Below are 144,179 nucleotides of genomic sequence, written 5' to 3' on the forward strand. Positions count from 1 at the left end.
ATTTGTGGTGGCTGTAAAAGATACAGATTTTACAAACCTGTCAGGAGGTAAGTCACGTCCTACTAATGATGCCTCTGTCCCACTTCTCATTTCATTTTCCTTTAGAATATCTGGGCCCTTGTCCTCCTATTCTCATCACTTGTTATAATGGCTATGGAGCTAAGTGGGGGAGACTTGATAAGTCTCAGAATCACTCCTTCAATGCCTCCAAAAAAAGCTGAGAGGGTCCCACTCTGGGGGTTCCCAGAGATCTCCTCCCACTTGTGCATCTTGTTCATGCTCTCTGAGGGAGAATTGATAGAGGCAGGATCTAAATCCTCCTAACTATGGCTGTATGTGTATAGACACACACTCTCACTCCCACCACCTTCTTCTAGGATTGATTCCCTAAGAATTTTAAACTGGGAATTCTGGAGGGTCATTGAATCCTTGTTTTTGTAGGATGGGGCCATGGATGTAGAGACAGGAGCTCACAGGCCTGAGGAGCTCATGCTCCTCATCAAGAGAAGGAAAAGGACAGCAATCCAATCACAACTTCTTCCTGATAATCTGCTTCCCTTTATTAACTCTGTCTCTCACCACCAGGAGCAGATCCTCCAGCTTTCCCTCCTACAGGGAGGGGAGAGAAGATCTCTGTCACTGTCTCTCCCCAACTTGTTGTGTGTATTCTACCTCCTTAAATGAACTGGGCTCCTTCCAGCTGTGACCTGAAGGGAGGAGGCACCTACCAAGCTCAGCAGGGAGGAGGATGGGCCTGGAGTCAGGAATTCCTGTCTGCAGAAGCTGCCTCTGATTTAAACTTGACTGGCTGATCACAGCCTTTGCCTGGGGACAAAAGGCAGTGAGGCTGATGGGATTTCCCTCACAGGGTGACCCGGAGACCCAGGTGCTAAGCCCTACAACCAGGGCTCTGGAGATGCCAGTGATGGTGATGCTGGTCAGCTCATGCAATCCCCTGTGTGCCAGCAAGTGACCAAACTGGGAAGATTTGGCTCCTCATTCTTGCTCCAGAATTGAGTAGCCACAGGACACCACCAACTAAATTGTCTGCCCTTGGAGCCCAAGTCCTTGTGGCCAGAAATTTATATGAGAAGAAGACAGACATACAGACAGGCAAACAAATGGATAGGAAGACAAACAGGTAGATATTAAAGCAAGCAGGGAACCAGACAGATGGAGAGACAGACAGACAGGCAGGCAGGCAAATCAATAGAGAGGCAGCCAGCCAGAAGTTTAGGCAGGCAGGTAGGCCGGCAAATAGACAGGCAGCCAGACAGGTGGCTATGCAAGCAGGTGAATAAACCGACAAGTAGGCAGACAAAGAGAAAGGCAGCAGACAGTTGGCAGGCAGGGGGATAGATAATCGGGCAGGCAGGGAGGCAGGAAAATAGTCAGACAGGCAGACTGACGGGTAGACAAGCTGGTAGTTAGATAGGCAGAGAAACAGAAGGGCAGGAGACAGTTGGCTGGGTAGGAAGGTGAGGAGATAGACAATGAGGCAGGTGGAAAGGCAGAGACAGACAGACAGACTGACTGGCAGATAGGCAGCAGAGGCAAACAGACAGGGAGGCAGACTGATGAGTAGGCAAGCAGATAAACAGGTAGACAAACAGGCAGTCGACAGATGGCTTGTTAGGGAGACAGGGAGATAGACAAACAGGCAGGCAGAAAGGCAGAGACAAACAGACAAGAAGGCAGGCAGATTGGCAGGTAGGCAGCCTGCCAGAAGGGTAGGCAGACAGGCAGGCAGACCAGGGCTTATGCAGACAAGTAGGTAGACAGACCTGAAAGCAAACAGATAAGCAGACAGATGGAGAGACAGACAGACAACCAGGCAGGCAGACAAACAGGCAGACAGACATCTAAGCAGTCAAAAAGCCAGGCAAACAGATAGCTGGGAAGACAAATATTTGGGAAGACACAAAGGCCGGCAGACACAGAGGCAGCTAGACATCTGGGTAGGGAAACAACTGGGCAGACAGAAGGGCAGACTACCGCCATGATAAGGTACAGCAGACGCAGAGGCATGAAGCATAACCTTGAAAAAGAAACCCAGGATCCAGTGAACATCCACAACACATACACTGAGGGACACATACAAAGTAGATCATATACCTTTAAAAGCCTTAAGTGCCACTTGGCTTGGCAGACAGAGGGAGCTCTATACTAGCTTAAGAACAACCTGAGGGAGTTCTCACCGAGAACAGCTCAGCTCTGAGGAGTCTGGACTCCAAGTTTCAGTGCCATTTTACAAACATACTGTGGACACAGCCACATGAGAACCTTCCCTGGCTTGGACTAACTGGAAAATCCTTCATGGCCACTGGATATGAAGCTACAAGTTATCATCATTATACTATATTGCTTCTATTATACTATTAGGATCTCTTCTCTCACCAGGGAGCTGCCCCTGAACTGATCCTGCCTCAGACCAGGATCCCTGACCTCAGGAGTAAAGGAGAGGGGTGGGCCCCTATCCCAGAGCAGGGGCAGTGTTCTTCCCAGTGTATCCTCAGGTCCTGGGCTCAGGTCTGTTCTCCTTCCCCAGCTCCTTGAGTCCTTGGGCCATACTATGTCCTTCCCTTCACTGATAGTAAAGAAGAAAGGTTCCCCCTACCCCCTATTTCCTATCAGGGTTACTGAGGGAGAATGGAGGATTTACCAGGATGGCCTCTGCTTCTGAGAAGGGTGATGGTCCTGAGCAGCCATGGCAGCAGGATCCGAATCTGGGGACTGAATGATAAGCTGCTGGAAGACTGAGCTCATCTCCCCTTGGAGCTGTCATTATCAATGGTCCTGTCACCTAGAAGTAACATTGTCTGTAGGGGGAGGCAGGGACATCTTCTCAGGGGTCCCCCACCCCACATCTCCTCCCAGTCAACTACTCCCAGCAATTATCATGGGCCAAGAAAAGCATCTGGGAGTAGGTGACAAAAACAAAACTTCTGGGGGCTTCCTGAGTGTGGGAAAGTTATATGAAAATCTCACCAGGTAGTAAATGAGGCTTGAAGACTGAAGGTCTCAGGGTCTGCAGGCCTGTGGCCTGGACCAGTGTCAGGGGGTTGAACCTGGCCACTACAGGCCCACTCTGGGCAGGCTGCCAAAGGGGTGTTGCAACACTCGTGCACACACATATGCATATGCACATACACACACGTGCAAACATACCCACACACAAAGGGGTGTACCAGCAAGGATGACAGACCTTGTGGTCAGGCTCATCTCTCCATCCTGTGCTGTCCCTTGAAGGCTGGAAGCCCAGAACCCCCAGTGAAGGTAGAAACCAAAATGGAGAAGAGATGAATGTCACTGTGTCAAGTGAACTTTCCTGGAATCCCCAAGACTGAGAATAGTTATGGGGCCACAGAGGAATCAGTAGCTTTGTTCCCATGTAAATGGAAAAGCTTTCTCTTACATGAAGGACCCTTCTGCACAATTTGCTCCCCAAGCAGTAATGAACTGAACCAGCTACGCCCAGAGAAAGAACTCTGGGTGATGACTAAAAACCATTACATTGAATTCCCAATCCCTATATTTATGCCCACCTGCATTTTGGATTTCCTTCACAAGCTAATTGTACAATATTTCAGAGTCTGATTCTTTTTGTACAGCAAAATAATGGTTTGGTCATGTATACTTATTGTGTCTCTAATTTATATTTTAATATATTTAACATCTACTGGTCATCCTGCCATCTGGAGGAGGGGGTGGGGGGTAAGAGGTGAAAAATTGGAACAAGAGGTTTGGCAATTGTTAATGCTGTAAAGTTACCCATGCATATAACCTGTAAATAAAAGGCTATTAAATAAAAAAATAAAAATTAAAAAAACAAAAAATAAAACAAAACAAACAAACAAAAAAAATTTGCTCCCCAACCAACAACTCCAGGAAGCATGAGTCAAGGTCATTCCAATGAAGCTGAAATGGCAGTGGTTGCATTCATGATCAGAATGCTGTCCTTGCAAACAAGGCTTCACCCCCCCCCTTAACCCCCCCACCCAGGACTTTTCTCAAGGCGAGAGGAAAAATTACCACAAAGCTCAGCTTCTTGTCATCATCTCAAAATATCAGGAAATTGACAAAATCATGGCCCAGCTCAGCCATAATGGAAGAACAAAAAGGCTGTGAATCCCAAACAAGGTAATTTTTATATCAAACAACCACACTAAGCCCATAGCAGAGGGTCCCATTACTGGTATACTGTCTGCTTACACAGCCCACCATGTTGGTCTTTTGATCCTTCCTCTAAGTGATTATACCCATGTGTGACATCAGCTCTTGATGTCTCCCTTTCCTACCTGTTGGTGTTCTGGGTAAACTCAGTTCTTTTATTACTTAAGGGAATGAATTTTGGAGGTCAAGATGAAAAGTGTGAGACTGGAAAAGGGAAGGGACCCTCCCTCCATGCCTTTCTTTCTTTTCTTATTTCTATCCTTCTTTCCTTTTATCTTTCCTTCTTTACTTTCTTTCTTCCCTCCCTCCTTCCTTCCTTTTTCTTCTTACTTTCCAAGTCTTGTACTAAATGACTAATGAAAGGTTTTACTTGATAAAACATGTATAACCATATCTGATTGCTTACTGTCTGAAAGAGAGGGAAAGCTAGAGAGTGAAAGAATTTGAAACTCAGCATAGTTTAAAAAAAAAAAAAGCAAATCTCAAAAGTAATTTCATATGTAATCAAAATTCATGTATAGTATTTATCATATAGGTTTTCTTGAAATGGACATTTATTGTTTTATGTTGAATTTTATCTTGTGGTCATCTGTGTATACTATATTAACAGAAATTTAAGTGTAGTCTTGACAGTGTTGTTCTTTAACCTGGGAATGGCCAGAGCTGCGTAAAGCAGCCCAGAGAGGGGGGAAACCAGTGCTTTAATTGATTCCTTTCAATGTTGGGAATTGAACTGCAGATTTTTTGAATTCTCCTGAGGGGATCTCCTCTTGCTGGAATAAAGGCGCTTTTGATAGACATCAGTGACAAGTGGGAAGGGTGAGGGAAGATGGATTACAACATAATAATTTTCAGGGTCTGAGTGGTTTCCCATGACAAGCCAGAGGATGCAGGACAGTATGGGTGTTCTTGAGTCCTGTGGAAATATAGAAATAGTTCTTAAGTAATTGTTTCAAATTCTGGGAGTCCTTATTTGGTGGGACATAGGACCAGAGTTTTATGATTGTATCAGATGCTACAATCTTGGATTGATTGACTTCTCTTAACATACACCGGAGAGTGTTGTCAAGAATTGATTGATCATTTCAAGCTGCATTGGGGATACGCTGACCGCAATCAGAATCTGATGGGAAAATAGTAGTTTAGAAAAATCAAAATTATTTATATATTCATCACACATCATATCAATTAATATGAAAACTAGTTCTTTTCACAATGGCGCTTTTTTTCTTTTCTCATTTTGTATTTGTTTAAATTTTTTTAATTTACAAAAAATAAATACATGAACATAAACATTGAAGAGGAGAGAGACTGTGAGTGAGGGACTGAGAGTGTCCTGAGGGTGGATAAATATCAGTGATCAATTTCATTTGCATGAACCTGAAGAAGAGATTTCTGATTGATGCTGATGACGAAGAAGGTACTACAGTGATAATGGGAGGCATGGGGTGGTATCATTTCTCTACCAGGCCCAGTGAATGTGGATGGAGCACTACTATAAGAAGGAAAGGTTAGAGAAAATCAAATCAATCCTGGAAGGGAAGGGGGCAAAGAGAAGGTTGTCTGAACAAGAGAGAATCAGGTATCAATGAGCATCAGAAGATGTGAGGGAGCAAGGAAAGAAAAGATTATGGATGAGAGCCCTCTTGTTAAATATGGAGCAGGAATTCCAGAAATGGCAGTGGCAGATAGATCTGGCATGGGATAGTTCTAGCATATGATATTGGGGCAGGAGATGTCAGGTAGAGATGAATAGAAAGGGGAGATGTACAGTGGGCTGTGGGAGTGAGATTTTCCTAGACTGTGCTTGGTTTAAGTTAGTCCAGTGATTCAGCCTTAAGACTAGAGAAGAAGGCTCAGGGGCCTTGAAGTATGAAAGAAAGAGAAGTTTACTTCATTCTTAATAGGATCCAGGAAGATTTAATTTACTTATTTAGAGGGATACTGTTCTCTTTTGCTTCCCTTGCGGTGTCAAAGCTGGGTCACAAGGATGTCTCATAGGAGAAAAAAGTGAGGGAGGTTCCTTTTTTACCTGAAACCGAGATAAAACCAAGAATCCATGGTCCTGCTTTGCTTCTGTGTCTGGTGTGTCCATTCTTTCCTACTTCTGGGAGGAGATTTGGAAGCTTGAAAAATTATGAGGGAAAGACACCTGTCGTCTAGTGGAGCACTTTGGGCCCAGTTTGGTTGTCAGCCAGGCCAACACTGAGGGCCCAGAGGACTGATCTTTAAGCCTCAGCCCATGAGTAACTGAGACATGGACATATCCAGTGGTATGCTGCATTTAGAATTGAATATGGTTGGATTCACACCATGTACAAAGTAAGTTAAGTCACAGGTATCTCTCCATGACCAGGATGTTTTGGGGGATAATGAATCCTACCCCTGCCTTTAGATGTGAGGTAGTAGAGATATTTATATTTCTGTTATTGCCATATTATAACAGCAAATATCAGTTCATAAAAGGCAACTGGGCAAATGGAACTCAGATTTTAATCATCTTACACTTACACTGTGGGAGATAATGGAATATTGAGTTGAGCTGATACTTTTAGATAGAAAGCTCAGGAGTATCCCCCTGAACTATGAGGGGCTGATGTACCTGGTTCAAATCAAGAAGTGAGGCTCAGAGTCACATGGCTACACTTTTGAAACAGAATTTTCCCCACCCATTGAAGACCTCATATTTACAAATGACGCTTTACTGTCTGCTTTGCTGCTGCACCCTGAGCACCATGGGATCCTTTAATCTACCATGCAGATTTTGTGTGTCTTCTCTGACTATTAGAATGTAAGGCGGTGAGAGCAGGGGTATCTTACCTTACTCTTTGTGACACCATGCTGAGACTGCGGCTTCACGTAAAGTGCTGGATAAATGATTCACTGATAAAATTAATCTTGGTGAATTCATCAGAAGAAGAAGAGTCTACTTCTCTAGTCTTTCCAGATTTGTTTCCATTCTGACTGTCATCATCCACTGTGTTACATATTCCTCCAAGATCTGTGTCTTCTACAAATGAGGTTAGGATGCCATTTATGCCTTTATCCAGGCTATTGATGAAAACAAAACAAAACAGCAACACCACCAAAACCACAGTGAACATCCCAGATCTAAGCCAAGATCCCAGGGTCATCCCTTGAAGACATCCTGCTGAGGTGGTATGGAAGCATCAGGGTTAAGCCCAATGTGTGACTGAGCTCTTTTCCTCCTTTCTCATAATCATCTCTTCATTTTGCAAACTATTAAAAGTCTCCCAATTGGAGACTCCCATTCTTTCAGTGACTCCATTTTGCCGCTCCATGCCCATAATCATGACTGAAAACTGATCATGTTGGTCAATTTTGGAACAATTAAGTCATTATATTAAACGATTTTTATTAAGGTTTTACAAAGAAAAACAGTTTACATTAGGCGCTAGGGCACATATACAAAACCCAAGGAAGCTCTGCATTTGGGTAGCTTTCATTTTATGGAGAAGGCATGGAAATGGCAGTGAACCTGCATTTTTGTAGTATCCGGATTGGAAAACCTTCCCAAGGCCCTACTGCTCAATCAAGCAACCCCAAGAGCAAAAGAAGCCCTGGAGTCTCACCCAGTAGCTGCCAGTAGGACTGTGTAATTCCAGAAGAGAGAAATTGCTTCTTGACTAATGGTGGAGGTGTGAAGATTCTGAAATCTGTCATCCCCCTCCCATTGGTGGCCCCAACTTTCTGAACTAAAACTCACTGACAGCTGCTCATTTGAGATGGCCGTGGTCACCTCCTGACAGCTCTTGCCCTCTGTGACATGGCTGCATGTGCATGCTGACAGTGCTTTGGTTCTGAGCATACACTGACATGGCCACACCAAGGTCTTTACCCAAGAGTAATGGTTTTCTATGGTCAGGGGTTCAGAGAGGGACCTGGGTGTGGCAAAGAAGAAAGGTCACATACTCCTGAAAGCTCCAAGGCCAAAGCTTTCCGGATCAGGCCTTCCTGATTCAGTGTAATTCAGGTCAATTCCACAAGCATTTATTGAGTCCCTACTGTCTGCCCCACAGACACAGACAGTAGTTCTGTGGGTGGAGGGGCTGACATCTCACTGGCAGGGGAGGGACAGGAAGTCAGAGGAAGGTCAGGAAAGTGGCATCTGATCTGTATTTGAAAGGGAGAGGGATTTTCTGGGAAGTGGAGAGCAGGAGGAGGAGTGCTTCAAGGTGGAGGCAGCAAGTAAAAAAGCATGGAGATGAGAGAGCCATTATTGTGTGAGGAAGAACAAAGGGGTCAGTTTGAAAAGTATGTGGAGGGAATCACTCACAATCATCCTGAAGAGGAGACTGAGGCCCTGTAGAGAAAGTCTTTAAAGGCCAGAGGAAGGAGTTTTCATTTTTGTCCCAGAGGCAAGAGGGGAATCACTGAAGCCTCTGGTGCAGGGGAATGACCCAGTCACTGCCATATTTTAGGTATGTGATTGGGCACCTGGGAGTCAATTCACTGGGGAAGGGGAAAGACTGGAGGAAAAGAGACCAGTTTCTGAAGGTCGCCCATCTGTTATGTAGGCCAGAAAACTGGTCTTTGGGGCTTCCAATGTCTCTGCCATCTCAAGGTCACTTTGCCAAGTCATCATAAATTGATCCCTTTGTCTTAGGCTGGCCTAGTCACTGGGAGGTCAGGTAGCAGCACAAGGAAGGGGTTACCTGCTCCACAGTTTGAGACCACATCTAAGGTTTAGAGTTTGGGACTGAAATACTGCTCTAGAAGGACAAGAGATGCCTGTCCCCTGTCCTTATTTCCCTCATCACTTCTATAGCCCTCTGACACCTAGCGAAGATCTCATATTCCACACAATTTTGCTTAGGGCTCCCTTTATGTCCTGGTTCTTGAAACTGTAGATGAATGGGTTAAGCATGGGCGTCACCACAGCATACATCACAGTGGCTGCAGAGTCCTTGGCTGTATGTGTCGATGAGGGCCGCAAGTAGACGGTGACTAGAGTCCCATAGAATAAAGTCACTACAGAAAGGTGGGAGCTGAAGGTGGAGAAGGCCTTCCACCTCCCACTGGCTGATGGGACCTTGAGGACTGCTGAGATGATGTACACATAGGACACCAAGATAAATGAAAGGGGAGATAGGAATAATACTGTTCCCAATGTGTAAATAATGATCTCATTAAGATGGGTGGTAGAACAGGAGAGGGTAAGGAGGGCATAAATCTCACAGAAAATGTGAGAGATTCTATTGTCAGCACAGAAGGACAACTGATGAAGGAGAAGGGTGTGCAATAAGGAATAAAACTGAGTGACGAGGAAGGCCGCGATAAACATCAGGAGGCAGAGCCGAGGGCTCATGATTGTGGAGTAGTGGAGTGGAAAACAGATGGCTATATGGCGGTCATATGCCATCATGGCGAGGATGAAATTATCCAGAGTGACAAATAGAAACAAAAAATAGATCTGTGTGAGACATCCAGCATAGGAGATGGCTTTATTTTGTCTATGGATATTTACCAGCATCTTGGGAATGGAAGTAGAAATGAAACACATATCATTGAATGAGAGGTTGGCAATGAAGAGGTACATGGGAGTGTGGAGGTGAGAGTCAGAGATAATGACCAGGACAATGAGCAGATTCCCAACCATGGTGACCATGTACATCCACAAGAAGAGTCCAAAGAGCAACTTGTGCTGTTCCGGTTGGTCAGAAAATCCAAGAAGGAGGAATTCAGAGACACTGGTTTGGTTTCTTCCATCCATATCCCTGACGTGTCTTCAGAAAAAGAGCTTCTTTGGAAATAGATTGATGCTTTGGGAAAAAAAGTGTGACTCCTAAAAAAGAGAGGGTAGATTGTTAGGAATGATTGTTAATGCATTTCTATTGTATGACACTTATTCTCACTTCCAGCAATGTCCTAAACACAAGTGGGTCTAAGGTTATAGTTACAGATTCCCTTATTTCTATTTGGTGACTTTCAATGCCCAATACATTTATATCTATGTTCACCTAATGGATGGAGTATTGGACTCAGGAAGATGTGAATTAAATTCTACCTGAGACCCTTATGAACTAAAGGACTCTGGCAAATTATTTAATTTCTGTTTGCCTCAGTTTTCTCATGTGAAGAACAGGGATAATAACTCAGTCTCCTCAGATACTAGTTATGTGAGAATAGCAAATGATTTACTCTGTCTCATTTTGTAAAATGGGAATAATTACAATCCATTCTCCTAGAACTTTGCAAACCCCAAAATGACCTTGAAGGTGACAATGGTCATGGAAGAAAAGCTTCCTCGATCACTGATTCCACTAGGGTATTGAGAGAGAAAAGAGTCAAACATCAATCTGAAGTTACGGTCCTTTGCAAAAGAGATGTTGGTGGTTTTACCAACAGAAATGGGAAACCTTGGAGAAGAAGCAATGTTTGGTAGAAATGACCAGTTCATTGTTGAGTTTGAATTATTGGAAGATATCCAGATGCAGCATAGAATTGAAAATGCAGAACTGTATCATGGGTGAAGTTGGGCTGGGCATAGAGTTTGAGGAACGCAAGAAGGGCAACATGAGACAATGTTTAGATGCAAAAGAGAGGTGGAGACTTCAACAGAAGAACTGAGGGACAAGGCACACTCTGGGTACCAAGGAAATCCTTTCTATTTCTCATTATTATCATGACATTTATATTTTGGAGAGGGAAAGAAAGAAGAGATTCTGGCAGCAAGTCCTAAGAGTATCTGACTTGAGAAGCAGGATGAGAATATTTACATGGAATGCAAGGGACAAGATGGCAAGAGGGTTGTACAAAGATCAAAGGGATATTGACCAAAAAGAAGCCACTGTTTTTTTTGAAGAGAATATTTTTGGTGACTTTAGTTAAAAATGTCCAAGTCAATGCCATTTTATTTAACAAAGATATATTAAGGGGAACAACATTTGCAGATAGAAGAAACAGTGGGTGGAGTGCTAGGTCTAGAGTCAGGAAGATCTGTGTTCAAATTTGGCTTCTTACATTTTCTAATTGTGAGACCCTAGGCAAGTCACTTTAGGTCTGTCTCAATTTTCTCCCTGGGAAAATGGGGACTCCTTTGTCTCCACCTGTCAGAAATTAATTCAAGTGCTCTCCTTCAGGAAGCCTTCTTAGATATGAGTTCTCTCCTCCTCTTAAAAAACTCTCATACTTTTGTGTCTGAATATTTTCTATCTCACATTTAGATGAAAATTTCCCTTAATGATAATGATAAACAGCACTTATTCTATGTCTTTTAGGAATGGTGAGTGTTTGTGAGTGTAGTGAGAAAAACATGGAGGGAGGAGATGAAATGCTGATCTAGTAGTCCGGGTTGACTAGAACATAGAGGGGGCAAAGAAGAAAAATGGAGACTCACACTGGAAAGGTAGATTGGAATCAAGTTTAGAGAGCTTTACTGTCCAGGCTCAGAAACTGTATTTGCTCTTGGAGGCAATGAGACTTTCAGATCTAAGCCTTAGGAAAGTTCTTTTGGCAGCTGTGTTGAGGCTAGATTGGAAAGAGAAGAGACCTGAAGCGGAGTAGACAATTAGCAAGTGATTATAGTAGTCAAAGATCAGAGTGACCAGGGCCTATGAAGCATTGGTGACTATGTGAATGAGGAGAAAGGAGTAGAAGTAAAAGACCTTAAAGCAGAATTCTTAGGAACTTGAAACTTATTAGAGTTATGCAGAAAGAGGAAAAGTAGGATTTAGGAGAAATATAAAACTAGGAACCTTGAAGGCTAGAAGGATGATGATTCCCTCTACAGAAGTAGGAAAGTTTGGAGGAGATTTGAGTGAGAAAGGAGCTATGACAAATTTCACTTAGGAAATAGCAAATCTGAGACTTAATATGGATATCCAAGTGAAGGAGTCCAGTGAACAGTTGTTAAAATGACATTGGAGTTCACAAAAACTAGCAGACTTTACCTATTGATTTGGTGATCATCTATATAGGTGAAATAATTGAACTCATGGGAATATAGCAAGGGAGCAAGTATTGAGAAGAAAGGTAAACTGTCCCAACATAGAGGACATGGGGAAACCTCCACTTAAGGAGATAGATTGTGAGTCACAAAAAGGAATTAGAAAGCAGACAGATAGAATGAGAAGCAGGGAAGGTTAGCATCATGAAAACCAATAGAAAAAAGAAGTTTTACAGTGTAAGAATCTAGAAAGAGGTCAAGGGAACAGAAAGGGAGATGAGGTCATCTGATTCAGCAGATACATTAATGACAACAAAATCAGTGAAAAATGAGTGTGTTCTACTAGACTGGAAAGTCTCTGAGTATATATGTGGAGGTAGATTAGGGTTAACCCTAACCACAGGCCTGTCACCTAAAGGTTAATATGGTTCATTACCATCTGGGATACAGGATGATTCATTTTTCAGTCACTGAAACTTTCTTAAAACATTTACTAAGACATAGATTGTATTGTTTTATATCACTGGAAAAAGTACTAATATTTTAAAAAATCACAAATCTGAAGCATTAAATTATTAAACTTTATGCCTAAAATCAGTTTGTAGTTTTTTTTCCACATCACTAAAACTGCTCTGTTCTCCCATCTGTGCTCATTTCTATAACCGTGAATCTTGCCTTGCCTTGCCTTAATAAGAATTTCATGTTTCTAAATGTGAAATTATCAACAAAAGGTGATTCTACTGCAGATCTGAGTCCCACTAATATGGGGGAATTGTTTGCTAGAGTAGAAATTCTTAGAACAGTGTAAGGAAGTAACCACTTCCTCCTAAAACAGATGTTCTTAAATTCTTTTTGTCATCTAAGCCCTTCGAAAATCTGGAAAAGCCCATCGATCCCTTGCCTGAGCAATATTTTTTTTTTTCCAGAGCATGATTTTTAAATGCACAACACAAATTAGTTTTCAAGATTTCAAAGGAAGTCAATTATATTGTAATCCTATAGTCAAATATAAAAATTCAAGGTAATAATTCCAGGTAGTCTGTGATCCAGGGGCATAGGGCTAGGCAGAGTTAAATATGTAGACTAGAATTGGGGTGGCCAAACATAAAAGTCTGCCAAGAAGGATATGCCAGAGATCCTTTGGTATAAATATCTACAAAGATGGCCACTTAAGGAGAAATGGGAAAATCTCAAAACTGACATTCTGAAAAACATAAGTACAACTGACTTCATTTATGAAAAACAACAATGGAATTTTTCTGAAAAGATGGGGGTTCTTATTGTGTTTTTGTTATTGACTGAGGTCCCTTCCTACTCTGACATTTTGTAATTTTGTGACTTATGTGGCTGTCTAGGGAAATCGCCAAATAAATACCTTACATTTTTGTAAGATAGATGTTAAACAATGGAAGTCATGGCAGGTAACAAAAGTGAGTATAATAATATGGCACCGTCCTATAATATTAATATCAGGAGTGTTAAAGCCCAGAAGGAACTGAAGCTATTGATTAAAGTAAAGAACAATAATATAGTTAGCTATTTAAACTCTATATTGACGAAAGAGGAAACCCAAAAGTAAAGATAGTTGTTAGGATATGGTGGGTGATGATCCTTGGCAAAAGAATGAGACAATTTTGATATGACTTCTCTTTGCCAAGGAGAAAGGATAAGACAAAAATATCCAAGAAAGTTGTTACTTGAGGATTGTAAAATGTCAAGTTGTTCTCACTTGTACCAGATTAAAAAGGAACAACAATCTTCTTGGATTCTGAAAGAACTGGAAGGTGGGATTGCTAGTCATCTACAGCTGGCTCAGAAACAATAGAGGCCTTAGAGAAATGGGCGGGGGAGGGGGAAGGAAGGCAGTTTGGTATTTGGTATTACCTTAAAGGAAGGATCCAGAGGCCTGATCAGAAATATGCCTTGATTTTTTTCCACTATACATCAGTGATTTTGATAAACACAAAAATAACATGAATATTGCATTTTCAAATAACAAAAAAGCTGGAAGGAATAGCTAAAGCGCAATGTATGACAGTCAACATACTAAAAGACTGTTATCTTATTGCTTGAAGGTTAACTGAAGTACATAGTTTACACTTGGGATTTCACTGATACAGGGCATGCCCTGGTGAGAACATTTTCTTTCTAATGTAGATTGTCAATTTCTCTGAAATCTCTAGTCTTAAAGAGTGACTCAAAGTCACTTTGCCAGGCTGGTCTAAGGCAGGATTTGACTCCAGCGCTTCCAATATTTGAAATCAGCTCACTATCCATTAAGCTGCTCTCCTTATCTGAATCTAATAAGGATATATATAAAATCATATACACAGATTCTAAAAATAAATTTCACAAGTTCATGGTAGAAGAGAGGTAGCTAGACTGTAGTATGTTGTTTAAATGCTCTGGCAGTAAGTAAGCTCATGAATTATTATTGTATTGTGGTAGCCAAACTAAGCTAATCCAGGCTTGGACTATTTTAAGATCATTGGATCATATATTCAGAGAAGGAAGCTACCTCAAAGATCATTGAGTCCATACCCATCATTTTACTAATGAAAAAACTGGCCAAAAAAGCAAAACTTAACTCATTATTAATTGTAGGAGGCAAGATTTTTATCCATGTCTTCATAGTTACAAATCCAGCACTCCACCTATTCTTTCTTCCTCCTTCTCAAGAAAGAGGGAAAACTCACAATGAGGAGCTTATATTCTCTCTGTATTATGCTAGTCAGACCACATTGGAATATTATGTTGGGTTCTGGACACCATAGGTTAAGGAGGAAATGGAGAAGTTGGAGAATGTCTGGAAGGGAAAACAAGAATAGTGATGGTTTTAAAATCCATGTATCAGTTGAAGGAACTGGAAATGTTTAACTGGAGAAGACTGAAAGGGATATAATAATCATCTGAAATTATTAGAAGGGTTGATGTGAGAAAGAGAAATCTCTGATCCTCTGTTAGGTTAAAGAGGGCAGAAGCAAAAGCAATGGATGGTTTTTTAAAGAAATAAATTTAGATTTGATACTAAGAAAAAACAATAGTACTCATTCCCAAGTAGAATAGATTGGCTCTCATAGTAGTGAATTTCTCCTTATTGGAGGCCTTCAATCAAAAACTGGGATGACCTTTTGTCATGTATGTGAGGATTCCTTTCAGGTATATGTTGGACTTGATGGTTACCAAGTTATATCCAAATTTAAGATTTTGTGATTCTGTAATATTTAGCTATATCTATACATATGGATATGTATCTAGCTTTATTATCTGCCTCTTACTTTGTCTATCGATTACACCCAAGTACATATTTACGCACACAAATGTACACACACACACACACACACACATACACACACCCCTAAATAGCCTGGGTAAAAACAAAGAAAATTACTTTTCCTCACTCACAAAGTCCTTACACAGATATTTAGATAGTACCTTAAACTCGATTTCTTCCTTATCTCTCCTCTAGAAGGTGGAAAATTTGAAGCTAGGAGCTTAAATGTCACAAATACATCCATTCCCAAGAGCAGAGGAGACAAAATGAGGGCCCTGGAGGATTGGCTCCTGGCTCCTCAGTCCTTTGGGCACCACAATTAGATCACTGGAATGTCAGGGGAAAAGAAAAGACTGGGAGGGATGAAAAACCTGGGGGACACGGCTGTTTAGAAAGTCTGTGTGCTTGAATGGGCACATGAGCTCATCAGAGTACTTGTCCTTCTATGGTATTGATTACAAATCAAAGTGCTGTCTTATCCGCTATAATTATGGTCTGTGTCATTCAGTAATCATCTCTCTCAATGTCCTGGAGACCTTCTTCTGAGCCCTTCCATCAAAGAGAGTTGTAAGGACAAAATGTGATAATATATCAAAAAATCAAAGCTCTATATAAATAATTTTATTGGCATTATTATTATTGACAGATTACTATTATTCATTTCTTCTTCCTTGTTCTCACTACATCACCGAACTTGCTGCCTTTCTGGGCAATCATATTTGCCTCTAACAATGTACAAGATAATGTAGAGTAGTGACTAGAGGGCTAGACTTGGATTCCAGAAAGTATGAGTTCAGATATCATCTCTGACATTCACTAACTGGCTGACGTCAGATTATCTCTTATTCTTGGAGAATACTTCATTTTCCTCATATGTTACTTATTTCATGGGGTTGCTATAAAGATCAAATTAGATAAATAATGTAAAATGTTTTGTAAACTTTATAACTCTCTGGAAATGCTAGATAATGTTAGCATTACCTCCCTGTCTCAATTATCCTGGTTAACTTATTGCACTCTACATCTCTATCCACTATGAGTCTTTCCATTGCTCTTTAGATCAATTGCATCTTTATTCTTGCAGGTTTTTTTTTTTTTGGTAGCCATATAACATCACCAGGAAAATGTCAATATTAAATAAAAGTCATGTGTGTTATATGAATTGTAGTTGTTTCAGTGTATAAAACTTTATGACCCCATTTGTGGTTTCCTTGGCTAAGGTACTGGAATGGTTTGTCATATCCTTTTCCAGTTCATTTTATAGACAAGGAAACTGAGGTATTTGGGGGGGAGTGAGCTGTTCAGTGTCACACAGCTAGGAAGGATTTGAGGCCATATTTGAATTCAGAAAGAGCAGTCTTCTTTACTCCAAGCGTGAAACTCCATGCATTATGGCATACCCAAGCTGCCCATGTGTCATGTTACTAAAATGTGTAATTGGTGGGGTTGGGGAGACATTGTCTCTAACAAGGTACTTTGGGAATACATCTTGAACTCAATAGGGAGGAGGTGTGTTTACTTTGTGGCTATTGAGTTAACTTCTCTTACTTTTAATGACCCTGATTTGAATTCAGTTGGCAATCATCCAACTAGTCCAAATCTCTAAATCACTAATCTCAATTCACTAGTCTCAAGTCACTAATGTTGTTTTGGAATGTGTTACTTTTTTTTTTTTTAATAGCTATTCACTTTCAATACATATGCAAAGATAGATTTCAAGATTAACCCTTGCAAAACCTTGTGTTCCAAATTTTTTCTCCCTCCCTTCCCCCAACTCCTCCCCTAGACAGCAATGGTTACCTAATAAGGTAATGGTTATCTCCTTCTTCAAATTTTGATTGGGACTTATCAAGACTGAGAATAATAAGGCTCTTCTGGGGCCCTCAATTTTGAAATATTTTATATGACCCAAACTTCCTGCACTTGGGTGGGCAGCTTCACCCTGTTAACAATATCCCAAGCCCCTGCACTTGGATGATTGGGCAACTACATCTTGTTTTTCTCTTCCTTAACAAAAGCCCTGCTGGTACCTATTCCACAACAATCATTGACAAAATCTGCCAATCATTTCTTGAAAAAGATCACATAATGAAAACTCAAAGCAATGTGGTAGTTAAATTCCAGTTATCAGATCAAGGAGGAAATACTTTAGGCAGCCAGAAAGAAACAATTCAAATACTGAGGAATCACAACTAGAATTAACCAGGATCTAACAGCTTCCATATTAAAGAATCAGAGAGCCTGGAATATGCCCTTCAAAAGGCAAAGGAACTTGGATTACAACCAAGAATCAACTGTTCAGCAAAATTGAGCATTATCTTTCTGGGAAAAGATGGACATTTATTGAATTAGAGGATTTCCAATAATTTCTCATAAAAAGACTATATGAAGTGCAAATATAAGATTCAAGAAAAGCATTAAAAGGTAAACAAGAAAAAATATTTTATTTATCCCAACACAGGAAAATGATATAACTCTTGAGAAATGTATCTTTCATAGAGCACTTAGTAGTATTCCTAGAAAGAGGGGGTATAAAATGACATAACATAAGAAACTAAGAGGTAGAAAAGGGATTACACTAGGAGAAGAAGAAAGGGGAGAATAAATAGGGAGAGAACTGATAGAAAGGAGGGCAGTTTGAGGGAAGTGGGAGTCAGAAACAAAACTTTGGTGAGAAGGGAAAAGGTGAAAGGAGAGAGAAGTATTAAAGGGGGTAAGTAGTATGGAAGGAAATAAAGAGTTAGTAATCATTACTCTGAATGTGAATAGGACAAACTCTCCCATAAAACGGAAGCAAATATCAGTATGAATGAAAAGCTAGAATACTACAATATGTTGATTTAAAGAAACAAATATGAAGCAGAGAGATACACACAGAGTAAAGGGAAAAGGCTAGAGCAGAATCCATTCACCTGAAGCAAAGAAAGCAAATTTTTTGCAAAATTAAAACTAACTTAGCCAAAGGAGGGAAGCAGAAAGACGGGAAAACATCTTTCTGACAAAGTCCTCATATACAGAGAACTGTATCAAATTTATAAGAATACAAGTCATTCACCAATTGATAAATTGTCAAAGGATTTGAATAGACAATTTATAGATGAAGAAACTAAAACCACCTATAATAATGTAAAAAATGTGCTAAATCACTATGGATTAGAGAAACTCACATTACAAGAACTCTGGGGTACAACCTCAACCCTCTCAGATTGACAAAGATTACAGGAAAATTTAATGATTAATGGTGTAGGGGATGGGGGAAATCTGGAACATTAAAGCATCGTTGGTGGAATTGTGAAAGGATCCAACCATTCTGGAGAGCAATTTGGAGCCATGGCCAAAGGGCTGTAAAACTTTGTTTACCCTTTGATTCAGCAGTGTCACTACTGGGACTGTAACCTAAAGAGATCTTAAAAGAGGAGAAAGGACCCATATGTTTGTAGCAGCTATTTTTGTGGTGGCAAGGAATTGGAAATTGAGTGCATGTCAATTAACTGGTGAATGGCTGAGTAAGTTATAGTATGTGAATATAATGAAATACTACTGTCCTATAAGAAATGAGCAGTCTGATTTCAGAAAAGCCTGGATTTACATGAATTGTCATTTTTATATTTTAAGGATGTATTAAAAATGGAAAACACTGAAGTGGGCTTAGAAGCAGAATGATGGATGCATATTGATGCTAGTTATGGAGTAATTTTTCCATGCTTACATTTCTATGGTTTTATACTCTAACAAATATGTGATTCATAGCAGCTTGGTAAAGGAAGGAGCAAAAGCACAATTATGCTAATTTGCAAATAGGGAAGATTAGGTTCAAACTAGTAAAGAGGCATGCCAATGGCCACTTGAAATGACCAAATTAAGATCAGGCGAAATCAGGGATTTTCACGGACAGTACAAAGCTCATTCCATGAAACTCTCTTTCTCATTAGAGGCCAAGATCAGGACAGAAGATAAACTACCAGGACCAATTCAGTGACTACTTTTTCAAGTCTACTAACTGTGTATTCTTAAGCTTGATCTTACTGTGAATGATTGCTACATCTAAAGATGAAACTGTGTGTTTTGGGGAGACCTCATTTCACAAGACTGGGGATTCATAACACACCTAAGATCAAAGAGATGGACTCTACCATACATGTGCTTTTAGAATATCTCCTGTATGACTATTCTAGGTATATATGATATACCTTTAAAAATTTAAAAGATGGCATGTGTAGAGGGCGGAACTTTGGAAAAGTATACTTGAAAGAAGTTTGTTTGAAACAAGGTGTTAACTCAGTGGAATTCATGAGAAAATAGTTCTCTAGTTCACATACATACTTAGGACTTAGTATGGTGATGTAATAAGTTCACAGACTTCAACAGAAGAACTGAGGGACAAGGCACACACTGGGTGCTATGGAAATGCTTTCTATTTCTCATCATTATGATGTTTGATTTTTGGAGAGGGAGAGAAATAAGAGATTCTGGCAGCAAGTCCTAAGAGTATGTGACCTGAGAAGCAGGATGAAGATATTTACATGGAATCCAAGGGAAAAGATGGCAAGAGGGCTATACCAAGATCAAAGGGATATTGACCAAAAAGAAGTCATTGTTTTATGAAGGGAAAGGGGAATTTTTTAATGACCTTAGTTAAGAACATCAAAGTCAATGCCATTTTATTTAACAAAGATATATTAAGGGGCCAACATTTGCAATAATATAAATATAATAAAAACAAGAGGATATTTTTGTGACCTTGGCTAAAAGACCTGTGTTCAAATATGAACTCTGAAATTTTCTAATTGTGTGGCCTCAGGCACTTTGTCTGTCTCAATATTCTCAATGGGAAAATGAAGACTTCTTTGTCTTCACTTACCAGAAATTAATTCAGATGCTGTCTCCTTTATGGAGTCTTCCTTTATTCCCCTTACACATGTACATGTCTGAATATGATCTGTCTCATATTTAAATGAAAATTTTCCTTAATAATAATGATAAGCAGCACCTACTCTATGCCTTCTAGGAAGGGTTCATGTTTGTGAGTACATTTAGTGAAAACATGGAGAAGGTGAAGAAATACTGATCTAGTAGTCCAGATTGTCTAGAACATAGAGTGGACAAAGGAGAATAATAGAGGAAAATCACACTGAAGAGGTAGATAGGAACCAAGTTTACAGAGCCTTACAGTATAGGATCAGTAATTGTACTTCTTCCTGTAGACAATGAGACTTTCTTTTGTCAGCTGCATGGAGGAAGAGTTAACCAATTAGCAAGTGATTATATTAGGCAAGGATCAGAAAGACCAGGGCCTACAGAGTATTGGTGACTCTGTGAAGAAGCAGAGGCGATGTAAGTAAGAGCCCTTGAAGTAGAATTGAGGGGAACTGGAAAAATACTAGAGATAGGTAGGAAGAGGAAAAGTAGAATTTAGGAAAAACATAAGGCTAGGAACCTTGAAGGCTAAAAGGATGATGATTCCCTCTACAGAAATAGGAAAGTTTGGAGGAGATTTAAGTGAGAAAGAAACTATGACAAATTTCACTTAGGAAATAGCTAATCTGAGATATAGTAAGAATATCCAAGTGGAGGTGTCCAATAGACAGTTGTCAGGATGAAATTGGAGTTCACAAAAACTAGCATACTGTATCCACAGATTTGGTGATCATCTATATAGGTGAAATAATTGAACTCATGGTAGTATAGCAAGGGAGCAAGTACTGAGAAAAAAGGTAAGTTGATCCACAAGTGAGGATATGGGAAACCACTACTTAAGCAGATAGATTGTGAGTCACAAAAAGAAATTGACAGAGATCAAATAGAATGAGAACCAAGGAAGGTGAGCATCATGAAAACCAAGGGAATGAAGAGGCTTCACAGTGTAAGAATCTAGAAAGAGGTCAAAGGAAAGGAGATGGAAATGACATTATCTGATTCAGTAGATACAGGACCATTAATGACAACAAAATCAATGAAGAATGTGCCCTACCAGGGTGGAACGTCTCTGAATATACATGTTCTGATAAGTTACGGTTAACCCTAATCATAGGCCTGTCACCTAAAATTTATTATGGCTCATTACCATTTAGGATACAGGATGATTGGTTTTTCAATCTTTGAAACTTCCTCAAGACATTTGCTAAGACATAGGGAATGTTATTTTGTGTCAATGGAAAAATATTAATCTTGAAAAAAAATCACAAATCTGAAGCATTAAATTATACAGCTTTATACCTAAAATCAATTCATAGGTTTTTTCATATCACTAAGACTTCTCTGTTCTCACATCTGTGTTTTTATCTTGCTAATTTCTGTAACTTTGAATCTTAATAAGTTCATGCCTTAATAAGAATTTCAGCTTCATAAAAGTGGAATTGTCAAAAGGTGATTCTCTTCCAGATCTGAATCTGATTAATATGGAGGAACTGGTTGCTAGAGTAAAAATTATTGAAACATCGCGAGGAAGTAACCACTTCCTCCTAGAACAGGAGTTCTTAACTTCTTTTTGTTATATAGAGCCTTTGACAATCTGGTGAAGCCAATGGGTCCCTTGCCTGGGCATTTTTTTTTTCCAGAGCATGATTTTTAAATGCACAACACAAATTAGTTTTCAAGATTTCAAAGGAAACCAGTTATATTTGAATACTATACTCAAAATATAAAATAAATTCAAATTCATGACCCCAAGTAAAGTCTGTGATACAGGAGTATAGAGCCAGGCAGAGTTAGATATGTAGACTAGAATTGGGATGGTCAGACATACAAAAAGGATATGCCACAGATCCTTTGGTATAAATATCTACAAAGGTTGCCAACTAAGGAGAAGTGGGAAACTCTCAAAATTGAAATTATGAAAAACATAAGTAGAAAAACTACTTTTATGGAAAAAAATGGAATTTGCCTGAAGAGATGGGGGTTTCTTTTGTGTTTTCATTATTGACCAAGAAGCCTACTAAGGTCCCTTCCCACTCTGACATTTTGTAATTTTGTAACTTATGTGGCTGTTTAGGGAAATCACCAAAGAGCTTAGATTTTTATGAGACAGAGGCCAAAAAAATGGAAGCCATGGAAGGTAACAAAAGTGAATATAGTAGTGTGACATGGTCCTATAGTATTAATGTAAAGTGTGTTAAAGCCCAGAAGGAACTGAAGCACTGACTGAAGCTAAAAACAATAAAATAATTGGCATTTTAAATTCTGCATTGAGGAAAGAGGAGATTCAGAGGTAAAGATAATTGTTGGGGTGTAGGGGGTGGTGATCTTTGGCAAAAGAAAGAATCCATTTTGATATGACTTCCCTCTGACAAGGAGAAAGAATAAGACAAAAACTATACAAGCGAGAATTGGTACTGGAGGATTGTAAAATATCAAGTTGTTGTCACTTATCCCCAGATAAAACCAAATAACAATCTTCTTGGGTTCTGAAAGAACTAGAGGGTGTGATTGCTGAGTCATCTACACCTGGCTCAGAAATAATAGAGGACTTGGAGAAAGGAGGGGAAAAGGGAGAAGTGACTCAAATCTCCACATTGTAGACCAAAGAGCTTGGTTTCCCTTTCTGACAAAATTCTAGAATTTGGCATTAAAGGAGATGGTCATACCATGTGAACTACCTTCCACTTTGGACAGGTCTACTGAACTGCTCCTGCATGGTCAGGGCAATGTGCCTGCAGATAGTATTTACTTCAGTTTTTGCAAGGCATTTCAGAAAGTACCTCATAGCATTCTCATAAAAAAAGAGGAGAAATGGAAAGTCATGGGCAGTTTGGCATTTGGTATTGCCTTAAAGGAAGAATCCAGAGGTCTGACCAGGAATATGCCTTGGTTTTTTCCCATATTCATCAGTGACTTGGAGAAATACAAACATGGCCTAAGTAGCATTTTCAAATGATAAAAAAGCTGGAAGGAATGGCTAAAGTAATGTATGGCAGTCAACATATCAAAAGATCTTGATATCTTACAGCTTGAAGGTATACTGAAGTACATAGTTTAAACTTATGATTTCACTGATATAGGGGACTCTGTGGTGAGAGGATTTCCTTTCCATTGCAGATTGGGACTTTTTCTGAAATCTCTCATCTTAAAGAGTGATTCAACATCACCTAGCCAGGCTGTGTCTAAGGCAGGACTTGACTCCAAGTCTTCCAATATTTGAAATCAGCTCATTTTCTATTAAGCTGCTCTTCTTATCTGAATCAAAAAAAAGAATATGCATAAAGTAAAATACACAAATTCTAAAAATAAACTTGACAAGTACTTGGTAGAAGAGAGGTAGCTAGACCATAGTATGTTTTACAAACTCTGACAGTTTAAGGAGATAGTAAGCACATTAATCATCAGTGTATTGTGGCAGCCAAACTCAGTTAATATAATTTTGTGCTATCCTAAGATCATTGGATCATATATTCAGGGAAGGAAGCTACCTCAAAAGTCACTGAGTCCATACCCATTATTTTACTAATGGAAAAAACTAGCCTAGAAAGTGGAACTCATCTAATTAATAAGTGTAGGAGGCAAGATTTTTCATCCATGTCTTCATAGTTCCAAATCCAGCACTCCACATATTCTTTTTCCTTCTTCTCGAGAGAGAACTCAGAATAAGGAAGTTATATTCTCTCTGTATTATGCTGGTCTGATCACTTTGAAATATTATGTTGGCTTCTGGACATCATAGGTTAAGGAGGAAATGGAGATGTCACACACATACACACACACACACACACACACACACACACACACACACTCACACCCCTAAATAGCCTGCCCAAAAACAATGAAAATTGCTTTTTCTCACTCACACAATCCTTATGCAGATGTACAGATGGTAGTACTGAGGACCTTAAACTCAGTTTCTTCCCTTTTTCTCCTCTAGAAGATGGATAATTTGAAGCCAGGAGCTTAAAAATACATCCATTCTTAGGAGCAGAGAAGATGAAATGAGGGGCCTGGAGAATTGGATCCTGGCTCCTCAGTGCCTTGGACACCACAGATAGATCCCTGAAATGTCACAATCCTAGAAAAAACTGGAAGGGATGAAAACCCTGGGGGACACAGATGTTTAGAGTCTGAGCGGTTGAATGGGCACTCATCAGTGTGGTAATCCTTCCATGGTACTGATTGCAAATTAAAGTGCTGTCTTACCCTCTATAGTTATGGTCCATGTCATTCTGTAAGGATCTTCCTCAATGCCTGAGAAAACTTCTTCTGAGCCCCTCCATCAAAAGTAATTATACATCAAAAGGGTAAAGCACTAAATAAATAATTTTTATCGGCATTATTATTATTGGCACCATTATTATTATTATTCATTTCTTCTTGTTCTCGCTATATTACTGAACTTGCTGCTTTTCTGGGCAATCATATTTGCCTTTAAAAATGTACAAGATAAGGTAGAGTAGTGAATATAGGGCTAGATTTGGATTCCAGAAAGTATGAGTTCAGATATCATCTCTGACATTCACTAGCTGTCTGACATCAGATTATCTCTTATTCTTGGAGAATACTTCATTTTCCTCATATGTTACTTCTTTCATAGGGTTGCTATAAATATCAAATTAAATAAATAATGTAAAATTCTTTGTAAACTTTATAACTCTCTGGAAATGCCAGATAATGTTAGCATTACCTCCCTGTCTCAATTATCCTGGTTAACTTATTGCACTCTACATCTGTATCCACTATGAGTCTTTCCATTGTTCTTTAGATCAATTGCATCTTTATTCTTTGGAAATTTGTCTTTAGGTTTTTTTTTTGGTAGCCATATAACATCACCAGGAAAATGTCAATATTAAATAAAAGTCATGTGTGTTATGTAAACTGTAGTTGTTTCAGATGTGTACAAAACTTTGTGACCCCATTTGTGGTTTCTTTGACTAAGTACTGGAATGGTTTGTCATATCTTTTTCCAGTTCATTTTATAGAGGAGGACACTGAGATATATGGGGGGAAGTGTCCATTGTCACACAGCTAGGAAGGGTCTGAGGTCATATTTGAATTCAGGAAGAGCAGTCTTCTTGACTCCAGACCTGGAACTACATTTTTTTTAAGATTTTTATTTACAAAACATATGCCTGGGTAATTTTTCCAACATAGACCCTTGCAAAAACCATTTGCTCCGAATTTTCCCCTCCTTCCCCCCACCTCCTCCTCTAGCTGGCAGGTAGTCCAATATATGTTTTTTTTTTTATTATAGTAACTTTTTATTGACAGAATCCATGCCAGGATAATTTTTTTTACAACATTATCCCTTGCACTCACTTCTGTTCCTATTTTTCCCTCCCACCCTCCACCCCCTCCCCTAGATGGCAAGAAGTCCTATATATGTTGAATATGTCCTAATATATCCTAGATACAATGTATGTGTGCAGATCCAAACAGTTTTCTTGTTGCACAGGGAGAATTGGATTCAGTAGGTAGAAATAACCCGGGAAGAAAAACAAAAATGCAAACAGTTTACATTCATTTCCCAGTGTTCTTTTTTTCTTTGGGTGTAGCTGCTTCTGTCCATCATTGATCAATTGAAACTGAATTAGGTCTCTTTGTCAAAGAAATCCACTTCCATCAGATTACATTTTCATACAGTATCGTTGTTGACTTATATAATGATCTGCTCATTTCACTTAGCATCAGTTCATGTAATTCCCTCCAAGCTTCTCTGTATTCATCTTGCTGGTCATTTCTTACAGAACAATAATGTTCCATAACATTCATATACCACAATTTACCCAACCATTCTCCAATTGATGGGCATCCACTCAGTTTCCAGCTTCTAGCCACTACAAACAGGGCTGCCACAAACATTTTGGCACATACTGGTCCCTTTCCCTTCTTTAGTATCTCCTTGGGATATAAGCCCAGTAGAAACACTGCTGGATCAAAGGGTATGCACAGTTTGAAAACTTTTTTGGCATAATTCCAGATTGCTCTCCAGAATGGTTGGATTTGTTCACAGCTCCACCAACAATGTATCAGTGTCCCAGTTTTCCCACATCCCCTCCAACACTCATCATTATTTTTTCCTGTCATCTTAGCCAATCTGACAGGTGTGTAGTGGTATCTCAGAGTTGTCTTAATTTGCATTTCTCTGATTAATAATGATTTGGAACACTCTTTCATATGAGTGGTAATGATTTCAGTTTCATCATCTGAAAATTGTCTGTTCATATCCTTTGACCATTTATCAATTGGAGAATGGCTTGGTTTCTTATAAATTAGAGTCAGCTCTCTATATATTTTGGAAATGAGGCCTTTATCAGAACCTTTAACTGTGAAGATGTTTTCCCAGTTTGTGCTTCCTTCTAATCTTGTTTACATTAGTTTTGTTTGTACAGAAGCTTTTTAATTTGATGTAATCAAAATTTTCTATTTTGTGATCAATAATGGTCTCTAGTTCGTCTTTAGTCACAAATTTCTTCCTCTTCCACAAGTCTGAGAGATAAACTATCCTATGTTCCTCCAATTTGTTTATAATCTCGTTCTTTATGTCTAAATCATGGACCCATTTTGATCTTCTCTTGGTATACGGTATTAAGTGTGGGTCCATGCCTAATTTCTGCCATACTAATTTCCAGTTATCCCAGCAGTTTTTGTCAAATAATGAATTTTTGTCCCAAAAGTGAGGATCTTTGGGTTTGTCAAACACTAAATTGCTATAGTTGACTATTCTGTCTTGTGAACCTAACCTGTTCCACTGATCAACTAATCTATTTCTTAGCCAATACCAAATGGTTTTGGTGACTGCTGCTTTATAATATAGTTTTAGATCAGATACAGCTAGGCCACCTTCATTTGATTTTTTTTTCATTAATTCTTTTGAGATTCTTGACCTTTTATTATTCCATATGAATTTTGTTATTTTTTCTAGATCATTAAAATATTTTCTTGGAAGTCTGATTGGTATAGCACTAAGTAAATAGATTAGTTTAGGGAGTATTGTCATCTTTATTATATTTGCTTGACCTATCCAGGAGCACTTGATATTTTTCCAATTGTTTAAGTCTGTCTTTATGTGTGTGGAAAGTTTTTTGTAATTTAGCTCATATAATTCCTGACTTTCCTTTGGTAGATAAGATTCCCAAATATTTTATGCTGTCGACAGTTATTCTGAATGGAATTTCTCTTTGTATCTCTTGCTGTTGGATTTTGTTGGTAATGTATAAAATGCTGAGGATTTATGGGGATTTATTTTATAACCTGCAACTTTGCTAAAGTTATGGATTATTTCAAATAGCTTTTTTGTAGAATCTCTAGGGTTCTCTAAGTATACCATCATATCATCTGCAAAGAGTGATAGTTTGGTTTCTCACTGCCTATTCTGATTCCTTTAATCTCTTTCTCGACTCTTATTGCCGAGGCTAGTGTTTCTAATACAATTTGAATAATAATGGTGACAGTGGGCAACCTTGCTTCACTCCAGATCTTACTGGGAAAGATTCCAGTTTTTCCCTATTGCATATGATGCTTACTGATGGTTTTAAATATATGCTCTTGACTATTTTAAGAAAAAGTCCATTTATTCCTATACTCTCAAGTGTTTTTATTAGGAATGGATGTTGGATTTTATCAAATGCTTTTTCTGCATCTATTGAGATGATCATATGGTTTTTGTTAGTTTGCTTATTGATATAGTCAATTATGCTAATAGTTTTCCTAATATTGAACCAGCCCTGCATTCCTAGTATAAATCCTACGTGATCATAGTATATTATCCTGGGGATGATTTTCTGTAATCTTTTTGGTAATATTTTATTTAAGATTTTAGCATTGATATTCATTAGAGAGATTGGTCTATAATTTTCTTTCTCTGTTTTCAGCCTACCTGGTTTAGGTATCAGTACCATGTCTGTGTCGTAAAAGGAGTTTGGTAGGACTCCTTCAGTCCCTATTTTTCAAATAGTTTATATAGCATTGGGGTTAATTGTTCTTTAAATGTTTGGTAGAATTCACATGTAAATCCATCTGGTCCTGGGGATTTTTTCTTAGGGAGTTGGTTAATAGCTTGTTCTATTTCTTTTTCTAAGATGGGACTGTTTAGGATATTTACTTCTTCCTCTGTTAATCTGGGCAAGCTATATTTTTGAAAGTATTCTTCCATTTCATTTAAGTTGTCGAATTTATTGCCATAAAGTTGGGCAAAATAATTCCTAATTATTGCTCTAATTTCCTCTTCATTAGTGGCGGTTCTCCTTTTCATTTTAAGACTAACAATTTGATTTTCCTCTTTCCTTTTTTAATCAGATTTACTAAGGGTTTTGTCTATTTTGTTGGTTTTCAGAGAACCAACTCTTAGTTTTATTAATTAATTCAATAGTTTTTTTACTTTCAATTTTATTGATCTCTCCTTTTATTTTTAGAATTTCAAGTTTAGTGTTTGACTGGGGGGTTTTAATTTGTTCCTTTTCTAGCATTTTTAGTTGCAAGCCCTTCGTTGACCTTCTCTTTCTCTACTTTATGCAAGTAAGCCTCTAGAGATATAAAATTTCCCCTTATTACCGCTTTGGCTGCATCCCACACATTTTGATATGATGTCTCATTATTGTCATTTTCTTGGGTGAAGTTATTAATTATGTCTATGATTTGCTGTTTCACCCAGTCATTTTCTTTAGTATAGAGATTATTTAGTTTCAATTATTTTTGGTCTACTTTCCCTGGCTTTTTGTTGAGTGTAATTTTTATTGCACAATGGTCTCAAAAGGATGCATTTACTATTTCTGCCTTACTGCATTTGAGTTTGAGGTTTTATGTCTTAATATATGGTCTATTTTTGTATAGGTTCCATGAACTGCTGAGAGGAAAGTGTACTACTTTCTGTCTCCATTTGGTTTTCTACAGAGATCTAGCATATCTAACTTTTCTAGTATTCTATTTACCTCTTTGACTTCTTGCTTATTCATTTTGTGGTTTGATTTATCTAATTCTGAGGTGCATGTCGGAGATCTCCCACTATTATAGTTTTGCTGTCTATTTCTTTTTGCAGCTCTCTTAATTTCTCTTTTAAGAATTTAGATGCTAAACCACTTGGTGCATATATTTTTAATATTGATATTGCTTCTTTATCTATGCTATCCTTTAGCAAGATATAGTGCCCTTCCTTATCTCTTTTAATTAGATCAATTTTTGTTTTTGCTTGATCTGAGATCAGGGTGGCTTCCCCTGCTTTTTTGACTTCACCTGAAGCATAGTAGATTTTGCTCCATCCTTTTACCTTTATTCTGCATGTATCTCCCTGCTTCAGGTGTGTTTCCTGGAAACAACATATTGTAGGATTCTGGCTTTTAATCCATTCTGCTAATCGCTTCCTCTTTATGGGGGAGTTTACGCCATTCACATTTATGGTTAAAATGACCAATTCTGTATTACTTGCCATCTTGTTAACCCCTATTTATGCTTTTCTCCCTTCTTTCCCCCTTATCCCCCTTCCCAGTATTAAACTTGTGAGCATCACTTGCTTCTCACAACCCTCCCTTTTTAATATTCCTCCTCCCCACCTTAGAGTTCCTCCCCTATCTTACTCCTTTCCCTCTCAGTTTCTGTATTCCTTCTGCTTAGCTTATTCCTTCCCTTTTCACTTTTACCTTCTCACTTTTCAATGAGATGGGAGATTTCACCATATATTGAATATGTCTAAAATTTTTTTCTCTTAAAAGTCAATTCTTATGGCAGTAAAATACCCACTATATTCATCCCCCTCCATTCTTTCTCTCAGATATAATAGGTTTCCTTTGCCTCTTTGTGAGATATAGTACCCCCAATTTACCCTTTTTCTGATATAATGTCCTTTCCACCTCTAATTTCTAGAACAAGGTATACATGTATTTTTTATCCATCTTTACAGCAAAATATAGTTCCCAAGATTTCTTTTTACCTTTTTAGGTTTTTCTTGAGTTCTATATTTGCAGATCAAACTTCTTGTTAAGTTCTGGTTTTTCACAAAAATAGGTGAAATTCACTTATTTCGTTGAATGACCATCTTCTTCCCTGGAAAAGATGCTCATTCTGGCTGGGTAAGTTATTTTTGGTTGCATACCGAGTTCCTTAGCCTTTTGGAATATCATATTCCAGGCCCTTCGGTCTTTTAATGTGGATGCTGCTAGATCTTGGGTGATCCTTATTATGGCTCCTCTATATTTGAATTGGGTTTTCTAGCTGCTTGGAGTATTTTTTCCTTTGTTTGAGGGTTCTGGCATTTGGCCACTATATTCCTTGGTGTTTTGATTTTAGGATCCCTTTCAGTGGGTGATCGGTGAATCCTTTCAATGTCTATTTTACCCTCTGTTTCTATGACTTCTGGCCAGTTCTCTTTGATAATTTCCTGGAAAATAGTGTCCAGGCTCTTTTTTTCATCGTATTTTTCCGGGAGTCCAATGATTCTCAGATTGTCTCTCCTAGACCTGGTTTCCAGGTCTGTTGTTTTCCCCAGAAGGTATTTCACATTTTTCTCCAATGTTTGGTTTTTTTGGTCTTGCTTGACTGATTCTTCTTGTCTCCTTGAGTCATTCAATTCCATTTGTTCTATTTTTATTTTCAATGAAGTGTTTTCTTCACTCACTTTTTTTATATCTTTTTCTAATTGTCCAATTTGTTCTATGGAATGTTTTTCCATTTAGCCCATTTTATTCTTTAGTGAGCTATTTTCTGTTTCCAGTTCACTAATCCTATTTTTCAAGGATTTTATTTCTTTATCCATTCTGTCTTTAAGTGAGTGGGATGACTTCTCCAGACTCTCTTGCTCAGCCTCCCTCTCCTTTTCCAATCTTTCTTCTAGCTCTCTTGTGAGAGCCTTTTTAATTTCTTCTATGAGATTCATCTGTGCTGAGGAACAGATGATCTCCTCCTGTGGCGATTCACCTGAAGATAATCTGTTTTTAGGGTCCTCAGGCTTTAGTCTGTTTTCTGTCTGTATAAAAGCTTTCAATCGTTAAAGTCCTTTTTAACTTTTTGCTCATTTTGTCAGAGAAGAATCAGAGACAACCTAGCAAAGAAAAAAAGGAAGAAAACCCCAAATGGAATCTGCTTTTTTTGGGGGAGGGGCTGAGTGGTGTTACGGAGCTTCCTCTACAGACTGAGGGGGCAGCAGCGAAGCACTAGCAGGACTGTGTTGCTCCTGCCCTCTGAGACTCTGAGAGCGTGCTGAGACGCTGTGGGGGAGGGGTGGCCGGTCTCAAGGAACTCCAGCTGTTTGGGGTTGTATTCTTCACCCCCAGTGTTTTTAGCTTCTCTGCTGGACTACTGAATTGCTGCCAGGGCAAAGTATCCAATCCTGTAGTGAAGCTCTCCCCGCAGAGACGGCTGAAATCACACCCCAACTCCCTCAGGTCTGCTCAGCTGTGAGCTGCCTGCCGAGCTCCTGCTGCCACTGCCCTCAGCCTATGCCCGATCTAAAACCGTCCCGCCCTCAAGCAAAAACAGACCTTTCCTGGCAAATCTCAAGGATGTCTTCTCTTGGTAACTGATTGTGGGTTTTTTTTTTCAGTCAGGCATTAATTCAGAGACTTGTAATGAGATGGATTCTGAGAGAAAATGCGGAGCTTACACAGCTGTGTGCCTCCTCGCTGCCATCTTGGCTGGAAGTCCCCAATATATGTTAAACATGTTGAAATATATGCTAGATCCAATATATGTGTGCATATTTATACAGTTATCTTGTTGCACAAGAAAAATCAGATCAAGAAGGAAGAAAAAGGAAAAACTGAGAAAGAAAACATAATGCAAGCAAAGAACAACAGAAAGAGTGAAAACGCTATGTTGTGTTCCACACTCAGTTCCCACAGTCCTCTCTCTCTCTGGTTGTAAATGGCTCTCTTCGTCACTGAACAAGTGGAATTGGTTTGAATCATTTCATTGTTGAAGAGAGCCATGTCCATCAGAATTGATCATCATATACTCTTGTTGTTGCCGTGTATAATGATCTCTTGGTTCTACTCATTTCACTTAGCATCAGTAAATGTAGGTCTCTCCAAGCATCTCTGAAATCATCCTGCTGATTCCTTCTTAAAGAAAAATAGTATTCCATAGCATTCATATACTATAATTTATTCAGCTATTCTCTAATTGATGGATATCCACTCAGTTTCCAGTTTCTTGCCACTACAAAGAGGGCTGCCACAAACATTTTTGCACATGTGGGTCCTTTTCCCTCCTTTAAAATCTCTTTGGGATATAAGCTCAGTAGAAACAATGCTGGATTAAAGGGTATGCATAGTTTGATAACTTTTTGAGCATAGTTCCAAACTACTCTCCAGAATGTTTGGATCTGTTCATAGTTCCACCAATAGTGTATCAGTGTCCCAGTTTTCCCGCATCCTCTCCAACATTCATCATTATCTTTTCCTGTCATCTTAGACAATCTGACAGGTGTACAGTGGTATCTCAGAGTTGTTTTAATTTACATTTCTCTAATCAATAGTGATTTGGACTAGAAATGTTACAATTTCTTCATCTGAAAATTGTCTGTTCATATCCTTTGACCATTTATCAACAGGAGAATAGCTTGAACTATTATAAATTTGAGTCAATTCTCTCTATATTTTAGAGATGAGGACTTTATCAGATCCTTTGGATGTAAAAGCGCATCCCTTCTAATCTTGTCTGCATTAGTTTTGTTTGTACAAAAAAAATTTGACGTAATATAATAATATAAATAACTGTGATCAATAATGATCTCTAGTTCTTTGGTCACAAATTCCTTTTTCCTCCACAGGTCTGAGAAATAAACTATCTCATGTTCTTCCAATTTACTTATAATATTCTTTATGTCTAGATCATGAACCCATTTCAAGCTTATCTTGGCATGTATAGTTTATGCCTACTTCCTGCCATACTAGTTTCCAACAGCATTCCATGTATTATGGCATATCCTAGCTGCCCTTGTGTCATGTTGCTAAAATGTATACTTTTGGGGTCTTTGGACTCATTGTTTTTTAAAAAGCACTTTGGGAATACATCTTGAACTCAGTAGGGAGGAGGCATATTTAAATTATAGCTGTTGAGTTAACTTCTATATTTAATAACCCTGATTTGAATTCAGTTGGCAACCATCCAACTAGTCTCAAATCACTAATGTTGTTGTGGAACCTGTTATTTTTTTTTTTAATTAATAGCTTTTTACCTTCAAGATACATTTTAACATTCACCCTTGCAAAACCTTGTGTTTTGAATTTTTTTCTCCCCCCCTTCCCCTGGACAGTAAGAATAATGAAATGATTATCTCCTTCTAGAAGAGGATACTCTTCAACCTTTGATTGGGATTTACCAAGACTGAGAATAATAACACTCTTTCAGAGTCCTACATTTCAAAACATTTTACAGGACCAACCTTTCCCTGAATATGACTAAGTGGGCAGCTCCACCTTGTTTACAACATCACAAGCCCCTGGACCTGGATGACTACATCCTTTTTCTGTTCCCTAACAAAGGCACTGCTGGAGCCTATTCCACAACAATCATTGACAGAATCTGCCCATCATTTCTTGAAAAAAGATCTCATAATGAAAACTCCAAACAATGTGGTAGCTAAATTACAGAGTTATCAAATCAAGGAGGAAATGCTTCAGGCAGCCAGAAAGAAACAATTCAAATATCGAGGAACCACAATCAGAATTAGCCAGGATCTAACAGCTCCATATTAAAGAATCAGAGAGCTTGAAATATTCCATTCATAAGGCAAAGGAATTTGGATTACAAATAACAATCAACTATTCAGCAAAATTGAGCATTATCTTTCAGGAGAAAAGTTTTTTTTTTTTAATTGAATTAGAGGATTTCCAATAGTTCCTCATGAAAAGACTATTTGTTTTGCAAATACAAGACTCGAGAAGCATAAAACAATAAACAAGAAAAAATGTTATTTATCCCAACACAGGAAAATGATATTCATAATTCTTGAGAATTGTTTCATTCTTAGGGCTCTTAGTGTAATACCAGAGAAATTGAGGCAAAATAGAGATTAGAGAGTTTTTAATAATTTATTTGAAAGGGAGAGATTTTCTGGGACCAAATGGATCCATGATTTGGTCCAGGGCTGAATGAGACTATCCTCTCCAAGAATCCAGCAAACAATGTTAGTTCTCAATGACATATATACATGTGGTTCAGACACAGGGAATAGACTAAGGCAGGCGTGGAGTCAGGGTGCTGAGAGCAGGAACGGGACTCTGACAAGGTGAGGGGAAGGTACCAGAGATGGTGATGACATAATTGGGGGAGGCATCTTGATAAGACAGTATCTGATTGGGATGGGGAGAGGCATTCTGATATTCTAAAATATAAGATCTTTTATCCTTATCAAATATTCTGATGATTAAGAGAAGTGGTTGCAGGACTGACCAGAAATATTAGGTCACAATTTAGGGAAACCGAGGCAGGACAATTAGGGAAACTGAGTCAGGACAATAAAAGAGAACTGTGGAACAGGTAAACTCAGGCAGGGGTGGAGTCAAAGCAGAAGGGACTCTCTGGTTCTGACAGGATGGGGGGAAATATGGGGGACAGCTGATAAATTGGGATTGCAGAATGGGGAAAGGCACCCAAAATTCTGATGACGTCTAAGGTAAAAGGTCTTTCTCCTTATCTGGATCATCATGATTAGGAGGAAGAGGTAGTGTTGCAAGATTAACCAGAATAATTAGGAACTGAAACAGAACAATTCAGGGAAACCGAGATGGGACAAGTTAGAAAAACTGAGTCAGGATAATTAGGGAAACTGAGTCAGCATAATAAAAGAGAACTGTGGCACAACATTAAAAGGAGTAGTCCTAGAAAGAGGGAATGAGTATAAATTAACATAACATAAGCTGATGTGATGATATGAAAGCTGAATAAGAAGTAGAAAAGGATTTATACTGGGAGAAGAAAAAAGGGGAGGATAAATAGGAGAACTGATAGGAAGGAGGGCAAATTGAGTGAGGTGGGAATCAGAAACAAAACACTGGTGAGAAGGGAAAAGGTGAAAGGAGAGAGAAATATTAATGGGGGGAAATAGTATGGAAGGAAATAGAAAAAAAATCATTACTATAAATATGAAAAGAATGAACTATCCCATAAAATGGAAGCAAATATCAGCATGGATAAAAAGCTAGAATATTACAATATGCTGATTATAAGAAACACATTTGAAGCAGAGAGATACACATAGAGTAAAGAGAAAGGCTAGAGCAAAATCTATTTAGCTGAAGAAAAGAAAGCAAAGTTTTTGCGAAAACAAAACCAACATAACCAAGGGAAGGAAGCAGAAAGATGGGAAAACATTTTTACAGGCAATGTTTTTGATAAAGTCCTCATATACAGAAAACTGAATCAAATTTATAAGAATACAAGTCATTCACCAATTGACAAATGGTCAAAGGATATGAATGGACAATTTACAGATGAAGAAATTGAAACCATCTATAATCATATGAAAAAATGCACTAAATCACTATTAATTAGAAAAATTCAAATTACAAGAATTCTGAGGTATAACCTCAAATCTCTCAGATTGACGAAGATTACAGGAAAAAGATCATGATAAATGTTGCAGGGGATGTGGGAAATCTGGGACACTAATGCCTTGCTGGTGAAGTTGTGAAATTATCCAACCATTCCAGAGAGCAATTTAGAACCATGCCCAATGGACTATAAAACTTTGCTTACCTTCTGATTCAGCAGTGTTACTCCTGGGACTGTAACCCAAAGAGACACTAAAAGAGCAGAAAGGACCCACATGTTTGTAGCAATTGTTTTTGTGATGGCAAGGAACTAGAAATTGAGTGGATGTCAATTGGTGAATGGCTGATGAAGTTATAGTATGTGAATGTAATGGAATACTATTCTCCTATAAGAAATGATGAGCAGACTGATTTCACAAAATCCTGGACTTACATGACTGTCATTTTTATATTGTAAGGATGCATTAAAAATGGAAAACATTAGAATAGCTTAGAAACAGAATGATGAATGGATATCAATGTTAGTTAGGGGGTCATTTTTCCATGCTAAATGAGAAGTTTGCCTTTCTATAGTTTTATAGTCTACAAAATACTTTATTCACAGCAATCTGATACAAAAAGGAGCAAAAGCACTATTCTAATTTGCAAATAGGGAAATTGAGGTCCAAATTAGTATAGAGGCATGGCAATGGTCACTTGAAATGACCACATTAAGATCAGGGAAAATCAGGGATTTTCAGTGGCAGAACAATGCTCATTCCATGAAACTCTGCTTCTCATTAGAGGCCAAGATCAGGTCAGAAGACAACAAAATACCAGCACCAACTCAGTGACTACTTTTTCAAGTCTGCTGTCTGTGTGTTCTTAGGGTAGATCCAGTAGTGTAATGCTGCAGAAAGTGAGGCAAGATAGAGATTACAGAGTTATTACTATTTTGTTTGAAAGGGAGAGATTTACCAGGACCAAATGGATCCATGGTCCTAGGTTTGGTCCCAGGGCTGAATGAGACTGTTGTCTCCAAGAATCCAGCAAACAATGTGAGTTCTTGATGATATCTATATATGTGGCCTGAGACTAAGGCAGGGATGGAGTCAGGATCTGAGAATGGGAACCCGAGTCTCTGACAGGGTGGGGGGAGCCCCCAGAGATGAGGATGACATGGGGGGAGGCAGTCCAGATGTGGGGAGAAGAACAAGACTTCTTCCCATGAGAGCAAGACTGGGGATACAGAACACACTTAATATTAAAGAGATGAACTCTACCATACATGTGCCTTTAGGGTTTCTCCAATATGACTCTCCTAGGTATGTATGATGTATTTGAAAATTAAAAAGATAGCATGACATTTCACACACAGGAGTCTCGTTGAAAATGGTTGGTTGTTGTCTTTCATTCTCAAGGGACATCATTATGTTAGAATCAAGTTATTGTGTCTGACTGTTGCTGATCACACCAATAGGAGCTTGGAGTGTTCTGCCACAGAGGGGACACAAATATAGTGCCCATGAACATTTGGGATGGCTTCTCTAACTTTGTGCATCCCATGTTTCAGAAAAAAAGAAAGTAGATTAGAATGTACTCTTTGTCTAAAAATCTTTGGGAGTCAACTTTATTTATTCTTCATTGTTTTCAATCTTCTTCCTTATACTCGTGATTTGTAGAAGCATATATACCAACATTTACAAATTTGACTGAGTTCATTTATTCTGACCATCATTGTATTCAAAGAACATTTTTTTCATAGATTTTTTTTTCTGTGTTTAAGGAACCACTGTTCAATCTATGGGAACGAAATGAAAAATGGGAATTAAGTTAGCCCATGAATTCTTTCACTATTATCATCATAAACAGAAGAAACAGTTATCAGCTTTCAGAAACTATCATAATCCAAGTCACACCATTCCTATGTAGGTCATTCTGCTTGGCACTGAACATACAAGGAGGATAACAGAATTCCTGTGTCCATAAAACCTAAAATGTAGAAAAGGGAAGAAAGTAAGTAAATAAAAAAGTAGCTGACAATGAGAACTAGGTAGGCTATGACTTTCTCCTTAGCCAAGAATGGTCTTGCATATTATTGGGCAGCTCACTTTCTCTCCTGTCATGTAGGTAGAGATTTCTTAGCTTACTTTCTTTCAGGGACATTCCAAACAATTTATTTCCCTTTCATTCATGAGGGCATGTTTTACTCCCCCCAAAAAACCTTAATATTCAAATACATATACACATGCTTTTATATATATACACACATTCATATGTATAGATATAGATATAGATATAATGTATACATATATGTAGCATGTATTTATAAAATATAAATATGCACTTATTTATACATATGAAAGTAAAAATCATTGATATTTAGCTTCCTTTGCAATTTTAATAGCTTACCAGTTTTAAATTTTTATGTCTAGATATCAAGGTTCTGGATTGTTTGCCAAACTTGAAATAGTCTAATACCAGTCCCTTCCCCACTTGCCATAAAAAATCTAAGAAATGACATCCAAGGACCAAGACAATCTTATTTCCCCAAGATGTCTTTAGTTTTGTGCAAAGGCATATCCATTCAGCACCTCACACACACACACACTCTGAATCTACAAACATTAACAAAAGTGCAACATAAATCTTGGTTTTCTGTCCTTCATTCATTTTACACATTTATATATCTGATGGCTTAAGAACCAAAACGAACATTTAGAACAAAGATTCATCCTCCCCAATGCCAGAGGGAACATGATGTTTTAAATAAGAAAGGGAAGGAAAGAGGTTGGGTTTTTTTTAATGGTCTTTCTCCCTCCAACAAGCTGAAGAACAGGTTTCTCCCAAGACATAGTTTGCATTTGAATCATCCTCAGTGCCTTGAATTCCTACTAGTGGTGACTTCTACTACACATTACTTTATGAATCATGTTGAGAGAGAAAAATCAGAACAAAAGGGAAAAGCCTTTGGAGAGGGAAAAAAAAGAAGTGAACATAGCATATGTTGATTGACATCCAGTGTCCATTGTTCTTTTTTCTGATGCAGATGGCATTTTCTGCCCAAAGTCTGTTGGGATTGCTTTGAATCGGAAAAAGTGGGAATCATGTTTTGTTCATAATTGTTCATAACTCCTTTTTTCCTAATGGCTTTGCCCACACTTCTCACAAAAGGATCAGTCTGTTTTCTCAAAAGAGCTTACAGTCTAAAAGGGGTTATGACATGTATGGGAAAGTAATAGCTAGAGAAAGTTGTTTTGGCCTGGGAAGATAGAACTGATTTATTTCCCTTTCAAGAAAGGTGGTGCTGTCAGTTGTTCTCACAGAATAACCAATTTGTTGTATTGAAAATAACGACTGAGCTTTTTCTCACCTGGGCATGGGTTAAGTTGAACTCAAAGGAGAACATGTTGATATCCCCTCACCTGACATATTTGTTCAACTTAAATTGAGCCCCAAGACAGGCTAGGAGGGGGTTTGCTGACCCAACGTTTCTTCAAGACTCCTTCTTCATCCCATTGCCACTTTCTCTTTGTACTACATTCATTCTCATCCTTCTCAGGTGTGGGTGTGCAGTCTCTTGTGAGTTGCATCTCTTGTTCTGGTATGCCACAGTCTGCAAGGGAAGTCAATGCAAAGAAGGTTGGGCAGAAATTCAGCAAGGTTAGGCAGAGAAGAAATATTGCAAGTGAAGACAGATGTAAATGATATCAAAAAAAGCCAATGCTTACCACAGTTTCTTGATTTCACAAAAGCCTCTGAAATCTTCATATTAGGATTCATGACCTCATATTCTTAATATCTGCCTTGCATTACTCTTCTTGCTCCTTAAAGTGATATAGATAGCTCTCTGACCTCGGGAATCATGAATTCTAGTAAGACTTGTGATATATCCTTTATGTGAAAAGATGAACAAAGTCAAGTATGGTTCATTGTTCTGAAATTATCCCAAATCAAACATCCTTTCTTGCCTGGGTTTCTGCCTCTCTGTTTAGCACACAAGAGTTAAAAAAAATAGGTTCAATACTTAACTTTGTAAGTCCTATTACTTGAATTTCTGGATCAAGACCCAGGATTTTCTTTCCTAAGGTTCTTCCAAGGAAAATGTGGTCAAGATCTCATGGCCAAGTCATGGAAAGATCTGGCTCTCAAACCTGTCTCAATTGTCTGCTCTGCTCCACACTTAGGGAATTTGATCTTCTGACAGTGTCTACAGTGTTAATGATGGAAAGAAAGATTCAAACGGCTTTCATCCAGTAGAAATGCCTCCTGCATCTCTTGTAAGCCACTATTCTCTTAGGTCAAATGACTCCCTCTCTAAACATTCATGTCCCCACCCCCACCCCCATCCACTTAGATGAGGCCTTCTATGTCTGACATGCTATCATCCTCTTTGGACTTTGACTGGGAAACTTTAACAGAAGTTCCTTTCCTTTATCTCTCAACTTGTCTATTTTGGATCCTCTGTCTAGTTAAGACCACAAGGTAACTATCCCATTTGAAAATTGCTCCCCAGGGAAGTTTCATGTCCCCTATTCTTGAGAACTTGAGAGGATTTCAAGTTGCCTAGGGAAATCTTTGCTGATTCTGTGAGAATCTCCAATTTCTATGATTTTTGGGGATTACAAATAGTTAATAAGAGCTCTTCAGAACTCAAAATCTAGCTTTTACTGGGACACCACAGTCCTGGAATGTCAGTTGAATCCCCTTAAGCTCCTTAAATTTTTGACTCTGAATTACCTTTTTTGGTAAGTTTGGGTCTTTTTCTTGGAATGAAAAACTTCCAAATCTTCTGCTCTACTGTGAACAAAGTAAGTGTATTGAGGGAGACATACAAGAGGATTATATTTAGAACCCTTTGCAGGGGGTGGGACTAAATGTCTAGGGATTGTGTTCACATACCTTTCAACATAGGTTTCCTGCTTAATGTTCTAGGTCTTACAGCACTTAAACAAGTGAATACAGGGAGTTTTCCCATAGTCAAAAAGGAGGTATTTGTATGAGAAAACCCAAGAATAAGATAAGTAGATCATGTGGCCAGGACCAAGAGACTACATAACTAGTGTAGAATGTCATCACCTGTCCTGGGAGTTCACACGTGTTCTCACAATTCCCACCAGGAACTCACACATTCCTTGCTGAAGGATTTATATTTGTCCTACAAATCTCTACTGTGGTCAGAAATTATTCCAGTGTAAAAACTGGCAGAGAGATGTTTAACCACTTTTCAGAAGCATGGAATATCTGAGGTGAAAGGGACCCTTGGCTGCCCTGTGCCATTAGTGCCTGGAAAAGAAGCTGCACCTACTAGATATCACTCTAGCCTTTGCTTGTTAAACTCAATGAGGGAACCTAAAGTCTAATAATTTTTTTTTAAATATTGTTGTCTTTTTTTTAATTATTATAACTTTTTATTAACAGAACATGTGCATAGGTAATTTTTTACAAATTATCCCTTGCACTCACTTCTGTTCCAACTTTTCCCTTCCCTTCCTCTATTCCCTCCCCTAGATGGCAGGCAGTTTTATACATGTTAAATATGCCACAGTATATCCTACATACAATGAATGTGTGGAGAACTGTACAGTTCTCTTGTTGCACAAGAAGAATTGGCTTCAGAAGGCAAAAATAACCTGGGAAGAAAAACAAAAACTGCAAACAGTTCACGCTCATTTCCCAGTGTTCCTTCCCTGGGTGTAGCTGATTTTATCCATCAATGATCAATTGGAACTGAATTAGATCTTCTCTTTGTCAAAGATATGCACTTCCATCAGAATCCATCCTCATACAGTATTGATGTTGAAGTGTATAATGATCTCCTGGTTCTGCTCATTTCACTCAGCATCAGTTCATGTTAGTCTTTCCAAGTCTCTCTGTATTCATCCTGCTGGTCATTTCTTACAGAACAATAATATTCCATAACACTCATATACCATAATTTACCCAACCATTCTCCAATTGATGGGCATCCATTCATTTTCCAGTTTCTAGCCATTCCAAAAAAAGCTGCCACAAACATTTTGGCACATACAGGTTCCTTTCCCCTCTTTTAGTATCTCTTTGGGATATAAGCCCAGTAGTAGCACTGCTGGATCAAAGGGTATACACAGTTTCATAACTTTTTAGGCATAATTGCATATTGCTCTCCAGAATGGTTGGATTCCTTCACAACTCCACCAACAATGCATCAATGTCCCAGTTTTCCCGCATCCCCTCCAACAGTCATCATCATTTTTTTCCTGTCATCTTTCCTGTCAATCTGACAGGTGTGTAATGATATCTCAGAGTTGTCTTAATTTGCATTTCTCTGATCAATAGTGATTTGGAACACCCTTTCATATAGGTAGAAAGAGTTTCAATTTCATCATCTGAAAAATTGTCTTTTCATAAACTTTGACCATATATCAATTGGAGAATGGCTTGATTTCTTATAAATTAGAGTCAATTCTCTCTATATTTTGGAAATGAAGTCTTTATCAGAAGCTTTAACTTTAAAAATGTTTCCTCAGTTTGTTGCCTCCCTTCTAATCTCGTTTGCATTCGTTTTGGTTGTACAAAGGCTTTTTAATTTGATATAATCAAAATTTTCTATTTTGTTATCGATAACGATCTCTTGTTCTTCTTTGGTCATAAATTCCTTCCTCCTCCACAAGTCTGAGAGATAAACTATCCTGTGTTCCTCTAATTTATTTATGATCTTGATCTTTATGCCTAAATCATGGACCCATTTTGATCTTATCTTGGTGTACAGTTAAGTGTGGGTCCATGCCTAATTTCTGCCATACTAATTTCAATTTTCCCAGCAGTTTTTGTCAAATAATGAATTCTTATCCCAAAAGTGGGGATTTTTGCTTTTGTCAAATGCTAGATTGCTATAGTTATTGACTATTTTGTCCTGTGAACCTAACCTGTTCCACTGATCAACTAATCTATTTCTTAGCCAATACCAAATGGTTTTGGTGACTGCTGCTTTATAATACAGTTTTAGATCAGGTACAGCTAGAACACCTTCATTTGATTTTTTTTTCATTAATTCCCTTGAAATTCTTGACCTTTTGTTCTTCCATATGAATTTTGTTGTTATTTTTTCTAGGTCATTAAAACAGTTTCTCAGGAGTCTGATTGGTATAGCACTAAATAAATAGATTAGTTTAAGGAGTATTGTCATCTTTATTATATTCACTCTGCCTATCCAAGAGCTCTTAATAGTTTTCCAGTTATTTAAATCTGACTTTATTTGTGTGGAAAGTGTTTTATAATTTTGCTCATATAATTCCTGACTTTCCTTTGGTAGATAGATTCCCAAATATTTTATGCTATCGACAGTTATTTTGAATGGAATTTCTCCTTGTATTTCTTGCTGTTGGATTTTGTTGGTGATGTATAAAAATGCTGAGGATTTATGTGGATTTATTTTGTATCCTGCAACTTTGCTAAAGTTGTGAATTATTTATAATAGCTTTTTTAGTAGAATCTCTGGGGGTTGTCTAAGTATACCTTCATAGTGATAATTTGATTTCCTCATTACCTACTCTAATTCCTTTAATCTCTTTCTCAACTCTTATTGCCAAGACTAGCATTTTTAATACAATATTAAATAATAATGGTGATAGTGGGCAACCTTGTTTCATTCCTGATCTTACTGGAAATGGTTCAAGTTTATCCCCAATATATATGATGCTTATTGATGATTTTAAATAGATGCTTCTCACTATTTTAGGGGAAAGTCCATTTATTCCTATACTCTCAAGTGTTTTTATTAGGAATGGATGTTGGATTTTATCAAATGCTTTTTCTGCATCTATTGAGATGGTCATATGGTTTTTGTTCATTTGATTATTGATATAGTCAATTATGCTAATAGTTTTCCTAATATTGAACCAGCCCTGCATTTCTGGTATGAACCCTACTTAGCAATGTTTTTGCTAATATTTTATTTAAGATTTTTCATCAATATTCATTAGGGAGATTGGTCTATAATTTTCTTTCTCTGTTTTCAATGAACCTGCTTATCTCTGATGAAAGGAATTTGGTAGGACTCCTTTAATCCCTATTTTTCCCAGTAGTTTAAATGGCACTGGAGTTAGTTGTTCTTTAAATGTTTGTAGAATTCACATGTAAATCTATCTGGTCCTGGGAATTTTTCTTAGGGAGTTGATTGATAGCTTGTTCTATTTATTTTTCTAAGATGAGACTGTTTAACCAATTTACTTCTTCCTCTATTCATCTGAGCAAGCTACATTTTTGAAGGTATTCTTCCATTTCATTTAAGTTATCAAATTTATTGGCATAAAGTTGGGCAAAGTAACTCCTAATTATTGCTCTAATTTCCTCTTCGTTAATGGTGAGGTCTCCCTTTTCATTTTTAAGACTAACAATTTGATTTTTCTCTTTCCTTTTTTTAATCAGATTTACTAAGGGTTTATCTATTTTGTTGTTGTTTTTCTTTCATAGAACCAACTCTTAGTTTTATTCATTAACTCAATATATTTTTTTTACTTTCAATTTTATTAATCTCTCCTTTTATTTTTAGAATTTCAAGTTCAGTGTTTGACTGGGGGTTTTTAATTTGTTCCTTTTCTAGCATTTTTAATTGTAAGCCCAATTCATTAACCTTCTCTTGCACTATTTTATGCAAGTAGGCCTTTAGAGATATGAAATTCCCCTTACTACCGCTTTGGCTGCATCCCACACATTTTGGTATGATGTCTCATTGTTGTCATTTTCTTGGGTGAAGTTACTAATTATGTCTATGATTTGCTGTTTCACCCAATAATTCTTTGGTATGAGATTTCTTAGTTTGCAATTATTTTTGGTCTATTTTCCCCTGGCTTTTTATCGAATATAATTTTCATTGCATAGTGATCTGAAAACAATGCATTTACTATTCCTGCCTTACTGCATTTGAATTTGAATTTTTCTGTCCTAATATATGGTCAATTTTTGTATAGGTTCCATGAACGGCTGAGAAGAAAGTGTACTCCTTTCAGTCTCCATTTAGTTTTCTCCAAAGATCTATCATATCTAACTTTTCTAGTATTCTATTTACCTCTTTGACTTCTTTCTTATTTATTTTGTGGTTTGATTTATTTAATTCTGAGAGTGCAAGGTTGATATCTCCCACTATTATAGTTTTGCCGTATATTTCTTCTTGCAGCTTTCTTAATTTCTCTTTTAAGAAGTTAAAAGCTACACCACTTGGTGCATATATGTTTAATATTGATATTACTTCATTATCTATGCTACCCTTTAGCAAGACATAATGCCCTTCCTTATCTCCTTTAATTAGGTAATTTTTTTTTCTTTTGCTTGATTGGAGATCAGGATGGCTACCCCTGTTTTTTTTTACTTCACCTGAAGCATAGTAGATTCTGCTCCAACCTTTTCTCTTTACTCTGTATGTGTTGCTCTGCTTCAAGTGTGTTTCCTGTAAACAACATATTGTAGGATTCTGGCTTTTAATGCAGTTTGTTCAATCCCTCTTTATGAGGGAGTTTACCCCATTCACATTTATGGTTAAAATGACCAATTCTGTATTACTTGCCATCTTGTTAACCCCTGCTTATGCTATTATCCTTTCCTTCCCCCTTAACCCCCTCCCCAGTATTAAACTTATGAGCACCACTTGCTTCTCACAACCCTCCCTTTTTAGTATCCCTCCCCCTACCTTAGAGTTCTTCCTCCTATCTTACCCCTTTTCCTCACAATTTCTGTATTCCCTTCTGCTTAGTTTACTCCTTCCCCTTTTACTTTTCCCCTCTTTCAATGAGGTGGGAGAAGTTTCACCATAAATTGAATATGTCTAATATTTTTCTCTTTAAGATGAGAGTAAGATACACACTATGTTCATCCCCTTCCACTCTTTCTCTCAGATATAATAGGTTTCCTTTGCCTCTTTGTGAGATGTAGCACCCCCACTTTACCCTTTTTCTGGTACAATTTCCTTCTCACCTCTAGTTTCTAGAACAAATTATATATGTGTTCTTTATTTATCTTTATAACAGAAATATAGTTCCCAAGATTTCTTTTTATCTTTTTAGGTTTCTCTTGAGTCATATTTGGAGATCAAGCTTTTTGTTTACTTCCAGTTTTTTCAGAAATAGATAAAATTCACTTATTTCATTGAATGTCCATCTTCTTCCCTGGGGAAAAAAATGCTCATTTTAACTGGACAAGTTATTTTTGGCTGCATACCATGTTCCTTAGCCTTTCAGAATATCAGATTCCAGGCCCTTCAATCCTTTAATGTGGACACTACTTGATCTTGAGTAATGCTTATTGTGGCTCCTCTATATTTGAATTGATTTTTTTCTAGCACCTTGTAGTATTTTTTCCTTCGTCTGATAGTTCTGGAATTTGGCCACTCTATTTCTTGGAGTTTTGATTTTAGGGTCCCTTTCAGTAGATGATTGATGAATTCTCTCAATATCTATTTTACCCTCTGTTTCTATAATATCTGGGCAGTTCTCTTTGATAATTTCCTGGAAAATAGTGTCCAGGCTCTTTTTCTCACATATTTTTCAGAAAGTCCAATAATTCTCAGATTATCTCTCCTATATCTATTTTCTAGGTCTGTTGTTTTCCCAAGAAGGTATGTGACATTTTTTTTCTATTGTTTCATTTCTTTGGTTTTGCTTGACTGATTCTTGGTGTCTTCTACAGTCATTCAATTCCATTTGTTCAATTCTGATTTTTAATGAATTATTTTCTTCACTTGCTTTTTTATATCTTTTTCTAATTGTCCAATTGAGTTTTTAAGTGAGTTGTTTTGTTCTCTAGATTTTTTTTTTCCATTTTGCCAATTTTATTTTTTAGAGAGCTATTTTCTTTTTCCAATTCATTAATTCTGTTTTCCTTGGAGTTGTTTACCTTTTCCAGTTCACTAATTCTGTTTTTCAAGGATTTGATTTCTTTATCCACTCTATCTTAAAATGAGTAGGATGACTTATCCAGACTCTCTTGCCAAGCTTCCCTTTCCTTTTCCCATTTTTCTTCTAACTCTCTTGTGAGAGCCTTTTTAATTTCTTCTATGAGAGTCTCATGTATTGAAGACTAGATCATATCCTCCTTTGGGGATTCCTCTGGAGACAGTCTGTTTTTAGTCTCCTCAGGGTTTAAGGTCTGCTGTCTATCCATATAGAAGCTGTAAATAGTGAGAGCCCATTTAAATTTTTTGCTCATTTTGTCAAAGAAGAATCAAAGAAAACAAACTAACAACAACAAAAACAAACAAACAAACCAAATGCAGTCTCCTTTTTTTGGGGGGGAGGAGGGAACTGGATTACTGAGTAGTATTACTGAGCTTCCTCTACAGACCACAGGGACTGCAGTGAGGCACTAGCAGGACAGCAATGGCTGCACTACATCTGTGCTCTGAGATTCTGAGAGTATGCTGAGTCACTCCAGGTAAGTGTGGCCAGGTCCCAAGAGACTCTAGCTTTTAGAGGTTATAGTCTTTACCCACTATGTTTATAGCTTCTCTGCTGATCTACTGGCTTGCTACCAAGGCAAAGTAGCCACACTGTGGTAAAGTTCTTTCCACAGAAATAGCTGAGATCACGCTCCACCCCACTCTGGTGTGCACAGTGTGAGCTGCCTGATATACTCTCGCTGCCTGCCCTCAGTCTGCACCTGATCTGACCGTCCCCACCTACGTGCAAAAACAGACCTTTTCTGGTGAATTTCAAGGATATCATCTGTTGGTGATTATTTGTGGGGTTTTTTTAGTCAAGCACTAATTCCGAGACCTTTTCATGAAATAAAGAATTCTGAGAGGAAAGACAAAACTTAAGTAGATGTGTGTGTCCTCTCCGCCATCTTGGCCAGAAGTCTCGGTATCTTTTTATTGTTCAAAGTACATGCAAAGATAGTTTTCAACATTCACCCTTGCATTCCAAAGTTTTCTCCCTCCCTCCTCTCTTCATCCTTCATCTATACAACAACTAATCTAATCTAAGTTAAACATATGAAATTCTTCTAAATGCATCTCCACATTTATTATGTTACATAAGAAAAATCATATCAAAAGGGGGAAAATGAGAAGGGAAAAAAAACAAGCAAGCTACAACAAAAAGTGAAATACTCTGTTGAAATCCATACTCAGTTCCCACAGTCCTTTTTCTGGATGTAGATGGATCTCTCCATCACAACTCTATTGGAATTGGGCTGAATCACCTCATTGTTGAAAAGAGTCAAGTTCATCACAATCAATTGTTGCTGCAGTCTTAAGAGCTCAAAGCGTATGAGCCCTTTGATCTCAGAGGTGAGATGAATGAAGTGGGAGACTCACAGAGTATGAAAAGAGCCCCAGTGTATTATGCCACACAGCTTTGTTGATATATATTTTTGCAAGCATGATCAGTGTGAAACAGCAGGCAATCCCCAATCACCATTCAGAGAAGCAGCTTGTGGGCTTTGCATGTACATGGTATCTGCCAATGGGAAGAGAGCCAATCCAGCAATTCAGCAACTCACTCAGAGGCAAGAGGCCTTGTCAAAGCATCCCTGTTCATGAGCCACTGGCTGTGACTCTCAGGCTCACCCATTCCCATGATCACAAATTACTGCTTTTTGCTCAACAAAGGTATTTCTGAAAAGTGGCAGAAAACTTATTGTGCACTAAAGATTGAGGTGCCTCAGAATTTCCTCTTGATAGAGCCCTGTAGTCTAGCAGTTGGTCATCATATAATCTTGTTGTTGCTGTCTTCAGTGTTCTTCCAGCTCTACTCACTTCAGTTAGCATCAGTTCCTGCCAATCTCTCCAAACCTTTCTGAAATCATCCTGCTGATAATTTCTTTTTTTTATTATTATAGTAACTTTTTATTGACAGAATCCATGCCAGGGTAATTTTTTTTTACAACATTATCCCTTGCACTCACTTCTGTTCCGATTTTTCCCTCCCACCCTCCACCCCCTCCCCTAGATGGCAAGCAGTCCTATATATGTTGAATATGTCCTAGTATATCCTAGATACAATGTATGTGTGCAGATCCAAACAGTTTTCTTGTTGCACAGGGAGAATTGGATTCAGAAGGTAGAAATAACCCGGGAAGAAAAACAAAAATGCAAACAGTTTACATTCATTTCCCAGTGTTTTTTTCTTTGGGTGTAGCTGCTTCTGTCCATCATTGATCAATTGAAACTGAATTAGGTCTCTTTCCCAAAGAAATCCACTTCCTTCAGATTACATCTTCATACAGTATCGTTGTTGACGTATATAATGATCTCTTGGTTCTGCTCATTTCACTTAGCATCAGTTCATGTAATTCTCTCCAAGCTTCTCTGTATTCATCTTGCTGGTCGTTTCTTACAGAACAATAATATTCCATAACATTCATATACCACAATTTCCCCAACCATTCTCCAATTGATGGGCATCCACTCAGTTTCCAGCTTCTAGCCACTACAAACAGGGCTGCCACAAACATTTTGGCACATACTGGTCCCTTTCCCTTCTTTAGTATCTCCTTGGGATATAAGCCCAGTAGAAACACTGCTGGATCAAAGGGTATGCACAATTTGATAACTTTTTGGGCATAATTCCAGATTGCTCTCCAGAATGGTTGGATTCGTTCACAGCTCCACCAACAATGTATCAGTGTCCCAGTTTTCCCACATCTCCTCCAACACTCATCATTATTTTTTCCTGTCATCTTAGCCAACCTGATCTGCTGATAATTTCTTATAGAACAATATCATCCCTTTACATTCATATACCATTACTTATTTGGCCATTCCCCAAATAATGGACATCCACTAAGTTTCCAGTTTCTTGCCACCGCAAAAAGGACTGCTGCCTACTAATTTCTAACTCTAATTTCTAAATTCTAATGACCCCCTTGACTCCACTGTCCCCCATTTCGATACTTCCTAAAACTGGCTTCCAAAGTAATTCCTAAAGCATAATTCTGAATATGTATTACCATAAATACATTATATAATAAATTCCTAGGGACTCCTGTTGATTCTAGGATCAAAAGAATTTCAATTTTATTGTAACTTGGACTTTTTATACTTCACTTCCTTCCCTATACTCTGTGATTGAGGCTTCCATTGTAGAACTACATTTGTCTACTTCCTGTTCTTCACACCTAATCTTTTATCTCTTATCTTTGCAACTTTGCACTCTTCCATATCTGGAATTCTCTGCTCCCTTACCTCTTTCTCTTGATGTCCTTGGCTTCCATCAAGAGTCACATAACATCTAATATTGAGAAAGAAAATATATAAGATGAAATTAAGTTTGATGCCTGCTTATCCCAGGGAGCACTTTGGAAGTGAAGAGTTGCATTTGGTTGGAACTTTGTGGTAGTGATATTGAAGGGAATGGGAATAAGGTGTTCATTGGGGAAGAGGAAAGAGTTTTGGATGATGATACACAAAGGGTTCAGAATTACTACAATGTGGAGAACATCAGCAGATGAGGGTTTGTCAATTATTGAGTGAAAAATTTAGAGAGATTTTCAAAGTCTCATCAAAGTATTTTGATCTGAGGGTTGGAAGATTTCAGAACTTTGGACAGTTCTAGCAAAAGAAACAGGATGTAGAGGAGAAGTGGTGATGCTTTCTTTCCCCTAGGCAGGAAAATAGCTTGGATTTTGGTAAAAAGCACTTTCTTCCATCTGTCACTCCCTTTTTGATTCTTCCCTGTTTTAGTGATTATTCTCTTGAGGTCTGGGTCTTAAAATAAAAATAGTCTCCTCCTGATCTGAGTGAGTCACTTTTCACTGGCCTCAGTAATGCCCCAAAGTATTTCTAAGTAAACAGAAATGTCCCTACTTGTATACCAGTCCTCATTTCTTCAGGAATAATGCACCTTGACACCCACCCTCACTTCCATATATTTCTTTTAGTGGTGAAATTCTGTCATCCCTGGCCTAGGGATCTCATCCTTCAGCCCCAGTTGCTATGAATCCTCACTTCTGTTCTAGAAAGGGGTGAGCCATTGAACAAACCATGAAAATAAAGTAGGTTTCTAGGTTGGGCCACATTTTTCAATTAATGCTATCCCTTTTACACCTGTTAACCTCAATATCTGCAGAATCATCTCCTGAGCAGGGCAATCTGGGTTTGTGCTTCTACTCCTGTCATAACTACTGTAAAACTAAGCGAATTTTCCTTAGTCTGTAGCCCAGAATTGATTTGTGCTTGGTGATGTTAATATGACACTGTGATGTGGAAACAAAGAGATTGGAGTAGAAAAGTATAAAGTATGGGCTAGCTCCCTGGAGGGCCTCAGGATTGGCCAGGGTCAGGATAAATCAAAATCCTTGGAATTTAGGGGGAGAAGTGAAGGAGGCAGGCAAGCTACCATATGGCTTGCCAAAAATGTATCCTGGATTCTGAGTCCTGAGTCTCTAACCTCTATCTTCATCCTGCCACCAAGCGACTCTGACTTCTCTTCCCCTGCCCTCAAATCCATGCCTACAATTATCTTACTATCAAACATTCAGCAAGCACCAATGGTGAGGAGAGCCATCATCCAAATATATGCTAATAGGGCCATTATCCCACGAAGAATAGGTAACCTTAAGTTCTCTTTTGTCTGATTCAGAGTTTCAGCCCTCTACAGAAAAGCAAGTTTGAAAGTGACCTAAAGAATGAATCAAGTTTTCCTTTGAAATCTGTCCTCTCCAGATTCCTTAGGAATGTGCCTCATCAAAAAACTCAAAAGGCAAATCAATATTACAACATCAGAGACTTAGAGGTAGAAGGGGCTCAGCAGTGTCTAAGCTAAGTTCTTATTTTATAGCATAGAGGAGAAAGGAGAGGAGGAAGAGAAGAATAAGGAAGAGTAGAAGGAGTAGGAACAGAAGATGATGGAGGAGGAGAAAAAGAAAGATGACAGAAGAAAGGAAGAGAAGGAGTGGGAGGAAGAAGAGGTGAAGAAGGAGGCATTTATTTTAAAAGTGAAATCATAGAGGAAAGAGAAGGAAATTTAAAAGGGAACAGAGACAAGCAAGATGCTTTTCTTAATTTTTTTCAATTTAATATTCAGAACTATATAATGAAAGTCCATGTTTCATGTAGGACCCTTTTCCTGTTCTTCATATATTTAAATATTCATGTGATTGATGTTGCCAAGCTTGATAATAAACAAAATTAAAACTAAAGTAATTATAGCTTTCTTCAATATGGAAGAAAATATGTGTAAGAATGTTCTTGGACATGGAAATTCTGAAAATCTCTTTGTTTTTTATAGAGATGGATGACTGTGTGATGTGCCAAGATCATTATGTCAATAACAAAGAGATTGTTGCTTCTTCAAAGTAATGGTCTTCATCACTCTGAACTCTGTGGCTTTTTCCTTTTCGCTACTCACAACTCTAGTTCTAATAATCTTTGTGAAGAATTGAGATACTCCCATATTCAAACCAATATTTGAACTCTCTGCCATATCCTCCTCATTTCTTTGATTCTCTGCTTCCTCTACTCTTATCTTCATTGATCATCCACCCTAACCAACCAGCATCCTTCAACAAACTATATTTGGGATTGTTTTCACCACAGTTATTCTTCTATTTTGATCAAAATCTTCACTGTGGTCCTGGCCTTCACCAGGCAGCAGGATCAGGAAATGGATGAGTCTTGAAGTGTATACTTATGTTATTCTCTTTGATTTAATTGTCTTTGCCCATGTCAAAAGGAGGATGTAAACACAAGGGGAAAGTATATAAAACTCTCTATTCAGCTTTTAAAATCCTTCATAACTGTCTCCTTCCTACATTTCCACTTTTTTTTTTTTTTTTTTTTTTTTACCACTTACACTTCTCCTGGCATTCTTCAGTTCAATATGTGGAACTGATCTCCTTACTGTGCTTGCACAAAACATTCCATCTCATGATTATACAATTTCACTAACTATTCTCCATGCTGATCATTCTGTCCTGGATTCCCTGGCATTACTCAAATCTCAACTAATTAAACTGACTTTTTGAAAGAATCCATTCCCAACCTTCCTTAATGCTGGTACCTCCTAAGATTATCCCCAATGTTGTCTCTCCCATTAAACGATGAGCTTCTTGAGGACAGGAACTGTTTTTGCCTTTTTTTTTCCTATCTCCAGCACTTAGCATAGTGATTGATACAGAGTAGATACATAATAAAATGCTTGTTGATTGACTTGACAGCAATGCTTCCTGAGATGAGCAAAAACTGGCAATAAAAGCAAATGCCCATTGATCAGAAAATAGCAAAGTAAGTGACATACGAATGGAAATTTAATGTGCTATTAGAAATAACCAACATCTAAAAATGAGAGATATGAAATGACCATATAAATTGGTGTCATGAAGCAGTCAGAATCAGTCTAAAAATATATATGTGATCTGGAGAGTCACAGTAGACAAGCATGCTCAGGACAAGCAAAAATCTGAAAAAAAAAATCATGAATGTCTGGACATTTTGTTCTTTCTCCAAAATCTTTTTGTATCCCATTAAAAATTCTTGCTTTCTTTTCCCAAGCCATATTTTCTCTGGAATATGACTTTATTCACTGAATCTCGTCATTGTGATTCCTGTAGTAGGACAATCACAGACTAGTAGGTTATCTTGACTATCCTGTGAAAAAACTTGAGTTTAGTATCAAACTTTATGATTTTGGACACAACCTATCACTCTGACAAGTAGGCACAAACTAGAGATTGATAAAATTGCCCTGGATTAGATTCAAATACCCTAGGAATAAAGCAATCAAAAAGTCTTAGAAGAACAACAGGACGATGTAAATCTCCATCAATATCATTCCCAAGGGAGGATATATATACTTCTCAACATCTTAGTCACTACTTCCTTCTAAACTTAGTTGTTCTTATAGTTCTAATCAGAGAAGTTGAGCTCTACATCACAATAGTGTTTATCCAACAGATGATTTTATCCAAATTCTATTCAAAAGGTTGTGTCTCTTTCAAGGAATTGTAGATGTTGACCTAAAAAAAAAAAACAGGGAAAATATATTACCAATTCATATATTCATACTATGTTGTTAGGGTTTTTAAAAGGGGTTCAGACATAAGGTTCCATTTTGCATATAATTTTCATCATCATCATCTTTGTCATCATCATCATCATCAAAAGTAATATTAACAATAGCTAACCTTTATATAATGCTTTAAATTTGCAAGTCCTTTATTTTGTCACATTTAACCTTCACAACAACCCTGTAATGTAAGTTATGTTATTTTCCCTGTTTTATAGATGATGATACTGGGGTATACGAAGATCTTGTCTATACTGCACAACTAGTAAATGTCTAAAGCAAAGCAGAACTCATATATTCTTGCCTCCAAAGTCACGACTCTATTTAATATGTCACTTAAAGGTCTACTAGCTAGAATATGAGGATTTGGGCAATTTTAGGCACAAGGGAGAAAAATGTCCAAATGATAATATATTAATAGTATTTAATTGGATGAGAATACACATTAAAAATGACCAATGATATCAATAATAAGCCTAAATCTAAAAACTACCCAACAGGAATAGATAAGCAGTGGGGCACTAAGTAGCAGGAAACCAACAGAAATAGACATTAATTCCATATTATAGAAAACTGTTCCTAAGTATATAGTGCCTAGGAGAAAATGAACAAGACAGAAAAAGACAAATACCATATACTGTAAAGGTGGTGGCAGTGGTGATGATGATGGTCATGAACTGTTAGACTGGATAAATAATCAGAAGAGAAAGGATAAACAGGAACAGAACTTATCATTTAATTAGTAGAATTAATTTGATTGAGGAACTTCAAAGGGAGGAAATTTATCTCTACCAGTGTAGGTCTAAGGGCCTTGTCTGGAACAGTCTTAGAGTGATGAGAGATTGTGACTTGTCCATAATCACACAGCCAGGATTCTGTGTTCAAATCTGAGATCAATCCTGAACCCAAGTGTTCCTGATTCAGAAGTCAGCTCTCTGTCTATTATGTCATTCCTCTTCGCATTATGATTAAACAAAAAAGTTACATACTAATGGGAGGTAGAGAATGGTCCAAAGGAAATATATATGTGTATTTGTGAAAGAAAATATATATATATATGACATTTCTCAATAAAGTTAATTGGGTTTAGATAATGTTCTCACCTAATTCTTTAGTTGGATTCTCACCATAAAGTAAAGAAAGCTATACCCAAGGCTTTCATCAAAAATGTCTGAGCTGGGATATTTTTAGAGCAGCGTACTATTTGGAAGTTAATTATTTTCTAGACAAATGCTTTTTACATGCAAAATTCTTTATGATAACTCCTGCTATTTAGTGATTCTTTCATTGTGAGCTGGAAAAACACTTCTAGAGAAAAAAAGAAGAGTGACAGGTTATAAACTAGGAATCTAGCTTCCACTCTTACTATCTCAAAACAATAAGAAACTTGAAAAATAAAATAAAACTTTTGAGAAGGAAATATTTCCCCATAAGCAAACTTCTATTAAAACAAATAAAAAACTCAAAAGGTCATATTAATAACCCACCTCCTTTTTATATAGATTACTTCTGACTGACTTCAAAAGACCTTCACATCAAGCTTAACATAAATGAAGTGGTAATTCTCCTTTTTCTCTGCTAACCCTCAAAGTGTTTCCTTGGCAGAAACTTTGACCCTCACAATTGGGGAAAAGCATAGCCCTTTGCCAGGTTGAGCAAACTGAAGAGACAAAAGTGAGGTTGGTACCAGTAATATAGAGCCTGTTTTGACATCACATAAAACAGAAATGAAAAGACTTGTGGCAAGAATCCTGAGGGGGAAATGAGATACAAGCCTCCCATTGTGGTGTTTCCCATCAGAATCTCACTCTGTAATGAAAAGAGTTCCTTAAACTCACTTAATTCTAGTTGTGTGAACAGAAGAAAATCAGAAGCAATGCATGGGAAAGGTCCTAACATAGCAAAGCTTGATAAAATAACAACAAAATTTCCAAACAAAGGAAAGCACCACCTGCAAAAAGACTAAGGGAGCTTAGCCCTCCTGCTTCCCAGTAATCAACTACTAGACTTAGAAGGAAATAGTAAAAGAATATGGTAAAGGACACAATACAATGAACAAATGTAAAGCCAAAGTATAGTGACACAAACATCCTCACTGAATGGTAAAGCAAAACATTAGGTTCCATGGGCTCCCCAAATCATTATGGAACAAAAACAAGAATCTCCAGAATGTTTCAAGAGAGAAAAGAATGGAAATGAGAAAATGAAATTTGGTTAGAAATCAGAGGCATCAAGAAAGAAATAATAGTGTTGTATAAGAGAGTTGAAAATTTAGAACTTTGAAAGACAAATCACTCCAGATTGTTAAGAGGATCTGAAAGCTACACACAGAACTACTAGGATCTCCCTCCATCAAATTTTATAATTTTTTATTGCTGCCCACTCACTTGTGGAGTTTCTGTTCCTGCTCCTTTCTTCTGGAATTGCCATGGCATCCCTTTTGTTAATCCAGGAAATGGAAAGTGGTTCAGGCTCAGAGACTTCTGCAGCAACTTCCGAATCAGATCTTGGGATACCACTTATGCCATTAGGAGCTTCTGAAATGTTTAAAATTTTAAATGAGAATGATGAAAAGCCTACTTTGCTTCCTGTAAAGTGAGTGAGTCTGAACCAGGGAAAAGTCTTCAATCATAGGTTCTAATGAGAGTCTAATCCTTATACAAAGGTGAATGCAAGGAGGCTCACTGGTGGGGTAGGAAGAGGTTGGAATCAGATTATAGAGAGGTGTCCCTGGATCAAAAGTTTACTCAAAGACCCCAAAAGATGCTTGATGGCTTCATTATAAATGACTCCCTTAGATGAATTCCCTAAAGATCTCTGTCAAACTGATATCCTCATTTCCCTTACTCACATCTTAGTGATTGACTATGCAATTTCCTCAAAGTAGGCTCAGGGATACTCAGGTCAATTCCTGAGCTTTTAGCTCTGTGTTGGGGTCAACTAAATCAGTGATAATAAAGGTGGTTTCCAGACTTCACAGCCTGCAGATGATAAAGGGTTCAAACAACTGATCAGAAGAAAATTATGGGGGTCTTTTTGCTAGCAGTGGGAGCAGGTCTCTGTTCTATTGCTCATATTTGGACCTGGAACCCAGGCCAGAGTCTCAATCCCAGGATGAGGAGGAGTACTTGCACTGAGTTTGTGGCTGCAAGGGAACTAGGACCCTGCTCAAAATTACTAAAGCAGAAAAGAGTATTTGTGGTAACTCACAGACAAGAACACAGACCAGGAGAAGGTAAGCATTCCTCTTTTTAGAGCATACCACACTGGAAAAACTGAAAACTTACAGGTCCCAAGAATTTTCTTTGAAAACGATTGAAACCTGAAGTTTGGAACAGTGCTCCCTTTGTTTCAGAAGCAGAGTCTCATATACTTAAATATAGTTAGAAGTGCATATCATCCCTCTATTTAGGCCCACCTGCATTTTTGATTTCCTTCACAAGCTAATTGTACAATATTTCAGAGTCTGACTCTTTTTGTCCAGCAAAATAACGTTTTGGTCATGTATACTTATTGTGTATCTAATTTATATTTTAATGTATTTAACATCTACTGGTCATCCTGTCATCTGGGGGAGGGGGTGGGGGGTAAGAGGTGAAAAAATTGGAACAAGAGGTTTGGCAATTGTTAATGCTGTAAAGTTACCCATGCATATATCCTGTAAATAAAAGGCTATTAAATAAAAAATAAAAAAAATAAAAAAAAAGAAGTGCATATCATTTGATCCAGTAATACTACTACTAGTTCTGTATCCAAAAAAGATCACAAAAAAGGGGAAAAAACCTTCATCTACAAAAATATTTATATTTTGTAGTGGCAAAGAATTGGAAATTCAGGGAATGTACATCAGTTGGAGAAAGACTGAATAAGTTGTGGCATATGAATGTAATGGTGTGTTATTCTTCTCTAAAATGCAATATTCTCTGGGAGCAGATTTCTTGGGGGGGGCTTCTGGGAGCAGCCTTGATTTCAGTTCAGTAATCCCCCCAAATGCAGCCAGGAGTTAAAGTCCAAATCCTTTATTGTCTCCTTCAAAATCTTATCTCCTTCACTTGGGGTTTGGCTAGTTTTTCTTGGAGGCCTTCTGTAGTCTTGGTTCTGAGAGTTTAAGCTGCTTTCTCTGGCTTGTGAATCTCTTCAACTGAATCCTGGGTGAGGATCCGAGAGCTTCTAGTGAGCTTGTCCTTTCTGGTCCTGACAGCTCCTCCTTATATATCCCACACTGAGTGTACTCCAATCATTATATCACTAGGAAACCATTATTTATTGTAGGATTAAATCAATGCTAATCTAGATTTAACTACTGTCTCTTCAATTCCACTTACTTAGTACCTTGTAAGAATCCTAACATCTCCTGCTTTTTTTGTTTGTAGAACATAGGTGGTCATGACCTCCCTGACTTCTCAAGGAGGTGAGAACCCACCCAAAAAAGGTGATCATGCCTTCCCTGACTGCTCAAAAAAGGGGTAAAAACACCATAAAAGGAGGTGATCACGCCCTCCCTGACATCTCAGGAAGGGAGATGAAAACACCAAAAGAAATGGGAAATCAAATTAGATTAGGGGGGTTTCTCAAGGGGCTCACTTGAAACAAGTATATATAAATCCATCAATATGGGAGGTATTACACATAATTACATAAATTACATAAGCACATAGTAACACTGGCTAGTAGTGATATAATAACATGAATCAACATGAGGAATTATACATGTCCATAAGTCCTAAAAATAGTCCAAAAAGAATCTATTGTCCATTAGTTCATGTGCCAGGAATCCAATAATTCCTGCAAGTTTTAAAGTCCTGCAATAGTCTCATCAACAATTTTTCATCTCAAGGAATCTAATGATTCCTGCTGGTTTTCAAGTCCTGCAACACTCTCATTATCAGCCATGCTCTTTCAGTGTCAGATGTTTTTTAGGTCTTCTCCTTTGTTTTGAGGTTTTTCTCTTTTTCTGTCTCTCTGAGACAGATGCTCATTAGCACCCATCTGATCCATCTGCAGAGATACAAACAAATCCTTTCTCCCAAGCAGTTAACCTATCTGCTGCCTACTATTTACCACTTTCTAAGTTTCTTCTCATCATCTGGCAATTACATTGGAGCTGTTCATTATATTGGAGATGCTCTCACTGGACACTGCCCTTCTGTTGGATTAAAAAGCCTGTATTCTTTCCAATTGTAATCCCTTTCTGCTATCTGATTGCTTTTCTGCTGATTGATCATGTAATCTCTTTCTCCCATATGATTGCTTTTTGGATGGTTTATCATGTAATGCCTTTTGGCCATCTGATTGTTTTTTTGCTGATTGATCACATCACCTTCATCACATCACACACCTTCTAAAGACTCTCTGGGTATAAACTCAGCTGCCATCATGCCCCACCTGTCTTTTGTATGATATCTTGGGGCTGGGCCCTGCCTCTCATTTCCCTGGCTCAGTCTACATTCTGAGACCCAGTGGAAGCCCTTGTGGCATTTTGGACATAGGGTTTTAGGTCTTCTCTCACCCTGTCTTCTCACTCTATCTCCATACCTCTCAGATGTCCTATTTTTCCACACTGAAAACATCAACGATTTTCTCTAGAAGTCCCTTGCCAAGAGGGACCCTGTCTTCCCATGTTCCTCATAGTCTGGGTATAATAAGCACTTGTGCCCACTGTAGCACAGCATCTTATGATCTCCTCTAAAGGAGCATCTTTGTGTAGACGCCATATAATTCTTTTGCAAATCTCATTAGCATTTTCCTTAGCCAGTTGTCTTATCATTACTTCTGTAGCTGCATTTTCTCCAATGGTTCTTGTGACAGATGTTTGCAAATGTCCCACAAAACCCACAAAGGGTTCATGGGACCTTGCTCTATTTTTGTGAAGGCTCCCCCCCATCCTTCCCTGGGAGGGAACCCTAAGCTTTTGTTGTAGCAGTAACAATTTGTTCATATGCTCTTATGGGGTAATTAATCTATGCTGAATTCTCTGCATACTGACCTTCACTTGCTAGTTGGTCAAAGGTGATTGGAGTACTAACTCCTGTTTGCCTATTTCGTTGGGCTTGAATCCTACATAATTCATGATACTCCAAACGCCACAACAAGTTTTGTCCAGGTTCCAAGCATGTCCTTGCTATGGATTTCCAGTCACAAGGGATTAAGATTTCATAAACCAAACTCTTTAGTAACATCTTAACATAAGATGATGTAGCCCTATAAACAGTGCAACCTTTTATCAAATCCTTAATTTTTTCCAAATCAAAAGGAGTTTATCTTCTCCTTTCTTGAGCTGAAGAGTCAAGTTCTTCAATCACAGGGTATGCATTTATTAAAGCAGATACATCCTGTCCTTCATTTTTTGCCTTAACCAGTGCTTTTTGTAATCTTGTCATAGGCTGCTTCATAGGTGGTGCTGAATGTGTTACTGCCTCTCCCCCTCCTCCTTCTTCCTCCACCCATGAAGGGTTAATTGAGGGAAGTAGGTCAGGGGATGTGGAATGACTTAATTTCTTCTGCTGTGAAGTGCCATACTTAGAATTGTACTTAATTCCATTCTTATCTGATTCTTCATCCTTTTCAAGTAATTTATCTGGATCCTTCCTCTCCTGCTCTTTCTTCTTTTCCCTTATTCCATAACTTATATAAATTCCTAAAGCCAATTGTATTAAATTGTATGTATAAAGTATATCTTTGGAAATTGAGTCAGGTCCATTTTCATTGTAGAATTGACATAGTTGCTCTCCTACTAATTTCCACTCATTTGGATCCAATTCTTTTTCCTTAAGAGAACCAAGGAGATGTGCACTATACAGTTTTTAAAAGTTCAGTGATCTGCTCCCAAGTTACAATTAAACCTTGATTTTTTAATCAGTCTGATCAAGCTTTCGACACATTTTCCTTGAAGAGGAAAAGAAGGCTGTTTTCTAAACATCTCTCCCATTTTAGCTGAAATACAATTTTAGCCCTTTTAACAAAACTTCCTTGTGGTACTCACCCTAATTTCTGGGTCACAGATGAAGGTTCTTGCTCCCACGTTTGGGTGCCAAAATGTAATATTTTTCTCTAAATTGTAATATTCTCTGGGAGCAGGTTTCTTGGGGATCTTCTTGGAGGCAGCCTTCCTTTCAGTTCAATAATCACAAGTGCAGCCAGGGATTAAAATCCAAATCCTTTATTGTCTCCTTCAAAGTCTTGTCTCTTTTCCTGGGGCCCAGTTAGCTTTCATAGAGGCCTATCTCTCTCTCCTTAGTTCCAAGAGTTCCTGCTGCTAGTCCTTTGCCTCTGCCAGCTTCTGCCTCTAGCTTCCTCCAAATGTCTCCAAATCCAAAGATTTGTACTTCAGCTTTCAGCAACAACAAAGGTGGAAAATGGAATGAATCTGTCTCAGCCTCAGAAAGCGTCTAGTGGGCTTGTCCTTTCTGGCTCTGACAGCTCTCCTCCTTATATATCCTACACTGAGTATACACCAGTCATTATATCAGTAGGAAACCATTATTTGTTTTATGATTAAATCAATGCTAAACTAGATTTAAGCACTGTCTCCTCAATTCCACTTACTTAGCACCTTGTAAGAATCTTAACATAAGGGAATACTATTGTATTATAAGAAATGAGCAGGCAGATTTCAGAAAAACTTGGAAAGACTTACATCAACTGATGCTGAATGAGCAAAACCAGAACAACATTGTACACAGCAACAACAACATTGTGTGAATCAACTATGATAGATTTAATTCATCTCAACAATACAATGATCCAAGACAAGTCCAACATTCCTAATACAAAATACTAATGCAGGAATATGTTTAACATGATTGTAAATGTGTGACCTATATCATAATGCTTGCTATTTTGGGGAGCAGGGAAAGAAGGAAGGGAGAAAGGAAAATTTAGAACTCAAAATTTTATAAAAATGAATGTCAATAATTATAAAAATGAATTGTCAAAATCAAACAATAATTATATGACTGAAAAACAATGTTATTTTTCCAAAAGAGAGAGAGAGAGAGAGAGAGAGAGAGAGAGAGAGAGAGAGAGAGAGAGAGAGAGAGAGAAAGAAATAGAATGGGGAATAAATGAGCAAACAACCCTGACTATAGAAAGTTATAAAGGTGACAGGAAAGATCAAAACACAAACTCAGAAGATGACAAAGTCAAAACTGCTACATCCAAAGCCTCAGAGAAAAATATAAATATAAATAGTTCTGAAGTCATGGAAAAGCTCAAAAAGAACTTTAAAAATCAATTAATAGAAATATAGGAAAAATTAGGAAGAAAAATGAGAGTGATCTAAGAAAACCATAAAAAAAAATCTTCTACAGCTTAGTAAAGGAGATACCAAATAATAATAATAATAAATAAATAAAAAGGAGAAAATAATACCTTAAAAAAAAGTCAGGGACTCACCTGAACTGCCCCCCAAAACAATAACTTTAAATGACTCAGCAAATTCTAGAGTGGCAGAATCCCCAAAAGAAAGAGTACAAATATTCACTAAAGAAAAGAAATCCTCAAAAAGCATACTCCAGAGGGGGGGAAAAACAAACTATGATTACAACCAAGAATTACTGCCCAATACCCTTTGATCCAGCAGTGTTACTACTGGGATTATATCCCAAAGAGATTATAAAGAAGGGAAAGGGACCTGTATGTGCACGAATGTTTGTGGCAGCCCTTTTTGTAGTGGCTAGAAACTGGAAACTGAATGGATGTCCATCAGTTGGAGAATGGCTGAATAAATTGTGGTATATGAAAATTATGGAATATTACTGTTCTGTAAGAAATGACCAACAGGATGATTTCAGAAAGGCCTGGAGAGACTTACACGAACTGATGCTGAGTGAAATGAGCAGGACCAGGAGATCATTATATACTTCTACAACAATACTAGATGATGACCAGTTCTGATGGATCAGGCCATCCTCAGCAATGAGATCAACCAAATCATTTCTAATGGAGCAGTAATGAACTGAACTTGCTATACCCAGAAAAAGAACTCTGGGAGATGACTAAAAACCATTACATTGAATTTCCAATCCCTATAGTTATGCACACCTGCATTTTTGATTTCCTTCACAAGCTAATTGTACAATAATTCAGAGTCTGATTCTTTTTGTACAGCAAAATGTTTTGGTCATGTATACTTATTGTGTATCTAAGTTATATTTTAATATATTTTAACATCTACTGGTCATCCTGACATTTAGGGAGGGTGGGGGGTAAGAGGTGAAAATTGGAACAAGAGGTTTGGCAATTGTTAATGCTGTAAAGTTACCCATGTATATATCCTGTAAATAAAAGGCTATTAAATTTAAAAAAAAAAAAAAAAAAAAAAAGAATTACTGCCCAGTGAAACTGATATAATCCTTCAGGGGAGAAATGAATATTTAATGAAAAAGAGGACTTTTAAGCATTCCTGTTGAAAAAAAAACAGGGCTGAAAAGAAAATCTGACTTTCAAATACAAGACTCAAGAGAAGTATAAAAAGTTAAGTAGGAAAGAAAAATCCTAATGGATATATTAAGACTAACTTTCTACATTCCTACATGAGAAAATAATAGCTATAACTAACATCTAAAAACTTTCTTATTATTAGGGTAGTTAGAGGGAGTCTATATAGAGAAAGGGCATTAAAATTAAAATTAAGGTGTGAGAATGAGCAATGCGCTGGAAAAAAAAAAAGGGAAAGGTGGAGGTAGAATAGGATAAATTATCTGATAAAAAAGGTTTGAAAGAACTTTTACAGTGGAGGGGAAGATGGAAGAATTGGTGAGGGTAGTGAGTGAACCTTTCTCTTATTGGAATTAACTCAAAGAGGGAATAACCTACACACTTGGGAGAATACAGAAATCTATCTTACATACAGGGAAGTAGTGGGGAAAGGAGAGTAACTTATAGAAGGGAGGGTGGATTGGAGGAGGTAAAAGTCAGAATCAAAATGCTTTTGACGATGGTTAGGGTGAAAGGAAAGAAATAGACACAGAGAAACAGAGACAGAGAGAGAGAGACAAGGAGAGAATAGAGAAAAGTACATCATAATCATAATGGAGAAAAATATTTACAGTTATATGAACAGACAATTTTCAGAAAAAGTTATCAAAGCTATCTGTAGTGATATAAAAAATGCTCTAAATAACCATTGATTAGAGAAATGCAAATTAAAACAATTCTGAAGTACCATCCCACATCTATCAGATTAGTTAATATGACAGAAAAGGAAAATGACAAATACTGAAGGGGATGTGGGATGTGGGAAAATTGAGACATTAATGCACTGTTGTTGAAGTTGTGTACTGATTCAGTCATTCTGTAGAGCAATTTAATACTATGCCCAAAGTGTTATAAAATCATGCATCCCTTTTGACCAGACAATATCATTATGAGGTCTGTATCCCAAAAAAATTTAAAAAGAACAGGAGGAAGGAATGAAGGAACGAAGGAAGGAAGGAAGGAAAAGAAAAGGAACTAGCTGTACAAAAATATTTATAGCCTTTTCTTTTTAGGAGTGGAAAAGAGTTGGAAATTGAGGGTATGGTCATTAATTGGGGAATGGCTGAACAAGCTGTATATAATAGAAAATGAATATTGTGCTGCAAGGGCTGATGAGCAGGATGCCTTCAGAAAAACCTGGAAAGATTTATGTGAACAGATGTAAACTAAAATCAGTTGAAGCAGCAGTATTGTATACAGATGACAGCAATTGTATACAGTAATAGCAATATTTCATGGTGAATTATGAATGACTTAGCTGTTCTCTTCAATACAGTGATCCAAGACACTTGTGAAAGATTTATAGTGAAAATGTTATCCACTTCCAGAGAAAGAACTAATGAGTCTGAATACAGAATAAGCAAACATTTACTTTACTTCCCTTATTTTTCTTGGGGCTTTTTTGTCTGTTTTCTTTCACAACGTGACCAACATAGAAATATATTTTGCATAACTTCACATGTATAACCTAGATAGGATTGCTCGTCTTCCCAATGAAGTGGGAAAGGAAAAGAGGGAAGGAGAAAATTTGAAATTCAGTTTTTAAAAATTAATATGAAAATTGTTTTTTTTCAAATAACTAGGGGGGAAATTAATATTAAGTAAAATTACAATATTGTCAAAAATATGAAAAACATAGAATGAGAATTTGTAATTTGGCCTTTCAAGGATCCATAAAGAACAATTTCCCTCGGCCAGGAGAAGAGCCTTATTTTGATATGAGCAATAGTGATAATAAGAGCAGAAGGAGAGTGGGAAATAGTCTTGAATTACCTCAAGAGTCTTTTATAAAGCAAATTTCTCAGCTGGGAGGGCAGGGGCAGGAATTAGGAGGAGACAGAGAAGGGATGAGATAATTACCATTTCTCTAGGGCATTAATATTAGCAAAGCACTTTTCAGACTTTGTCACATGATATGTGAATGAAATATTTTATTTCATTTCAATTAATATTACTTTGTGATCCTTAAAGCATTCTACAAGTATATCAGCATAGTACAAAGGATGGGACCCTGTGCTTGGGCTAAAAATACCTTGATTCAAATCCCATTTCAAACACCTATCAGCTGTGTTACTCGGCAAACCACTTAACCTGTTTGTGACTCAGTGTATTCTTTTGTAAAAAGCTCTAAATCTATGATCCTATGAAAAGTAACTATTCTTGGGAGAAAAGAGAGTTTTATTCCATGGCTTCCTACAAGGTCATCAAAGCTTCATTGAACTCAGAAATATGGTGCCAGATGAACTGTGGGCTTACCCAGAGGTTGGTTATTCTTGGGTTTTAGTCATTTAAAGCAGGCTTTACTCAGGGATTTACTCCTTCCTGTGGATAGGGTCTATTCTCATAATGGGAGTCCTCTCCAACTAAGCAAAATATCTCTGAGCCCCACAGACCTGGGTGACTGAATAGATGCGGGTCTTCATGCTCCTTCTGGTGAACATCCATCTTCTTGTAAACAGCATTCTGAAGAATATTTCCTACTTGGGAAAAGCATGAGAAAGGAAGACTTAGGTTGAAAGCTTCACAGCTTGATATCCCAACTTTTGCCATGCTCATTCTGGATTGAATAAATTGTCCTCTCAGTGAATGAAAAGACTCCTTTTCCCATAGCTGGACGTATATTCACACTCCTATGGCATTTTTTGATCTTCCTCATAGTACACTTTCTAGCTTCCTTTTCCACATATTTTACTTGCTTAAAATTGTACATTTGTTTCCTATGCCCTCTCCCTCTTGTATGCAAAACCTCTCTTGGCCATCTGTCTTTTATTGGCCTATCTTAGAACATCCAAGAGATGCCAACAGGTCATATATTCATGCTGACTTCTGTCAATTATGTATATTGAAACAATTGAGCTGATACATTGGCTCTATCGAGTGCCTTTCCTTTAGTTCTGGTATAATGAGCCCCTAAATGTTCATTCTGTCCTGGTAGATTTCACCGCCATGAAAACTTTCTCACCTTCAGACTGAACCCCTGCATTCAGCCCCAGATCATCTGAAGATGAATGTCCTATCCTAGAAAATCCCCACTAGTAGATCTCCTAAGCTGCAGTCTAGTGGGGTTCTCACCTCTGACTTGATGAGTCCATCTTCTAGCCTTTGCCCAGAGGAAGAGAGCAAGCAGGAACAGTACTATCAAGATGACCCCAAGGATCCAGAACAGCTTGAGGGTTTTGTGACCTATGAAAGAGATACACTATGACTTGTTTTCCTAATGAAATGCCATGGATCCTATCTATATCTTATGGTATTCAAGTAGCTAAAGGTCTATCAGTACATCCATATAAAAACATTGGGTTTCTTGTGTAAATTCCAAATGTGCTTTTTGGCTCATTATTTTATAAATGTAGACCACCAATATCTAAATTCCCTATCTCTCCAAGGCACTGAGTCCTTTAAAAACATACAAGCACATGGTGGGGTGTGGAAATGGAACCTGTTTCAGGGAAATACCAATAACCTAGCAATGAGGACTAGAGAGCTCCTGTCCCTTATGGAAGAGTCATCAGAAGAACTGCAGCTGGTCAGACAGTGAGAAGCAAGTTCTTTGCAAATGGATGTGTATCTGAAGAATGTTTCCATATCCCCAATAACTGAATGGGATTTATTAGAAACAAGTCCCAACAGGGAAACAAACTCAGAAGTTGGTAGGCTATATGTGAGCAGGCACACAGGAAAAGGCCTGACTTGCTTTTCACAGAGCTGCTCTCATGCTAGTTATTGGAACCCCCTCTAGCCTTTTAACTCCATCATAGTGACTCCATGATAAGGGAGTTGTACCTGAGAATTCCTGAGGTTCTGTAGTCATGGGAACACCTGCAAGAAGAAGGAGGAGGACAACTGTATCTTGAGGGAAGAAAACAAGATTCTATGCTGCTTCCTGCTTGTTACCCACCGTCACTTGACCATATTTCCTGAGTCTCTTTCTGCCCATCTCAGAATCTTTTCATCTCCTTCTCTCAAGAGTAGGAAGTTTGAAGAAAACAGGGTCAAAGTCAGAGTGTCCAGAAATGACTACAATCTCTGGTAGCAGTAAAAGATGCCTTTCATGCCTTCTACCTGCTTCCCTCCCCACCACCCCAAGCCATTCTGACAAGACCCCCAGTGCTGAGACTTCTGGTCTCAATATAGGCTCTCAGACCTTTACCTGAGCATCTCACACCAGCATCTTCTTTGTGCCCACAGTCTGCCTGCCCCCAGGGATCAGCAACGCAATCCCACAGAGAGGACTCATTCCCTTTACAATGAATATTATTCAGCCAGATGCGTCCAGTTCCTCTGCCGAATGCAGCCTCCACGGAGGCACCCAAGGCTGAACCACAGCCCAGTTGTCGACAGACCACTTCAGCGTCAGCCAGATCCCAGGAATCATCACACACTGTACCCCAAGAGCCTTCGTGCCAGACCTCCACACGCCCTGAACATTTGTCTCCTCCTTGGAGCCGTAGCTTGCCTGGAAATGCAAAGCATTGCTCTTTCCACATTCAATACGATAAAAAAAAAAAAAAAAAAAGTTCCCTCATTCCCAAATCCCAAAACAGGGGAGAAGCCATGGTCTGTCATTAGACAAAATGACACAATTATAGCCTAGGCTCCTGACTTTGGACATTTGGAATAAGAACACATATAAAAGACACAGCCTGCTTCCTTCTTTGGCAGTGCATTGAATAAAAAGGATGGAAGGAATGTGAGCCTCCACCACACAGAAGCTGCTTGGCCCCTGAGAGAAACCCTCTCTTCCTCTGGTGTCTGATGCAGGTCCTCTGCAACCAAACTTCCCCTTGGTGGGCTTGAGTGGTGATAGCATGTTCCCTCCCTTTGTAGCATGTACATATCCAAAAACACCTGGACTTTTCTCATCTATGGTGAAATTACACAGTTTCCAATGATGAGATGTAATCTGGCCAAAAGAAAGCAATCTACACTTAATTTGGTGGTTTGGTTCTTTGTGGAGTCAACCACAAAGGAACTTTTCTGAGCCTTTTTCCTCATATGAAAAATGAGAGGGTTGTACTGAATGAATTCCAAGATGCTTTCCTGATTGATTTATCCTCATCCCAGATTCTAATTAAGGTGTCTGTTATGCTATTAATGAAAATTTAAATATTTCTTTAACTAAACGATTAACTCTTAACCCTATAAAATCTAGAAACTCTCTGTGTCCCACCCTAAATTTAAATAAGCACAGGATTACTGATTATACTGATTATTAACAATGTAACAAAAATGAAATAAAACTATAAATAATAGTGTATAATATAGTTATCTGTTTAAAAAAAAAAAAAAGGTCACAGCTGATGACACCTTTAGGCATCATTACATCTGACTTCTCAATTCTGGGAACACACTCCCATCATTCACTTCTCTCAGGATATCAACTGACGATACTTGTCAAGAATATTCTTCATACTTCCTTGCAAGAAAAGCATTAAATATACTCCTCTAAGGAAATAAGTTTTCTTAATCCTTTTACTTATTCCTTTCTTGAGCTATCCCATTAACAGTTTCTCCAATTAAATTTCAGTTTCCTCACAGATTCCTCAGAAATGACTGCTATCTTTCTAAAATTCCATTTCCTCTTAAAGATATAGTAACAGTTGCTACATTTTTTAGTGGAAGAAGCTACTGAACCAAATGTTAGCTGTAGACTCCAGCACAGATATAAGCCTTATTTAGATGAAGGTTTTGCCCTTCAATTAAGTTTTAGAAGGTTGTTTAAGAAATTGGCTTCCTTACAGGGACATAGAATTTGTAGGCTCATATTTCCCAAACCAACCAGAAAGAAGAATGGCATATTTAGGCTTGTGTGTAATTATTGATTACTTATTAATTTACTGTATATATTTTTTTCATTTTAATGACAGGTTTTACTGTTCCTTTTCTTATTCTTTTCCTAGGTCAGTTAGAATGGTGAAGAGCAAACTTCCTAGATCTGAGTTTACTTTAAATATTTCCAGTTGTAAACTAGGTGGGAATTAAAAAAAAAAAAAAAGTTATTGAACTTCAAGTTCCCATAAATTTTCCTGGAGTCTGGGTTCATATGAGTTGTATATGCCCATATTTCGCTGAGGTCCTGAGGGCCACATTTCTTATCCTAGTGCCTGTGTTCTGGGCACAGGTGAAAAGAAATCCAGAAGCAAGAAACCAGTGACCGGGAAGTATAGACTCATAAATTTCTCATTTAAGTAATTGGATAGCCAGTATAGAATGAAATACTAGGGTCATCCCTAGTTGAACAGGTCATAGATCCTGAGGCCATCAGTGTTAGGTAAAAAAGAAAATGGAATTGAAAGTATTTTTCAATATTATTCTTTCTCCTCAACTTTGTTGTAGCCTGAAAAGATTAGGTGGCTTGGCTAGCAGTCAAAGCCAACCCTTCCCCTTTGTGTTTTGCTCCTTTTCCCCTGTAACTCCCTTGCTCGACTGATGACATTCCCTTTCCTTCTTCATATCCCCATAACACATATTCAATGTCTCCATTCTCGGTTCCTTCTTTGATGCAAGGTGTCCCTTATCCCAAAAGAAAGCCTCTTCATTCACAGTTAATCATATAAAAAATGTTGTCAGTTATTTGCTGCTGCCACTTCTTCACCATCTAGTCTTCCATAGTCTCACTTCCTGCAACCTTGATTCCTTCCCTACCATTAAATGGAAATTGCTCCCTTCAAAATCACCTAGAACTTTTTGATTGAGAAATTCAGGGAATGTTTCTTACTTGCCACCCTTCATACTCAGTAAGGCATATTGAAGAGCTTCAGTTTTTCTAGGCTAAAATTCAGACTCTTTTTTTTTTGGGGGGGGGGGCATGTAAATGTTTAAAATAAAAATTTACTCTTCTTTTGTTTTTATCACATTCATTTTCCCATTTGCCCTTCACCCAGATGTCTTCCACCTTCAGCTTCCTTTTCTAGAGAGTAATTCCACGTAACAAGCAATTTTTTTTTAATTAAAAAAAGTTCAGTACTTTGAACCAACACATTGAAAAACTTTGAAGTTTTATATATATATATATATATAGAATTCCACATTGATCATTCCACACAAGACAAGAAGGGGTATTTCCAATCTCTTTTTTTGTGACCAGGTTTGGTCATACTTCCTTTACCTCTGATCTTACTGGAAATATCACCACCATTTCTTTATTTATATAATGTATATAAGATTTGTTCTTAGTTTTATATACTCTTAATCCTATTTTTAAAAAGTGCATTTCTTCTCCTGAGCACATCTAACATGGAAAGGGATAAATTAATGTACTCTCTATGTTGTCACAGATCTGTCACCCATCTCCCCCAAGTCACTGGATAGAGGATCCTGTCAACCTCCTAATCCTACCTGCTGAGTAATCCTAGTTTGTCATCATCCCCCAGTTCAGTTTCTTATAGCTGTTATATACTCTCAATCCTTGAATATTCATCTTTCTCACAACTTCATTGACTGGCTCATAATCTTTCTCTTCTTCATTAATATAATGATATTCCCTCAAAGACCCTAAATTTCAAATTCCTCAATTTACACAACTCCCATGAACTTCTACTCTTTTACTTTACCTCACTCTTTCAGTTACAACACAAAGATGATCAGATCTTTCATCTCACCATCACCCCTAAGCATTTCATTGTCGTGATTGAGAATAATTAATTTCCCTTATCTTTCCATCTCACCCTGTGCATTATTTCTACTAAACCTTTTCTTCATCCCCACTGTAACCTCCAATACTACAACCAGGTAGGATTATCTCAATTAAGAACTCTCTTATGATGATACTCTCCCCCTTTCCCAATTTTCACCTCTTAATAACTCAGTTCAACTGCCCTATCTCCTGTACTTGAATCCCTCCCTCACTTATCCTGTCATCCATCACAGCTTGCCAAATAACCACTTTGGATTCATTTCTTTAACTATTATTCACACACTGCTGGATGAAATGAGACATTCATGACACTGGTCTTACCACAAATTTATGCCAGCTTAATAGCATAAATCTCACCTAGACTCTCACTGAAGATAGCGGATCCTAATGCTGCTCACTAATCCTAACCCTTTCCTGCCACTTTGTTTGGCTCTGGCCACCCACAGGTTAGAGACCAGTATGGTTGACAGTGTAGTCACTCACAGTAGGTATTCCCCAAGACTCTGATTCCTCCTCTCTTTATTTCTTTCTATATATCTCTCATTTGGTGACCTCATCAGCTTACATGAGTTCATAAATGCAAATGATTACCAGATCTATCTATATAGACTCAGTCTCTCTCCTGGGCTCTGGCTCTGGCTCTGGCTCTCTCTCTCTCTCTCTCTCTCTCTCTCTCTCTCACACACACACACACACACACACACACACACACACACATATCATTTAGCCAATTACTTACCAAATATTATAATCAATTATGTCTTTTCTCTCCACCAACACAATTAGTATCCTAATTCAGGTCTTCGTCACCTATCCCTGTTCTGTTATAACAATCTTCTAATTGCTCTCAAGTCCTAATTCACCCTCCAATCAGTTGCCAAAATGATTTTTCCACAATGTAGGTCTGATCGTGTCAAACCACCCCTTTTTGCTGCTCAGTAAAGTAGCATGTGTCCTTTTTATGTCCAGGTCCTTTGATATCTAAAGAAACTCCCTTTCTTGTGCTTTTCTACCTTCCTCATCTTTTAATGTTTGATTCCTCTCTACTCATTCTATGTTCCAGTCATACTGGCTGACTCACCCTTCCTTCTTACTCCCATCTCCCACCTTTGCACTGATTCTTCTCCATGCCCAGCTTGCTTTCCCTCCCAAACTTTGACTCTTAAAATCTGTAAACTGAAGACTTAGCTCAAGGGCCCAGCTACAAATTCCGTTTCCCATATGATTGCCATCCAATCTATCATTATTTTGTCTTATCTAATTGATAAGTGCTGTCTCTCTCTCACTGTCATTAGAATGTCCTTAAGGAGGGGAAACTATTTTTTATCTTTCTCTGTATTGCAAGTTCTTTAGCACTGTATCTGGCCCGTAGAAAGCTCATAATAAATGCTGTCTGATTGGGTGACTGACAATACATGTTCAATGTTTGTTGAAGTATATCAAGTGAGATTAGCAACAGGATAGATTTCATGAAACCTTTGAACAGCTCAAGAGACACTCACCAATACATGTAATCCAGGCCTCCTCTCTTGCACTGGATGGTGTCTTCTTCCATGGATCTGATGGACACTGCCACAGGGAGGTGGGCCCCTTAGGACACTGAACACCTTTGACCCACATGGTTCTGGAACTTGCCTTGTTTGTAGGAGCAGGGTCAAGAATCCCACTGTCCCCACAGCCTAAATGCCTGCAGATCACTTCCACAGTGACTGCAGTCATGTTGTGTCTGCCAACACTGCCCCAGGTCCCATTGTAAAAGACTTCCAGTCGTCCTGCACAGGCCGGGGTGTTGGTCTCACTGAGTAGCCTCAGAGACATGACCTCTACAGAGAAATGTGGTATAAGTTTCTTGATACATAAAATGTTAGGAGATTCCCTCCCTTTGATTCTTTGGGGTCCACAGGACAGGTTCCTCCCAGACTCCTTATGAGTATACTCTTTCTGGGATTGCAGGAGAGGTCACCAAAGCCATAACAGCACCAGCGCCAAATCTTTCTCTCTAGGGTTTTTACTGTCTATTTGACTCGGGGTTAGTGTTCAGACATAAGTTACTAGATATTGTGTACCCTTGTGTTTGTCATAGGAACCAGTCAGCTAGACTCAAATTGGGACAGCAATAAGCCGCAGGCATGTGAAAAAATAAGACTTTTCAGTAACTACTATCATGGCAAAAATTTGTTTGCACATATACAATGTCAGGAGAAGCTTTAACAAAAAATGCATGCAACATGGGAGTATCTTTTAAAAATTATAAGCCATAACTCATTGAGTGGAGATACAGAGAAAGAGAGAGTCAGAGACACACAGAGAGAATTTGGAGAGGTATTTTATACTCTGAGTGCCACCTGCCTCCCCAAACTCTAGTTTCTAATTTGCATTAACCTTGCTTGTGGACTTACTGCAAAACTTTATCACTGATAATTCTGATCATTAACCCAAGTAGCAAAAATAGAGACTGGGAGAACACCCACAAACTAGTCCATGAGAAATAGCTGGACTTTGAGTAGAAGCAAGACTATTCCTAAGATGGGATTTCTCTTGCTAAAAGAGGGGGTGCAGGGTCCCTCTCTATTCCTTACCAGTGTATTACCAATTTGACACAGGTGTTTCTTAAGGAAACTGTTCCTTTTCAAGAACTTGGTCCAAGGTTACAGATTATTAATGGCATAAATGGAAACAGGATTCCTGATCCTTTATTAATTCTTTTTTATCATAGCAGAAAATCCTATGTGGCTAAGGAGGAGGGAGACAAAAGTGGGAGATAATTTGATGAAATGTTTCTTACTTCAGTGGCTTTGTGTCAAACAACCATTGAACATGCTTATTTCTTTTTTTATGTGTCAGCCAAGTTTACATGTTAATATGTAAGCATATGATCATTCTAATTCAATTCAGACTTTAATATGCATATCTGATATATTGCACAAATAGTAATGTTTATGTTTGTATATGTATACACACATGTGTATATGTGTTTGTACTGTATATGAGGGTGGGTTTTCTCTCCATAAATATGTGCTTGTCTGTCATACTGTGCATGTGGCTTTGTGTGAAATCAGAGCTAGTATCATGAAGAAAAGACCATTAAGAAAATGGCCCAACCCTTCTACACATACTTTTGATGGATCTTTTCCTATCGTCTCTACAAGAATATCCCTACAATCATCTCCTCTCTCTCCTTTATAGCCTCTCAACAACTTGGTATAAAGGCATATGAGGTAATATGATTGATTAACCATTGGGCCTGGAATCAGGAAGACCTGAGTTCAATTTGACCTCAGCTACTTACAATCCTGAGCATATAACTTGACCTCTATTTGCCTTGGTTTTCTCACCTGTAAAATGGAGCTAATAACAGAACCGAGCTTACAAGGTGGTTATAAAAATAAAATGAAAAGATAGTTTTAAAAAGAAAAAAAGGGCTTAGCTTGGTTTCTGACACATAGTAGTTGCTACATAAATGTTTATCCCCTTTCCTCCCTTCTTTATTACCAATATCTCCTTTAATTATCACTTCCATTCTTGTTTTCTGTAGTCTTACCCAAGTCTACTTCATCTTTTAGTTTTTCCCTAGACCCTAAAATGTCTTTCAGATGTCATCCTAATTCTTATCTCACTTTCTTTAGTTGGCCACATTCAGGAGAACCCTACCATCTACACTGTCCCTGATTCCTTTCTTCTCAGCACCTTGCACTCTGGATTGGACTTTATCACTCCCAGAAGAGGCCACTGAGCTCTTCTCTAGAAGACATGACAGACTCTTCTCAAGCCTCATCCTTTCCAAGCTTCCTCATCTCACTGCTGACCCAGATACTCTTTTCTTTCTGGGGTTTTGTGACGCTGCTTTCACTCCCATCTATCTAAGCCGTCATTCTCAGTGTTCTTTGCTGAAACACCAACCATCTCATGACTTCTCAATTATTACTAGCTTGTTATCCAGGCTAACTTTTTTTTTCTTTTCTTCCCCTTTTTCATTTACTGCTTTATATGCTTGGAGAAAATTGCTCACAAAGAGACCCAAATTGCTCCACATACATTTTTTTATGGAGCTTATGGTTATTTTTCCAATGACTATCAAATATCTCTGAATTCAGTGTTCTCCAGTTTTCAAAGTCTAAGTCTCTTTCATGCTTTCATGTAGGTGAATGGGAGATGATCAAGAAAAGGACACTGAGAATGAATAGTACAGGAGAAAATCAAGAGAAAAAGGAGTTACAAAAACCCAGAAAGAAAAAAACAATGGCAAAATCCATTGCTGGAAGGATTTTCAATTCTCACTTACAAGTATTTGAGTAAGTCCACCCACTCTGTCCCTTCCTCACAGGTACTTAAATTGTAGAGCTCATAAGTGATAGTTCTATTGCAATGATGAGAAAAAGTTGTTATTAAAACATTTAAAAGTGTGTTTTCATTTCAAAGGTATTGGTTACTCTCCACTTATATTTAGCACAGAAGAGACTTTCCTCTCCTCCAGTTCCCTTCTTTATATATTGTAATATATTCTGCTTGCTTTTTAAAAAACAACTTAGACATTTCCTTTATCCCAAGTGTAGTCTCAGTAACAAAAGGGGGCAGAGGCTAGCTAGGATAAACACAAAATTAAATTATGTTAGAGAGCCAAAGTTCTGCCTTAAAGTTAGGAATTTCCCTAATTAGGAATTATTAGCTTTTATAATAGTATTCCTAACTTTTCATATGATGTTAAATCATTTTTCAATTGTATCTGACTCTCTGTGACTTCTTTTTGCCTCCTTCTAATCTATAAACAATTTTTATATTGAACCAAGGACCGCACTTTCCAACAAAGCTTTTGAAGCCCAGCCCTATGTCCACCTTCTAATGAAAGTGTAAAATATTCAAGTTTATGCTGACATTGTTAAGACAGGATATGGTATTTGGTCATATGATTTTCCTACTTTATCTTCTACAATTTATTAGCGTGTAGAGCTTTGAGTTACTTTACAGTGGTCAATTTGCTTACACTGGAGCCCTGCATATCTGCTTGAGGACCAAAGATCTCATAAAATAATGATTCCTCTCACTTCCTAGCCCTGGATAAAGATCATTCAGACCATTCCCTTAAAATAGAATGGACTTTCTATATTATTACAGCTTCCTTTATGTCTTCTGATTGCGTTCCTAATGAGAATGCCAATGTAGATGGAGTCTAGATCCATTGGGAGTGTTTGGAGTCTTTCACTTGGTTAAATCAGTGCTCATGATATAGTTGTTGGTCTAAAAGCTGTGTGATTCTTAACCCCTTGTGACTCCTTTCCTATAAAGTTGCTCCATCACTGCAGTAGTTAGCTGGGGCTTGAACATCCTGAAGTCATCAACTAGAAAAGACAATTTGAATGTGTAAATTTCTCTGGTTTCCTGTTTGGAAAACAAAACAAAACAACTAAAGAACAATAACAAAAGCTCTTTCTTTTTTCTGTCTCTGTTGGATCACCATAATCACCCTATGATTCCATTCACATCTTAACTCATTCTGTGATGATTTTATATTTGTCCCAAAATGTTTTGATGTGAATGACGGTTAAAGGATATCCAGATGAAAAAATTAAAGCTATCTATGGTCATATAAAAATGCTCTAAATCACTATTGATTAGATAAATGCAAATTAATACAACGCTGAGGTACCAACTCATACCTATCAGATTAGCTAAGATGTCCCCCCCCCAAAAAAAAGAACCATTTGAGGGAATGTGGGAAAACTGGGACATTATTGTACTGTTGGTAGAATTATGAACTGATCCAAGAATTCTGGGGAGCAATTTGGAACTATGCTCAAGTATACCCTTGGATCCAGAAATACCACTGCTACTTCTGTATCCCAAAGAGATTTTTTAAAAAGGAAGACCTATTTGAATGAAAATATTTATAGCCATTCTTTTTGTGGTAATTAAGCACTAGAAATCAAAGGGATGTCTATTAATTAGAGAAAGACTAAACAAGTTGTGGTATATGATTGTAATGGAATATTGTTGTGCTATAAGAAATCACAAGCAGGATGATTTCAGGAAATCTTGGAAAGCCATGTAGAAACTGAAACAAAGTGAAATGAGCAAAAAAGAGAAGAACATCATAGACAGTAACAGCAGTATTGTATGACTTAGTTGTTCTCAGCAATACAATGATCCAAGCCAATCTCAAAGGATTCATGATGCAAAATGCTATCCACCTTCAAAGAACTGATGTTTTCTGAATGCAAATTGAGCACATTATTTTTCCTCTTTCTTTTTTTCTTTCCTTTCTTCCTTTTCATCTGTTTTCTTTTTCTTTTTTTTAGAAGCTTTTAATTTTCAAAACATATGCAAGGATAATTTTTCAACATTGGCCCTTGAAAACCCTTATGTTCCAGCTTTGCCCCCCCGTCTTTCTACCCCCTCCTTGAGATGGCAAGTAATCCAATATATGTTAAACATGGTAAAAATATATCTCATCGATTTTCTTGCACAAAATGACTAATATGGAAGTGTTTTACATAATTAAACCTATATCTGATTACTTACCATATCAGGAGAAGTAAGAGAATAGAGGTAAATTTGGAACTCAAAACTTTAAAGAAAAACTAATGTTAAAAATTGTTTTTATGGATAATTGTGGGAAAATAATTTAACTTTAAAAATGCTTTGGTGTCCTGTATCTTTTATAAAGCACAATTCTCTTTTTGGGTATAATTCCAGATTGTTCTCCAGAATAGTTGGATTCGTTCACAACTCCACCAACAATGCATCAGTGTCCCAGTTTTCCCACATCCCCTCCAACATTCGTCGTTATTTTTTCCTGTCATCTTAGCCAATCTGACAGGTGTGTAGTGGTATCTCAGAGTTGTCTTAATTTGCATTTCTCTGATTAATCGTGATTTTGAACACTCTTTCATATGAGTGGTAATAGTTTCAATTTCATCATCTGAAAATTGTCCGTTCATATCCTTTGCCCATTTATCAATTGGAGAATGGCTTGGTTTCTCATAAATTAGAGTAAATTCTCTATATATTTTGGAAATGAGGCCTTTATTAGAACCTTTAACTATGAAGATGTTTTCCCAGTTTGTTGCTTCCCTTCTAATCTTGTTTGCATTAGTTTTGTTTGTACAAAAGCTTTTTAATTTGATGTAATCAAAATTTTCTATTTTGTGATGAATAATGGTCTCTAGTTCATCTTTGGTCACAATTTCTTCCTCCTCGACAGGTCTGAGAGATAAACTATCTTATGTTCCTCTAATTTATTTATAATCTCGTTCTTTATGCCTAAATCATGGACCCATTTTGATCTTATCTTGGTACATGGTGTTAAGTGTGGGTCCATGTCTAATTTCTGCCATACTAATTTCCAGTTATCCCAGCAGTTTTTGTCAAATAATGAATTCTTATCCCAAAAGTTAGGATCTTTGGGTTTGTCAAACATTAGACTGTCTTGTGAACCTAACCTGTTCCACTGATCAACTAATCTATTTCTTAGCCAATACCAAATGGTTTTGGTTACTGCTGCTTTATAATATAGTTTTAGATCAGATACAGGTAGGCCACCTTCATTTGATTTTTTTTTTCATTAATTCCCTTGAGATTTTCAACCTTTTATTATTCCATATGAATTCTGTTGTTATTTTTTCTAGATCATTAAAATATTTTCTTGGAAGTCTGATTGGTATAGCACTAAGTAAATAGATTAGTTTAGGGAGTATAGCCATCTTTATTATATTTGCTCAGCCTATCCAAGAGCACTTAATATTTGACCCAGCAGTGCTACTACTGGGCTTATACCCCAAGGAAATACTAAAGAAGGGAAAGGGACCTGTATGTGCCAAAATGTTTGTGGCAGCCCTGTTTGTAGTGGCCAGAAACTGGAAAATGAATGGATGCCCATCAATTGGAGAATGCTTGGGTAAATTGTGGTATATGAATGTTATGGAATATTATTGTTCTGCGAGAAAGGACCAGCAGGATGAATACAGAGAGGCTTGGAGAGACTTACATGAACTGATGCTAACTGAAATGAGCAGAACCAGGAAATCATTATATACTTCAACAATGATACTGTATGAAGATGTATTCTAATGGACGTGGATTTCTTTGACAAAGAGACCTAATTCAGTTTCAATTGATCAATGATGGACAGAAGCAGCTACACCCAAAGAAAAAACACTGGGAAATGAATGTAAACTGTTTGCATTTCTGTTTTTCTTCCCGGGTTATTTTTACCTTCTGAATCCAATTCTCCCTGTGCAACAAGAGAACTGTTTGGTTCTGCACACATATATTGTATCTAGGATATACCACAACATATTCAACATATATATTGCCATCTAGGGGAGGGGGTGTAGGGAGAGAGGGGAAAAATCGAAACAGAAGTGAGTGCAAGGGATAATATTGTAAAAAATTATCCTGGCATGGGTTCTGTCAATAAAAAGTTATAATAATAATAAATAAATAAAAAATAAAAAGCACAATTCTCAAGTTTGATCCTTCTGTGACAAAAGTCATCAATCTTGGGCCACTGTACATTACAGGAGAGATAAGGCAATGCCATATCCTAATAAATCTCTGTATTGCTCAAGATGCCCTGATCTGGTCAGCCCTATGTTAACCTCACCCGAGAGCTTCTCTTAGGTGATTGTCCCTCACTTGCCTTCATCCTCCCCCCGGCCTTCTCCCTTGAATTGGATAGTCAGTAGATATATTCAGAACAGACCTGAGCAGAGCACTCCTGCGTCTTCCTTGTGCCTGCATTCATGCTGACCCCAGTCTTTTGAGGGACATTGCCACACTGAGGATTCATTCCCAAAGCAGTTCATATCATCCAGCCAGATGGGTCCAGTTCCTGCTCCAAAGTGAGCGCTAACGGTGGCATTGAGGGCCACTCCACAGCCAAGCTGTCTGCACACAACATGGGCATCATTTAGATCCCAGGAGTCGTCACAGATGGTGCCCCAGGAACCCGCATGGTAAACCTCAACTCTTCCGGCACAACGATCTCCCCCATTTGCAAGGTTTATATTTCTCAGCTCTACAGGGAAAAATATCTGTTAATAAGCAATCCAGTCTAAGTCTTTATTAAGTGATGACATTGTATCATAGTGCATTTATGCTGAAGACAAGTTGAAAACAAAACTGCCTTCAAGGAGTTTCTCTTCTACTGAGGGAAACAGAGCAGGTGAACTGACAATAAGTCAAATACTGAGGTTGGGGTGTCAGAAATTAGGCATCCTGTCCAAGGTAATATGAGAAATTTGCTTTGAAGGAAGCTAAAAATTGTAAGAAGTGGAGGTGATGAGGCAGAACATTCCAGGTTTGATCCAGCTTGTGAAAAGGCATGGAGACCAGAGGGGAAAGATACAGGAAGGAAAATGAGAAATAGTAAGTAGGACTTGGCAGTTCAAGAAAAGAGCTGAGGAGTTTGTCTTTTAATCCAATGGCTCCTTTGGGAGCCATTCAGGATTTCTGAGCAGGGAAGTAAAAGAGTTAGGTCTGTGCCTTAGGAAGATGATTTGGGCAGCTGAGTGTAAGGATGTGCTGGAGAGGAGAAAGACAGAAAGCTGCTGGAGACCACATGACAGGTGACAAATGAGCCTGAATTGAGGAGGTGTCCTCCACAATGGAAAGAAGACAGAAGGGAGCTAAAGTAAAATCTGCAAGACTCAGAAACTGTTTGTCTGTGAAGAGGATTGGGACTGGGAGTAGACAAAGGAAAGAGTTTGAGGTTGTGAACCTCGATGCTTATGAATCTAGATTACACTGGCATAGACTGAAAAGAGTTTCCAGGTGCTGTTTGCAATTCTCACCTGAACACAACGGTGACTGAGGATGGGCACTTTGGCACTGGAATTGAGCATCCCACTGGTTTCCTGAAAACACAAATCAGCTCAGCCCAGGCAAGAGAAGACAGATCAGGTGGTGTGTGTGTGTGTGTGTGTGTGTGTGTAAAAAGAGACAGAGAGACCCAGCTCCAAAGACAAATCCCTGCTCTCTGGGGTCCCTCCAAATGTTGATTGACCCAGAAAGGAAGGGAATAACACTGTCTTTGTTTTGACACTCCCTCCCATGGACCTCTGTGACTACAAACCTTCTTGTCAGATTTCCCTGCTCTCAAGGAAAGGTCTCCCTAAATGGAAGGTTATCTTCTCTTACCTGAGCAGTTCACGGAAGCAATGTTTGTGGAGGAACAAATTGGGGCTCCCAAGGCAGTCATTGGACAACTGTCCAGGTGGAGTTCAGTCCCTGAGCAATGAAATCTGTGCCCCCATACAGGGCCTCTGGCTTTCCCAAAATGCGCTCCTGTGGGTATTGAGACAGCAACTCCACAGTCAAGCTGCTTGCAGAGAACATTGGCATTGGTCAGATCCCAGTGGGAGCCACAGAGGGCTCCCCAGACCCCTTGGACTTGCATCTCAACACGCCCCTCACACCTGGAGTTGCCATCCACCAGCTGGAAATCTCTGTACCCTGGGAAGAAGATAGAACCTTAGAGAAGAGCCTGTGACCCTGGAAGCAAGGGGGAGGGCCAGGCAAATTGTTCTCTGACTCTCACTTGAACAGATGATGCCAATGGTTCTGTTGAAGCTGCATTCCCTGCCATGAACGGAGCTTGTGGGACACAATGTGATATGGTTCTCACTGCCTTCACACTGCAGTTCTTCAGGCAGAACCTGGCCATCTCCTTCTCCAAAGTGCGCCCCATCGAGGATGGAGACAAGGGTGCCACACTGCAGCTCCCGGCACAACACGTTAGCAGTCTGAAGAGGAAAATCAGGACTGCAGACCGAGACCCAGCTGCCCTGGTACTTCACTTCCACTCTCCCAGAGCAGGGAAAATCTCCTCCACTCAGTCGTGGCTGCATGTGTTCTGTGAGATGAGAAAGCTCCAGTAAAGACCTCATCTTGTGTTGCTGGGAAAGAGCACACATCTTTTTCCTGAGCCCTACCCTGATCTTCCAAGCCCAGCGGGTTTCAACCAGGAAGTCCTCTCCTCTCCTCCTCCCCAGGAGCTGCTGCTCCCCTGGGAACAATTCCTCCGAGAGCCTGGCCATTCCACTGAAGGAAGCTTTCTTAGAAAGCCTATTTCTTGTCCACACACACATCAAGCACCAGCCATGCTACAATCAGGGAGCACACTTGGCATGGGACCTTAAGGTGCTGGCTATTCTGTAGACTGACACCAACTGTGCCATACATGGAGCTTCTAACACAAGAAATCCATTGGAATGGAAGAATAGAAATAAAAATAGACCACTTTGCTTATGAATTCTTTTTCCCAAATTTGAAGGAACTCCATAGCCTGGTTCCATCCCATATTTTAATTATAACAAGTATAGTGATAATAATTGTCAGCATTGGTTTGCATAGTAAAACATCTAACGCCATCTTCATGGCAACCCTGTGCAGTATGAGATATATTTTGACTGCCATTTTACAGGAAGGTGAATAGAGAGGAATGGAATGACTTTTCTGAGTCACACAGCTATTTAATATCTGCAGTCATGTATGAACATAGTCCCCTTTTTACTTCACATCTAGCCTCCCAGCCACCATCCAGTGATCTCTGAAGGGATCCATCTACTACTCTTCAATTGTCAAAGTGATCAGTAGGTTTGAGTTTTGAGGGACTAAGTCTATCTCTTTATCCAAAGTGGGACTTACTGACCATCTTGCCTGATTATAAAGTGACCAGCTTTATCCTTTGGTGATAGCTGGTTTATACATTTATAATGTCTAAATATTATTATTGGTAATAATTTTAGTTTTAATAATGGGCATTTAATTAGCATTTGAAGTTGGACAAGTGATCTCAATATGTAAAATCTCACTGGAGCCTCAGAACTATCCTAAGTAATTGTTCTGACTAAGGCTCAGGACCAATAGAGATAGAAGGTATTTTTCTGGTATCATGAGGTCAGTGTCACTCCCCAAGTCTTCATGTAGCACCTGATCCCTGATTTTCTTCCGATTTTCTAGGCACTGTTGACCCAAGAATTCCAAAGGTCTGCATCACTCATAGAACTCGATGCCTAAGGATCAATGATTATTGCATGAAATGAAACCAGTCCTATCCATATGTTATTGGCACTTATGGAATCAGGTTTGAAACAGCTAAAAGAGGTTCATTATCCAAGGCAATCCAGATAGACTTTGCATAGAAAATACCAGCCACATCCAGAAAAAGAAATATGGAGATTAGATGTAAGTCAGCACAAGCTATGTTTACTTCTTTTTTCTGTTTTTTTTTTTTTCCCCCTCTCTCCTGGTTTTTCTCTTTTGTTCTGATTTCTCTCTTCTAATGTGATTCACAAAGCAATGTGTATTATAAATAGATAGATAGAGAAAGAAAGATAGAAAAAAGAAAGAAAGAAATGACAGAAGGAAGAAAGGAAGAAAGAAGAGAGGAAGGGAAGGAAGGGATGGAAGAAGAAAAGAAGGAAGGAAGGAGTGCAGAAAAGAAATCCATTAGAATCACTAACTGGAAAATGAAGCATGTCCTTGTTGATGGCACTGGCATTACCACTGACAGTGGATGTGTACATCTGTGAATGAGGGGAAGGGTCTCTACTAAGACTCCTGATACTTATGTCTTGTATAAGTCTGTGTACTCCCTTTCTGGGGATGGGCAAAATATATTTCTCTGGGTAACAGAAAATAGAGCAAAATGGAGGAAAGGAAGCTAAGTGGGGCAAGGGCTGAAGCATGGTCTGGATTGATCATGCCTTGAATATTGATGCTGAGTCTTTCTAATTGTTAAACCATTCAAAAGAGTAGTACAAATATAATTCCTTTCTCCACAAGTTAAGAGTAGGATATAGAGGAAGAAAAGTCTCCTTAGGAAAATGTTCTCTCCAGAAAAGACAAGGCTTCACAATTTGCGCCTGATTGGGTCTGAAATAACTAGAACTAGAACTGTCCTGGGACCCGGAGTACAGAAATGACTTGTTTCCTATTCAGGAAGGAGTCTTGAGGCAGTTCTCAGGAAGAGCTTTGAGCTACATTCCTTAGCAGAGAATTCTTGTTGTTGTGACCCCTTCCCCCCAAATCCCCTGCTTTTTCTCTGCGCTGATGTTTCCTGTATTCTTATTGGGAAAACACACACATCACTTTTATTAAATGACTTCTTGGCCCCTAACAACTCACAACCTGGCTAACACCTCTGTGTATGTAAGATTTAGGGCTCAGTCTGGTTCTGTTGCTGAAGCTGTCAAGAAGTTGACTATCTGTGGGTATAGGCTGGAGAACAAGGTACAGCATCGAGGGAAAGCAGGTCCATAGATTATTCAGAGTTGCTTAGAATCATGATGACTGGAATCGGCTGAGGTCCTGAGAGGATCCTTGCCCATTTGCCAGTGGAGGTCTTGAGCCTCTTAGAAAGGGGTTCAGTCATATTCAAAACAAGATTCATTGTCTGAGAGGTGAATGAAGGGGGATTAAAAGGAAAGGCATAAACATGACAATTGTATAAATATGTATAGAAGATATTAGAAGTCAGATTTCCCTGGGGAAGGTTTCTGTGATCAAAACTCACCTGAGCAGATGACAGCAGCTTTTTCATCCTCCTGACAGGAAAGCTTTCCCCATTCCCAATTCCCACAATCCCAAAAAGATTCCTCTTTTCCAGAGCATTTAATTCCAGTGATCCAGGTGTGCTCAGGCATGTCTTCAAAATTGTACTCCAAGGCGATGCTGACAGCTGTTCCACAACCCAGCTGCCTGCAGACCATGGTGGCTTCATCCAGTGACCAGCTTCTTCTGCACACAACTCCCACCTCCTCACCGACTGTTACCTCCACTACCCCTGAACACTGGCTGCTTCCCCCAAGAAGCCTCAGCTCCAGGGCAGATGAGTCTGGAAAAAGGACAGCAATTTCAGGCATAAGCAAGCCATGAGACATACCATGACTGTGAGGAAACCAGTCCCTACAAAATATGCAAAACCCTGGCACCCCTAGCCATATAAATAAAAATAAAAAGTAAAAGTGAAGAAGTTTGCCCAACACTTATGATCTGTAAATGAATGAAATGGCTTTTCCCTCTGTCCTGCTATAGAACAGGGAGAAAATTTACCCAAATACTGAATGCCTTGAGAATTAGAATACACCAAACCATTTTCAAGGCATTCAGTATTTGGGTAAATTTTCTCGCTATTCTATGGCTTCAGTGGCCCATTCCCTCCCTCTCTCTCCCTTCTTCTTTCCCTCCCTCTCTTCCTTCTTCCCTCCTTTTTTTGTTTCCCCACTTCAATCTCAGTTTTTTGTTTATTTTCTTTATCTAGTAGACCTTTCCTTCTTTTAAAATAATAGCCTTTTATTTTTAATACAAGTAAAGATAATTTTCAACATTCACTTTTGCAAAACCTTGTGTTCCAAATTTTTCTCCTTTTCTTTCTCCCACCACCCTCCTGAAGATATCAAGTAATACAATATATGTTAAACATGAGCAAATCTTCTATACATATTTATACAATTGTCATGTTTATGCCTTTCCTTTTAATCCCCCTTCATTCACTTCTAGGACAATGAATCCCGTTTTGCATATGACTGAACCCCTTTCTCCTCCCTTCTTCTTGTCCCTTCTTTCTTTTCTGAGTTTAATGCATTTCTATACCTCAACTTTTATAGCTGTAGATGATTATGTGTGCTGGTTTCAATATTCCTTTGTTTGGTTCAGATAAAGGTGAATTTCAAGGGATTCCTGACTATCTCCTCTGCCCAGCTCCTTCCTCCATATTTATTCCTTACAGGTGCCTCTTTCTCTTGCTCCCCTTTGCATCTCCAGGATAATCCCCTATCCCTCATATTGTCTATCTTTATCTGAGACCTTTGGAATAGAATAAAGTCTCTCACTGATTCTCTGTCATATTAATTTGCTCTATGACCCTTGAATACATTAGGATTTTGAGAAGACATTTGTTTCTTATTCTCCAGGTAACATGGAATTAAAATCATCTCCACATAAAGTCTTTCACCTAAACAATTGGATATACCTTTTGATGTTTCTTGCTTCTACATATTCATTTTTTTAAATCTACTCATTTTTGACCTTTTAATTAGAAATGCTTAAAAATTCCATGTCTCATTAGTCTGTCTCTCTTCCTAAAGGATTTACTCAGTTTAGTGAGATAAATTGTTCTTAGTTGTAAGCCTTTAGTATACCAAATTCTGCTCTCATTTTCAATGGCAGCTACTAAGTCTTGTGTTATTTTAAACTGATACTTGAATTCTTTTTGTATGTTATTATTATTATTATTTTTAATTTGACCTGAAAACTCTGCATTTTGGCTATTGTGTTTTGAGAAATTTTCATTTGAGGTTTCTTTCAGAAGATAAGTGGATTAAAGAATTAAAGAAAATAGAAAACTATTTTCATTTTGACCTCTGATTCCAAGAATTCTGGGAAGGTTTTAAGATATTTATGATAACTTAAAATATGTGATCCAAGGTTTTTTTTTTTTTTTTTAATCATGGTGTTGGAATCTTTACAAATTGTTAAGCCATTGGAGTTGATAGAGTCAATAATTTCCTAATTTGGCATGGTTCAATATGATTGATTTGATCTTAGAAGGAGATATTTTGGGCCAGAACTTGAAACAAGGTACTAAGTACAACTGATAGAAATGATGCTTGTGTTCACACCTTTAGAAAGCTCATAAGTATCTAACTACTCAATGGAGTTCACACAGATTTCAGGGCCTAGATATCCGAATTCACACCTCCCGAAGGGCCAGAGAGCACTCTGGGAGATAACCCAGAATCCCTCTCTCTCCAGAAGGAGGAGTTAACCTTTGGGAGATCATATATATACAGGAAGCTCTTAGAGCTGGAGAGAGTTTCTTAGGAACATTGCCTGGGTCAGAGAGGAGCACTCTGGGAGGAAACCCACAAGCCCTATCTTCGAGGCAAGAGATTCATTGCATCTTCCATCTTGGTGCTGGCTGGAGTCGGAAGGACAAACCTTTGGGTTTGGAGACATTTGGGCGGAGCTCTTAGAACCAAGAGGAGAGATAGGCCTCTGAGCTAACCCGGGTATATTGAAGGACACAATAAAAGATCTGAACTTTTATCACCTGACTGTGTTTTGGAAAAAAAAAAAAAAAAACACCAACATCATGGTTTTCAGGAGATCTGATAACTCTTAGATTATCCCAACTTGACATGTTTCACAGGTCACTTCTTGATCATATTTTGCTCTTTTTTGATTTTGATTGAATGTTTATGGTTTTATTGAGTAAGTTTTTAATTGTTTGGGCTATTCTAATTTTCAAGGCATTAAGTATTTGGGTAAATTTCTCAGTGTGCTATCAGTAGCCTATTCTATTATTTTTTCCCTAAGCATTCCATTTTTTATTTCTTGTTTAATTTCTCCTATTGTTTCTTTCATAATTTTTGTGGTTAGAACATTTTTTTCTCCGAAGCTCTACTTGGATTAATTGTGGAATTATGTTTCCTTTGAGATTTACTCCTTGAGTGTCTCTCCATATTTCTTCACAGCATTCATCTATTCATAAAATTATTCATCTGTTCATAAATGGAGATTAAATACCTGGGTTGTGGGATACATGTATAGGTCAAATTCTACTTCTATAATCCTGATTAGTATGGGCAAGCTGTACCTGATCCTGAATTTGATGGCCAAAATCATCCCACCATTAGCAAGAATTACCTGCTTGTGGGTTAGGGACAGGCCTCCTATCCCAAAAGGGGAAAAAAACATTTGTTAAGCCCTTCTTTCCCTCCTTCCCTTCTTCCCTCTCTGCCTCCCTCCTTTTCTCTCTACCTCCCTTCCTCTCTCCTTCCCTCCCTTCCCTCTTTCCTTCTTTTTTCTTCCTTCCTTCCCTCCTTCTTTCCTACCTTCCCTCCTCCCTTCTTTCCTTCTATCCTTTCTTCCCTCCTTCTTTGTTTCTTTCCTTCCCTCCCTCCTTCCTCCCTTTCTCCCTCCCTCCCTCTCTCTCTTCCTTCCTTCCTTCCTTCTTTTTCACCTTTCTTCCTCCCTCCCCCCTCTCCCTTCCTTCCTTCTTTCCTCCCTCCCTTCTTTCTTTCCTTTGTCCCTCCCTCCCTTTCTTCATTCCTCCCTCCCTCTCTTCCTTCCTTCTCTCCTTCCTTAATATGAGAAAGAATAAATCATCTCCCAACAAATTATTTGCCCAAACAGCTCACCTTCCTTCTGTGATGTACCCCTGATCTGAGGCCTTACCTGAACATAACACTCCAGCATCCTCAGAGTGTTCACAGTCATGTTTTTTCCATCCTCTGTGTTTGCAATCCCATAGAGCTGACTCATTCCCATTGCAGGAAACATCATCAAACCAAATGTTTTCAATGTCATCACTAGCATTAACTTTTATCAGGACACTAAATGCAGAAGGGCATCCTGCCTGCCTGCACACCACAGCCCCAGCATTCTTGTTCCAGTTGTCATCACAGACTGTTCCCCACTGGTTATTTACTCTCACCTCCACTCGCCCTGAACAGGTGTTCATTCCACTTCCCAGTCTCAGGGCTAGTTCTGCTCCCTCTGCAACAGAAATGCACAAACATGTCAATGATGGGGAAAATTTGGAGACAGAAATGAATGGAACCGTTCTATTGAGGAGAGGGACCTGAGTAAAAGAGAAGAGCCAGGTGAAAAGCACAGGAGTAAGGCAAAATTAGTTAGCCTTTGAATCCCTGATTTATAGTTTTTGAGTAGTCTTTCACCAAAGTACAATGGAAGGCTACATCATCATATGAGTAAGGCCAAAAGCCAAGGAAAGACTTGTCCTGGAGTCTCTGAATATCATGCCTCTGTTCTCAGCAACTTTCTCCTATGAATCAATCTCCTTGTTCTAGACTATATTTCATTTTCACTGGTCACAAATCTGTTATATGGAAATATGGGTGTTGATAAAGCAGAAATTCCTAAGCATCTTTGTGTCATGGACCTCCTGGTCATACTGAAAGTAACGACATTCTTTTTAGAATTATGTTTTAAATATATAAAATAAAATAATAGCATCATAAAAGAAACCCACTATATTTAAATAATTATCAAAATACTTATAAAACCAAATTCATAGACCCTGGTAAAGAATTCCAATATTAATAGAATCCTGCCATAGATAAAAATATGCCTTGATCAGAAACAAGTGACCTCATTAGCTCAGTGTTCAATAAAGAAACATGTAAAAAAAACTTGGGAAAAAAATTCCCCCTTAATAAGAATGTTTGGGAAAATAGGAATAGAGTTTGGCACGCACACACACACACATACACACACAAGTTCCAAATGGATACATATCTAATCAATTAATAAACAAATATTAGGTTGTTGTTTTTTTTAACAATGTTTCAGGAACAATGCTAGTCTCTGGGCTTACAAATAAAAAAAATAAAATTGTCCTTTCAAGAAAATGGGTATATGAGAAAAAATGTACACATACAAATATGTACAAAGTATTTGGAGTGATTTGGATGCACTTTTAGTTTTAAGTGATAAAAATCAGAATAAATAGGAAAAAAATTACCTTATATAATTTTAGGTAGGTATAGAATTATTAATGAAAAAAAGGGATAGAGGAGATTTTGAAAGACATAATAAACAGATTCAATTACATGAAATTAAGCTTTTCCATGAATGAAATCTAATGCTAATTGGAAGGTGCAGTATCAGTTGGGGGAATTTTTTATATCACATGTCATTGACTAAGTTCTGATGGCCAAGAAATAAAAGGAATTAACAACACATATGGATATACATACATTTAGATGGATACTTATATATTCAAATAGATGGCCGATAAATGAATGAGAAATATAGAAAAACAATCTTCAAAAGAATTGTGAATATGGAAGAATATCCCATATCACTAATTGTAAGAGTAACCTAGTAAACAAATATCGACAAAAATGATAAAAATATAGGATTCATCCACATTGGAGGAGTTGTGGAAATAGTAATGAACTACTGCAAGATTTGTGAATTGATCTAACCAGTCTGAAAAGCAAAGAATTATGCAAAGAAAGTGACTACTAAGTTCATATTCTTTGACTCAAAAGAGTTCACTATTCAGGACATAATGGAGTATGTTCATTATAAAAAGTCCCAAAAAAGGCTTTTGTAGAAAATAGTATTTATGGGAGCACATTTTGCAGTATTTTGTAATAGAGGACTGAAAAGTGGTGAATGACTCAGTTAGGAAGGTAAATTAGCTATGGAACATGAAAGAAACAGAATTTTACTCTACTGTAAGGACTATTCTATATATTCAGTTCATGGGGGGAAGCAGGAATGCAAGAATCCAGGAATTAGCTAGAAATAGACACATTTTAAATTAGGGCAGAGACCTAAATCTGAATATGCATGTTCCCCTAATTTGTTAATAATATCACCTTTTACCTATGCATACAAAAATATTTATAGCAACTCTCTTCTCAGGGCAAAGAATTGGAAATTGAGGGTATGCCCATCAATTGGGGAAATGCTGAATAAATTGTGGTATATGATTATGATGGAATATTACTGTTTTATAGGGAATGATGAACAGGATCCTCTCAGAAAAACCTGGAAAGTTCTCCATGAACTCCAGAAAAGTAAACAGCAAAGCTGTGGAATGATTAAAATGACTTTGCTATTATCAGCAATACAGTGATTCAGAACTACTTTGAAGGACTTGTGATGAAAAATGCTATCCGTTCCAAAAAAATTGATTTTGTCTTAATACAGATTGAAGCATACTCTTTTTAAATTTTTTCACTTTATTTTTCTTGAGGGTTTTTTTCTTTTTCTTTTTGGAGGGGAAATCTATGTTTTCTTTCACAATAAAGCTTTTATGAAAGTGTTTTGTATAACTTCACATATGCCTTCTTAATGAAGGAGTGGAGAGATGGAGAGGAAGAGAGAGAATATGGAACTCAAAATTTAAAAAAAACAAATTGTTTTACATGTAACTAGAGGAAATAAAAATATTAAAAATGAAGTGGAGAGGAAAAAAGAAAAGATTATGATATTAAAACAAAGGCATCAATAAATTTAAATTTTAAAAATATCTTTAAATTCATATTAATTAATTAATTAGTTAAAATAAATTTAATGAATTTAGTTTAAATAATTAATTTAAAAACATTTTAAACTGTCTTTAAATTCATACCCATTGTTACCACACCTTCTACCTACAACATTCATGAGATGTTAGTCTATGGTTCACTTCTGCCATACTAGTTTTCTAGCAATTTTGTCAAATATGGGGTTCTTGCCCCTAAATCTTGGTTCTTTGGGTTTATCAAACACTATATTACTATGGTCATTTACTACTGTTTTGTGGAGCTACTCTTTTCCATTGATCCACCACTCTGTTTCTTAGCTAATCCCAGATTGTTTTGATGATTACCACTTTATAGTACTGTTTGACATCTGGTATGGTTAGGCCACCTTCTTACACAATTTTTTTTCATCACTTCTCTTGATATTTGTGACCTTTTGTGCTTTCAGATACTTTTTGCATTTTGTTTTGTTTTGGTTTTAGCTCTATCAAATAAACATTTATTAAGTATCTACTATGTGTTAGGCATTGTGCTAATTCTTTTGAAATTAATTGGTATGACACTGAATAAATTAATTTAGGTAGTATTGTCAATTTTATTATGTTGTCCCAGTCTACCCATGAGAGTCACCTGCTTAGCTCTATCTTACTTGTGTGAAAAGTGTTTTCTAGTTATTTTAAATGAAATCTTTTTTTCTTTCTCTTCTTTCTGGGTTTTTTTGATTATATACAGACATGCTGACAATTTATTTGTGTTTATCTTGGATTCTGTAACTTTGATAAAGTTGTTCATTGTTTGGATTAGTTTTTTTTTTTTTTATTTGATTATCTTGGGTTTTCTAAATGTATCATCATAGCATTGGCAAAAAGGATAGTATTGTTTCCTTATTGCCTATTCTAACTAGTTCACTTTATTTTTCTTATCTTATTTCTATTGCTGGCATTTCTGGTACAACATCAAATATTGGACGTCAAAAAGTGGACACCCTTACTTCACCCAGGATAGTCCTGGGAGGATTTCTAGTTTATCCCCATTAAAGAAAATATTTGTTTTTGGTTTCAGATAGATAACTATTTATCATTTTTTAAAAGCATCATTTATTTCTATGTTTTCTGATAATTTTAATTGGAATGTTTTTTTTTAATTTTGTCAAAAGCTTTTTCTGCATAAAACATTATAATCATGTAATTTCTGTTATTGATATGATCAATTTCTATGTGAAGTTTTCTTGATATTAAGTCAATCCTACAATTCTTATATAAATCCTATCTGATCATCTTATATAATCTTTGTGATATATTTCTATAGTTTTCTTGTTATCATTTTATTAATTTTTGCACTAATATTCATTACAGCAGGATTTTAAAAATTTTTTCCATTAACCATCCTTTTTCCTAGAGAAATTTTTATATGACCTCAGGTGTATGTATGTATATGCACATACACACACACATATATAAACATAAACATGTATATATGTATGTGTGTAGATAAACTAGTTATATAAATCAAATATTTACTGAAAGTAAATCACAAATTCATTACCCCCACAATCAGTTACTATACCTTATATGATTGTATTTAACATATACTTTAACATAATTAATGTGTATGGGACTACCTGCCATCTAGGGGAGGGGTGGCGGGAAGAAGGGGAAAAGTTGGAACAGAAGTTTTTGCAAGGGTCAATGTTGAAAAATTACCTATGCATATGTTTTGTCGATAAAAAGCTATAATAATAAAAAATCTAAAAAAAATTTTTAAATACCCTATATGGGGACGTGATCCTCAGCTTAAGAATCTGAACAATTTTAGAGAAATTGATCTATAGTTTTCTTTGTCTTTTTTTTTTGCTCTCCCTGATTTAAGAAGAAACCATATTTATGAAAATGCCTGGAACTGAAAAATAGAATGACTTATTCATGGAACAGAAAAGAGAATAGTTGTTATGGGCCAGAACTCTGAACTTGAAACAAAGGATTCTTACAAGGTGCTAAGTCAGTGGAATTGATAGACACAATGGTTATCTAGTTTAGCATGACTACTCCTTAATCTCCTTAGCTACATCTTCTTGTAGGATCCCCTAAGGTTCTGTCTTGTGTTCTCTTTTCTTCTTTCTCTATACAATTTCACTTGGTGATCTCATTAGTTGATTTCAGTTATCACCTTTTTTGCAGATAACTCTCAGATTTGTGTGTCTAGCCCTAACCACTGCCCTGTGATTTCTAATCATATATCTATTATAGCCTATTAGACATTTTGAACTACATATCCCATAGGTATCTTAAACTCAACAGGGTCCATAAATGAACTCATCATCTCCCCCACAACAATCTTTACCTCTGTAATTTCTGTATTAATGTGGAGGATACCACCATCCTTCCATCACCCAGGCTCACACCTTAGATATCAACCTCAACTCTCTTCTCCCCATATCCAATTCATTATCAAATTTTGTTTTTCCTACTTTCATGATATCATTTGTAAATGCCCATTCTCTCTTCTGCTCCTGGAACTTATTACCTCATATTTGTTCTGTTACCGTAGCCTGCTGGTTGATCTTCCTGTATTAAGTCTTTCTCCACTCCATCCTCCACTCAGCTATTAAATTGATCCTCCTAAAGTATATATCTGACTATGCCACCTCTATTTAATAAAATCTAGTAGCTTTTCACTGATTCCAAGTGAAGATAAAAGCCCAATTTTGTTTCTCCTTAATACATATACTTTCCCTCTAAAATTATCTCCATTTTCTTTGGTCCATAAATTTTATAGGTATAGTTGCTTGCATATTGTTGTCCCCCTCATTAGACTTAGATCTTGGGAATTCTGGGAAGATAATAGAGTCGATCAGAAAATTCCAAGCTCTCCAGATTTCCTCCACAAACAAGATGAAATGGAGCCTGAGGATGAACATAAAGTAGCCAAAATAATCAAGAGTTGGGAATAGAGCAGTATTTCTCCAGGAACAATTGAAAAACCAAACCAAAATAACAATAACCAAAAAAAAAAAAAAAAAAAAAGCCAAGAAAAGATCCCCAGGATGGAGGTTCAGCTAGGCTATCTTTGCTGAAACAAATGAGACCTGGGGACAGATGGGTTGGGAGGTAGTCTCAGCCTCAGACACAGGAATTCTCACCTCATAGATTGGATGGGGAGAGGGGGAAGGGATGGATTTCACATGACTGAGCTGATGAAGATTGAACGCGGCTTCTGAGGGAAGCCAGACAGTCACCAGAAAGTCCTAAGGGAACAAGAACATTTCCAACATAGTATGCTTAGGACCATATCTGTGACTTCGAAGGGAAAAGAACTGCTGAGGTTGAGTCCTGGACAAAGCTCAAAAAATAACAGTAAAAATGATCTGAATGTAGTGATTATCCCTCACACCCTAGAGGTTATTATAATTTTTTTAAAAACTACTAAAAATAAAAATGAAAATGAACAATCAAAGGAGAAAGAACCCAATTATAGACAGCTACTATAGAAATAGAGAAGACGGAGGTTCCTTTTCAGGAGAGGCTCCTGAAGCAAAAAAAAAAAAATTTCTCTTATCTTAAAAAGTCTGGTCACCTGCTCAAAAAAGAGACATTGGAAGAACTTTTAAAGGACTTTAAATATTAAAGAATAGAAAGTGAGGGGGAAATAGACAAAAAATAAGAAGAATCTAAGAAAACCAAGAACATTATAAAAAGTAAGTTTACCAACTAAAAAAAAATCATCGTTAATATGAAAACCACTCCTTGAAAACTAGAATTGTGCAAAAGGTAGTGAATTGTCACATAGGACACCAAGAAATAATAAAACAAAATAAAAAATATGAAAAAAATTTTTAAAAATGTGAAACATCTCATGAGAAAAACAGCCCATCTGGAAAACATCAAGAAGAAAATCAAAAAACAGATTAAGAAAAGGAATCTTGATACAATATTACAAGAAATAATTAAAGTAAACTGTCCTGAATTGTTAGAACAAGAGGGGAAAGTAAGAATAGAAAAAAATCCATTGATCAGCACCTGAAACAGTTTCAAGATTAAAACTTATAGGAATAATATAACCAAATTTCAAAATCCTCAGATTAAGAAGAAATATTATGAGCAACAAGAAAAATAAATTCAAATGTGGCAAAATCACAATTAAAATTACACAAGATCTAGCAGCTGCTACACTAAAAGACCACAAACTCTTGTAACACCATATATCAAAGTACAAAAGAACTGGAGATGTGTAACCTACCCAGCAAAGTTAAGTATATTCTGGAATGGAAAAAAAAAAATCATTGCATGAATTGACAGACTTTCAGGATTTTATCACACTTGAAAGAAGTAAGAATGCTTCAGAGGTCAAAACCATACATGTCAGAGTCCAGAGATTGCTGTTTGCGGGCATGATGGTGTGCATAAAGGAATTTCTATTTGGGATCCAAAACTTACTTGAGCAGAGAACAGATACATCCTCGTCATGATGACAATTATGTTCCCCCCATCCATTGTGTCGGCAGTTCCAGAGAGCTGATTCATTACCATTGCAAGAAACGTCATCAAACCAAATGGGTCCAGATCCATTTTTAGCATCCCCAAGGAAATGAAGAACTGATCCACATCCCAGCTGTCTACACACTATGGAAGCCTCCGTTTTGCCCCAACTATCATCACACACAGTCCCCCATTGTTCTTTGATTTTTATCTCCACTCTGCCTTCACAGCGATTAGACCCATCTGCTAATCTCAGTTCCAGCTCTTCTTCACCTGTAACAAAGGAAAAGATATAATCAGAAAAGAAATTACACTGAGATTGTTTCCTAAGGTGTTTAGGATATGTGCCCACTTACAGAGAGAACTGGGAAGGGAAGTGAAAAGGGAAATGGAATCACAAAAGATGAAGCTTAGAAAGAATCTGAACAGCCATGTGGCTGTGTTTATGGGAAATAATTTGGGAGTCCAGTGGAAAGACCTTTGGACTCTGGTCAATGAAAAGCTTGAGTCTGAATTCTTCTTCTAGTATTTATCAGTTTTGTGATCCTGGACAAGTCTTTAAATAATTTTGAGCCTCAGTTTCCTCTTCTGTAAAATTTGAATTATAATAATTGCAGGAACTACCTCATAAGGATGCTGTAAAGATCCAATGAGACAATCAATATATGTGAAGCCTTGTTGAAACTTTAAAATCCACTACAAAAATCAGTCTCCATCATCGAGAATCATCACTGCTACTGCCTTCAAAATTAGTAATTGATATCTCTCTCTCTAAGAAGATTTAAAAAATCCTTGAATACCAATGGAGCTTTCTTTTTAATTGAGAGCACTTGGCACATAGTTACCATTGAATAAAAAGTTAAAGGAGAAATTGGTGTCTGCACTTCAGAAACTGCTTGTGTTTTTCTCCACCTGCACATGCCCATGTGTTCCACATGAACATCAGGCATTCCTATTGTCTTCTGGATGTTCATGGTAACCTATTGAAGTAAATATATCTGACATTCTTCAGAGAGAATTCCACTTTCTTGATTTATTCCCCATTTGTAAAACTTAATTTCATCTACCAAACTGTTACAAAGGTGTTGATAAATTAATTCACCCTAGAATATTATATACAAACTGATAAAGGAAAAATATAACCACCAGAAGTAGCTTTGGCTCTCTCCTCCTTATTTGAAAAAGGCTTAAATGTGGTATCAGTTACAGATTTTGCCCAATGTCTGATAACCAGTCTGATTAAGTATGAAAATTTGAGCTTGCTATTAGAAAGGTAGACAGTTGATAAGACTTTTTTTGACCTTGGCAAACACAAAATATGACGAAGTAGTTACCCATCTTGTGGAGACTTCATTCACTTCTACAATGGTAGCACTGGGATTGGTGGGAAAGAAGAGGGGTATTAGAGACTACATTCTTCTAGTTGTTGTCTAGTTGTTCTAGTTACATACAACTATTTGTGACCCCATTTGGTGTTTTCCTGGCAAGGATACTAGAATGATTTATCATTTCCTTCTCTAATTTATTTTGACAGACGAAGCAAACAGGAAAAGTGACTCTCCTGGTCATACAACTAATGAGTTTCTGAGGTCATATTTGAACTCAGGAAGAGAAGTCTTCCCGACTCCAGGTCTAGTATTCTATCCACTTTATCTCCTAGCAATCCCTGTTTCAGTTTCTCCTAATATAAAATGGGAGTCATAATAGCACCCACATCCAATAATTCATGGGAAGAGCAAATGAAATCATACATGTAAAGTGCTTTGCAAACCTTAAAGTGCCATATAGATGCCAGATAGTTAATTTTACTTCATTTCATCAGCAAAGTACTCAAGAAAAGGTATATTTTAGTGCAGTAAATACAAAGGACTGGAATGAAGCTCCATAGGAACTGGACTGAGATTATTAGATGAGTTGGCCCATGCTCTATTTGGAACCCAGTAGTCCAGGAGTAAACCAGCCAAAGCATTGGCTGATTTCTGCATCGGGAGCTAAGGATAGACCAGACTCATAATAGCCTGAAGTCTCCACAGTGAGCACTGAACAAAGCTGCACCTGCTTTAGTGGAAACTCAGGGAGATTCTGCAAAGTGAGAAAAGTTTTGGCAATGTACAAGACTTCTAAACTTGAACCCACTTTTCAAATTCTCTGAGTACTTGTGGGGAAAAATGTCACAAACTTTTGAGGGGTTTATTCATCTTAAGAGTTCTTGCTTCCGGAGGCAGCTAGATGGCGCAGTGCATATAAGTGCGGGCCCTGAAGTCAGGAGAACCTGAGTTCAAATCCACCTTCAGACAATTAATACTTCCCAACTCTGGGACCTGGGCAAGTCATTTAACCCCAGTTGCCTCCGGGTCGGGGAAGAGTTCTTACTTCCAAGGAAATCCCAATAGACTTTGCATGGAAAACACTATCTGCATCCAGAAAAAGAACTATGGAGACTGAATATAAATCAACACATGCTATGTTCACTTCTTTTTTCTGTTTTTTCCCCCTTTTTCATGGTTTTTCCCTTTTGTTCTGATTTTTCTCTCTCAATATGATTCATAAAACAATGTATATTAAAAAGAAATAATTCTTTTGTTATTTAAAAAACAGTTTTTACTATGTTACCTTAGTAAATACTTGTCTCTCAAATTAAACCAAGTCTGGCTAGCTCATTGATATCAGCTAATAATGGGGGTATAGTCACACTCGGCTATTCATAAACCCAGAACTTGAACTATTTAAGGCTATTCATAGAACTGTGAGGAGAGAAAAGGCCAGATTCTAATTGCACCAAATGTACAGCCAAATGACTTGCATGGAAATTTTGGCCCTGCCATTTACTGCTAGTTTGCCTTTGGACAACAAGTCACACAACATAACCTAATCTTAATTTCTTCATATATAAAATTAAAGAGTTACACAGAATGACCTCTTGGAGATATCATTCCTTGTTTGAATCTCTCACAAAAATATTTCTCAAGATATTTTATCATCCTGACTGTAATTGGCTGTTAACTATCCCTTTCATCTTCTTCTAGTGTAGAAAATTGATGGACACTGCTAAATGTGATTTAAAAAATAGTTTTTAAAAAAACTGCTAAATGTGATTTAAAAAATAAAGGAATGAATGAATAAATAAATAAGAACAAAAAAGGATGTGAGATTACATGATCTACAAGAAAGCTGGCCACTATGAAGACAAGGGAACTAAGATTATCTAATGAAATTGAGACTTCTGAGACTTCTGTATAGATCATGAAATAGCAAGAAACTCCCAGAGGTTCCCCCCCCAAAAAAATTGGAAATAAGATCTCAACAAACAGAATCACACACACAGCACAGATGGAAAAGCAGGCATTGAACAGACAGTGAGATGTCTCCCCAAAGAAGAGAGGCAGACGAAGTTGGACCCCAAAATTCCTGAAGTGAAAGACCATTTGCACCACCTTGCCGGGCCAAAGATATCAGGGATGGAATGTGCTCACGGTGGTTGCCAGACCTTGAGGACCTAAGTCACAAGAACAGGAATTGAGCAGTCTTGAGCAAAGGTGAGACCACCTGAAGAAGCAGAGAATGAGAATTCCACTCCGTGCTCTCATCGCCCTGAGGAGGTGCACCCAGAAAAAAGATGGTTACTGAGCTACTTGAAGAAACTCTTGTTTCTGGGATGGCTTGGAAGGGAGGGGGAAGAACCAGGTTCCCCAAGGGAAATGAGCCCCCAAGCATGGCCTAGAAAAGACCAGACATCACATCAGACCAGAGTCCAGTCTACCTCCAGTTCAATGAGAGCTCCCTGTCTTGAAGGGAATCCTCTAGGTAGAGAACCCAGGGATGGGGTGCTTGGTGTCTCCTCAGCCACAAATCACTAGCCCTGAAGGGTTAAGGAAATCTTTGCTGAATTCATGAGCCAGGGTCCAGGCAAGATAAAACAGGTCCTCCAGATGGATCAAGCAGGGAGCTAATCGCCACCAGGCAGCAATAAAGACAAAAACTCTGCAGGGAATGGCAGCCCAACTCTCGAGGGGACGGGGTTAGGTGGCCTAGCTAATCTGAGAGGGCCTTATGCCCCTCACTCACCCAGACACAGGGGCAGAAGATAGGAAAAAGGCCAACAAGGCCATCCCCAAGCACCAAATATCAGTTTTGTACTAGTCCAATCTAGGAGAAAGTCTCCCTGCCCATTTGAGAGGTATTCCTGTCAGGAGCTCTGGTCACTCCTGGTAAGGCCTGGCTGACTTGGGGAAATTTCTGCTCATCAACTCTTCCTATAGCATGAGAGTAGAGCAAAGACCTTACCCAAGTCTGTCCTGGAGGGTAGTAGGAATTAGGAAGGCTAGGAGGAACCTAGTGGGTCAGCCTCCATGGTACTCACACCTTAAACTGCCAAGCTGCAGAGGGAAGCTTCATCCCACTCTCCCCAGCTGTAACCCTGGAAAAGGGCAGAAAGATGGGATGGGAGGGGTAGAGCAGTACCTGCCACTCAGGACTCCTTGCTGGATCCAGGATTTTAAAAACCTCAGTGTAACCAAGGGTGCCAACCATCTGGGACAAGCTTGGAGTCCAGTGTGCCCAGTGTGCTTGAAAGAAAGACCCTCAGGAGACAGAACTCCTTCAGGAACTATCCCTACTCCCACTCACTCAGTTTCTGAAAGCTAATTCTAATTCTAGCCCTAATTCCCAAAATTCAGTTTTTAAGAGATTTCTCCTTGGAGATTTTGAGAAAGTATAAGTGAGACTTACTTGTGCAGGTCACTTGGGCATCTTGACTTTGAGAGCAATCATGCTCCCTCCAACCATTGTGTCTGCAGTCCCAAAGTGTAGATTCACTCCCATCACAGAAAACACCAGCCATCCAGAAAGGTGCAGGTGCAACAGTCATATTCTTCCATCCAGGGATGATGAAGGTAGATGGACATCCCAGTTGCTTGCAGACCACAGAAATCTCATTTTTTCCCCAGCCATCATTGCACACTAAACCCCACTGACCCTGGAATTTCACCTCCACTATCCCAGCACATCTGCTGCTCCCATTGGCCAGCCTCAACTCCAAATTAGACTCTCCTGCAATAAACACAGGCTCGAATCACTAGAGAATTCACAGGAAATTCAGCACAAATTCTATGATACTTTGAGGTCCCTTTTACTATCTTTTTTCCCCCTTCCATTTCCAGAGTTTTTCCATCTCCATCCTTGGTGAGCTCTAGGAAGAGCAATTCCTGCTTTCAAAAAGCATTGTGAATTTCAGATTGAGACAAGGAAAAATCCTGAGTACAGCCTTCAAATGGTGCTTCTATTCAGTAACTTATTTGACCTCTGTTCTCTTCTTCTGCTCTCAACCATAATCATGATATGACACCCTACCATGGAATTTTTATTTCTAAAACTTCAGGTCCCCAAACTTTTCCCACAAAGACCGACTAACTACCTGAAAGCCTGGTGATTTTGGGGACCTTGGAATTGAGAGGCAGTGTGGTATATTGAATATTATACTGTACTTTAAATACTTGAAAGAATTTAATTATTGAAAGGCTTTGGACTAGCCATGTGACCAAGAGCAAGTCACCTACCCTTTTTTGAGTATCACTTTTCCCATTTGCAAAAATGAAAGCAGTAACAACTATAGTACACATTTTACAAGTATTTCCAGGAAGATGAAACCATAATATATGCCCTAGTTTATTTCAGTCATGTTCAGGAATAAAAATTTTCAGAACGTCCTCTTTCATAAAGATCAAGGCAAGTGATGCCATCTAGTTTCTCCTATTTCTTATTTACTTCTATCAAGTTTCCTCCCAGCCAAAATTTTAATCCTTGATATACTTTTTAAAATATTAGCCTCATGGAGTGCCTGGGAAAGTAGAGGGGGAAAGATAAGAGGAAAATACAAATGATATAAAAACAAAATATGCCAATACAAATGTACTAATAAAAATGCATCAACTTCTTTTATATCAGATATGAAATAAGGAAAGATGGTTGAAAGATGAAGGGAGGAGATCAAAAGGGATACTATATGAAAAGAGGCACATCAATGCACTCCTTACTGGAGCTCAGAATTGAAATGAGCATTTTGAAAAATAATTGGATATTATATAAAATATTACTTAATATATATAAGTAAAGATATCATATGATAAAAAATAAAAATAATTGTATCTTGACCCAGAGTTGACCAAGGGCATTTTTGAATGAAAAAAAAAAATATCTACATTTGCAAAACTAAAAAATTCAAAGACACATTGTGGTCTCTAGTAAAGGACTAGTAAATTTTAGGATATTCATGTAAAGACAGAATGCATTCCATAATGAGTCCCAGGGAGGAATCCAAGAAATGTCCCTCAAGTGGGCCAGAGAACAAAGAGAAATGAGATGACTTTCCCCATGACCACTAGCCAAGAACAAGGTCAATGTTGGCTCCAAGTGGAGTGAAAGCAACAATATGACCTTCGAGTTGGGGTTTTGGGCAGCATCAGTGAAAGCCTTCAGGAATCTGGTTTCTTCCTTGTTTTCAGAGACTAGACTGTGTGTAGGACCAGTAGCATCAAGGACCGCTTGATGGAGTGCTTCCTTGAAACCAGAAGTTTCAAAAACAAAATGGTCTTGTTCAGGATGTTTCTTGTTTTATTCTCATCTTTTTCTCACCATTTTGCCACTGTTTCTGGGGCCATTTCATAATATTGCTGGGCTATCTTTCTAACCATTGTGACAGAGATACAAAACAATTTCTAAAAGAATATTAGTGAAATATTTCTCAATGGACAGAAAAACATGCATGAGGGGATGCCAACAAATGGCAATTTGGTTATTATCTTGATAAATACAAAACATATCCATTCATCTATCTTTCTATCAACCTGTCTGCTTATCTGTCTATTCCAAAACCAAAATGAATATAAGGAAACCTCAGAGTTTCTAATAAAAGCCTCTTTGTTGTTGTTGTTGTTCTCTCTCTGTCTCTCTGTCTGTCTCTCTCTCTCTCTGTCTCTGTCTCTCCCTCTCTCTCTCTTTCTCTCTCTCGGTCTCTCTCTCTCCTAAGGATTCTAATGTTCACAATAAAATGAAAAGGTAGCCTCCTGGTGTTTCTAGGTGATCAGCAGAGGCTGAGCACCTCTGCACTTTAGTCCACAGTATAATCATGTCTTGAACTTATAGAATGAGAGGCAGCTTAGCTTCCTAGGCAAAGTCCTGGATCTGTAATCGAACGTCCTGATTTAGAGGTCCAGTCATTATGAACAAAACAGGGAGCCTGCTGGAGTCTCCTTTTCCTCCTCCCCGTGACGAGTGCAATGATTTATGCACTCTCTGCCTCTTGGAGAAAGGCTTGGTAAGCCATCCAGGGTTAAATACAACTGGGTCACCAGCCACTTTCATTTCCATGGATTCTGAGCTCTCTCAGAGTTATTCCCACTCCCCAACACATTAACTCAAGAGAGGCCTTTTGCTTTTGGTCAGACAGTTCCTATACATCAATTCAAAGGTTTTTCCTTTGTAACTTACATCCAGCATTCCTAAGTCTTTCCTCTGGTGCCAAGTAGAATGAAGTGATTGTTTATTCCAGGAATGGGCCAACCCAGTACTCACCTACACCGCTGGTAATAAAATAGTCAGTCAAGAACAGGATGGGGAGCCCATAAATCCAGGGGGTCAGCTGGGGCCAATAGCTTCTAAATTCTGGGGGAAAATGAAAACACCAAGAATGACCTCACTGGACCTCAGAAGTGTGGGCTGGTCACATAGCAGAGCTATTGACTTCTCTATCAGGGCGGCAGCTTGGGGCCTTGCAGTGAATGAAGTGCTCAAAGACTCAACTTGCTGAGTCCAAATCCACCCTCAAATATTTCCTAGCTGTGTGACCCTGACTAAATCCCGTTTGCCTCAGTTTCTTCACCTATAAAATGAGCTGGAAATAGAAATAGCAAAGCACTCCTGTATCTTTGCTAAGAATACCCCAAATGGGGTCATGAAGCCTCAGGGACAATTGAACAACCTCAGAATGACTTTTCTGCCAGATAACAAAGTTGTAACCTAGGAGCCCAGGATTGTTTCTAGAGAAGCTCAGAGCAGTCTGCACGGATTCTGAGGAAGTGCTGGTAATGCCACAGGTGCTGGGGGACTTTTAGGGATGGCTTTCCCACTAACCTATCCACAAATCAAGCCTCAGATTCTGTTAGAGGAACTTTCCTCTGCTGTGCTCTGATGTGTCTCAGGATTTCCTAAGTGGATGTCTTTGGGTCTCTTGAGAATGCTGTCCTATTCTATTATGTACCAATGCCCCCATGCCTTTCTCTATACCTGTCTCTTCTCAATAGCTGCTTCCCCAGCACTGTCTCTCTGCCCCTTCTCCATGCTCATCCCTTCCCAGCAGCTGCTACTTTTGTTCCCAAGTCCTTGACTTTGCTCTCTCCCTGTTTTTTGTTTCCCCTGGTTGATAATCCATCCATAACAGAGATCACAATAGAGGTCATCCACCAAGAACAATCCCCACTCCGACTTCTCCCTATTACAGAGAAGCACCAGAGCATGGAGACACATTCTGTATGGTTGGGATTTGCTGAGTCCAGCCTTTCACTTCATTGGGTCAGCTCAGCCTTGCTTCTGAACCCACCAGCAATCCACGTGGGTGCTGAGCAAGGCAAAGCTGATGTTCTTGGGGGAAAGCTGCTGATGGAGAGGAGCTGCACGATATGCATCCACTAAGGGACAGCCACGGTGCCACACAGAGTCTTGGTAACTGAGGTGTTAGTGGTTAGCTGCCTCTTAAGGTCCCCCTGAATTGCTAAATCACTGGTCGCTCACCGGTTATTATTGAAGCGATCCAGGTACATTGATGAGTGTTCCTCACCTCCTTCTTTGCTATCAAGTCCCTGAGTATGTTCATTGCCCTCCATCATTGACATTTAGAGACATAACTAAACACTTGTTTTCCCCAGAGGCAAAATTTAAGGGGAGTAGCAGTATCTGTAGCAGGGTACTGGGAGATGGTGCTCCTGGAGTTCCTGTCTCCATAACCTCCAAGAGACAGGTGCCCAGAAAGTGGGCCACAGGGATTGGGAAGCAGCTACTCCCAGCCTCCACTCCTCCACTATGCCATGAAAGCCTCTTTATCCTGGAAGTGCACTCTGCCCTGTAGCACTTCCCTTTGATGGACTCTTTCTTCCCAGAACCTCTATTTTAAGGGGAACAGATGCCTAAGTCTTCCTTTGATTCTTTTCATGCTCCCCTCTATTGTCTCTGGACTTTCATGACCTTGCAGGTATCTTTTCTCCCCAGTTCCAATGCTTTTGGCTTTTTTTTCTGATCTTTGTTCTCCATCATGAGTTTAAGCACCTGGAGGTAGGGGCTGTCTAACTGCTTATCTTCCTACCCCCAGGTCTTAACACAGAGTCTGGCATAAATATGTATATGCTTAAGAAAGATTCTTTAACTTGTTGATTGAAAAGAAGGATGTGGTTGCCTCAAAGGGGAAGCATAGGACAAAGCCTGAAAGCTAGTTACTTTCAGCTCAAAGTTCCTTCTCCAGCTCACACAGAGCATTTTTGTATTAGCAAAAGCATAGCTTTCAATCTGCCTCAGATAATTCAACGCAGATTTAAGCAGCCCTTATTGACACCCTCATCCCTTTTTGCATGCATCTCTTATCTCCTAATGAGCAAGGAAGCTTTAAGAAGTGGGTGTTGCACTGTTGAGTCCCCCAACATTAGAACTGGTGGGTAACTGGGTAGCTAAGGACAAAGCAGATTACGTCTCTGAGTTTCTCTTTTCCTGGTCTCCAAAGTAGGGATGAGCATAATGACAAGTCATCTTCCAGAGTCATCCAGACTCAATGACAGAGGAGTGCCTGGGGCTCCGCAAACTGTGAAACAACTCAAAATACCAACAAGTATTGTTTTGAATGATAGGGGAAATTCTATTTCTATTCTCAAGGAAAGGGACATGGAATTACTCTCCTTGAAGATAGGGGTTATTTTCTTGGTCTTGAGGATGTAAGAAATAATTCTCCTGAGTCTAACAACTGTGCTGATCTACAGTGCCATCACTCTCATTGGTATTATGGTGGTGTTTTTAGGGGCTACATTCTTGATCTTAGCATTCTGGACTAGGCTGTTTTTCCTGAGGACAAAAGCTATATTACTCTTCATTACAGGGTCTATCCTGCTTTTCTTGAAGTTGAGACTATTTCATTATGATTCATGAAGGCAGAGATTCTGTCCCTTTCCTTTCCCTTCCTACTACTAATTCCAAGCTCACAATTCCCAGTCCAGCCCCTGGACTCTAGGAAATATTAAGTGAATACTGCTTGATTTGCATTGCTAGAATGCCCCTATGTAATCCTCTATAGCAGAGATTCTAGGCTTAAATTTCTCATTCTTGGCTATGTTCTTCTTCTCATCTGTCTCCTTTCTTTTTTCCTTCCTTTCTTCCTTCTATTCATTCCTTGATACTTCTTCAATTCTGACACCCTTGTTGACCTTCATCCCTTAGCTCCAGTCTATCATGTTGATCCTCCACTTTTATTTTCCATTGAAACCTCCTTTTGCCTCCAGGACTATATAGAGCTCATCACCAATTTCCATATGCTTTCTACATCTCTTCTCTGCCTTCTCACCCCCAAGTTCTTGCTCACTGATTCACAGAAAGACTCCTACATTGCTCCCAAAGATGAGAAACTCACGTTTGTGGGGAGAATCAGCAGGTGGTGTCCATCTGTTTCTATTCATCTCTGCCTGTGTCCTGAAAAGTCAGTGATGCTGAAGTCTCTTCTCTATCTTCTGCTAAAGATGCTGATCCAGAGAAGGAGACCATCTGAGCTTGGCCAGTCGCCTTTCCCTGCTGGAAAAGCATGAGTTGAAAAATGGTGGAAGTGGAATTAACTTAGAAGAAGGAGAAGTCTACCCAAGAACTGCTATTCCCATTATACTCACGAGTTTAGTTTGTTCTGGTTGTTCTTATCAGGAAACAAGGAACAATAAAAGGAAATTGAGAAACTTGGGCCCCAGAATTCTTAGAGAATAAGAATGCTTTAAATAACACAGTGGTTTTGATGAATTGTCATTTTTTGTTGTTGTTTTTGACTTCTACTTTGTTATCTGTATATAATCTTACAAAAAATGAGGTTTTTATTATCCTTCAGCCTAAGGAGGAGGTAAAAAAAATCAAGAAAATCCAAAGAAACCCAAAAAAATCAACTCGGTGCCTAAGTGGCACGAATTCTGCTGCTCTTGGTATCATAATAGATATGAATGTGATCTACCTCAGTTATATACTCACCTTTTGACCCCAGTTAAGTGACATGATTTGTGGTCATGTCCAAACCATGTTGGCATTTTCCCACCTTTTTTGCTTCCGACATCAGAAAGTAAACTCCTCAAGGACAATAACTGTCTTGATTTCCTTTATTTGCTTCTTCCTTGATGCCCAATTTATGCAGGAAGGACAATGGGTCTCTAGAAGATTATAGATACTTCAATGGAGTGTGTTGTATTTCTCTAGCAATATGCTCTCTGGTGATACTTAGCATATTGCTAGAGAAATACATACCTAGTAGTAGTGTAATGCCGGAGAAACTGAGCAAGATAAGAGATTAGAGAGTATTTAATAATTTATTAAATGGAGAGATATACTGGGACCAATGGATCCATGTTTGGTCCCAGGGCTGAATGAGACTATGGTCTCCAAGAATCCAGCAGAGTTCTCAATGACATATATACATGTGGCTCAGATGCAAGGGGTAGACTGAGGCAGGGGAGGAGTCAGGGTACTGAGAGCAGGACAGGACTCTGACAGGGTGGGGTGAGCCACCGGACATGGGATGACATAATAAGGGGAAGCACCCTGGACTTAGGGAGAGGCATCTTGATAAGACAGTATCTGACATTCCAATAGCTTGGGATGGGGAGAGGCATTCTGATATTCTAAAACATAAGATCTTTTATCCTCATCAAGTATTCTGATAAAGAGGGAGGGGAGGTTTTGCAGAACTAAGAAGCAGGGAAACCCAGGAAGGACTGAGTCACAATAATTAGGGAAACTGAGTCAGGACAATAAAAGAGAACTAGGGCATAACAGTAGGTAGGCAAAACAGAAACGAAAACATTTACAGCCTTCTGTTTCTTTTTTTTAAAACTTAAAAATGTGTTAAAGACATGCTTACAAAATGTTGTTCGCCCCCCGGGGGCAGGATTGAATCTGGTGACATTTGGACTGAGTTTTACAAGACTATCAAAACATGACAGAGTGGAGTGTTATATCTGAAGCTGGCTTGTCCTCTTCGATTCAAAACAGCAAGAAACAAAGGGCATAGCCTTTGACTCAGCGGTATCACTACTGAGTCTTTATCCCAAGGAAATCATAAAAGAGGGGAAAGGACAAACATGTGCAAAAAAGGTTTGTAGCAGCTCTTTTTGTGGTCGCAAAGAATTGGAAAATGAGTAGATGCTGGGGAATGGCTGAAGAAGTTGTGGTCTATGAAAATAATTTTTTATGACAAAATATTATCCCTCTATAAAAATTGATGAATAAGCTGATTTTGGAAAGGATTCAAAACATTTCCATTAACTGACACTGAGTAAAAGCAAATAGAATCAGGAATACATTATACATAATACCAGCAAGAATATAGAGGATCAATTGTGAAAGACTTGGTTCTTCTTAGCAATTCAGTGATCCAAGGCAATCCCAATACACTTTATGATAGAAAATGCCATCTGTATCCAGAGAGAGAACTATGGAAATTGAATGTAAATCAACACATGCTATGCTCACTTTTTTGTGTGTGTTTATTTTCCTTCTGTTGTGTTTTTTCTCTTTTGTTCTGATTTTTCTTTCCCAACATGACTCTTTTTATTAAAGCTTTTTATTTATGAAACATATGAATGGACAATTTTTCAACAATGACCCTTGCAAAACTTTCTGTTCCAAATCTTTCCCTTCTTTCCCCCACCCCCTCCTCTAGATGGCAGGTAGTTAAATACATGTTAAATATGTTAAAATATATGTTAAATCCAATATATGTATACATGTTTATACAGTTATCTTGCTGCACAAGAAAAATCGGATCTAAAAAGGAAAAAAAATCTTAGAAAGGAAACAAAATACAAGCAAAGCAAACATCAACAGAAAATGTGAAAATGCTATGTTGTGTTCCCACAGGCTTTCTTCATCACTGAACAATTGGAATTGGTTTAAAACATCTTATTGTTGAATAGAGCCATGTCTATCAGAATTAATCATTGTATAGTCTTCCAACATGATTCATAAAGAAATGTGTGTTTTGAAAGTTAATATACATGTAAAAAAATAAAATAAAATATCAAAGCAATTTAACAAAAAAAAAAAAGAAAGAAAGAAAGAAAGAAAGAAAAGCACCGAATAAAGTTCGCCTGCATCCCTGGATAATGGGAATGGAAAGACAAGAGAAACCAGTACAGAAAGTTAAAACAAGAGGCTCTGATCCAAAGACTAGAGATTTGAGTCCATCTCCAAGAGGGGAAGAAAGTAGCAATCCTGATGGTGTCATTGGCCTCTGCTGTATTCCCAGAGGATTGTTAGTAGCATCTCTAGGTGGAAGCTATGAAGGAGAAGATGGCATTTGTCCCTGTGGAGGATGCCAGGTTGCTGCTTCTGGGAGAATCATAAATACAGGAAGTGCCTTGGAGAGAAAGGCTGTGGACAATGTATGGGTAGATATTCTATTACTGATTCCACTCATCTAACCATGTGGAAGGAAAGAGGCTCTTTGAGGACTTCAAACAGGCCTATCAAGTTCAGTCATCATCTCCTTGCCCCAGCAGTCCCTGAACAAAAATCAGTGTCCTCTGCAGAGGAGCCTAAAGATTTTATAAGAGGACTGTATTATAATGAAAACATAGAAAGTCTTACTCTGATTCAAATTGAAATAAATGGAAACAAATTAACAAGGTACCAATTTATTATATCACTGTAAATGGAAAGAGCATCATAAATAAATGAAATTTTAAAGAACAAGTTTGGCCCCAGCAAGACATAGAAGGCATCTGCTGGCCTCCATCCCTATGGTGATTCCTTGGAAAAGGTAAGGGTAGGAAAAAATTATCAAGCTGTGCATAACCCTTTGATCCAGCAGTGCTACTACTGGGCTTATATCCCAAAGAGATTTTAAAGAAGGGAATGGGACTTGTATGTGCCAAAATGTTTGTGGCAGCCCTGTTTGTAGTGGCTAGAAACTTGAAATTGAGTGGATGCCCATCCATTGGAGAATGGTTGGATAAATTGTGGTATATGAATGTTATGGAATATTATTGTTCTGTAAGAAAGGACCAGCAGAATGAATACAGAGAGGCTTGGAGAGACTTACATGAACTGATGCTAAGTGAAATGAGCAGGACCAGGAGATCATCATATACTTCAACAACTATACTGTATGAGAATATATTCTGACGGAAGTGGATTTCTTCGACAAAGAGAAGATCTAACTCAGTTTCAGTTGATCAGTGAGGGACAGAAGCAGCTACACTCAAAGAAAGAACACTGGGAAATGAGTGTAAACTGTTTGTATTTTTGTTTTTCCTCCTGGGTTATTTTCACCTCATGAATCCAATTCTTCCTGTTCAATAAGAGAACTGTTCAGTTCTGCACACATGTATTGTATCTAGGATATACTTTGACATATTTAACATGCATAGGACTGCTTGCTATCTAGGGGAGGGGGTGGAGGGAGGGAGGAGGAAAATCAGAACGGAAGTGATTGCAAGGGATAATGTTGTAAAAAATTACCCAGACATGGGTTCTGTCAATAAAAAATTATAATTATTAAAAAGAAGAAGAGAAGAGAAGAGAAGAGAAGAGAAGAGAAGAGAAGAGAAGAGAAGAGAAGAGAAGAGAAGAGAAGAGAAGAGAAGAGAAGAGAAGAGAAGAGAAGAGAAGAGAAGAGAAGAGAAGAAAGAAAAGGAGAAAAGGTAAGGGTATGTAACATTGCATGTTTTCAGAAATTTTGTCAATTGTGTTTTTGCTGCCCCGCCCCCTTCCTCTTTGTTAAATATGCAACAAGGATTGGAATGTCTGCAGAAGGTATTAAGAGTACCCAGCTCTTGCAGATTCCCGTGTTGGAGAGATTGGCAAGTGTGCTTTCCAGAGGTTTATGATGATCTATAATGATGCTGGAGCATGCTTAAACATTCTGTAATTGGTTCTGGTCTGCCAACCTAGTGGCTGTAAGAAGGCTTATCAAGTAGGAATACTGAAGTCATTACAGCTTCAGCACTTTCCTTTCAACTGCTTGTGTGATTTGGTTCCTTTGCCTTTGGTGTCCAGTGAGGAACAATGCTGTAAGAGGAGAGACCGTGTCCTCCCCACTTCACTCCCAAGGAAATGGGGCCCTTTGAAGTGCACCTCAGGAGTTTATTCAGTAGTTAGACCTTTTTTTGTTGTTGTTTTTCTAGGTAAAGAAGTTAATCTGTGTTATGCCACAGTTCTCTTTTATTGTCCTGACTCAGTTTCCCTAATTATTCTGACCCAGTCAGTCCTGACTCATTTTCTCTAATTGTTCTGCTTCAATTTATAATTGTCAGCTTAAAACTCAGTCCTGCAAAATCACGCCCCCCCCCTCTTTATCAGAATATTTGATAAGGATAAAAGATCTTATGTTTTAGAATATCAGAATGCCTCTCCCCATCTCAAGCTATCAGAATGTCAGATACCATCTTATCAAGATGCCTTTCCCCATCTCCGGGGTTCCTCCCCCCATTAGATCATCCCATCTCTGGAGGGTCACCCCACCCTGTCAGAGTCCCGTTCCCGTTCTCAGCACCCTGACTCTGCCCCTGCCTCAGTCTACCCCCTGAGTCTGAGTCATGTGTATATATGTCATTAAGAACTCACATTGTTTGCTGGATTCTTGGAGACAATAGTCTCATTCAGCCCTTGGACCAAACCATGGATCCATTTGGTCCCAATATATCGCTCCCTTTTAAATAAATTATTAAATCCTCTCTAATCTCTATCTTGCCTCAGTTTCTCCAGCATTACAACATGGAGGCACTGATAGTGTCAGTTTCCAAAGATCAGGACACTGAGACTGTAGAAATCATGCAGCATGCTGGCTTCTGTAGCCAGCTCAGCATTGGGGGTCTCAGGAGCAAAGAGTGATTTTTTTAGACCTAATCTAGGGGAGATGAGTATGCTGCAGTCTTGCCATGTCTGTATGTGAACTTGATGGGACCAATTCAGTGGCAAACATTGGCTCTTTGTGTAAAGTGCTATGTAATTTTGAGCCTTGATGCTTTCTGGACCTTTGACCAAAACATAGCTTACCACTGTACTCCACCTCTATAGATCCCTTACTTTTGCATGCCCACTGCAGGCATGGAAGTGCTGAGATTGCCCCTACTGGCAGTGGTTCTCCTCACTTTTTGAGTAGTAATAAAATTTATTAAAAGCTATTTCAGTGTGGGCTATTACTCTTCCCTTGAATTTCTTTGTATTATAATGTCTGTCAGAGGACTGATGATGAAGTCCTCTCCTACCTAACAGAAAGGTTTGCAGGCAGAAGGAGACATTTTGGGAAATGTGGAGTTTGGGGATTTTTTCCCTTTGTTTAGTGACACAAGGATTTAGTTATTCTTTTTAAAAAATGGAAGAAGATGAAAGGGATAGAAAATAAAATGCTTGTTTATTGAAAAAGAAAAGGAATCAGTGTATCGATAAAAGCAATTTTCAAAACTTTCTTGATAGTGACACTTTCAGAGATGAAAGGTTATTGATTGGTCTAGGGATCGTAATGGACTGCTGCTAGGCCTTATTGATCAGCCTGAAAATAGAAAGTGGGACTGGTATACAGAGTTAGCTAATTATATAGGCATATGAAATACCACAAGGCAATATAGAGACTATCACAATCAAGTAGGTCACATGAACTTTTTGGTTTCCCAGCACATATAAAAGTTATGTTTACAGTATATTATAGTCTATTAAGTACACAAGAGTATTGTGTCTTTTTTTATTTTTTTTAATAACTTTTTATTGACAGAACCCATGCCAGGGTAATTTTTTACAACATTATCCCTTGCACTTACTTCTGTTCCGATTTTTCCCCTTCCTCCCTCCACCCCCTCCCCAAGATGGCAAGCAGTCCTATACATGTTAAATAGGTTATAGTAGATCTTAGATACAATATATGTGTGCAGAACCGAACAGTTCTCTTGTTGCTCAGGGAGAACTGGATTTAGAAGGTAGAAATAACCTGGGAAGAAGAACAAAAATGCAAACAGTTTACATTCATTTCCTAGTGTTCTTTCTTTGGGTGTAGCTGCTTCTGTCCATCCTTGATCAATTGAAACTGAGCTAGATCTTAAGAGTATTGTGTCTTAAAAAAATGTGCACACCTTAGTTAAAAAATATTTTATTGTTTAAAAACGCTAACCATCACCTGAGCTTTCAATGAGATGTAATCTTTTTGTGTAGAAAGTCTTGCTTCAATGTTGATGGCTGCTGAGTACTCAGAGTGGTGGAAGATGGGGTGACTGGCACTTAAAATAAGACTTCAGTGTAGTTTGTCATATCACTTGAGTCTTCTTCCCTTCACTTTTTTTTTTCATTTGAACACTTAGGTGCTACTGTCGGGTTATTAATTGGTCTAAATTCAATATCATATGTCTCAGGGAATAAGGAAGCTAGAGGGGAGATTGGGGTGAGGACCTGCTAGTCATTGGAATAGTCAGAACACACACATTTACTGACTAAGTGTGCCATCTGATATGGATGTGGTTCATGGTTCTCCAAAATAATTATAATAGTAATCTTAAAGGTCACTGCTCATAGATCACCATAATCGATACAATAATCATGAAAATGTTTGAAATATTAAGAGAATTACCAAATGTGACACAGGACATGATGTGAGTACATACTATTGGTGGAAAAAATTAGATGCAGATAGATTTGCTGGATACAGGACTACCACAAAGCTTCATTTTTTAAAAAAAAAAATGCAATATCTGAATTGCAATAAAGTGAAGCACAACAAAGCAAAGTACAATAAAATGAAGTCTGCCTGTGTTGTTAACTTATGATGCCTCTCAGTTTAGAATAGGAAAATTTGGGGATCAAGGAAAGTATAAATAGTCCAACCAGATTAGTTTATAGAGAGACAGTTATTAGCCAAATGGGACATACTTTGGTGGAGTACAAGGACAGCAGAAATTGCCCTGGGATGATCCTAATCATGCTTCCTCTCCCTCCCCCCGAAGTGTGACAACTCATCTTCCTTTCATAGATTGTCCTCTGCTACCCTAGTGTATATCTTTTCCCAAATCACTGAATCATATCAAAAGCCTTTAGAGATATGGTATATATTCTATAACCAGAAAATAAGCTAGAAAAGACTGGAGCAGTCAGCCAGTGACCCACTCGATTAAGAAAGGTGATCAAGTGAAGATCTTTTTTTTCTATCCTAGTCAATAAAAAATCATCTACTGAGGTGCTACCAGATTTTGCCCTGTATTAGCAGACAGGAGGTCAGAGAGTAAAATCTCAAAGCTCTCCTGAAGGAGTGAGGGTGGAAGTAAGGACTCATACTTCCTATTAGTGCACTACTTTATAGAGGTCAAGTTCCATAATATAAACAGCGTTCAGTGGAACCCTAAAAACCCAGCAAGGAAGACAAAGTATATATTTCCTTCCCGTTTTTAGATATGAAAGAAAGAAATCTGAGTATTTGGGTCCCTTGTTTCACAATTAAATGAGAGTCAGGACCCAGGTCTTCTGATTCCTAGCCCAGAATTCATATCATCTCCAACCTGACAGAGAGAAGATAATAGTACTTAATAGGATTAAAATGGTACCGGTGGCTGAGATATATCTTCCTCTGAATTGTCCCTGTCCTCTCTCTCGAGTGTTGATGTGTATTGCAAATTGAGCACAGCAGCTTTTGCTGACAGACTGACACAGGATTCCTGTGGTTTGCTAACAGATGATAAAACAAAAGAGGAAGCAATCCTGCTGCCTAAGCCCTTGAGAAATATTCATATAAGTTGCAAGTCTGAATCGGCTTAAGCAATCTAAAGCTTTCTTTTAACTACAAAATATCCACCATTTGGTGATGCTTGTAGCTTGCATTAGAAACCTGTATTCCCAGCTGTGGGAATGAATGTAAGTTCCAAGTGGTTACTCATGGGCAAGGCTAGTTAGTTGCATTAGTGTGTCCTTTTCTTGGGCTTAGAAGGGGAACTGGGAATTACCTTTCTTTCAGAACCAACAGTTTCCTTCCATTCCTATATTATGTCTAGAATCAAGGTTGAATACCTTGAGGTACTGAGGGGAGAACAGGAGGGGGGGAAATTTGTGGTGATCCATCTTTACTCTCCTTTCTGCTCAAGAGTAAAACTCTTAAGTTTCCAAATAAGGAAGCGAGTCATCGCCCAAACAGTTGAATCTATAGTTTAAAATTAGCCTGTTCAGCACCCTGAGAGGATACAGCTGCTGTAAAGAAAGAATTGCTTCCTGTTAATCCAGACAATGAAGCTGCTTCTGCCCTTCAATCAAGTTCCAGGCAATCCAGCCAAAATCTATTAAGCTAGGAATTTCAGTAGGAGAAAGATATTCTTTTTTTTTTTATATATATATATATATATATATATATAACTTTTTACTGACAGAATCCATGCCAGGGTAATTTTTTACAACATTATCCCTTGTATTCACTTCTGTTCCGATTTTTCCCCTCCTTCGCTCTACCCCCTCCCCCAGAAGGCAAGCAGTCCTATACATGTTAAATAGGTCACAGTATATGCTAGATACAATATATGTGTGCAGAACCGAACAGTTCTCTTGTTGCAGAGGAAGAGTTGGATTCAAAAGGTAGAAATAACCTGGGAAGAAAAATAAAAATGCAAACAGTTTACACTCATTTCCCAGTGTTCTTTCTTTGGGTGTAGCTGCTTCTGTCCAGCCTTGATCAATTGAAACCAAGTTAGATCTTCTCTTTGTCGAAGAAATCCACTTCTGTCAGAATACATCCTCATATAGTATTGTTGTTGAAGTGTATAATGATCTCCTGGTTCTGCTCATTTTACATTCCATCAGTTCATGTAAGTCTCTCCAGGCCTCTATGAAATCATCCTGCTGGTCATTTCTTACAGAACAATAATATTCCAGAACATTCATATACCACAATTTACCCAAGCATTCTCCAATGGATGGGCATCCATTCATTTTCCAGCTTCTGGCCACTACAAACAGGGCTGCCACAAACATTTTGGCACATACAGGTCCCTTTCCCTTCTTTAGTATCTCTTTGGGGTATAAGCCCAGTAATAGCACTGCTGGGTCAAAGGGTGTGCACAGTTTGATAACTTTTTTGGGCAAAAGATATTCTTGACTGGGAACTGACTAAGAATTCTTCAGTGCACCAATAACATCTCTGACCTAGTACTAAAGAAAAAACATCAGGCACTTCATTAAGGGATATTGATCTAAAACCTGAAATGAAGCAGTGGCTACTCAGGGAATTTATTTTACAACTATCAACACAAACTGGATTTGGAAACTGGTTTGGCAAGACACTAACAGCAGCACCTTCTGATATGAGATCAAGATTATAGACTTGGTGGGACTGTGGGTTCAAGATCCCATTCTGAAGTAGATGCCCAGGATTTGGGGAATGGCTGAACAAAATGTGGTACATGAAGGTAATGGAATATTATCATTCTATAAAAAACCAGCTGATGAACAAGCCTTTTAGAAAGGCCTGGAAAAATTTACATGAACCGATGCTGAATGAAACAAACAGAACCAGAAATACATTGTACACAATAACAACAAGAATGGGTGGTGATCAAGTATAAAAGACTTGGTTCCTCTCCTTGATTCCATGATCCAAGGCAATCACAATACACTTTGGACAGAAAATGCCATCTGTATCCAGAAAAAGAACTATGGAGATTGAATGTAAATCAACACATGCTATATTCACTTCTTTTTTCTGTTTTCTTATCCCTCCCATGGTTTTTCCCTTTTTCTCTGATTTTATCCTCCCAACATGATTCATTTAGCAATGTATATTAAAAATAAATAAATTTACTAGAAAAAAAATATTTTTAAAAGATCCCATTCTGGTGTAGCTATGTGGTGTAGTGGATAGAGTACTGGCCCTGGAACCTGAATTAAAATCTGAGCTCAGATACTTTCTAGCTATATGACCCTAGGAAAGCCACTGAAGTCCAGTTGCCACAAGAAATACCAGAAAAGAAAAAAATAACAACATTTCACTCCTTCAGCAGTGATTAAGGACTCTTGGTGGTTGGGCAATCACCATCTACCACTCATGATTACTGCTGCTATAGTATGTGGCAAAGAATAAGCTGCAGTAGATCCAGAAGAGCTGGTCATCAGGGGCCCCACAGTTGAGCTGTGATTGGAACAATGCCCAAAGGCAAAGTTGAACTTAGTAGTCAGCTTGGCAATTGCCATTGGCATTGCCAGTGAGTTCAGGTTGAGAAATTGAAATTAAGCCCCTAGCCTCTGGGCTGTGGGTCTCCACCATACACAAATATGATTCCAAGGTTCCAAACACATGGTCCCTAACTTTATTAGAGAATAGAAGCAGATGAAATCATCCCACTCTGTCATGTCCAAGAGTATGTGTATGTCATTATGGGGAGTGAGTGTCTGGGAACAGAAATGCAGCAGGCTGGCTGGATTGAATGAAAATCTCCCAAACATAGAGTGATGATGACCTCAGAAGAAATGCCCTATCATTGACCAATTAATTAGAGTGAGATTTTTATTTTGCTTATACCCAGGTTAATGCAGAATTGGGTCTCTCAGCACCTCCTTTCATGTCACTATCTCTTAAAGGTCTAGGCAGTGGGAGGAAGAGCGGTGGGGAGAGAGCTTGCAGGACTCTTTGGTAATCAGTGAAGTTACTACAGCCTATGTGGAAAAAAGTCAATGACTGCTGGTAATCTTGAATGTTGGCACAGGACATTCTCTTACTGGTATGTTTTAAGTAATCAATTAGCTGATGGCTTGTGTGCTCTTCTGCAGTCTGACAGAAGACAAGATCAATGTGGGCTGTTGATATTATTTGGATATAACCAAGTAACCTGGAATCAACTAAGTGCATAAATAGCCTGAACTTTGGTCAGTCAATAAATATTAATGAAACACTGTGGGCCAAACACCAGGGATCCAAAGGACAGAAGACAGACTGCTTATAAGGAGCTCCCAGTAATTGACAGGATAGATCTACAGAAAATAATTAACAGAAAATGATGGAAAAGAGCTTCTTCTAGATAATCGGATTTCCCCTAGTGTTTGAAGGAAGCTAGGAGGCAGAGAAGAGGAGAGCATTTCAGATATGAGAAACAACCAGTACAAGTGCCCAGGGCTGAGAGATGGAGTAGATCTTGTTGGAGGGGTGGTACACAGTACCTCTTCCATTTGGCCTTTCTCTTCTGCTTCTCTTCCTTGCTTCTAGCTACTAGTGAAGCTATTCATCACTTCATTTTTTGTAATATTGTAGTAGCCTCCTAACTCATTTTCCTGCCTTTAGTTTGTAGCCCACTATCCATCCTGCATATTCCAATTTATCTTTCAGGAAGTTGATTTGCAATGGTAACATAGATGAGTGGATAAGTTAATGTTTTGGAGACAAACATTAACAAACATTGAGTGACTACTATGTGCTATGTGAGCTAAGTGTGGGGGGAAGGGTACAAAGAAAGGCAAAAAAGGAACTCACAATCTAATAGGGAAGACAACCCATACCAAGAAGCTTAAATGTGTTGGCTGGAAGAGACTGGGTTCCTAGTTTAAGAAGTCAGAAGGAGGATACCTAGGAGGAAAATGGAGAGATAAATGTCCTGGACACCCTCCTTCAATGGAGGATCTGGGAGGAGCTTTCCCAGTAAGAGGGAAAGCGCCTCAGGAGAAGGAGGTGGAGGTCTCAGTGTGGATTCCTTTTGTCTGAATACATCATTGGGAAGGGTGGAACTTGCTGAGGTCCAGAAGTAGGGAGAAATTCCTCCAAGTCTTGCCTCTGAGAGACACTGGCTGTTGTGTTACGCCAAGCAAACTTCTTCACATTAATGTCTTTTCCCCTCACCCCCAGTATATCAGTTCCTGAGATCTCTTTTCGAGGGAGGAGGGGCAGCATTTTGCTTTGTATCCCCAAGCTGCCTGACCATGTTGACAAGCTGCTCACAGACTTCGTTTTCAATGCCCCAAGTAACTCCAAGAATGACATTCTTAACCTTTTTTGTGTTTTAGACTCTCTTCTCAGAATCATGTTTTTAAATGAATAAAATACATAGGATTACAAAGGAAAGCAATTCTATTAAACTACAATGATCAAACTTTTTTGTGTATTACATAACTATTTCATATACAATCTTCTTTCTCTGTTTATTGAAAGAAAAGAAAAGAAAAATAGAGAAGAAAAACAAAACAAAATAACATTGTCAGGTGCCCAACAGAATATCAGGGAGAATTCAAAACACATAACAATAAATCACCAGTTCAAGAAAGGATATATAATAGTAGATGAAATGATATTCATGAATGAACTTTTTGTTTTGTTTTGTTTTGTTTTGTTTTGCTTCTTGTAGGTTATTCTTTTGCTCTCTGCTGCTCACTTTTTAAATTTTATCCTTTTTTTCCACCACCCTCCCACCTCTCCCAAGCAGGCTGTAGTTAAGTAGCAGAGAACAAAAGAATTTCTTCTGCTACTACTCTGCTATGTTTACTTCTATTTTCTAGGTATTTTTTCTCTCTCATTGTTTTTCCCTTTTTTTCTGATTTTTCTCTTCCAACAAGATTCATAAAGAACCGTGTATTTAAATAGTTAATACACATGTTTGACCAGAAGAAAAATAAAATAATTAATTTTTAAAAGAGAAAAAAAATTACAGGTACTATGTGGGGAAAAAATACACAGTAATGTTCTACAGCTTCTTTGGAAAATTTGGACAGGCATAGAGATGAGAAATGAAGGATAATGAATATTTTGAATAGAACTTTTTTTGAACAGGAAGGGAATATTAGTTTGAATTCTGTGATTTAAAGAAGCAATCTCAAAATAAAAGTAAACTATTTTAGAAAGTCATATCTGTCAACAGTTAAAAATAATTAGATTTCCAAATATATAATTCACCTACCACATTTACATTGGTACAACCTATATTTTGAAGCATAGTATACCGAGACATGGTATCATTAGTGACCATGGTTTAAATCCAACCTTTGACACTGAGCTATGAGTCAATAACTTAACATTTTTGAATTTCAGTTCTCTCTTCTGAAAATGAGGAACTAATGAAAGAACACATTGAAAGAACTATGGAAATCATAAAATAATACACTGTATAAATATATATATTTTTAAATCCCTGCTTTAAGAAGAGTGGGGGAAAGGAAAAAGGAACAAGGTTAATACTCTTGTTATGGCACAGTCTCCTTGAACTGTTCTACCTCAGTTTCTCTGCATTAATTTCCCTAATTGTCCTGACTGATTTTTCCCGGAATTGTTCTACCTCAATTTCCTTAACTGTTTCGCCTCAATCCCCTTAGTTCTCCTCTGGTTCATTAAGACTGAGGACCATTTGCTCTAAGGTTATAAATTGTCAATGTGAGACTCAAGATGAGGGGGAGATCAGACTTCCTGACTCCTAACTCCTTCTGCCCTCAAGAATTTATGACACCACCCCTCTAAAATATTCCAAAAGATAAGACTCTCCTGGATACCTCATTGACATCTTTACTTTTGTTTATTCAGACATTCTGACTCTGTTTTCTAGTAAGAATTTTTAGCCTCCCCCCATGCTGACAGAACCAAAAGGTTTTGAAAAACTTCCTCTCTTTTCTTTCTTTGTTTGAAAATGATATAAAAAGACTTGGGATTCTCACATTCGTTACTGGATACTTTGAGATGAGAGTCCTGTCCAGTCAATTGTACACTCCAATTAATAAAATATTAAAAACTTTCTAATCTCTATCTTGCCTCAGTTTCTCCGGCATTACACTCTTAATTAAAGACTTTTACACTGGACTCAGAGTACTGGATTCCAGTTCCAGGTAGGCTGCATTCTGCTTGTGTGGACAAGTCGCTTCCCAGCTCTGGCCTCCAATCTCCTCTCCTTATGTACAAAATGAAGGGATTGAGTTAAATGATCTCTGAGATTCCTTTTGACTCTTAATCCAGGAACCTATGAAAGATGTTATTTTTAGTGCTGATCCATGCCCAGTTTTCATGGACCTATTATTCTGATAGTCTCACTTTTCAAGACTTTCCTTCCCCTCTCCCCAACCAACCAGGCTCCCATCTTAGCTGGATCATCCTGATACAAAGCCCTCACCTGACATAGGCAGAGGAAGTCTCTGAAACCTCTCTTGATGTTTCAGGCAGCTAAGGATCTAGTACTTTGTCTCCTCCAGGAAGGACCATAAGCTATAAGGAAACAATCACATTAGGGCTCATTCGACTTAATTTGGATTTTGTCATTACCCAAGAGGGAGACGGTTCAGGGTGGTGGAATTGAAAGAGCGCTGCAGAGGACCAGGATTTAGTTCTAGGCTCTACCACTTAGTTATCTGTGGAATATTTAAGATATCCTGTTTCCCAACACCAGCAAGTAGGTTATGTCCTAAATTTGGCAAGGCAATAACCCTTTGCACTCAAGATTATATTGATGTGGTTATTGTCAGTGTAGAGAATTGTGGGAATCCCCTCTGGTCAGTGCAGGTCCAATGTGAAAAAATTTACGAGCCCAAAAAGTGTGAATGGCAAAAGGGATTTTTATTAGCACTGAGAAGCCAGCTTTGCTAGGAAGACAGACTCCTCAGTGGCAAGAGGTTCTGGCAGAGAAATAACAAAAGGTTATCACTGAAATGAGTGTCTCTTAACGGCAGGCAGCTTTTCCAAGAAGAGAGCTTCGTTGGCAAAGCATAATTTCTACTTGAGACTTCTGCAAAGATTTGGAGTTCAAAATGGTGATTGTATGAGAATTCTGAGACTGAGGCTTCTATTGTCAATGCCTCCACGCCTAGATTTCCAGTTGAAAAGTACTTATCTTGAGAGTTTCAACCCTCTCAGTAATGGGGAGTTTGAGCTACTAGTACTGGTCTTGGGTTAATCCACTCATTAGAAATATCAGATCTAGATCTGAAGCTGAATGAGACTCCTTAAGTTCAAGCTACTGGGAGTGGTCCTGGGCTATTCTTAATGAAACTACTCAACAGTCCTGAAGGGTGGGTGTCTGTCAGAAGAGAGTTTCCAAATTCACCCAAAACTCAAGGGGGACACAATTATGCATCAATATCAACCTCTGAAAAATTACATTGCTTGGACCAGCCAGTGTTCACTGAGAGATTTAGCTCCCCTTATTTCCCAGGTTCTTCCATCACATGTTCACATTCCCTTTTCATTATCACTGGCAGGTACTGCACTCCTGTTTCCATTACAGAATTCTGGTTCTGTGTGCCAAGATGATACACCCCCCCCACCCCCCACACCCCCCCCGCCCCCCCCCAAAAAATGTTGATCCCAGGCTAGACAAGACAATCATCTTAAAGAAATGGAAAAACAGTGATATAATGGAGGGACATAGGTGGAGATAACCTAATAGAGAAAGGTTACTGATATTCTAATGACATCTAAAATGCATAAACCTTTATCTTGTCAAACAAGAAGGAAAGGTTATAACCTAAGGCAGAATAACTAAACAGGACCATTAGAGAAACTGGGTCACAACATTAAAAGTGAACTTTGGCATAACATTCCCATTGGACCCAAGAAATTTGTGTATTGTCCCCAGAAACGCTAAACATGAGAAGTATCTAAAGATCCAAGAATGAGTGTGTAGTGGGCCAATCTGTTTCACATATGTAAGTGGTCCCAGCATCAGTAGTGCTAGGATCATCTCTGGAGGTGGGCTTCTTCCTGCAGGTGGTATTTCTCTCACTGTGAAACTAATTAGACTTCCATTTATGTCCTGGCTTTCCTGTTCCTAGCCTGCTTTGTATGGCTCCGGCCACCACAGGTTAGAGGCCAGTCCTGATCCAACTGGCAGGAACTTTTGGCCAGCATAATCTGCTCCTTTGGGCCTCAGTTTCCTTTTCCATAAAAATGAAAAGTTGTACTGGATGGCCTTTGATGTCCCTTCCAGATGAAAGTCTGTCATTTGATAAGTAACTGAAAGAAAAAAACAAACATTTCAGATATACAGATTAAAAAGAGGGGGAAAATCACTGTTAGAAACAAAAGGACCCAACTGAGCAATGAACAGGAAGCAGGAGAACTGGGGGGTTCCATTGTTTCAGCACTGATGAAAGTCTCAATTTCCATGGACATCCTTGTTGTTCTCTGGAAGATGGGTTCAGGGGTCCGGGGAGTGGTCCTCATGGTGTTTTTGCCTATGCTTGTTTGTGGTGCTGATTCAGTCACTTCAGGCAAGAGTGATTCTTTGTAACCCTGTATGAGGTTTTCTTATCTTAACTCTGCCATTTTGGCTCCACCCAATATTTGGAATTTTCTTGGCAAAGATACTGTAGTAGTTTGCTATTTCCTTTTTAAATCATTTTATAGAAGAAGAAAATGAGGCAGACAGAGATTAAGTGACTTGGGTCACACAGCTAGGAAGCTTCTGAGGTTGGATTTTAACTCAAATGTGGAAGTTGGGATGTTAGCTGGATCAGGAGGTGGAGGGGAAGCAGCATTCTCAGAATGAAGCAGGACCAATGAAAATACAGTGTCATGGGCCAAAAGCCAACACCACTAGATCCTTGTACAAATGGAGGAAAATATAAGAAGATGGGTGAAGTGTAAGGAGGGGCCAAGGCATTTACAAACCATATATTTGTCTGTTTGAATCATGTTGATTCTTCACTTATAACTGCTCAAACCAGAGAGGTGGCACAGAGTATAGACTACCAAGACTGATGTCAGGAAAATCTGAGTTCAAATAGAACCTCAGACACTTAATTGGCTGTAGGACTTTGGGCCAGAAAATTACATCTTGTTTGCCTCAGTTTCCCCAGCTGAAAAGGGACAATAATTTATCCTGAGATATCCTAGATAATAATTGCAAAGCACTTAGCACAGTACTTGGAATATAGTAGGCACTATATAAATGTGAACTATTATCACATATCATTTTGAAGTAAACAGTCTCTTCTAGGTAGCCAAATAATTTCTTTTAAGCTCTCTGACTTCTGTTGATCTCCCGCAGGAAAATGTGTGAATCAACCTATCATAGTCTCCAGAGAATTAGATTATTTCATTGATTTGGTCCCAGACTTATAGGTCCATCAAGATCTACATGCAAATTGGAGATCACTGGACTCCAAAACATGAATTCCAGATTATGTCAATGATTCTCAACAATTTCCTTAACTATTTCAGGGTATTTTTTTGTTCCTTCTTTCCTTCTATCCAACATGGATAGTCACATTTCCCTCTTTTTATTCATTGACTCATTCAGCAAGGGACTATTAAGGACCTGCTATGGTGCTAACAGAGGTAGAATATCTTAGCATCGAGAGAGCCAGTCTTATAATCATAAAGATATGAGTTCCAATGCCATCTCTGCCATAGATTGTGCATCTCTGGGTATGTTGCTTAAGGTCAAAGGACTCTAAGTTTCCTAAGATTATAAGTTATAACTAATTTGCCTGTCTCAATTGTTAGAGAAAGTTCCATATTCGGGAGTATAAAGCTAATGAAACTGCAAGTCCAAGAAGCAAATAAATAAAACCTAAGAGACAAAATGTGCCCATCACTGTGCCAGCACACAAACAGTTCCTGACCTCAAGCTGTTTGCTTTGTCCTGGGAATTGCTAGTTAGTGGAGGGGGATATCATATACATAGATATGTAAATGAGTCATTATAATATGTATATATACAGATGTTGGAATACATGAGAACTGTTGGAATACATGGGAGCCACCTGACAGTGACTGCTGAAAATCCAATCCAGACCTGCAGAATGGATCTCCTCTTGTGAGAGGATAATACAAGGATACTGACAGGCATTTGCTGTTCTCTGACCTCTCTGAGAGGCCATTGTGTTGTCTGAATTCCTTCCTCTTCCCTCTGCCTCCAATGCATCTCACTCAGTCTGTAACACCTGTGTCAGCAAAGGCTGCCCTGCAACTCCTTCAGATGCTGTGATCCACAGCTGGGGAGGCTCTCGGAGAATTGACCTGTCCCTTAACATACAGACATGTAAATGAGTAATTATAAAAATTTATATGGCCCACTGTAAGTTCTAGTTGGGGTGTCCTGGCTTTAAACCCACTTTTCTCTTATTAGCTGGGTGATCTTATCACATCAGGAAATCTCACTGACTTACTTTCTCAATTGTGAAATGAAGAGTTTGAACTAGATGTCTTAAGGACTCTTCCAGGACCTTCAAACTATGATCCTATAAATCAGAGATTCTTAATCTTTTTGTCAGGCTGGTGAAGTCCAGGGACATCTCAGAATGTCTTTGGATGAATAAAATGCATATGTTTACAAAAGAAATCAATGATATGGCAATGCAGTTTTCAGAATATTTTTTCAAGATCTCTCACAGGAAGAGGCATCCGAGTTGAGTTGTAGAGAGCTAAAGAATCTAACAGATGGAAAAAAGGCAAGGATACTTTCCAGACATAAATGACAGTATACACAAAAACAGGAAGTAGAAGATAATATATCATGTCTCAGTAAAAGCAATTATATTGGTTGGCCAGAATGCAAGTACTTACCTAAGTCTATTATTCGTTGTCTTGTACTTCTCAAAACCATATGAAAGCTAGTGAATATACTTCAGAGTCTTTGATCATTAACAGAAATGATTGACCCTATTTATTGGTCGCTGCTAGTGCAACTTGTAAACTTATCATGTTCAGATGAAGAGAAAATCCTGTTTCTTGTGTTCTTGGAGGATAAGATCCTCTCCAAATATCAGCTGTGACGCTTCATTGTGGAAGGAGTTTGGGGAGGGAGGGCTCTGATCCTGCATGCTCAGAAGCTCTGTCATCAAAGTAGATGTATCATCTGATAGAATACAAGCTTTCTGAGGGCAGGGACCTTTCCATCCTTCTCTTGTATCCTTTGTATACAGCATTTGGGAGGGAAAAAAGTTATACCACTAACCTATCCCATGGCATACATGATTTTTGGCGTGTGACTTTTGGCATTATTATGCTTCCTTATCATCATAGTGATTGGCATATAAGAGATGCCTAATGAACCTTTTTTTTTTTTTATTGAAGAATTGCTTAGAAAGGCTTTTCTTCATGATTCAAGCATACTTGTGTTTTCAAAGGTCAATATAGCTAAATTTGGAAACATATCACCATATTTGCCACAGAGATAAATTTTTTTAATGTACTACTTTTCAAGACCATGTACCAAACTGTCCAGGACCACTGAGCATTAGGTCAAATCCTTCTCTTCTCTGAGTTAAACGGGGTCAAAAAAAGGTCTTTTTTTCCCCATGGTTAACTGTCCTAATGGCTTCTTCTTGTCCCCAATATTAGTTGTGGCACTGTGGGACATAGCAAAGTACTTTGCACATCTTAAAGTCCTATCTATATTAATTTTAGTTCTTGGTTTTTTGCCCATTGAGAGCTGTAATTGCTTTCTCTGTCACCTCAAATTGGTATTTGGGATAGTTTTTGAGAGTGAGAGTTATGATAAGAATGACTCATTAAAAAAAAAAAAAAAAGACTCCTCCAATGTTACTGACATGACCCAGAAGTGCCCACTTATGTTGCTAAGAAAGTAAGGGATTCCTTGAGGAGGATGTAATGAGGAAGTACATTCCAGGCATTGAGGATACCCACTGGAAGACCCCAAGAGGGGAAATGGAAGAATATAAGAATGAGAAGTGGGAAGAGTAGAATATGGGGAAGGGAGTAATGGACAGTGGTACTTGAAAGAAAAAATTGAAACTAAGTGGTGAAAGGCTATAAAGCCAAACAGAAGAATTTATAGATTGTCTTAGAAGCACCGGAGTTTTTCAGTGGGAAGCCACATAGTCACACCTGTGCTTAATGTGAAAGAAAGATTGGAAGGAGGAGAGCTTTAAAGTTGGACAGTTAGGAGGCTATTGAAGTTGTCCAGGCAAGAGGTGATGGACCAGATGATGGCTGTGTGATTCGAAGGAAGACAAGAAACAAACACTTATTAAGGAATTATGCTAAGTATCTTACTACATCAGAGTTGTTACAAAGGTAGAAAGAATAGGACTTGACAACTGATTTCTTATGGAAGGTGAGAGTGAGCTTGTGAATTTGGGTGATTAGTAAGATTAACTCCTGTCCCAAACCCCATTGGTACGGGACTATCTCCTTATTGGGACATAAGAAAGCTGTGCTTTGTGTGAAGAGCAGGTGTGGTTCCTGAGAAAGAGTTTTAGTTCTCAGACAATCCCTTTAAAGACTCTTCAAATAGGATCCTAATTTAAGCCTCACATCAGCTGGCTGAGGCCAAATCCATTTCAAATCGTGGAAAGGAGATGCTAGTCTCTATCACATCTTTTTTCTTGACTTGCTGCTTTAGAAACTTTGGGGGAGTTTTCCTTGGATGCCTTGGTGAGCATTTAGAACATTTAATAATTATACTTGATTGTATTGTTTGAATATCACTTCATATAGCACAGAAACTAAATTTGTTTGATGCTTTAGGTGTAGATTTGTTGTTTAATCAGGTCACAGAGGCCATGATGACCCCAGAAACCTTTTAGTATATCCAAAGATTTCATATGGAAATGAAAGTGAAGTTATGAACTTGAGTGATAGAACTTTTTGTGATGAAACTGTTTATGTGCTCTATGTGGAAACTGCCTCTAAGCTGACTATTTGGCTGTTGTTTTCTTTTGGGGGAATTTCTTTCAGATTCTCTGGGAACAGGAGCCTATATTGACTTTTGCCTTTACATCTTTTTTTTTTTTTTTTTTTTTTAATTTTTTAAAATAACTTTTTATTGACAGAACCCATGCCAGGGTAATTTTTTACAACATTATCCCTTGCACTCACTTCTGTTCTGATTTTTCCCCTCCCTCCCTCCACCCCCTCCCCCAGATAGCAAGCAGTCCTATACATGTTAAATAGATTACATTATATCTTAGATACAATACATGTGTGCAGAACCAAACAGTTCTCTTTGTTGAACAAAAATGCCAACAGTTTACATTAATTTCCCAGTGTTCTTTCTTTGGGTGTAGGTGCTTCTGTCCAGCTTGCCTTTCTTTACCTCTTTATAAGGCCTCTCAATAAGCCTCTTTTTAAGACCTATTACCTCAAAAGTAGATATGGAAATGTGTGGATTGACATGTGCATTTAAAAATTTGTACATGCATATGTATTTGTAGAGTCAGTGTTTTGACAGTTTTCTCCTGTTTATTATATATTTTTTGATCCTTCCAGAGCCCACCTGTTTCCTAGGTTATTAGATGTTTCATAAGTGTCTGTTGACTTGATGGTTTGACTTAAGCCATTTGACTGTGAGTTACTGGAAGGGAGAGACTGTTGAAGCTTTCTTTACATCCTAACGCTTAGCTACACTGCCTGACACATGCTTAATAAACGTTTACTGATGAACTGATAAATGCTTCTTGAATGAAGATAAGAGTCCCCAGTTCAATTCTTTATTGTAAGGCAGGGGTCTCCAAAATGGAGGTCCTCAGCTCATAAGCTGTGATATGACCAAGGCATATTTCACTAAAAGGTGGAATATTGCTCCCATTCTACCTTTCAGGGAACTGGCAAACATGTTTCTATTTTATTCCTGGTCCTTTCCCCTGTTCTTCCCAAACATTCTTCCATTCCACCCCTTCTTGCTACTGAATTCTATGACTTTGTAAGCTTCTCATTTCTCCTTTCATCTTCCGACATTGTATCCTCAAGATGGTTATGCCCTAATCAAGAACCTGGGCATTTACAATAGCAACTATACAGGCAAGTCTCCCTACTTTGTTCCCACCCTAGCTCACTTCACATACCTCTTTAGTGGCTAGTAAGAGGTTAGTAAATGGAGGAGGAAGAAGAGAATTAAAATGAGGAGAAAGAAATGAAGGAAAAGAGCATGAGGAACAGAAAAAGGAAAAGCCCTTTGTAAAAAAAAATTTTTTTTTATTAAAACAATACAGATACAGTATGCCCCCAAATGTCTTATTTCTTCATTCTATGGCCATCACCTCTTTGTCAGTAAGTGGGCAGTAGGCTTCATCAGGTGTCCTCTGGAAGCATAGTTGGCCATGATATTGATCAAAATATTTAGGGTTTTTAAATTTTGTTTTTATATGTGAATTTGTATTTTTTGTATTGTATAAATTGTCTTCCTGGTTTGGCTAACTTTACTCTAACTTTATTCATTCATAAAATGAATGACCAATTTAAAAAGAGAGTTGTAAAGCCTTCCCCTTCCCTTTCCCCTTCTTCACCCCTCCACACCACTTCAGAGCTGAGATCTCTCTGCCTTCTTGAAATCAATTCTGCAGGTACAAGTCCCAGATAGGCCTGAGCCAGGTTTACATAGTTCCTGGCTTCTACTCATTGAGCTTTTCAGTGTGTCTCTCTTACCACCATCACTCCTTTCTGCAGCTGTGAGAGGTCTCTAGTAACTCAGGAAATCACTTTAGCACTTTAGAACCCTACAGCTTTCTTTAAGCAGCTTCTCCCCCAGAACTGATAAGATTTGATGAGCTTGTACAAAGAGGAGGTCCGAAGGCACTCACTTTGTAAGTTTCCAAACAACTTCATAGTTAAGGAGAAGTTACAGGGTCCTTTGTACTTTTCTCAGTATTATTCATTTTAAAGAAAACTGTGTAGCTATTTCAAATCTTGTAACCAAACTGTTACAGATTAATTCATAACTTTACAGCCCTTATATCAAAAGAGGAATTCATTTTATAAGGATGCAGTTATATTTTTCCAACGAACAGCATTTCTTTTCCAATGATTTCCCAAAAATCCCAATGAGAAAAATCAGAAACATAATAATAACATAATCATTGATCAGATGACATCAATTCATTGCATTTCTGAATTTTCTTCCATAGAAAAATCACTAAATTCATCTATCCATTTGACACTAGGCTGATTGTATTCAGAGTAGAATAGCGTAAATATGATCCAATTTCACTTGATTCTTATTCTTAAAACTCCTAATCTTATCTCTTTAATGCCAAACTTTAAGTATATTTTCCATCAAGTTCTGATATATTTGTAGAGAGTCAAACATCCCAGTTATCTAGGTCTCCCACTACATCCATGGCCTTCTCCAGTCATCTTCACCTTTATATGGCCACTGAATCTAGCTCTTGCACATTCCTCCCTCACTTAAATCCAATTCACTTGCATGTCATGACATTATCTCCCTAATGTGATGGCTGTCTTTGAGTAGAAAGGACAGATAATAGTAGCATTTCTTTGGAAAAACCCAGCTGACTTTGAATGAGTTCACGTTGTAACTTAGATTAGGAGAAACTCAAGTGAATCTTATCTTGAATTATAGTTATAAATAGTACATAAAATTTGAATTTTTCCAAGAGTTATTTGCTGTCTGATATCCAAATGTAATCTTGGCAGTCAGAAAGGAGATCTGAGTCTAAAAGGAAGGGGCTTTAAAAGTAAAAGGGACAGAGGAGTTTGAGCGATTGGGGAGGAGGTACTCTCGGAGATAACCAGTATCATGGGTGGTGACCCAGGTGGAATATGGGCCTGGAGTGGAGATTGGAGGCCTGGGAGGATGATGATCAGATTAAGAATTCCATGGTATGGAAGACAGGACTGAGGAGAAGAAGAGACAAATGAGATCCTAAGGTCCTGGCCCTGGGTGTGATTGGAGAAAAGGGCTTATCTTAGCAGGCCTTAGGGCAGGATAGGGCAGTGGTCCAAGGACTAGGAGGACCCTCCCAGAATGGGGTGGCTTGTAAGGGGAAGTCTTGAAGCTGAGATCATTCTCCCTTTCCACTGAAACTGAGCTCAGTCTGCTGATACACTTCACTTGAGATCTCTCTGCCTTTTGGAAAACATTTCTGTGGGTGCAGATAACAGGTATATTCAAGCCAGTCCCCCAATCAGCCCCTGGCTTCTGCTGGCTGCTATTGCCATTGGATCTGATCTGTAAAACTCATGGCACATATTTTCCAGGTCTGATAGGAGCATACATCTCTTATGGATGCCTGCCTCTAATTCTTTTCCAGATTCCAACCACTTCCCAAACATATAGGGACTCTTTCCCCAGATTTACCACTGTTACTCTTTCCCAGATGTCAAGTTTTACCCATAGGGACCCAGAAATTCCACTTTTTACCTTCTCATGAGGACCCAGGTGTCTGTCCCATCTCCCTGCCTCCAACTCCTGTTAGAAATGTGGTTCTCATGCCTTCAGACCTACCCCCATAAAAGTATTCATAAGTTCTCTTTTCATGCTCTGAGGACCCCATCTTGGATGCAGAAACCAAAGCTGTTTCCTGGTCTCCCTTATCTGAATTTATGTGGCTTTGGGGCTCCCTGTCTCTACTTTCTCCTGAAAGATTCCAAGCTGTATTAGAGTCCCAGGAGTTCTCCTGAGCTCCTAGTTAGACATCAGGACACAATTATTCCACTTTTCCAGGCCCAGCATCCATCTGGAGCATTTCTGTCACACCAGCATCCCTAACTTCTCTGCCACCAGCTTTTAGGGTATCTACCTTTTCAAACACTCCTGCTCGCCTTCCCCTCTCCACCCCCTTCACACTCCCTCCCTCCCATTCCCTGCCCACTTCTTCTTTCAGAGCTCTCAGATACCATGCCAGGGACTGAATCCCAGTCTGAATTTTGTCTTCCAATCTCAGGTTTCCCCTGGTCATTTCAGAGCCCTTCATGTTATCACCCTTTCTGTTCTAGCTTTTCTCCCATTTAGAACAAGCTATAGTACATATGTGTTAGTTGGGAAGGGAGGGATGCAGAAAGAGCAGAGCACCAGTGGGAGGAAGAGTTCTGATCCAGGAGCCTCTCATCTTATATGGTATCCTAAGGCTTCTGCCTGTGCAGTTTCTGTAGGAGAATGAGGAAGGGGAGGTGGGTCAGAAGAAAGAGTAAGAAAGTTGGAAGAATTCTGCGGTTCCAAATCTGACCCTCTCTCCCAGTAGATGTTGGATTCCCTTCCCTGGGGGCAGAGTCTTGGCCTTTGTAACCCCTATGGGATACCACTTCTGTAAATCTCTTAGGTCCATTTCTTGCCCAGGTTCCTCTTCCCTTTTAGTGTCCTCTCCCCCAGCTCGCTCTGCTGAGGGCCAAGGCTTGGCCCAAGCAGGGATAATGTCAAATCCAAACGTCAAAGCTGGAAGAAAATTAGAACAGTTTCATTACAAGGTTCAATAAATAGCAATTACACAGAGTATGAACCCAAAGGCAATCCATTTGAATTTGATGTTGGGGGAGATGTTTTTTCTGTGCTGATATAAAGAAAGGAGGGATTTGGGCTCCAGGCCATCTTATAGTTATCAGAAAACTGTAGAATTAAAGCATTCCATGTTTAATTGTGACTTCTGTTATCAAGAACTTGTCTGTTTTTACATTTCAGGTGGTGGAAATGACAGTAGAGATAAGATGGAAAAGGCAGAGAAGGTCCACGGTTAAGATGGAACTTTTTGAAAATTGAGTTATTTTGTTTACTTTGTTACTTATACAGGACCTGGATTCCGGGAGTGGGAGAGGGGAGAGACGGAGAGACGGGGAGAGAGACGGAGAGACGGGGAGAGAGACGGAGAGACGGGGAGAGAGACGGAGAGAGGGAGAGAGACGGAGAGACGGGGAGAGACGGAGAGACGGGGAGAGAGACGGGGAGAGAGACGGAGAGAGAGACGGGGAGAGAGACGGGAGAGAGACGGGGAGAGAGACGGGGAGAGAGACGGGGAGAGAGACGGGAGAGAGGAGAGGGAAGAGAGACGGAGAGAGAGACGGGGAGAGAGACGGGGAGAGAGACGGGGAGAGAGACGGGGAGAGAGACGGGGAGAGAGACGGGGAGAGAGACGGGGAGAGAGACGGGGAGAGAGACGGGGAGAGAGACGGGGAGAGAGACGGGGAGAGACGGGGAGAGAGACGGGGAGAGAGACGGGAGAGAGACGGGGAGAGAGTGGGAGAGAGATCGGGGAGAGAGACGGGGAGAGAGACGGGAGAGAGACGGGGAGAGAGAGACGGGAGAGAGACGGAGAGACGGGGAGAGAGACGGAGAGACGGGGAGAGAGACGGAGAGACGGGGAGAGAGACGGAGAGACGGGGAGAGAGACGGAGAGAGAGAGCGCGCGCGAGCGAGTGAGCTCCAGCAGTACTTGCCCCCAGCCCGTGTGAGAGCACTCAGTCCATAAACTTCACCTACAATCCAGGCTATTTCCATAGACATACGGAGGATTGTCAGTGAAGCTAGGAATATCTTATTTATAGCTCATTTCTTTACAACAATAGGCATGAAATTGAATAGAGTAGTAATTACATTGTCCTGTTCTCTGTTTCAGATTCTTTGTCATTTTGGCATTTCAATCATTAAGCCTCTCCCTCCTCCCAATTGCTGCCCCCTGTTTTTAAATTCCTCCTCATTACATCTGCCTGACGAGGTTCTGTTCCATGGGGATTATGTTTTTGCTCTCTTTGTGTCTGCCTAACACCCCTCCACATAACTGCTCCCCACTCCTCTTTGTTTCTTATGTCTAGGGTCTCCCTTGTGGCACCCTTCACACTGAGTTGTCTGGGGCAGAACCTTCAAAGATCCTCGTCCTTTGCAAGGTTTTTATGAGAGCAGAGCAGGTGCTGCTTATGTGCTGCTTATGTTCTGCCTCGGCTCATTCACGTCTTCCCAGATGTCTGTGAATCTTTTTCCTTTACCAGTTCTTAGATAACAAGCAATTAGAAAGTAGCTACTCTGTGCCAAGTGCTGTTCAAAATTTTCCTGGCTATAAAGTAAGGAGAAAACAGTTGTTGCCTTCCAAGAACTGTCAGTCTAACAGGGAGACATCATGTGACAAAGTGTGCCCAGCAAGCTCTCTACAATACACAGGGAAAATATAACAATTTGGAGGACCAAGAAATATTTCAGAAGTAGAAATTTTAGCTGAAACTTGAGGGAATAGAAGTACAGTAAGGTCAGGGGACCTTACAATTATTGCTATATTTCACCTAGAAGCTTTACCCTATCACTCCCATACAATGCCAAGCATCTTAGACATTTTGTTTCATTTCATCCTGTTACAAGATTTATGACTCTTGCTCCTCATAACCTGAGTCAGGTAGCACAGGATGCATCCACTCAAAGAGCAACACATGTCCTGAGTATGGGATGGAGACCAGTGACTTGCATTCCACAGATGTGTGATTAGTATGTGTGTTTGCTTTTAGAAAAAGGGAGGTACTGAAGCAGGCATTTGGTACTTGTCAAAGAGGTTTCAGATTCTAAAATCATTCAGACACAATGGAGTGACTTATGTTCTTCAAAAATCCAATTTCAACCATCTTTACAAAAACCCTTATGAGTTAAGTGTTCATATCTGATCTTCGTTCCCCAATTCTGAAAACTGAGGCAAAGAGAAGTTAAATGACTTTCTGGGTTCACATAGCTAGTAAGTTTCTGACATTGGATTTGAACTCATATCTTTATCATATTCTACAATTTCTTAGCTCCATCAACAATGCCTTTAGTGTGCCTATCTTCTCACAATTCAACATTAACTTTTTATTTTTTGTCATTTTTGCTCATTTGCAGATTGTGATGGAACTTCAGTGTTGTTTTGCATTTCTTGTATTAGTAGTTTGGAGCAATTGAACAATTGGCAATTCTCTTGAGAACTTTTTATTCATAGTCTGAATTATGTCATGTTTATATGCTTTTTAACAACAAACTCTGGTCATTAAAATTTGAAGTCAAGATGAGAAGTATGAAAAACCAGACATTTTCTGGGTAATTAATAATCAGTTTATTAATTAGCCTAGCTGATAATCAACAAATTGAAGGTCAGTGGTCTCTCTTGGTAATTAAAGACCTGACCATGGAAATCACTGAAAAGTTAAACCCTTTGTAAAAGAGGGTGTCTTGGTAGATAAACAATTAAGGAGAAGGTGGGCTGAGAATAGGCTTTGATCATGAAACTCAGCTGCCTTCGGTTAATTCCTTAGTGAGTTGAATTACCCTAGACCAGTGATTCTCAAAGTCTGTCCAGAGCATCCTCGGAATCTCTGAAATCCTTTCAGAGAGTCTACAATTTCATAATTGGTTTTTATTTTTAATGTGATCAATATCTATAACTATATCCCACATAAACAAAAACTCTTTGGACAGATCCTCAATCGTTTTTAATAGGATAAAGACCACTGCCCTAGACTTTAATAGAGGGGTGCTGGGACTTGGGCTCATTTCTTTGGTACTAGAATTCACTTAGATTAGATTCTGTTTACAACCTAAACAGAAAAAAAGTCTCCCAGTTGGATGGGATTCTGTTGAGGTTGAAATGGGAGACCCCAACAGTCCCAGAATGGTGCTGAGAACTGTTTCAAAAGAATTTGCAGTGTTGAACCCAACTCCTAGCTAAGGGATAAAGCTGATTAAAAGCAATGTGATGGCATTACTGAGCAGACTGAATTCTAAGCAAATTCAGTAAATAGACAGTACCAAGAAGATACACAGCTTTCAATCATACATGTTAAGTCTATAGCTCAAGGCTAGGGCTAGGAAGTAATCTCCAAATGAATTAAGGGTGGTCTTCAGATAGATTGAATGTGATCAGTTTCCTGAGGCAGATTCCAAAGCCAGAACATCAAAGACTCAGAACTGAAGCTCCAAGGTCAGGGGACCCCAAAGTCATATAACATCAATTCTACCTGGAGGAATAAGTTCCCAGAGGATCTGGCAATGCCATTGTTTTTCAGAGACTGACTTACTTATAGGACTGGTTCCTGAATGATGAAATAAAGAACAATAAAAACCTTAATCCTAGTTGAATAATTAGTTATTAATATAATAAAAACCATTTCTCTCAAAGGCTTTTCCCCATTTAACCATTTTTTTTAAAATTCTGGATGTATTAATATTGTCTCTGCAGAAGTTTTCCAGTTTCAAGTAATCAAAAATTTATGCTTTATTTTTGTAACTTCCTTTATTTATGTTTTTTTTTGTGGCTAAGAATACAATGCTTTCTCAGCATGTTTAGAAATGAGATATTTAAGATGAGTTTGCTGCTTGATTTGGGTATAGGTGCCAAATGATGTTAGGTTCCAAATGTTGGGTTCTTGTCTTGTGGAGAATTCTTGGAAGTTAGGTATGGTTAGCAGAGGAATTGATTTAAAAAAAAAAAAAGTCATCCCTGAGGCAGGCTGGGAAAAGCCTGTTATCGAGCTCAGTGGTCCCACCCTCTGGGAAGTTTATCCTGTCAGAAATCCACGTTACATCAAACCACTGAGACCCACCTTCTGTCCGGGTCTCAAGCACTTCACCTTTTTAGAAGTCCCAGTCATTTCTTTGAGGTTAAATTTTCTCTAAAAAATTTACATATGGGTCTTGACTTAAGTGCTGCCTTCCTCTGAGTCAGCCTACCATGGCACTCCACCTCTCCTTACTCCTTCATGTCACATGATCTTTCCTAATGCCACTATGCCTTCTGATATCAATCCTGACTCCTCTTCTCCTCTTTACAACTAACTGATTCTTTTAGGATGCTAATTCCCTTTCATAATTTAGCCTGCTAGCTAAAGACATGCCCCAATCTCATGGGGTGCTTCCTTTCTACTGGGTAATTGTGAGTTCTTGTGAGGAACTAGTCTTTCATATGCTCTCACGCTCAATTTCATATTTGCCATTCCTGTTTATTGTTACTCTTCATTTTGACTGTAACCTATTTCCCTAAATAAATCTACCTTTTGCCAAAGAGAATGGTTATTGCAGATTCTTTACATCACCAAACCCCAACTTATGGGACTGACTTGGATTTTTGACTGGACAACCTCCCCAGAGGGTGGGACTACAAAGCTAAATTGATATTTATCTGAGGCTTCTCCCAGCCTGCCTCAAGGATAATTTTTAACAATTCCTCTGCTAACCACACCCAACACTTATGATAGACCTCATCACTTATGATAGAAATGGGGGAAAAAAATTAAATGGAAGATCATCAGATTCCAAGTGCATTGATCAGACACATATTTTGCATGTAGCAGGTTGGAAATATAGATGATTCCTCCCGAACTAACGTTCAAATCTAGCCAGTTCCTATACATACCCCATCAGTAGGCCTCTTAACTCATTCTCTTGACTCTAGGTCTCTCAAATCTTCTCAAAGATTTCTAGGAATTTGTTTATTTCTCATAAGGAAGCTGGCAACATTCCCCTCACTAATTAGGTCAAACGCCATGGTAATTAAAGTTGCTTTTTTAATCAATGAAAGAACCCTCCTTTCTCCATCCTATTTATTTTTATTTCTATGTCATGAAATATAATAATTAAGGAATATATGCCATAGAGAGCTGAAAGTCAAAACATCTTATGCCTATATCTTATCCTTAACTTTGTGCTCACTTAAAAGCGAACGTTAACCTTGTTTTTCCTAGAATATCCTTGGCAGCTTCTCAGAAACTCCTCAAAGAATTTTATTTAGAGCATATCACTCATAACAGTTCTGATAAGGAAAAAAATTTATATCGATCTCTCCTCCACAGATTTATCTACCTCACATATATTCCTATTTCATGCCTGATTACACAGGGAGATATTCCATAATGAAACTTTTTTTTTTTCAGAATTATTACAACAAATCATATAAGTCCCTTTCTCAAAACTCATTCGGGTTCTTAATGATTATGGTTTTAAGACATTCATAAAGGTTATGATCTTTGGCAAAAATTCCTTCTCTGTGCTTAAGTTTCTCCTTGTAAATAATGATGGCTGGACTATTTAATTGGCAAGTATTTTTTAATTCTACATTCTATGACTTTTGATGAGTTGGGAAATGGTGACATTCAAGGACATGGCTGTGGAGTTCAGCTAGGAGGAGCCCCGGGGCCCTCTTGGACTATCTTCAGAAAGAGTTGTCCAAAGAGGTCATGCTAGAGAATGCCCGGAACCTGCTCTCCCTGGTAATTCTTGATTCTTTTTGATTGTGCAGTTTGGAGGACTTAGCAATTTACAGAAAGGGAAAAGTGCTGGTGTCTTTTGTCCAAGACATGTGGTTTTCCTAGAAAGACCTTGGCATTGTGTGACAGAACCTGAGGATTTTCTTTGTTGCTCTTTCTTGAAGTTGTCTCTTACCATTACAGGTAGCTTCTGGTTAAGGATCAAATCAATAATGAAGCATCTCAGATGTGAAAGTAATCTCAGAGGAATGTTTTTCTTTTTAACAAGCATCAATTTGTAATTCCCATTTGGTATAGTGCATTTGGCTTTAATTTTCCTTCCTGTTGCCCTAAAATTTTAGCACAGATGATGGGAAAAGAAAGGAAGGGAATAAGCATTTACTTTTACCTACTTTCTTTACAATATTATATTACTTTATTCTCACAATCATCTTCCAAGTTCTGCGATATTATTATCTCCATGTAACAATTGAGGAAAATAAAGAAAACAGAGGTTAACCCTGTTAACTTTTCCAGAGCAACACAGCTGGTCACTGTTTGAGGACAGATGTTAAACATGGGCAATGCTGATTCTAGGCCAGAAGTGGAGATCCTTTTTGTACCATGGACCTTTTGAATATCTATAACATCAATTAAGGACAACTTAAACTCAAGCAGTGGGAAGCTGTTTTGACTAGCTTTCATCTCCTGTTTGTCTGCTAATTGCCATGGTAGGGCCAGACCAAATGATTTCATGAGATTTATACAGTCCAAGGGCTGGATGTTTCCCATCTAAGTCCAGGACTCCCTCCACTGCACTACCAGCTGCTTCTGATTTCTATATAATAGAGACTTTGCTCATCCTATAAAGGTGCACTAAGAGCAAATTTTCTTTTTTTTTTTTTTTTAATTTAATAATATCAGATAGTTTTCAACATTCACCCTTGCAAAACCTTGTTGCAATTTTTTCTACCTTCTTTCCCCCCTCCCCTCCCCTAGACAGTGAGTAATCCAACATAAAGTTAAACATAAGTAATTCTTCTATATGTATTTGCACAATTATGCTGTAGAAGAGACATGATATCAAAAAAGAAAGGAAAAAGATATGTGAGACAAGAAAAACAAGTAAACAACACCAAAAAAAGTGAAAATACAATGTTGTGATCTCTACTCAGTTCTCACAGCCCTCTCTCTGGTTGCAGAAGGCTCTCTGTTTCATAAGTCTATTAGAATTGTCCCGAATCACCTCATTGCTGAAAAGAGCTAAGTCCATCAGAATTGACTATCATATAATCTTGTTGTTGCTGTTTACAATGTTCTGGTTCTACTCACTTCACTCAGCATCAGTTCATGTCAGTCTCTCTAGACCTCTTGGAAATTATCAACTTGATCATTTTGTGTGGAATAGAGAGATAAGGGGAAGAACTTACAGGAATGTATGAATTCTTTTTCTGTATTTTATTTTCATTATTTGTGTTTGCCCTATGACCTGTATAATATGTGCAGGCTGATATTTACTTGAACTTGGCCAGCTATAAACATATTTACTTAACCTGAGCTGACAACATTTATCAGTATTTGATATTTATAGATATTTAGTCTATTAGCTTGACCACTATCTGCTTGATTAAGCCTGAAGGCTTTGTTTTCTATTTCCTAGAAATCGGGCGATTTTGGGGAAACAGAAACCTTCCATTCCAATCTTTCCGAATAGCAACAACTAATTAGATGCCTCCCCCTCCCCTTCTGAGTTCTGTCTTACTTGTGATGTAATCTCTTGTATAAAAGCTATGTATCTTTACTACTTTAGCCCTCCTACCACGAGCTTTCTCTTTCTTATATCTTGATGGGACAGCTCATCCTCTGGAGGTTTTAATAAACAACTTTTCTGTTTTCCACTGAGTGATCTTAGTAGTCATTTTTTGTAAGGGTCTTCTACATCCCTCACAATTTCTTATAGTAAATATTATTCTGTAACATTCATATGCCATCATTTATTCAGCCATTCTCCAAATGACGAACATCCATTCAGTTTCTTGTTCCTTTCCACTACAAAAAGGGCTGCTATAAACGTTTTGGCACATGTGAGTACTTTTCTCTTTTTTTTTAATGATCTTTTTGGGATACAGACTCGGTAGAGACACTGCTGGATGAAGGGTATGAATAATTTGATAGCCCTTTGAAGATAGTTCCAAATTATTCTCCAGAATGGTGGAATCAGTTCGCAACTCCACTAACAATTTATTAGCATCCTAGTTTCCCCACATATCTTTTTCCGTCATCTTAGCTAATTTGAGAGGTAAGTAGTGTTACCTTAGAGTTGTTTGAATTTGCCTTTATTCTATTCAGTAGTGCTTTAGAGCATTTTTCATACTACTTAGAAATGATTTTAATGTCTCTGAAAATTGCCTGAACTTGGGGGAGAGGTTGTACAAGAAGATAATGTAGCATAGCTTATTTTGTGTTACTTGCATTACAAAGCATTGATGGGCGAGTACAGATTCATATATAAACCATAATGGAGTGACTCTCAAAATGAAACAGCTAAAAATCTGTATTTGTTTCTTTCAAACTCATTCCTTTCTAATTCCCCAAAGCCACGACTTCACCAGAGAAGATGTGATCTTACTTTTAACAAAAAGAAACACCATGAAACTGGAGCAAAAAGTTTTAAGGAGCTGCTATTCAGGTCATTGAGGTGAAAGCAGGTAAATGAGAACAGTGATTATAAGAGTCTTCTATATATTGTGTTAAGCATGTGTTGCCTTTGGAGTCAGGAAAACCTGACTGAATTATTTCTCTGATTTTTAAAAAATTTATTATTATTATTATTTGCAATGGCTTTCTGAGCCAGGCATTGATGAATCAATGACCCTCAGTTTCAACATTTGTAAAATGAGAGCGCTGTATTCCAGGGCCTGTCAGCTCCCTTCCAGGGATCAATCTATAATCTTGTAAGAGTCATTGTTTGTAATTTAGGGTGCATGAAATTCTCTTGTGTAAAAAGTGGTTAGGCTTTTCAAGATATTTCTTAGACCTTCAAGTCAACAAATATTTAAAAATCTGCTATGTGTCATATCCTGTGCTAAGCACTAGAGACATAAAGAGCTGTAATGGACTTACCCTGATCCTGTGGAGTTCACAGTCAGTAGGACAGACAACACATCAACTATGCAGAAATATGCTATTGTGAGAAGTGATTATTTCTCTCTTTGAATTTTAGGTCCATCTTGCTTCATTTTACTTGCTCATCCAGAAATTGACCATTGTGGAAAATCTCTCCAAATTCTAAGAGAAAATTCTAAGGTTAGGCTAATGAGTGCTTTACTGCTCGTTGTATTTGCTCAGATGTGAAGTATTGATTCTTTCTTTTGTCACATAGGTGATATGGCAATTGATAATTCTCTTTGAGGAAGATTTGGTGACCCAAGTAAAAAACCCCAAGACCTTCATTGTAATATACCCCACTTTCTCACTGCAATCTATTATGTACTTAATGTTGATTGCTATTCTGGAAACCTGCTCTTCCAAGGGTATATAAACTGAGACCAATTCATTGTGGGAACTTTGGTCTAAGAGACTGCCAAATGATCATCCTTTTATTTTAAAAAATGCTGGCTTTATTAACAAAATAATTAAATTAGCTAGAGATTACATCTCTTGAATCTTTTTAAAAATCATACTCTAGACAGGATAATTTGGAGTTCTTTTAGAGGCTGAAAGTCCTAAAACTAAATCTCATTGGAACATGCTAATTGTGAGAGCTGGGTTTTAGCTGTGACTTCATGAAAGGCAGGAGTATTCTAGCAATAGGAATATTGAGGAAAATTCAGTCAGGAGATAGTATCCTGTTCACAGAACAGAAAGAAAGTCCCTACTGCTGGATTATAGTATATTTAGTGGGGCATGGGGGCAAAGTTGAGGATGGAGAAAAACATGGAGTGGAAGAAAAGCTGAGGGTAAGTAATGAAGTTGTTGAAGAGGTGACATGGTCAGATAGAGCTTTATGAAGATGAACTTGGCAGCTAGTTGGAGGAGTGACTGTATTGGGAAGAGATCTGAAGCATCTGAACCAACCAGCAGGCTCTTCAAATAGCTTAGGTATGAGGTAATTGAAGTCTGACCCAAGAAATTGACAAGGGGGGTATATGAGAACTGCCCCCAAAGTGGAACCAACAGGACTTTTCAACAGATTGAACTTGCGGGTCAGGAGGTTGAATGTGGGAGAATTGGTGAGGTTGGTATCGTGCTTCATACAGGAACCTCTATTATTGGAAGAATACTCCAGACAATGTTAGAAAAGTAAGAAGACAGGGGAGATGAAGAAAAGGGAATGCGTTTATTTTTGGCTATGGTAGAAGGAGAACCAAGGGAGAATACTGTCATTAAAACCTAGGGAGAAGAGGAGGAAGAAAAGAGGGTGATTAACACTACGAACACCTGCAGAGAAGTCAAGAAGAATGCGGATGAGGAAATGGCCATCAAATTGAGCATTTTCAGGATTATTTGTAATTTTTGTTAAGCGTTTCAGTTGATCAAAGAAGTTGGAAGTCAGACTGAAGTGTTTCAGAGAAAGTCTGGGAAAAGATGAATGTATTAATTGTGAATGGCTATTTCTAGCTATTCAGTCTCAAAGAAGGAAAGATAGATATTGAATACTATCTCAAGGGGATGCATGGATCAAATGAATGTGTTTTGAGGATTAGAAAGAAAGGGTCTTATTTGTGGCAATAGGAAAGGATTCATTATTATAGGAGAGAGTGAAAATTAGTGCGGGAAAATGGGGACACCAGAGGCCACAATATAATTACATAGATAAGGGGATGGAATGGGATTATTTGCACAGCCAAAAGGATTTGTTTTAGCAAATAGAAGGATGATTTTAAAAGCATAATATTTTCACCTTATCTTTTGTTATTTTTTTTCCTTTCACCTTTTGATCCGATTTTTCTTGTGCAGTAGAAATATGTTTAGAAGGACTGTACATTTTTAACTTATGTTGGATTGATTAAAAGTAGAAACGATACCAGAATGAAGGCATTACAGTGATCCTGGGGCCTGGGGCCTAGTCAGGCAAGAAATATTGAATAAGCACCTTTTTAGTTAGGCTAAGTGCCTGTCTTAAACTCTAAAGGTATACAAGCCGGATCAAGGATAGTGCCAGCTGTCAAACCTTATTCTTAGCTGATATAATGAAAATACTGTTTTGGAATGGAAATGTTTAGTTCAACAGAACAATGAGGGAATACAAAGAGTGAGAATAAGAAAAGTTTAAAAAGCAGAACAGAAATGGGTAGGAAATAGACAAAATCAAAGTAATAATGATAAAAATTATAGCTGACATTGACAGAATACAGTATGTGCCACACAATTTACATAAAAATCTGATTTCATTTGATCCTTATAAGAACCTCAGCAGTTAGGTGTGATTATTATTGCCACTTTACAGATGAAGAAACTGAGGCAAACAGTGGTATTTGCTCCCAATCATAGTATACATGTTTCTGAAGTAGGATTTGAACTCAGATGAATCCAACTTTAAGCCTAACATTCTATCTACTTGTACCATCACTGTATTCTGATTTTTAAACAGAATAATGTGTAAATGTTCACATATATATTAAGTAGAAAATGGGAGGACAATTGAGAAAGTCTTTCTAAGGAATGGAAATTTTTTTTTTTGTTTAGTTGTCTAATCCACAAAATGAATGATTAGTTATTGCTGAAGAGATTTATTTTTCTATTGGCTCATGACAGGTAGTGTACAAATGAGAAATGTATTTGGTTAATTGTTCACATGGCTATTTGGGATTTTGTTGTTGTAGTTGTTGCAATCTTTGTAATGATAGTGTTTCTTAAACAGAAATTTCTTCTTTTCTACCAGTTTTCTACCAGAAAACTGGCCATTATCTCGCTGAAATTGTGCTGAATGATATGTCAGTCAAATCCTTTGTAAGTCTCCAAAATAGAATAGTAGCCAAAGCAGAGGATAAGTTCAAATAAGAAAATAATCTTTGCATTGCAATGAGTGGCAACTTGATAACTGTTCAATGAAATAGTTGTGAATTTGGCTTCTACTGTGCATGTCCAGTGATAATAGTTTGCAAAGAGCCTGCCATCTCTGCTACAAGAGTAACAGCTCACTCTGGTGATTGATTATGGCTCTGATGAGGCACAATTACAAAGTAACCCAGAAATGAGAGGTAGTGAGAGTCTATGCACATGATTAATGTCTAGACTTCTGGGAATTTTATTGAACATGTTGAATGTTTAGCATTCTGGGAAATTTGGAAACAATTTGACTTCAATTCAAGAAACAGAATGTTGCACTTATTAGCAGTCAGTTTGATGTAATCATTAAACGATTCTTCCCTAGTGCCTGATCATACAAACTGATGATAGTTTGAAATGATTGCAGAAAGAAACCTATTTGTTACAGTTACGATATGCACATGTTTGTTGTCCGGTAGGGAAAATATTTTTGTTACCAAATTGAGTAATTATTTACTTGTCAATGTGCGACAAAGAAAGTTTTAATTCAAATGTCTTGTCCCATTGTCTCAAAGTTCTAAAGGCTTTGTGAGTGACTAAATAAAGGGGAAGTGCTAAAAGAAGGCTAATAGAGAAGCGTCCTATTTCCTCACAAAAAAGATTGCAGACTCAAGTACTTGTACGAAACACATCTTCAGACACGGGAAAAGCTGTTCATTTATGTTAAAAAAATTTTTTTATTAAAAAAATTTTATTTTTATTCTATTGATTAGAGTAATTATAAATTGTTTTTAAAAACAGAGAGATAATTGCTGTCCCCTAAAAGTAATGGACCAAAATATCTTATAGCTCAGGTA

At 38.3% G+C, this 144,179-nt stretch overlaps 2 protein-coding genes across 5 annotated transcripts; both read right to left on the minus strand.

Moving 5' to 3' along the window:
- Window positions 1-8,956: 8,956 nt before the first annotated feature.
- On the minus strand, window positions 8,957-9,907 carry LOC100921885 (olfactory receptor 1D2-like). Its single transcript, XM_012551720.1, has one exon. It carries the CDS (start codon window positions 9,905-9,907, stop codon window positions 8,957-8,959), a length of 951 nt encoding a protein of 316 aa, XP_012407174.1.
- Window positions 9,908-52,473: 42,566 nt separating this feature from the next.
- CD163 (CD163 molecule) lies at window positions 52,474-106,286 on the minus strand. 4 transcript variants are annotated; one of them, XM_031938871.1, is made up of 19 exons: window positions 106,220-106,286; window positions 105,970-106,127; window positions 102,879-102,968; window positions 100,038-100,358; window positions 95,268-95,582; window positions 88,010-88,330; window positions 84,345-84,665; window positions 81,366-81,680; window positions 80,966-81,280; window positions 80,620-80,682; window positions 79,530-79,844; window positions 76,090-76,167; window positions 72,334-72,654; window positions 67,346-67,651; window positions 66,979-67,014; window positions 66,268-66,378; window positions 65,589-65,675; window positions 56,106-56,255; window positions 52,474-53,668 (listed from the first exon to the last, which is right to left on the minus strand). In XM_031938871.1, exons 2-19 carry the CDS (start codon window positions 106,013-106,015, stop codon window positions 53,628-53,630), a joined length of 3,552 nt encoding a protein of 1,183 aa, XP_031794731.1. In that variant the 5' UTR covers window positions 106,016-106,127; window positions 106,220-106,286; the 3' UTR covers window positions 52,474-53,627. The 4 variants fall into 4 exon arrangements, with proteins under 4 accessions (XP_031794731.1, XP_031794732.1, XP_012407175.1 ...); XM_031938872.1 differs by lacking the exon at window positions 106,220-106,286 and having other exon boundaries at window positions 65,589-65,672; window positions 105,970-106,213; XM_012551721.3 differs by lacking the exons at window positions 76,090-76,167; window positions 106,220-106,286 and having other exon boundaries at window positions 65,589-65,672; window positions 105,970-106,213.
- Between the last annotated feature and the right edge of the window lie 37,893 nt (window positions 106,287-144,179).

This window comes from Sarcophilus harrisii, chromosome 5, assembly GCF_902635505.1.
Source record: "Sarcophilus harrisii chromosome 5, mSarHar1.11, whole genome shotgun sequence".
Lineage (NCBI taxonomy): Eukaryota > Metazoa > Chordata > Mammalia > Dasyuromorphia > Dasyuridae > Sarcophilus > Sarcophilus harrisii.

Bases quoted from the DNA above. Each gene is read 5' to 3' on its own strand.
- LOC100921885 (XM_012551720.1), bottom strand. From the start codon at position 9,907: ATGGATGGAAGAAACCAAACCAGTGTCTCTGAATTCCTCCTTCTTGGA.
- CD163 (XM_031938871.1), bottom strand. From the start codon at position 106,015: ATGAATAGAAACAGATGGACACCACCTGCTGATTCTCCCCACAAAC. The intron at 95,583-100,037 runs GTAAGTCTCACT...CCTTTGTTACAG, and splicing joins TGCCCAAGTGACCTGCACAA to GTGAAGAAGAGCTGGAACTG. The intron at 76,168-79,529 runs GTCTGTTCTGAA...TGTCTTTTCTAG, and splicing joins CGCAGGAGTGCTCTGCTCAG to TTGATGACTTCAGGATGTTC.